General features: G+C 38.6%; 3 protein-coding genes across 12 annotated transcripts; all 3 read left to right on the top strand.

Moving 5' to 3' along the window:
* The first annotated feature begins 6,502 nt into the window (after positions 1–6,502).
* LOC137287080 (trithorax group protein osa-like) lies at positions 6,503–64,328 on the top strand. 10 transcript variants are annotated; one of them, XM_067819205.1, is made up of 17 exons: positions 6,503–7,855; positions 14,922–15,110; positions 15,911–16,078; positions 21,666–21,731; positions 35,573–35,717; positions 44,179–44,271; positions 44,711–44,869; positions 46,372–47,763; positions 48,568–48,737; positions 51,192–51,389; positions 52,264–52,483; positions 54,372–55,488; positions 55,831–56,189; positions 56,799–56,903; positions 58,707–58,909; positions 60,569–60,698; positions 61,372–64,328. In XM_067819205.1, the coding sequence occupies exons 1-17, from the start codon at positions 7,094–7,096 to the stop codon at positions 63,624–63,626; spliced, it is 7,731 nt and encodes a 2,576-aa protein (XP_067675306.1). In that variant the 5' UTR covers positions 6,503–7,093; the 3' UTR covers positions 63,627–64,328. The 10 variants fall into 10 exon arrangements, with proteins under 10 accessions (XP_067675306.1, XP_067675304.1, XP_067675310.1 ...); XM_067819203.1 differs by having other exon boundaries at positions 44,711–44,883; positions 46,380–47,763; XM_067819200.1 differs by having other exon boundaries at positions 6,739–7,855; positions 15,773–16,078.
* Positions 64,329–70,695: 6,367 nt separating this feature from the next.
* On the top strand, positions 70,696–93,682 carry LOC137287049 (zinc finger protein 431-like). The gene is made up of 2 exons (XM_067819160.1): positions 70,696–70,732; positions 91,698–93,682. The coding sequence occupies exon 2, from the start codon at positions 91,862–91,864 to the stop codon at positions 92,882–92,884; it is 1,023 nt and encodes a 340-aa protein (XP_067675261.1). The 5' UTR covers positions 70,696–70,732; positions 91,698–91,861; the 3' UTR covers positions 92,885–93,682.
* A 3,651-nt stretch (positions 93,683–97,333) lies between these two features.
* On the top strand, positions 97,334–104,196 carry LOC137286944 (zinc finger protein 227-like). Its single transcript, XM_067818986.1, has 2 exons — positions 97,334–97,396; positions 102,913–104,196. Exon 2 carries the CDS (start codon positions 103,077–103,079, stop codon positions 104,115–104,117), a length of 1,041 nt encoding a protein of 346 aa, XP_067675087.1. The 5' UTR covers positions 97,334–97,396; positions 102,913–103,076; the 3' UTR covers positions 104,118–104,196.
* Positions 104,197–104,650: the final 454 nt, after the last annotated feature.

Here is a 104,650-nt window from a genome sequence, read left to right as displayed (position 1 = left end):
AATGCGTTTCCTTGCTAAGCCCATATATAAAGTGTTCTTGTTTCTAATTACCGCACGACCCAAATGTTCAATACATTCGAAGAAGAGGTGTAAATTTTCACATAAATTCCACATAAATCAGGGGGTTTGGGACATACAATAAAACAGAATGAAAAAATACAGTCCGCCCGCCCGATCCATATTTTATTTTAAAAAGAGAAACAACACTCTTTTTCGTGTGGCCTAACCATTACACGTTTGGCAGATTAACGGTAAGAAAACACATGTTTCAAGTGATCAGCGGAGAACTTGGAGTAAAAGTACGAAATCTTAAACCTGCGTCCGCCTTCTTGTGCTTTGCAAACTCGTTCAAGAGCTAGGTACCATTTTTGTGTCGGAAATTACTCTTAATGTGATGACACTGTGAACAGGTGTCAAACAGCAGCATTCTTGGTCTCTGATTTAAAAAAAAATCATTTCGGTTTTTACCATCCTGACGCAACCACGAAACAAATAACAGAAAAATTCACAGATCGATGATATACATGAACAAGTATATTTTATGAAATTACTCTTAAAGGTTGACGGTAAAGTACGGTTTTGTCAAAATGACGTCATGCGTACGTGAGAGAGAGTCACTGATTATCCAAGACGCTATAGCTCTGGCCAGCTAATTGCGGCGCCTCACGGGCTGCATGATCCACGTACTATACACGGGCATACATTGACGCAGTCAACCTTTTGTTTTTACACATAACATCATTTCGCCCACGACTCTGATAAACGAAACAGAGTGAGTGGGTATTTTATTAAGCAACATTTACAAGAAAATTCGCTATGAGGGCCCGCATTTGCTAATGGCTAACCAGCGTACAACTATTCTTTAGTACATGTCACCAGTTCGAATCTTTTCCTTGTGGTAAGAGTTCCTCCCGTTCTCCCTTCCCAAACAAAATTTATAAATTCATATATACTTAAACTATTAACACAACAATTACCAGAGAACGTACAAAAACAACAAAACGCTCCAAAATTAATTACATTATATCAGGTCGTAACCACTGTTAGGAACAGAATATGGGAACACTTTCCAAACCGTAAACCAAGCACAGAAATAACGAGTTTATTTTGGATGTACGACTCACCATTGGGGATATATTCAGTGTCAATGCTGGGGGTAAACCTGTCTAGTTGTTGGAAGATGTACGAAAAGGATGGAGTTTGAGCTGAGCCTGACACATGTTCCCCTTCATTTCAAACAACAACAAACAAAAGTAAACATTAACACTCTCTCGATTCTCGTAAGCGTGGGAACTAGCACAAAATCTCCACCAGGAATGGGGTGGGTGGACGAATGCATGGGCGGATAGGTGGGTGGATGGTTGGATAGATGACGCCGCACTCAGCAGTTTGCCACATATATGTGTCTGTCAATTATCGAGTATGGACCAGCCATTCCAGTGACTGACATCATGAGCGTGCGCTGATCTTCGCTTTCGGGATACGACAGTTGTAGAAAGCATCCACGGACATTCTCAGAACAGTCAGATAATAACATTGCAATAAAACCGGCATCTTCATAACCACGACAGTTCACCTCTACAACTGACAACCCATTGATGCATGTATTCTGATTTCTCAACTAAATATCGATTAACGTGTACAAAATATATCACATACGCATGCGCAATGCATATTGTGTAGTTATGTAAATAATGTTGATCCCCACCCAATTCCAAACCCCCGCCTGTGATCCCGACCCTTGGGGCATTTGTGGGCAAAACATTTATCCTTATAATTCATGGTCAAAGAAAGTGGTAGCTGTTTCGTTCGTCCATGACATGAATAATACATTTAGACAGATTTAATACAGCAGCTTGGCGTTGATCTTGCATGAGTGTAATTAATTTATACATCCTAGGTTTCCGGTAATACAAATCATCCAAAAATCGTCGGCTGTGTATATTGTATTTAGAACATATAAAGTCAATACAACATCCATCTTCCAGTCTCCACAAACACAGTAAATACAAACTCTATTGTCCCGGAAACAATTAGTTTATTGGCTATTACAGACTAACATTGTCCCCAGAACGTTATGTAAAAAGGTTAAATATAACTAGCTCTATAAATAATCGCATTATGAAGAAAAATGGATGGAAAAAAATTAGAAGGGGCTATTACAGCTAATGTTTTCTTGAATACACGATTTGTTTGTTTCATCTACATGTGACAGGGGGGATATAATACCAAAATTCGAAATTTTGGCACTGATTGCACATATGTCTCAAAGAGGAATTGGTCATCCGAAACTGCTACATCTTAATCGTTTAAGCAGAAACATTACACTTATACACGATGCGCGTGTGCGTGTGCGTGTGAGCGGGGAATAGGGTGTGAGGTTGGGTGGGAGGGTGTATGGAAGCATATCTCACTGATATACTTCACAGGGGGCGGTGGGGTAGCCTAATGGTTAAAACATTCGCTCGTCAAGATAAACCCGGGTTCGATTTCCCAAATGGGTTCATTGTGTGAATCCCATGCCTGGTGACCCACGCAGTGATAATCCATCAGGTTATACTCCTAGGGTTATTGTGTACTGACTGTCATGGTTAACTTGCCAGTTGTAACGAATCATGTATTGCAAATACTAGCTTCATAATATTGATATTCAGAAAATCTGCGATAAAATTGATTTCATCTCGTATATCTTTTAGGTGTGTAACTGGTTGTTACGTTAATAGGGGTTTTCAGTTACTCGAGTGTTGGAATAATGTTTGGTTGTTTCGTAGTAAAAGACTTTCTGCACCTCAGTTTGAATATCGCTTGGTGATGATTTGCTGACATCCTTTATGAGTGCGTCATCGTCATATTCAAGTTGTACCATCAGTGTTGGGAATGGCAGAAACGTTGCTTGATTCATAACTACAATAGTCTCAAAGTCCGAGACAAGAGAACAATCGTAGCAATGTAAACTCGCCATCAGTAATAGGAGAAATGTAGTTTGGATTTAGCCTGGAAATGAAAGAAACACATTGTAGTAGTGACTTTGTTAAAATACATGGAATCATTATCATACAACTCAACGTACAATGTCATATCTATATTTCGCAACTCTCCGTACAGTATCGGTGCAACAACTATTGAGACGTACAGTTGATGTTGCCATGTTTCTCGCAAAATGTAAAGAAATAAGCATTAAAACCTCGTACAGGACTTTGAATAAGACTTATTTTGTTGTAAAAGTGAGCAAAACCATAAGTGGTTTGCACTTGCGTAATATCAGGAGTAGAGCAAGTCTTTTCGCGATCTTTACGTCAGCTTCTGTCGGAGAGTCGCCTGAAATGGACATTAGAAATTAGACATTAGAAAGAATAGAAACATAATCATTATTATCTGGTTCCAGATGTGTGAAGAAAGATTATATTGTCACATTTAAAGTGTTATATTTATTAATGGTGATGAATACCGTAACTAACCGGGAACGTGAAGTCTGTGATTTCCCAGGACAACTGTACAGTGGAAAATGGGTAGTTGCAGAGGTGCAACATCCGGTTTTCATGTACAGGCGAATACTAGTACCCACTGTGAAAGGGGCGGTCAGTAAGAGAGGACGCCACTTGTACTGTGGCATGGTAGAATGTAAGTTAGCAATAATCAACTCCGCTTTGAAATAGACCGGGAAATATAAATACACTGGCACCACATACGCACAGGTATGGCTTAAAGGGTGCGCAAAACGGGAATTGAACCCTCGCCTTCGACATGACCATCATACGTCACTGGGCCATTCCAAGAGGAGGAGGAGCAATTAGCAACACGCTCTCTCCCACTCTATAAAATGCTAATCCTCTTTGAATTTTTATGAAAATGAATATGAACATATATGAAATGTGGTGTCCTAGCCTGGCACTGAACTATAACCATTGTCCACAGGTCTTGTTAAACTTAAAGCGCGGTCAGCGCTATCTATTTTTTTTTTATCCTAAAACCCATTGAAACTGAGCAAATGTCAGCTGTCCTAAACACCTGGTCATGATGTAAACCCGTCGTGAGTATCACATACAATTGCTTCTTGGTCATCGCTGTCTCTGTTTACAACAAGCTAACGAGCGTGTATTGCACGCCCAGTCCATTCAACACACATTAACACGTGTCAGTGAGCAGGTGCGTGAAATATATCACTACGGTGGATACGTTTCTAATGACCAAGCTGCGAGATGTGTTGCTGACAGCTCGTGCTGACCAGCAAGAAGCTGCCTGAGAGTCCACATTCTTCTAATTGTCACAGAAGAAATACCCGAATGTTGGATTCCATAGTGAGGTGAGATGATTTCTACGTTAGGCTGCATCACAGCCCCTGAAATGTATCATTTTGCCTTCCGCCCAGCCCTTTTTCGAGTGCCAAAGCCTTAATTGACACAAATCTAGATTTCCTCAGGTTCAGAATGCCCCATCTTACTGGGGCTTGTTTCCAAGTTTCGAGAATTATTTGTTTCTGTCAAATTTGTAAGTGTATATAGACTAAGCGCTAGTCTACACCCATATGAAATCTTGTACCCAAGAAGGTTATATTTGGTGTCACTGACTACATTTTACTGTTTAAACCGACCTGTTTCAATTGTTACATTCTTTTGAACTGAGATTTATTCGGGACATTTTTTGTACGCTGACTAAATCGAAGTAAACATATATTTCTGTACCATACCTGTGTATACTGGCATAGTTCAAATCAATGCATATTTTGTTGGGCGTATAATAAATTCATAACAATATTAGAATTATTTTTGAAACAGTTATGATAAAAAGAAAGAAAGCTTGGACAGGATTACCTCCCTTGTCATATCCGACCCGCATGGTCGGATATTGATAGTGTGCCGGAAAAGCGAGGTAAAATATGTTTATGATAACATGCAAGTACTTAAACCGATAGAGATCCATGTCCTTCGACAAATTGTATTATCAGCTGATCAAAAACTCACCATCAGAGAATGTCCAGTTACATATTTTGAAGATTTTAAATAATTCACTTAATATCGAATTTCTATCAGCTAGTGGCATATACAGTGACGCATCGCCTGTTGTTGGTTGTCATATTTTCACAAATATATTCACATTTGTGTTCTTTCTGATAAAAGCAGCTATACATGTTCTGATGTGACCATAACATACGTAAGTATGTGCTTGTTCAAGCCCCCTGCAAGTCTAGAAGGCGGAGACGACTGTATATACGCGATATTACCGCGAGTAAACATGTCCTGATTTACAGTCTGGAGTATTAGAGAACGTCAAGGAAATAGAAACGCTGACTTGTATACCATGTCCTAAATCTCTACACTCTAACACCATGCTACGCTAATAACATATTGTTTGAAGTGAAACGCTGTTTTTGAAAGATTTCAAAACAAAGTATTATTATACATGAATTTGATATAAAATGGGAAATTATTCAGCATATAACGTACCGAAATGTACATATTTGTCAGTAGAACGCATCTCGATGAAAACTGATGGTCAAGGGGAGTTTATAATAAGCGTATTGGAAATTGCGAAATACACAATTAGGTAAAAAGCCTCTATTTTTCATGTCAGCGCCACAGTTAATTTTCAAATATAAACTCGCTGTTACAGGAATCCGCGCGACCTCCTAAATAAAATAATTCAGCCCATCACAAAGCCTCCCAATTGCGATAACGATATTTTTCTTCTTCCAAGATAATGAAATAAACATTACATGAGCTCCTTTTCTCATAGAATAACACAGATATAGCCGACTGTAGCGAATATCTACTGATCAATGTTTCTCGTTTATAACGCGACCCTATTTTCCTCGAGCGCTGCACGTGGTTCGCACGGAATAACAAATCAAGAAAAATCGTCTGCTTTCATTTCCCCAATAACCTCTTCACATCAATATAAATGCGCGTAAATTCTATCCACGCTACCATGATTACCTCCCTTGTTAGTTCCATTTCTAACGTGCCTACCGACCTTTCCTCTTGCTTTGCACAGTTGAGCTAGATTCGCTCGCTGTTATCGACGTTACGAGGGGAGACGTTTTATAACGGGAACAGCCTCGATATCTTTGACTTGTGTACTTGCTTATTTCACCAACTTACAGGATTTTTTTCCTGAATTTTCTTTCTGTTTTAGATATATAAATTTTTAGTGTATGTAATGCGTTGAAGAAACGCCCAGTATCGGCTGCAGTATCTCCCTCACGACCGGCGTCAAGAAAAAATGAATAACAACAATTGCGTGCCCAATAATATGAGACTTGGCCTCCGGTTGACGTCAGTGCGAAAGCCCTTTGGCAACTCCGGCTGGTGTAGTAACCTCCCCTGGAACTGAGAAATAAATACGCGCCTTGCCAATAATAGTCATTTTATACTTTTCTTTAGAAGACTTTGCTTTTTTGGGTAGAATAAAACTGAAAACCTCTGCAAAAAATGAGAATAACCTTTTTGCAAGTATTTTCTTTGGTTTTATCTGGTATTACTCATCCGAGGGAGGTGAAAAGATCAGCTAATTGAAACGGCAGAATTGAAAAGAATGCCTCGGACGCGTCACAACTCGAAATTTGTGGTCATCCGCTCAGTAGAGGGAGAGTAGAAAAGAATTCTAAGGTACTTTTCAGCGGATGCTGCGTGCCAAAACCGCGCGATATAGTCTACTTTATTACAGATGTTTGACAGGGCCAATATGAGTCGAGTAAAAGGAAAGGAGAAATAGCGCGTTATGTTTTGTCCGGAAACACGCCATTGCGCATGAATCTATTGGCAAAATCTCTCCTATTCCCGCTTATTGAAGTGTACCATATAATAGCCGAGTGTATGATAAGACCATGCTGCTATCCGAGACTGTTTTCCCCTACTGTTTCCAAACCTCATCTTCACACACGTGTGTAACATAAACTTGAGGTAGGGACAGGAGGGGACCAACATCATAAGCGTTCATCTGCAACAGGATTGGAGTCTGTTCCCGTGAATTTCGACTCAGGGTGTGTGCTCTTGGCATTATGCTTGATCAAGTTTGCAGCGTGAACAAAAAAGGCAGGGATATAGGACTATCCGAATCACCGGGGTTGGTACCAACGAATCGGTGAGTACCTACTATGGATAATATTTCTCCCGATGATGGCGGAGACAGAATGATCGTGAATAATAAGCTGCGTTCTCCCAACCAGATGAGTGAACCAAACACAATGGACTCTTTTCAAGATGGAGGCCAGCAAAACATGAACAACTCCGAACAGAGTGACTATCCTCCGATGGAGGGGACTCACATGAACACCGATATGAATAATTTCCCACCAACATCAGGAGAACATGGAATGGGCCCTGAGAACTATAGCAGAATGAATGATAATATGCACCATGGTCAGATGCAAAACTACCCTTATAACAGAGGGGGCTATGGCCTGGGTTCAGAACAACATGGCGGTATGCCGGCATTGGCAGGAAGTACTGAATTTGGGACTCAGGGTTCACAATTTCATGGACAGTATTCACAATCACAGGTGAGACCAGGGTATCCAGGAATGGATAAACCTGGTATGAGTCCATCCAGGCCGGGTATGGCACCCCCTGGAATGGGAATGATGTCGCCCCCTGGATACAACCCTAGTGCTCAAAGAATGATGTCTGGACAAAGTATATCTCAGCAAGGTGGCCCAACACCTACACTAAATCAGTTGCTACAGACTCCTAACTCTACCCAAAGATACCCTAATAATTACAGTGAATATCCAGGGGGGTCAGGCAAGGGAAATGACTTGGGATCTGGGAACATGCCATACAATATGCAAGGTCCATGGAACGCAAGAGCTTCATATCCCCCTGGGCCTATGGGAGGGACATCTCCTTACAGAAATCAAGTGAGTTGCTGGATATCGTTCAGAAATAAATTTTATATATAGTTCTGAAATTTCTTTTCAGAAATTTTGCATTTGTTTTGTTTTGATTGATTGTTTTGATAAGCCCAAGCCTTGCTGTGTTGGTGTAATGCTATTGATCTAGGGCATGATTCATCGGAAAACTGATAGAAAAAGATTGCTGTGCTTTAGACTAGCCAGAAAGGTACTGGAGAGCAAAATTTAGGGACCAGAAACCAAATACTACTGCTGTCAGTCATGCATGCATCCAGCATGGTGACTGACTGATATTTAAATTTGGAGGCAAAATTAGCGCTTCACAAGACAGCTGGATGAATGTGGCATTGCCCGGAGATGATTGGTTGATGGCCTTTGTCAAACAATCAATTAATCATGCCTCGCATAATGATAGCACTTTACTTCCAGCAGCCTATCATAGTATTTGCCATGCTTTCATTGATTACTTTTTTCACAGCCGAAGCTTCCCCTGTTGCCATGGAGAACATAAACTGAAATTGTGTCAGCTGAAAAGCAGATGTGTGTATTGCGTATACACACCAGTTCAGGGTCATGTCACAGTGCCAGATCACTTCATGCTGCCTAAAGCTTTATTTTTCTCTGTTGATAGCCCACCTTGGCCTTCACATTCCTTACTAGTAAACATGAAAGAAGAGTTTTGATTTTTTTATGTTTTAAAGGTAACTTTGCCATATACGGTTAAATGTATTTTCCAGGCTGTGCAGATAGTGCATGGAGAAGTGTGTTAATGCATAATTACTTTTCACTCAATACTACAGTTTGGGTTACCAATTTGTTATGTTGATGTTGAAATATGGACATTAATTTTCAGCAATGGCAGAGAATACATTATGGGATTTTGAAGCTTGCACCCTTTGGTGCTTGATGTACTTAATCATTTTCCTGCCCCCTCTCCATTTTTCAACTGTAATGAAATTAATTTGATTAATGATCCATTTCCCTTCAGCTAATTTAATCCAAGGATGCTAAACGCATATATTTTTGCATCAAACATAACTTTAACAGCAGAATGGTCATTGTTCCATGAAAAGATGTTTATTTAATACCATGAGCAACTGTTTCAGAGTTATGGAAAGGTCATTTGACGTATGAGCTAGTTAATGCATGATGAAGTGGTGCTGATGAGATCTCTTCAGTGTACCACTAGAAGAAGTAAAGGAAATGCTACTTATCAGTGTATGAGTGATGTTTTCAAAAAAGGGTGCATCTGACCTTCAGTATGTTTTGACTTGAAAGTTTGTAATTTTAAGTCTGTAGCTCAGAAGACAAAGCATTTGAAATATTTCATCTTAATCCAGAAATTTCTCTCTTTAATGATTCACTAACTGTCAAGCCAGTCATCTGATAATTGACAGTGTCACTGTAAATTCCCAGCTCCCTAATATTAGTAACAGTCATTTATTGAGGTCAAATTATCTAAACCTCAATCTTGACCCCAGTCACTTTAACATTAAATTCTTATGGGTTATTCCATTTGTGCATGCCGCTTAGGTATGTCACTTGCAAAAAGGTGTTTTTCAGGACTTATGTGCCAAACATGCAGAGTAAATGTACACGACCAATAGTAAGATGTTACATAGATCCAATATCACTGAATTACATTTCAGGTATCATTAGGTCAACACACCAATTTGGAGAGCTTGAATACTAGGGTTTAGTCTATATAAACCCAAGCCGTTAGTTACTATTCACAAGTTTTTTCTTCGATGGTTTGTACTGTTTAAAGAAAACTTTGTTTGAAGGTTACACTGTTGAGAATGGGGAGGGGTGAAGGAAGGGTGGCAAGCTAGGGTAGTGGTTAAAATTTGTCCGGGTTTGATTCCCACATGGACATAATATTTGAAGACCACATTTCTGGTGTCCCCCATTGTGATATTGCTGGAATATTGCTGTAAGTGGCTCAGAACCCAGCTCCACACTCAGATGTGTGTGGGTGTCCATATCATTGTGGACATATTTGTGTATTTTTAATAAGCAGTCCAGTAGCTGACAAGATCAATGTTCCCCATACAAGCAGGTGTCAATGAATCTGTGACAAATTGTGACCTCACTGGACAACAAAGTGGTCATTTGTACAGGACTGTTTCAGTTAAGCTGCTTGTCTGAAGCTTGCATTTGGTAAAGCTCTGTTTGTTCAAGTAAGGTCAAGGAATGAATGTCTATGTCAAGTTTTCCTGAAACCTATAAAACGAACCCATTGTTTTTCCACACAATTTTCTGGGTCTTGAGAAAAAAAAAACGTTTCAAATGTGGCTTGTGATAAGTCTATAGGTGATCATATTAGCAGCACAAATAAAGGATATTATCAATTTTCTCCTGTACTCATTAATATGAGCTCCTGATTTCTGATCCCTGCAATTTTTTGTAAGTATTATTCTCTATGATTAGACAGCTTTTTCTGTTAGTCATGATAATCTGAATAATATGCCCCAAATGGAGATTTTCTCCTTTCCCCAAGCTTTTGTTAGTGAAACCTACATCTGTATGACTTCTTTATGAGAAAATTCAAAGTCAGACTTTGTGATTAGGTCTGCACCCTGGTTAGATAAGTTGCTCACAATATCAGTCACTGGTTGGTCAAGCCCACATTTGCTTATACAAAACTTGCTGATGTTGATGTAATGGTCAGGAAAATTCTTTAAAAAGTATGAAAATATTAAGTGAAATAGTTTTACATCCTCAATGATATGTCAAGTTGTTGTAGTTTTCTTTTATTGGAGAATTAACTGTAAGCAGGAACTTGAGAAAAATCAAATCCTTCAGAGACATTGCAAAATGTTTTTTATTTCTTGAATCAGTAATCTCATCCTCTTTATTTCTTGGGTGAAAAAATCTGACCTTATACTTTCTCTATAAGGCTTCTTTGGGAATTGAAATGACCATTATTAGAGGAAGTATTTTTTTCCTCATTTGGACTCTATAATCAGGGACAATTACTTCAGATGCTTGGCCATTTTTTTTTATCAGAATTACTTTAACGTCAGTGGACTGTTGCACTGGATAGATTTCCTTGGTAATTGGCTAGTGCAGAAACCAAGAGAGGACTCGAGAGGATCATGTGGTAAAGCTTGGTTTCATGGTTGATTGCATTTCATGGATTCTCCCAGTGTGGAAGGGGTGGTGGGGTAGCTTGGTGGATAAAGCATTTACGCATCATGCTGAGGACATGGTTTCGATTACCCACATTGGTAACAATGTGTGAAGCTCAAATCTGTTGTTCCCCAGCCATGATGTTGCCGGAATATTATTAAAAGGGGTGTAAGACAATTTTCACTCGATCACAATGTGGAAGGGTACAATGTGTAAAGCCCATTTGTAGTGTTCCCCGAGCTGATATTGCTAGAGTATTTGCTAAAAGCAACCTCTCACTCACAATGTGGAACTTTACTTACACAATCAATCACTGGGTTGTGTAGTCCTGACTCATTTATTTGTGGATTACAATCAGTTATCTTGCATATTGCTGATTATGGCATTTAGCAATTAAACAAAAGGTTGTTGACTCAGAGTGTATTTCTTTTGAAATTATTACTGTAACAAAATAAGTTGGAGCATTGGCTCACAGAGTGCATTGTGTACTTTGTCCATTTTTCAGATTAGTGGTCCGTCTTATGCGAGCACACATACTTGAAACAGTTGCCATACTTGCTAATGAACACGTGAATAGAGGACTTTTAATTTTCCATCATCATATCATAATTTCCACAACTAATATTTAGGTATTTTTAATGGAAACATTTCCAAGGCTTTCCGATCAGAGCCTTTTTACATCTATATATTGACTGAAGGTCTCTAAAAATTCAAGAGATTTGTGTTCAGACTTGATACTGAGGAATATCTGATCAATTGATAAAATTATGAAAATGTACAAATGCTATTTATAAGCTGCTGCACTGCAATTAGTCAATAAGCCAGGTGTGGAGAGCCAAGAGCGCGTTCATGCCTAAGACCCAGGTTAGATCTTCTTCTGAGAAGCCAAATCCTGGTGTCCCTTGTTGTAATACAGGAATGTTACATGAATTAAGTAAATCATACTCCTTTATTTCCCAGCTCAGGAAGTAATTTGGAGTATATGTTAACTGGTTGGATCTACCCCATAAATTGTGTGCTACGGAACTTGGTAATTCTCCTTTATTCCTAGGTTGTGACAAGTGGCCGACTCTATGATTGTGTACACAAGTAAATCATTAATAAGCTTTCTGCAGGTTTTATCACTAGTTAAAGGCTGTCAGTAAGATTGTGTTGTATCTCATGAGCTTTGCAAGTAGCAGTCCAAATAGTAACTCTGAAACCTGTTGAAGATGATAAAATACATATTTGTGCAAAGAGACTCGGAAAGCTTTTGGCCTAGACTGGATAAAACTGATAAATCATTCAGTGTTTGGAAACTTAAACACAGCTGGGTTTTCTTTATCATTAATGGTACTTTTTTGTGATCGTTGGACAAGTTTCATCTTAGCTGTCACAGATATGGGTCGTTTAAGAATTCTAGAAAGTCATTAGGAGAACCTTTTCCTAATCTAGAAGTGAGAAAATTCAAACTCAGTATTGGGAGATAATGAGATTTCATTGCAGACTTGCAGGTAATAATGTTTCAATCAGAATTCAAAAAGATATAAATTGTCTTCTTTCACTGTTAAGCACTGATTTAAGCATTTTAACATTAGAAAATATGAAATCTGTTAGACACCTGTCATACACCTTAACTTTATGGTGGCCACAAAATTGAAAAGAAGGAAAATGCCTGAGAATTCAAGTGGATGTGGATAATTCTTGAGACTGTTTGAGCAGACACTACTCTGTTACGATATGTTGAAAACGTTCTCTTAGAAATTTGTATGTTGATTGGCCCTCGTCATTATGATCAGAAACTAACCAAGAAAAAGTTTATATGTTATTGTGGAAAGGTAACAATTGCAAATACAGGTCATTAAAGCACGAAATTTGATAAATTTTATTGATAAGCAAATTGTGGATAAAGCTGTTCAAAGGTACAACTTACAGTTCATTTCAATTCTTGTTAATGTTGCATTTGTTGGTAAGGTGGTGTAACTTGTAGCTATTAATAGTGAAAACCCTCACCTGTGAGGGGAACTCGGGCACCTAGGGTCAGCAGTCTATCTATCTCCCATGTTTCAGCCATGTGCCAATGTTTACTCATTATGCTGATTAGCCATGTGCTGTTTTGGCGCCTTCCCCTGTCAGTGACACTGTAAACATAAGGTGGAAATCTCCCGGTTGAGCCTGTTGTTGGGAGTGTGTAGAGGCAGGAATAATGCCTTCTCGCGTCAGCTGGGGACCCCTCCGTTGAGGAGTGGGATTGCTTTACATGGACTCCTTACAAGTTGATCTTTGCCTTTGTCATCGAGAGAACCAACTGCCTGAGGATGTGTCGTGGCCTTTTGATTGCCCAATCCTGGCTTTATGAATGAAATAAGCAGCAGACACCTTTGACATTTCTTGCGTGGTAGTAATTCCTTTCACTCAATCACATTGAAGAGAATATGATTTCAGTTCAAGATTACTGACAGTCAAGAGTTCACCTCAGCTTCCATGTTTGTGATGTGATATATTTCTTTGTTTCTCTTGTCAGTGAAAATGATTTATAATTTAACTGGTTTCAATCTGTGCCTCATTTACAACCAAATAATCTTGATATGCCTTTTAGAAATAATTTTTTAAGAGCTTTTCTTATAAAATGTTAAGTACGTTTTTTAGGCATTAATGAAGATTGAAAAGTCAACAGCATGCTGACATTTAATGGAGTTGTAAATTTGTCAAATGCAGAATATATTGATTTTTATTTCAAATCATGCTCCATATCAGAACTGTGATAGACTGAGAACTTTATTGAGATCTCTGTGTTTAACTGAAGGCTAGCGATGTCATAATGGGCTGCAACTGATTGTCAGTGTATTTTTATAGCGATGACCCTCAATTTGTGTTATTAGAAATTCAATACATTTTCAAATAATGCAGTGATTCTCTTTCCATTTGTTGTATTATCTGTTAGTGTTATATGATAATTTTTTTATGGGAAAAAGAGCGTCTAAATCATCAATTAAATGGTGTTGTCACTACATTGATGTATTTGCTGTGATAAATTACCAGTAATAGCGAGACCTTTTTTCCTAATAATTTAATGGGATTGAATGTATATATTTGGTACTACAGAATTCATGCTTGGAGTTATGGTGTCAAGAGGCACATCAGCACTTTATTTGGTTGTAAAGAGTATCGTATTTGAGAAATGATATCTGCAATACTTAAAAACTGCAAAGACATTTTGTAAAACATTTTGCTACAATCTTAAAACATTTGGTTATCCTGTAAAATCAAGTTGTATGTTATTGTAAATGCATCTGTTTCAATACCTAAGCATTGAGGACTACATGTCACTGCACTTTGCTTGTTAGAGTAGGTAATGTATGTGAGGAGCAGGTGCTTTCGACAGCAGCTGAGGAAAAATGATACTTTTTTACAGTGGAATTAACTCTTGTGTGATCAGTTTCTGCCAAGGCATTGTTCTTCATGTGTGTTAGATTCTAGCACTAGTCAAAGTCTATTGATAATCTAGACAAACGTCTGTTTTCCCTCATTGTCTAACACTGGTACCAGTTAGATATGACCAGGTTATAAATCCCTGATTTGCCACTGATCATTTACCTTATTCATATTGGTTCAGACTAGCACATTGTGATTTGGATGGTTGGAACACCAGTGACAGACATGACCATTAGACTGTTAGTCTTTGAACTGCAACAATATGGATGGACTAGTTTAGTTTGGATCTAGTAATTTTGCATAGTGTTCAAAAGAAAGCTATATGCCACTGTTATTATCAGTGACTGTTTATTGCTTTTGATTCTTTTGCATTTTGCTGTAAAAGCAAACCTTACTGTTTGATACATCAAAAATCATTTTCAGGTTGGGTAGGTTTGAGCAAGCACCTGTTTTGTTTTTGGTCCTCTGCATTTGTCTCTGTCTTTTGATTTTGTCCATCTTGTAAGTTCTCTTATTTCTTGTTTAGACTGGTTCAATACCAGGGGAGATGAACCAGCCGCGCCGTCCGACATCCATGTCCCCTTCCAACTACCAGAATGCTCCTGGGCAGTACGTGGGCGGGCCCCACCAGTTCTCCCCAGGCTCACAGAGGTATGGCAGGAGCCCAGGGGCACAGATGGCTGGTGGCATGGGGAACACCCCTTACAATCAACAGGTAGGCGTTTGGAAACAGTTACATGAAGATATTACTTCACTGGAAAGATTGTAGTTTTCAGCTTGTCCCACTTGTCTGGTGTTTCATTGTTCATAAAAATATTCATTGTTTTGGTACTCCTAGGTGTAATAGCTACTGTTTAATTGATTTTGTATTCTTTCTTATTGGTGTATCCTCAAAATAAGTGTTGTGCTGTTGTTGCATAGGCAGAAAGATTATTTGTAATGATGAAATGCTGTGATATCACAGCTGTGTCTGATTTGTCAGTTTGGTACTTATAACCACAAAATTTATCTGATTCCTTGCTTTTCCAATAATGTACAGTTTTGGTCCACTTTCTGTGCAGTAACCTTTCTGAAAGCAACATTCTTTGTTTTAGATCCATTATTACATAAAATAATGTTTTTGTAATGTAAATGATAAATCAGTATACCACACAGGGACTGCTGTGGTGTAGACAGTGATTGCAAGTTCACTGCAAAGAAAGCCCAAGTTCCTTACATGAGTACAATTTGTGTAGCCCAATTATGATGCCCTTGTAAAACCCTTCTCACCTGATCTATCTGAAAATTTTGTCTCAAAATTGTGCAAAATGCTGTTTCTTAAATTTCTTTTAGGCTATTTCAGTCAGTAGTCCTTTGAGGCTGACATCACCATTTCAGATGCATCCACACTTTAGCCAGCAACAACAACAACAGCAGCAGCAGCAACAACATCCAGCTAACAACGCAAACAGCCCAGTGCCCGGATACAGTCAGAGCATGCCCTCTTCTCAACAGCAAACTTTCCTATCTCAACAGCTTCAGCCGTCATCACAGCCCCAGCCCCCAGGGCCGTCCCCTCCCTGTCAGCCGGCCAGTCAGTCCTCGCCCCTTCACACCCCCACAACACCAATTCAAGCTCTCCAGCATCAAACATCACAAATGAAGGGTTCCCCAGTCCACAATAACTCCGAACAATCACAACAGGTCAGTGCTCCACCCATTTTGTTTGTTCTTGATTAATATAACCTTTTTACTGTTCTGGTTTTGCAATATATACCATTCAAAAAAAAAGTAGGGGATATTGGATTTAAAAGATTGATAAAATGCAAATGATGAAGTCAAGGAGGAAACATAAAGAGAAATAGTGACAGTTTATTCCATTCCTTTGGAAATGTTTCATATGCATAACCCCTACCTTTTTAATGATATATTCAGTGACGTGAAGGGGTGGTGGGTTAATGTTGTGCTTCTCACACTGGAGACCCAGGTTCACGTCCCCCACATCGGTACTGTTTTGGGTCTTCCCAAGTATGATCCTGGGATCAGGGATTTTAAGGACGTGAATTCCTGCGTTGTATGCTCATAAAAAGAGGGGTTCAATCTTTTTTTAAAAGACACTTGTCTTCAAGAAAGTAACTTGTCCTGACTAATTTGTTCTGATTTTATGACACAGTGTTTGCTGTTAATGTTTACTGGACTATTTATCAAAGAGTAATAAATTTCAAAGAATGATACCTCTAAATTATTAGTATTTCAAAATGTAATAGCTACATTATGAGCAGATATGAAATGAAACCCAAATTTATTTGCAGTTTGAAACAAGTCGAAATTAGCTAGTAGTCCATGGATAAGAAAGATACCATCATTTGATTGCCCAAAATGAAAACTGACTTATCACAGGTGTTGGGCGATGTGATTTTTGAATGCAACTGTGGACTCAACAAAATTTATCAGGCATCCACAGGGACAGAGAAAAAGTCTACTTTCGTAAAAATTCCAATCAAGTAACAATAAGTTACCAAGTTTTCTACCCTGCTAGGTTATGGCATCATTTGCAATTTCATTACTGTAACAGTTAAAGTGTTGATCATGATACACAATACAAAAACAGTATTAATAACAATATTTAAGTGTCTGGGACCCCCACTTTATTATCCTGGGCTCATGAAAATTATAAGCATGCGTCCTTCAAAGGGACCCCCAAAATGCAGGCCTCAATGAAAATCCCTATGGAATATTGCTAGAAGTGGCATAAAACCATACTTATTTATTCAATGAAGTGAAAAGGGAGAACTGAACTCGCTCGCTCACTCATTGGGATAAAAATTTCTATCTTGATCACTGGATCATGCATGAAATAGAGCAGTTTCATGAGTTTCAGCAATGATGATCGTTGATTACTGTTAATTGTACATTTGAGTTCCTTTTCAAGGATTAAAATAGTAAAATAAGAGTGTCATTTTTTCTTTGTCATCCATTGTGACAAACAAATTGCATTTGGAATGTGACATCTTGTGCTAAATGTAATGCTTAAAACTGTAGTTCTACAGCAGATGGGATTTGTGGGATCAGTGGTCAGTAAATTATGCCATTACATCTCAGCTACAGTCTTCATCCCATATCACACTCTTATAGCAGTGATGTATGTCGTAGATGCAATCTTGGTGTTGATACCTTAGGTGCAGTATGCTCTTACAGTATCAGGAATAGACCGATCCAGTCAGGGCCGATAAGCCCGCCCACTTCGTTTTTTGATGTTTACAGGGATAACCTCTTACAATGGCGTCACCGCAGGTGAAACGTATGTACACTGAGAACGGTGTTGATAAATTCTGCTTGTGGTACTTCGGTATCCGTAGTTTATGAATGATATTTAAAGAGGAAAGTGTGAATGGCATAATTTGAAGTACATTGCTTCGGAGGCTTCGTTTGACTCTGGAAATAAATCTGACAAATCCACAATGCTCACCCGGCCTGCTGATTGGCCAAAATCGACGCATGCGCCAGCTTTGATTGACAGACTGGATCGGTCTATCGTAGGCTGACAAATAATGAAGACCTGCACTCATTTGGAACACTGTCAGATGTAGGTTCATTATTGGTAAACTCATATAAACATAGTTGCTGTGTTGTCAGGTAGTGCCTTGTTCCTCTGTAGTTAATCTCCAGGCCCTGATTTCTCGAAACCAACTTAAATCTTAGTTTTGACTTAAGTGTAAGTTTTTGCTCAAATCAGGGAAAACGCAGGAGCATGCATTTCCAGAATGAGCGGAAATTGGTATTAAACGCAAACTTAGTAAACAGTCTGAGTTAGTAGGACAGATTTCTTTAGTGGTTTGGATTTTTATATTTAAAAGCAGGCAGCTGAGTTAAAAATTCAGGTATTTCAAATTGTCAGTTTGAGATTTAAGTGAAAACTTCAGTTTGTTTCAAGAAATTGGAGCCAGGAAGGCATTCAATAATATATATTTTTTTAAACAAAGGAAATTGAATGCAGGGATAGAAATAATTTGTTTGAAATGTCACTTCTATGCATATTAGAACAAAGTGGACTAAATATTACCTTTTGAAAGTTATTTTATATTTCTTTGAGTATTACTTGTATAGATTTGAAGTTTTGGGAGCTTAAAACTTTTAGTGGAAATGAGTTTATGATTTACCATGTCACAAAGATTTAGGACAAAATGTGATTAGATATGCTCTTTTTTAATCAGACACAAATAGGATTAGATGAATTTGTTATTTTGGTAAAATTGTACTGCTAGAGTTTTGTCTCAAACTCGTAAAATGTAGTGCTGAATATTGCTAGGCTAAGTAAATCCCAATACAAACAGCTCACAGTTCTGTTGAAAGTAGTTCCGGCAGCATGCTTCAAGCTTGAGAGATCTTTATATTTCAGCAACACAGAAAGTAGTCCTCATCATAGAAAAATTTTATGGCACCGAGAATCACTGAATCCATTCAAATTTTTTGTTTATATTTTATGCAACCACAGTGATTTTAACACTTACATAAATAACTGGATCAGGACATATATTATGTGAAAGTAGTTCCGGCACATGATAGCCAACCATATGAATGCACTAAGAGTGTTGCATCTGAATTTTGTCAAGGAGATACGTATGTTGCACAGTGTGTAAGTAACAAATAGGTGATGTTTTTGAGTAAATAATTGTATGATTTTAAAGAAAATTAAATATTATTTTCTTTTTTTTCCCCCCTCTGATGAGCATGAAATTTGAAAATGAGGGGTTTTGAAACTTTTTTAGTGAAAGGCAGATGATGTTAGATTTTTGTTGTTGAAATAAACATTGAGCTGAAGCTGAATTTTTTACAAGTACTTGCTACATTTTAAGCTCTTTCACTTTTCAGTATTTTCCCTTAAAATAGACTTAGTTTTATATGCAGTGGTTAAGATTTTATGACTGAACAGGATTTGTGTAATTGTTGAATGCATAAAGCCAGATTGGCATTCATTCCTTCATACATTTAATAGTAATTAATATATAAAACATCAAATATACATCTTAATTTATTTTAATGCGAATGTTAGAAGAAATGTAACATGCTGGAGTAAATTTCATAAGATACCATTGTTGAGACAGTTATTAATTTTTATACTATATATGGGACAGTTGATACACCATTTTTGTGACTTCCCCTCTTTTTAGCATAGGAAACAACAGATATGACATAACTTTTTTTATTGGGTCATTGTAGTGCAGTTGTGATTTGTAAGTTTTAAGTAGTATGGCTGTGTCTGATAGTGTTAGCTGTCAATAACATTGAGTTCTGTGATCTGCAAAGTGGTACTTCATGAAATTGAATTTGTGGTTGATATTATAACTAGATTCTAAGCATCAGGCGAGATACGCTGTGATTGCCAACTATTGCCTGTTTATTGACAGGCCCCATATGCTTTTTTCTGTACGAATTAGTTGCTAAAGTAATTGTGATATCAACTCACTGTATGTATAATGTCCCTCACATGTTTTTGGTCATAAGTCTGTTTCTTTCTTTTATTCTTTTATTTTTCCATTGCTTAAGAAAATTTCATTATTCATTTTACGAAGATTTAGAGTGTAAAATTACAAAATTGGAAAGGTTCCAAGCAGATTTGTATTAATTTTCACCAGAAATGTAAATTGATCCTTTTACCTGATAAAATCAGTTTTGGTTGCTTAAGGTCAAAGCAACACGAAATCTAAATACATGATATTTTTTATGCAGATCATTTCTTTAAAAAAAATGGATTATTAGTTAAATCCAGATTCTCATGGATGATGTCACGAAGATGAATCTATTTTGTATCAGTTTGAGACTGAGGTTTTATATTTGAGTGCATATGCCTTACTGTCTTGATATGAAAAGTTTACATACTAAGAAATACTTGAATCATTTAACTGCTTTTACTAATAGTTATGCACACATTTGTTTTGCATCCACATTTGTGTGTTTACATATTCCTATGTGGGTTTTGTGAAGTATTGCTTTTGAGAAAAAAACTGATAAATAGGTGCTTCAGAATGCCAGGTTTTCTCATACTGTCAACCTCATTATAAAAGTATTCACTTTGAATTTCTTGACACTATACTTTACCAAAGGAGTAAACCTCTGAGGCCACTGTCACTTAAGTGATTGTAATACTCTGTACTTCACAAAGGGCAGTGGGGAAACTTAGTGGTTCAAGTGTTCACTCGTCATGCTGAAGACCAGGGTTCCTTTCCACACATGGGTAGAGTGTGTTAAGCCCATTTCTGGTGTACCAGCCACGATATTGCTGGAATATTGCTAACAGCACAGTAAAATCTGTTCTCACGTTCTCACTCACACTTTACAATAGACTTGTGACAACCATAATGCAGTTGTCACACGTTAGAACTGGTCAGTTACAGCTTTACTCCATGAATCTGTGCTAGGATATAACTGGAATACTGTTTTAGTGACTAGTCACATTGTTATAGCCCTGGGACTACATGACGGAGACCCGTGAAGGTCCCGGGGTAGAATAGGCCTTCAGCAACCCATGCTTGCCGTAGAAGGCGACTCAGCTTGTCGTAAGAGGCGACTAACGGGATCGGGTGGTCAGGCTCGCTGACTTGGTTGACACATGTCATCGGTTCCCAATTGCGCAGATGGATGCTCATGTTGTTGATCACTGGATTGTCTGGTCCAGACGGGATTATTTACAGACCACCGCCATATAGCTGGAATATTGCTGAGTGCGGCGTAAAACTCAACTCACTCACTCACTCACATGACGGAATATACTTGAGGAAATAGTCATTATGTGTTGCTTCATGTCAGCGCCTCTCATAGTTGCAGATCTCATTTGTTACATGTAATCATCTTACACATCATACAAGTGGAATGCCTGGTTTCGTTTTAGCAGCTATCCCTATCATCCACTACATGGCACTATTTCATAAAAATTATTAGAACAAAGATAGCTTGCAATAATCATAAAATGGCTGATATGATATTTAACTTGAATCTGGTATGATCATGTTTAATATGCTGATAGCACAGATTGTTTCTCATGTAACCAATGATTTGACTTTAAGAGATTTGAAATGCGTCTCTTAAGTACAGATGTATACATGATAATGATGATGCATTTGAATTGCACCTAATATCTACCATACAGATACTCAGTGGTGCAAATACAGTGATAAAACTGGAACATATATGCTTTAAACAGAATGATTATCTAGTGGACAAAGATAGAAATAGGTACAATTTTTTGACAGGTAACTTGTCAAATAATTTCATTTTTATTGTTTTATTGCAGGGTATAACAGAAAACAACAGAACGAGTCAAAACAAGAGGTCAGAAAGCGAAGAGGAGTCAAAAGGGGTAAGTAATAACAGTCCGTATGTTTACAAATGTTTACCACATGAAGTGGCAGCCTTTTGGGTTTGGTCAAGTTTGGTTGGGTGGTGGGATAGTATAGGGGTTAAAGAGTTTGCTTATCGCACTGGAGACCAGGGTTCGATTCACAAGGGTTCAATTTGTGAAGCGTATTTCTGGTGTTGCCCCACTTTGATATTCCTGGAATATTGCTAAAATAGGCATGAAACCTTGCATGCAGGAATCACATGCAGGAACAGTGAATATGTGCACATAGGTTTCTTAAATGTAGCACAGATATATACAGCAGCATGCAACAAAGAACACAATAGTGGTGTCAAATGAAAAGACGGATCTTAGAGGTCACTTGAAACTAGCATGATTATTCATGTATTTTGTATCTCTTCTCTTTGGATTATGTAATACTTGATTGAATATGTGTTCTCTGCTCAATGAAATGTAAATGCCTATTGAAAACGTTGGCATGTGAAAAAGCTAAATGGCTCGAGGTCATCTGGAGTTCTGGCATTTGTGTTGATTTCTTTCTCCCTCTATCAACTTTTCATGATAATGTTTTATGAAATATTTAAGTAATTTGAAAAGCAGGCACAATTCTTTTGTCGGTGTTAATCAGTAGAACAAAGCACATTACTGATGACTCAGCAGATCTCCCTGTACAGTCAGGACAATGTTTAATCAGAACATTCGACCTAGTATAATGTTCATGGCAAGCGTAGATTGAATATCAATTTTTTATAAAGTAGCCAAAGTTCTTCGTGTCTGGGAAGTGAATTGACATTAAGTTTATTGAAAGACAGTACATCCTCTACTGTGAATAAAAATCAATGATCATTTGTTCCTGTACACTGAAAGATACTTGGACAATTGAATTACTCTTTTTGCATTGTTTTATCTGATATGTGATAACTGGTGGTGAAAATGGAGTAATGGAGCGCAGGTCACAAATATTGTTTTCTCTTTGCGAAATAATCAACATTCAACAATCATATGCTGAAGATTACATATGCATGTCCTGATATTATAAAACTTTTGTAAAGTAAAATTTATAATTTGAAGGTTTATATTGCATTTGAGGTTGACAATATTTTCTAATTTCTACTCAAATATTATTGTCACAGATGGTTGCAGCACGTTTAGAATCTGTAGTACCCTTTGGGAACAGTTCAGTTTACTGTATATTAGTCAGCTGTAGCTGTATGACCAGCAACTGCGAATACATGTCAGTCTTGATCAATTCATCTGCATTAAATTTCTGAAAACTGAATGATGAAACTGACTGACCCATTTCTGATGAATTTACATAAGCTTGAACACGTATGTAGATTCTGCCTATGAAATTCAAACTTTCAAAGTTTCGACAATTGTGTATTTACACACTGTCACTGTAGAGCTGGAATTCGTATGTGCGGCATAAAACGAACCTCGCTCACATGTTCACTCAACAATTGTACCAACATTACTTATTGATTTTGCTAGAAACCAACGAAATTGACCGATTTTCTAGTCTGTCTATTTACTGAATTTGAAAAGTATCTTTACAGGGATTTTGAAAGGCAAGGGGCATTTGCCATTTTGCACATTAGAATAAAAAATGGCCGATTAAAATTTGGAAGGTTACTATTGATACAAGGGCAGTGGCCCATTCTAAATTCAGAAGATGCTAATGATCCTGAAAATGGCCCATTGTCAAAGTACTCCATCCTTTCCCTGTTATTGTTATGAAGACACAACCTCTCAAAGTTATATACATATCTAAAACTTTAGATTACACAGGTTTATATATGCTTGTTATGTTTATTACACTTCAACTAATGCAGAAAAATATAAATATTTTTGTTTATTGAATGATACGTAAAAATACAAGGGTTAAGAAAAAAATGAAAGCAACTATCAGATTTATGTTAACTGGTTTAGTTGTATGTGAGTTGAATCCATGCCCACATGGAGTACCACATGTTGGCAAGGTTTTTGTACCTAGAAATTGATGCGTTTGAAGAGTATCGACTTACACACAGAACAAAAGTGAGTAAGCATGATTTTACGCCGCGTTTATCAATAATTCTTACTTTCACCAATTTTATGATGCATTGGATTTCTATGCCTGGACTATTACAAATATTAGGACACAAACAAAAAAAAATTATGATGTGATGGTGTACAGTTATAAATATTTATTATTCTCCCATGGAAGATACTGCAGTGTAATATTTTTGCGACTAAATTACACAAGTGTAATACTGCTAGAGGTATGGCGTAATAACCATTCATAGTTATGATGTCACAGTCCTGGGGTAGAATAGGCCTTCAGCAACCCATGCTTGCCATAAAAGGCGACTAACAGGATCGGGTGGTCAGACTGGCTGACACATGTCATCGGTTCCTAGTTGCGCAGATCAATGCTCATGTCGTTGATCACTGGATTGTCTGGTCCAGACACGATTCTTTACAGACTGCTACCATATAGCTGGAATATTGCTGAGAGCGGCATAAAACTAAACTCACTCAGTATGACGTCACAATGCTGATACCTCTGTCGTCACTACACCTCAGCTCTGAAAGCTGAGAGTCCTTACACTGTAAGCAGTGTAGCCTCAGTTTCCAATATTCTGTGTATTTGGACCTGTGAAGGTCCAGGGTACAAAAGGCCTTCAGCAATGGATGCTTGCCATAAAAGGCAACTGCTTGTTGTAAGAGGCCACTAATGGGATCGGGTGGTCAGGCTCACTGTCTTGGTTGCTTGGTTGGCACATATCATCGGTTCCCTATTGGGCAGATCGATGCTCATGTCATTGATCACTGGATTGTCTGGTCATTTATTTACAGACTGCCACCATTTGGCTGGAATATTGCTGAGTGCGGTGTTAAACTAAACTCACCACTCACTATGTGTATTTGTGTTGGTGAGTAATAAACAGAATACTAAACTCACTTCTGTGAAATACCATTTTTATTAAACTTGTGAAAGATTTAGTATCAATTTCGAATTCTTTTATTTGATATCAGATCAGTGACTCGTTTAGTAAAAATGGTACTACACGGAAGCGAGTTTAGTGCCTTCTATATATTAACCTTGATTTAATCACTTTTACATGAGGTTGCTATGTATTTAGCAATGTATAGTAATACCCAGTATTGCTGTATATTACTCTCCCGTGGAAGATACTGCAGTGTAATATTTTTACGGCAATATTTCAGTAGTCTAATATCTCTAGACGTATGACGTCATAATGATTCACTGTTATGACGTCAACAGTGCTAATGCTACTGCTGCAATGGTACTAGACCTTGCTTGACTTGTCAATAGCTGAGTCCTGACACTGTAGGCAGTGTAGCTACAGTTTCAATTAATTTGTGTAGGACATTCATAAACATATAGCTGGAATATTGCTGAGTGTGGTGTAAAACTGAACTCACTATGTGTAACTGTGTTGGAGAACATTAAACAGAAAAATAAACGCCCTTCCGTGAAATACCATTTTTGTTTAACTTGTGCAAGATTTAGTCTCAAACTCACTTTCGCTCTTTCGACACCATATCATTAACTTGTTGATGAAAAAGGTGGTATTACACGGAAGGTCATTTGGTATCCGCTATTTACATCATAGTATGAAGTAGTACTGGGGCCAGTTTCACAAAACTCTTGTAGCCTAAGATCTCGTAAGTTTTCTCGTAGCCATTGTACCTCCTATACTGTAACACAGGAGCTACGGATGCTACGAGAAAAGTTACGAGATCTTAGGCTTACGAGAGTTTCGTGAAACGGGGCCCCAGCTCAGCAGATTAGGCAGCAGACAGTGAGTGGGCTGTCCATAAGGTGCCTGACTCTTTGAGATTGAAGGTCCAAGTCATGGATGGGATATATCCCAACAGAAAACAAGAATCTGTAATTACCTGATGTAATCACAGTTGACACATGTTACATTTGATACTTTCAAAATTGCACTGAGGCCTTCAGCAACCCATGCTTGCCATAAAAGGTGACTATGATTGTCGTAAGAGGTGACTAATGGGATCGGATGGTCAGGCTTGCTGACTTGGTTGACACGTCATCGGTTCCCAATTGTGCTGATCGATGCTCATGTTGTTGGTCAGTGGATTGTCTGCTCCAGACTAGATTCTTTACAGACCACCGCCATATAGCTGGAATATTGCTGAGTGGAGCGTAAAACTAAACTCACTTAATGGCATTGTGTATTCATGGTATGTAGTTAGTATATTCTTTTGGAAATGTTTTCTTGTGACATGAAAAATGAAGGTTGTAATACTGTAGTTGGTTGAAACTGTTTGGAGCATCTGCCTGACAACATCCTTCTTGAGACTGTCTTGGCTCAGATTTATGATCTCAGAGGCTCTTTGTAGATGACATTTGCCTTGTGACATGCAGTATATAACATCTGTCCTACATATAGTAACAAGTGAAAGAACAGCTACATATCGTATTTGAGCAAAGGTTACATCAACAAGGAGATAGACCTTACAGTTTACTGCACATCTTCCAGTTACATGGAAATATATTGTTACAGAAAAAAAAGTCAAAGAAAAGAAACTTTGAAAGGTGTGGCATTGTTTTAAGGTGATGAATGAACAGCCCTTAGACTTGCCGCCAATATTGATCTTGGATAAGATAGAAACAACCGAAAAAAAGGGTCTTTGTAAACTGGCAAGCTATTTTGTAAATGCCACTGTTTTAGAATTTTATTGCACGTTTATTACACACACTGTTTCATAACACCTTTGTGTTTAAGCGATATTGAATAGTACATATTTATCCATTCTATTTTTTGAACATTTCCAACAAAAGGGTTGTCATTGATGGTGTAATAATTCTCAACACTGGGTCAGAACTATTGCAGTGTTTTTGAACCATTTTTTCCAACAGAAATATCTGGTATTGGATTTGACAAATAATTCAAAACAATTAATGTCACTTCACTATTTTGATACACTGATGTACTAAAAGTCAAATTTTATAGTTTGATGGGATCAGGGATAAGGTGTCGGACTAACAATACATACTGCATACTATTGTCATAAAACAATTTATAATATGTAAAGTATACCATTTTGTCAGTTACAATGGCAACCATCACTTGTGAATGGAAGTATGTGTACATTTCAACATAAACTATAGATATAATTCTTTTTTACCCAATGTACTGGTTTTCTGGCTACAATGTTGCAATAGTTACTGTTTGAAAACCTTGTTATACTGGTAAGACTCAGCAATGCTGATCCTTGGATCCATGTTTGATTCAGGATTCTTGGGTCCACTGTTCATTGCCACTGTCAAGGACCTGTGAATATCTGTTGTAGAGTAGGTCTTAAACAACCCATGCTTGCCACAAAGGCGACTCTGCTTGTTGTAACAGGCAACCAACAGGATAGGGTGGTCAGGCCCGCTATCTTAGCTGACACTTGTCATTGTGTCAGAATTTCACAGATTGATGCTCATGTTGTTGATCACTGGATTGTCTGGCACAGAATCGATTATTTACAGACCATATTGCTGGAATATTGAGTGTAAAATTCACTACAATGTCCCAGTTTATTGCTCATATTATCATATTAATTTTATCATTAATTATAGTATTTTGTCAGTTACTCTCCCTCGACAGCTTAATTTGACATGTTCCCAAAATAAGGACACCCTACCTGACATATATTAGTTATGATTATTCCTCAATTATGCTAATACAAATATTTGCTTATTTTTTTAAATCACCTTAATTAATAATTGGTGTTCACTTCTAGAATGCTGTTTGTCCCTTCAAAGGTTATTGTGAGGGTGTGTATTTGTTGCTGGAAATATTGCTTGGCAAAGAGTGAAAACATAGGCCTTTGAGTGGCATTCGTTGTGGTTTATTGACTGAGGAACAAGAATCTGGACGGATCTAGTCACACAAGGTGACTCCCATACTCTTCCATTTATATTTCATCATGACTGTTACCTTCTTGCTGGAGATAAATGTCACCAAGACATGTTTCGAGACTTCACGTTTTGATAGGACATTCTATTTATACCATTAGGGACCATCCATTTGATTTGTATGGCAAGTTGGAAATGTATTTAAACTAAACATCTTGAACAGGCCTTTCAGCAAGCTGTATAATTTAGTACCATCTGACAATGTTCATTTTCTGTATTAACACAAGTGTTTTGACATGTTTTCTTTTTTGCTTTTTTTTTTCATACATATTTTCGATCTTCTGTTGTCATTCTAACTCTATCATCCTTTCTGTCTCCATTCAGTTCAAGTATCCTCTAATGTAGGGAAGTTATCTGTAATGTCAACATTTACCTGGAGAGAATCAAACTATCTGCACATACAATTAACATTTTGCTGACACGCTGAACATGGCCTTGATATATCTTAAACTCCTCAAAATTCAGTATTATTGCACTGGAATTCTGAAGTTGGATCCTTGTACACAATTACAGTAGATCATGCCTCGGTGACAACAGGTTCTCCTTTAGTAGAGTGGTGACATCAATCATCATGATACTTCATCGGACGATAAACATTCGATGCTTTTTTTTTCGTAGCATTATACATATTGTTGACCTGAAAAATTGTCAATTTTCACTATAAACTGGCATTTATGTACAAATTAACACTGTTACGTGACATCAAATTAAACATTTTTAAAGAAAATAACTGAAGATAACGTAACATGATGTGCTTCGAATCGTATCGTTCCAAGATATTGTGGACACGTGAAGGTCCTGGGGGTAGAATAGGCCTTCAGCAACCCATGCTTGCCATAAAAGGTGACTATGCTTGTCGTAAGAGGCGACTAACGGGATCGGGTGGTCAGACTAGCTGACTTGGTTGACACATGTCATCGGTTCCCCATTGCGCAGATCGATGCTTATGTTGTTGATCACTGGATTGTCTGCTCCAGACTCGATTATTTACAGACCGTCGCCATATAGCTGGAATATTGCTAAGTGCGACAGAAAACTAAACTCACCCACCCCCACCAAGATATTGTGATGTGCATCATGTTGTGAATTTTCTGTATCGTCACACCTCTATTCCTTAGTTACATGTATTCCTCCATTTCCATATGGTGAAAACTGCTTATTGTGGAAAACTTATTCAGTGAAATCATTCCAGTAATTAACAGTGTTTCCATTTTACTTGATTGGTCAGATACTAGTTCATTATTTTCCACATTTAAGTATGTATGTAACATAAAATGTCTGTGTTGTTATCTTTAATTTCTAAAGAAAACAATTCTAATAAAATTTAGTTGATCAGGATAATGCCTTGATAGTATCATTCCTTTGCTTAACAAGTTAAAGCATTTTGAAAATGATTCATTTTACAGAAATAAAAGAAGGTATTTGGATTTAAATTATACAGGAATACATTGTTCCTGAAACAATGTATGTTTTGACACTTCTTAAGGATTAACACTAGAAGTATGTATTCCAGGTAGACTAAATTACAATAGATAAGTTTTTTTTCTGATGATAATAAGACTATTGTAGTCGCTAATTTAAATGGTAATGAATTGTCTTGGGGCTATAGGTGTTGTAAAATAGGTAAATAATTGAATGTTACTTGTGACATGGTGTAGACCCCCACTCACATGAAGAGGGTTTTCTTTATTATCCTGCTACGTCATTATAGATGGAGCTCTGCCTTGATGGAATCCCCTTCAGAGCGAATACTCCTTTGTTGCGATAGAAAAATCGCCTCTATTTATAGCCAGGACACATGTAGAGCCAAGCCAAGCTGGAGCGAGATTCTACACTGCATCTGGTCTAAGTTTCCACTGCCTATAGCCTGTTTCAACAAGCATGATTGCTTACTTTATGAATTATGTATTTGGTGGTGTTTCTTTGTTGACGCTCAGGCCAGATGTGCACTTTTTGTTCATTGGAATTATCGTTGGGATAGATATGGGTGTATTGAGGAATGTTTGTTCTTAGTTGTTGTTTTTTAATATTCATGGATTTTCTTTTGTTTGCTTTTCTGTTTGTTAATTATTATTTTAGGTTTGCTGTTATAATCAGCATAAGAATGCTCACAAGCTTTAAAATATCATGTTCAGTGCCTTATTTTGTCCATTAAGGATAAAAGTGTGAAAGAAACTGTTTGATATCTGCATGGTTTCAAGTGACACTGAATGTTTTGTGTGAATTTCTCCCATGTTCACAAAAATACTTATTGCTGTAAGATTTATTCTTTTTTTTATTCCATTTATTTGATTGTGTTTTAAGTAATCAAATTTAAACAGAGGTATAGATTTACTTGACTGTCAATATCTGTCACATGATACTTTCTGTAATTATTGCATTTTCTATTTATTAGACATTAAAAATCTCAAATGTCAGTTATTGATCAAATCATTTGGAATATTCCATAGTAAGGAATTTTTTCCCGAGTAGCAATCATTTTGCATATAAAATATCAATAGTTAATTGTTTAAAGTGGAGTGTGAAAAATCAATAATTTATTTACTGAAGAAATAACGAAAGTAGATTGAAGATACATCTTATTAAAGCTGCTATAAAACATATGTATGTAATTTATTGTAGTATGAAGGGTAAAATATGTGCAAGAACAATCTAGTATGACAAAATATCTGTACAGTATTGAAACAGACTATAACTTTGTGGAGAGATAAGCACCCTAGCTCCAAGCCTGTATTGATTTTCGGCTATAGCTATAGATTACACTCAGTAGAAAGACTGGGAGATCGGGTCGGAGTTGACAAGCGAGTGAGCCAGCCAGCCACAGCGCACAGAAAATAACCACACAAGAGTGGCCTATAAACCACACCACTTTGCTTAAAAACTTGAGAAAAAATATTCACACACTTGTGTTGATATAAAATACTTTGGAAAAAGGTTGTGAGAATATTAGACCATTATAAAATGAAGCTTATGTGAAGTTAGTTTGCCTTGCTTTGTGGAGCCATTACGGTTGCCGGGACTACTTTATGCAAATATGGCCGCCGTATAAATAAACCATTATATGGGCTAGTGAAATGGAACATGTTACAATGGGAGCATACAGAGAGATCCAAATTCAATTAAATGAAGGAGATTGAAAACCTTAGGTGTAGGGTCCTTGTGTTGAAAAAAATCGGGGAGGGGAAGTATATTTCAGGGAGAAATCCTCTGTTGAATATTCGAGTCTAGTAGAGCAGCCAGTGAGACAGCAGCCAGCTAGCAAGCAGAGCGAGCGCTAGTCAGATAGCTTAACTGCTGCGTAGGCTACACCAGGCTGTGTAGGCCTGACATAGCTTGATAAATGGGCACTGCTGTATTGTCCCTTACAGCTTATTCAACCATGGGCAGAATGTAAATTGGACCAGTCTATTTGTGAAAGGATAGGGAGAGGAGCAAGCAGTCTTCAATTAGGAGGCTTTTCCCTTGAACCCACTAAGTGGAACATGTTGTAAAAGCAACTGAAGAGTGGGGACAGGCAAGGGGAATCTTTGAGCCCGAGAAAAAGCAAACTTGTGCTAGTTGAGTGAGCGGAGGCTTGACTAAGGGGGTTTTCACATTGGTATATCCTGTTTCTGTTCTCAACCGGGGATATTTTTAGTGGCTTAAGCTGAACTGTGAGAGACAGCCTGACTGCCTGTTCATCTGAGGGCTGATTGTTCAGAGATTCACCCAAGTAAGTAGTAGCAGTAGATACTGGAAACAAAGGGAATTAATTCTTTTGTGTTGAGAGACTGGCCTATTCAACCAGGAAGGATAATTAAGGTGGAGTGGATAGCACAGCTTGTAGATATATTTAGCACAGCCAGGTCTGAGCTGGTGGAAGGGAACTAGTTCATTTAACCTTCCCATTTAACTAGTTTTCTTAACAGGTTACACTGTTTAATAATAAAATTATGTTTGAGTAATATGTGTTTACGTTGAAAGAATTCATCAAGGTGTGCACACAAGGTAGTGCTTGTGTTATCTAGGAAGACCGGTGACCTTTGCTTTGTTTGAACATTGAGCGGTCAGGCAAAACCTTTGTTTGCTGGTAGGAAGGAAAAAAGATCCGAGTGAAATAGACAGGGGACGGACAAATGAAGGCTGTACTAGGTACGCTAGTGTTGTAATAGGTGAGCATTGTATGGAAAGGCCTTCGTTACGTGAGTATTCTGCTTGTGTGAGAGCAGGCCCATCCAGCACATGGAGTGCTGTATGAATATGGCTGCCTTCCTTTAGCTTTGCTAGGCTGTGTTGTACTTGAGTCCTCCGTTTACTAGCTCTCTGTTCACAGACGAATAAATGGAATTTTGTTTGGAGGAGTTTGAGCCTTGGTTTTATTTGTAGTTTGAATTAAGGTTTTTGGGCGTAACAGTTTGATATTTTTTTATATTGATTGTTGGGAACTTTTTTTTTAAGACTGATTTTTGTAGCTTAGCAAAACATCTGTTTGAAAACTTGTCTGAAACTTGTTAAGCGATTGTTTTTCCACCCCAATTTTGCAAAGACATTAATCCTATTTTTATGTATTGTGAAATGTAAATTACATGTGTTATGAAAACTGACTGTGGAATGTTTGAAATGTGTTACTTCAGAATAACACAGATTTTATTAGCATTTTTTCCACATTTTTTTTCCCTCATGTATTTTGTTCCAATTATTTTTACTTAATTTGCAACTCATTGCTCATATTTTTCTCTAAATTTTCTACCTGATGTCAGTAAATGTTTTCAATATTTGAAGATACTTATTTTGAGTTCTATTATTTGTTTGAATATTTAGTAAAATGAGATGTTGAAATTAAACTTTCCGGATTATTTGCATATGGTAAATAGGAAATGCATTTGCAAGAATTGATTTTTCATGACAAGATGGTTCTCCAAGATCAACTAGTGTCATTGATAGCATCCATAACATGGTGTTTATGGAAGTCATCATTCTCCGTCTCAAATTTATTTTAGTGATAAACAAATCCGTCTGTGATAACACACTTCATGCCAAATTCTTTTTTTCTCTCAATTATTTCGCCATATTAATTTTCATGATTGGTAAAGGTGACATTTAGACTTGTCCTCAGACTGTATGTCAGACTAGCCAATATGCTGTAAGTATAGGAATTCATATAAACACATTGAAATGGACCATCAGCAAGAGTTTTTACAACATATTTTTGGATTATTTGTGGAACGATCTTTGTTGTGGGGCCTTATGTTTACCACTCTGTCACTATTGTCATCCTAATATCAACTTCCTTGTGTACATAGCAGTCTCAAAATATAATCCTGCTGAAAATCATGGATATTCATACCAAGTTTTCAAAATCATATATACTTTTCAACGACTGAATTTCACTTGCAAAATATAGAGGTGGTGGGGTAGCCTAGTGATACAAGCATTTGCTCGTCACACCAAAGACCGGGTTCCATCCCCCACATGAGTACAATGTGTGAAGTAATTTTCTGGTGTTCCCTATCACGATACTGCTGCAACATTGCTAAAAGCAGAACTCGCAGAAAAAGTAGAAGGGAGAGAACCAATGCTTAATGAACTGTCATGGGTCTTCATGTATAACAGTATGATACATGACACCTGTTCTGTTTTGACATAAGAAGATACACTTCTTACTGTAAATTACTCACCTTTTGTACACAACTCCCCCAGAATAAGAAATACAAAGTGTGCTGTAATAAATGTGCCACAGGCATCATGCAATTTCCATATTCTGGAATATCTAATATTTTATGAATCACCAACAAAATAGTGTTAAAAACATATAATGTCTTAATACGTTAGAACTAAATGTACCTGATGATGATTATTATGATTTTCTGAAGTATCCTGTCAGACAACCAGCTGTAATTCATTCTTAACTTAACAAAATAATAATTTTGAGCCATTTACTCAATTAGGATAATTGGTTGTTATCAACTAATGCTGAGATAAGAAAAAAAATAATAATGTCGTTCTGTTCAGTTCTAGCTTCCATCTGCTGTAATATGCTCTTAGTGTTCCTGTGATTATTGAGACATTTTATTCACATGGGATGCTTGATTTCGATTAAGTAATTACTGGAAGATGCTTGTTTAGCTATCAAAATAGTGTAGGGTAAATGTTATAAATTGATTTTAGGACATGCTTATATATTTTCTGAACACCTGTCATCCATACACACATGTTTAGGTCCCTTTTTTTCCCGCATGCCCAATGTTATACCAAGACTGCTTATTTTCACAGGTTGACATTTTATGTTTGCTGGGTAAAAATGATACGTAAATTGCATGTTAACATCTGTTAGTAATGAAATTGTTCCAGGTTACCTCCCTTGCTGTAAAAAAAAGTAATGAAGACCAATGTATAAACAAAGCGTATCACATACCTAATCAGATGAAAGAACTAGGGCAGTGTTACACAATGTACAATAACCTTGTCAGCATATGCTGTTATGTAACCAGTTAGGAGACCATGATATGTGATATAATAGATTAAAAGAGTGTGGGAGACATCTATTGTCAGTAATGTCACATGGGACTATATTTCACACTTCATTACTTCCTCTGGAATGTTAGTACAATTGTTGTGTATTTGTTCAACTGAAGTGAATGAACCTACATGTTTATACTCGGCCTGCTTTCATACTGTCATCAACCTTGTAGGTACACAAGGGACTAGCTGTAGACAGTCCAGTGTTCAAAAGAAATGAAGACCTTGTAGCATATAAACTGCATTGATGTCCTAATAGTCATTATTCTGTCATTTTGACAGTGATGTGTAATGGCAGTTTTCATGATCAATAGGCAACTACAGATATCGCCCTAGCCTTTATTGTGGCTGTTTGACTTATCTTGTCAATCCATGTTATTTTTATATTGAGAAGGCGATTGGAGTGGAATACAGTTCATGTATACAATTTTCTTGGCATGGCTTGATAAATTTGAAAATGCCATTTTGAATTGCAATTTCGTCAGAAAAATTCAGAAGATATGAAAATTTATCGATAGATCGAGGGACAAAATAGAATTCTTTAATATATTTTTTATGTTATGTCTTGTCATTGGGTCAGTCTGTCAGACAGGATTGTAGGTTAGTTCAGTATTAATTTTTGACACATTGACTAGTCCGGTGCCTAGTCAGATGTCGTGTCTAGTTTGTACTCTGACATGATCAACTGGTTAAGACAATACAGGAAAAGAGCTTTGATGCGACGAATCGTCAAAGACTTGGAAAATAAGTACATTTGTAATGTGTTTACTACATTGAAGGCAGTTTGAAATACAGTGTTTAACTACCTTTGAAATTAGCACAAATGAATCTTTCAAACAAGATCCCAATTCTGATCAAAGTAACTGGCAAAAGTCATCAAACTTTAAGTAGCTGTGTTTATGACATTGCTGTCCATGGCAATAGGTAATAAGCATTCAATATTCTTGGTATCACATTTGAGTAAAGTAATGATTATTTTATTGAAGCATGGAGTCCATTGATTGTTACAGTGGCAGTAGAATAAGCTTTTCCAGATAGTGTACAAGTCATCATTTTATGCTAATATTAAGGATAGCAGCGGGCCCAGTTAATACCCCGACTGCATGTTAAGTTTTACTTCAATGCAAACATGCAAAAGTTATGATTATCAATTCATGGATTCAGCATGAACAAATAGGACATGGAAGGATTGTTATGAATGATCACAATGTTTTGTGAAATGCCCTGAGGGTCATAGCAAGTGTTTGAAAGATAGTTTTGTTAATGCTGCTGATGAAATGGCTTGAGTAATGCTTATAAACAGCACTGCTCACATGTTCACTCTCTGATTACGACAGCGATGATGATGATGATGATGATGATGATGATGATGATGATGATGATGATGATTTTTAAATTTCAGGAACAAGGAGGAGGTGACGATACTGATTCGCGGACAACGCCAACATCTACTGGGGTGCCACACCCGGCAGTTTCATCCCTCCGCCCGGTGCCATCACCCTCGGGGTCAGCAGGGTCAAGGTCAAACACACCAGCCTCTCTTCCAGGTAGGTCAACAAGTACTCTTTTTGTAAAATTGTAGCAGTGATAGCTCTTCTGGAGCAGGAGCAAGAGTCAGTTATCATTGGGAACAACAGAAACAATGAATTTTTTTCCCCTTCAAAATAGTTTATTTCAGATATTTTCCTCAAGTATAGGAAGAGTGAAAGGATTATGCTTGGCAATGTTTGTTACATTTGTGTGCTGGTGGTATAAGAATGGTGACTAAGTCAGCGTGGATGTTGTTTATAGTGATTCCGATATTTTCTTTGCCTAAAAGTTTGGTTACTCTCAGTCTGGTGGAGATCATCCTGTTAATGTGTGATCCAGCTAGAAAACCACAATTGCAATTAACTTGATTGTGTAGGTTTCCTTGCAGTATGTGGGATGGTAGGGTAGTCAAGTGGTTTAAGCCGCCGATCGTCACACTGAAGACTAAAGTTTGATTCCCCACATGGATTCAAAGTGTGAAGCCCATTTCTGGTGTCCCTTGCGATGATGTTGCTGGCACCTTCCTAAAAGCAGTGTAAAAGCATGCTCACTCATGTTTTTGTTTGACACATGACAGCTGATTTAACAGACTGATTGTCATGGAACCCCTGTACATACTTTCAAAACGAACCTGACAAGGGGTTTGCTCCTTTCACAAGTGATGCAGCAATGTCGAGAGTACAGATCAAACCTGCACAAACTGAATCCATGTGGGGAATTTAACTTCATTGCTTCTGCATTCAGTAGAGTAAACTAACCAATTTGCTGTCCTTTCTTTTGCTTATTAATTATGATCCAATATTGTTTTCATTATTATATACCTAACAAAAATTAAAATATGATTTAAGTACGTTGTGATAATGTTGAGTCTTTTCTTTGTATCATGTCCCCACAGTCAAAAAAAAATTAATTAACACTTTGTGAAGAACTTTAGGCATTGAAGATACTGTACTAAGTTTTAGCAGTGCACAAAATGATATTTTTTCCGTTTATTAGGTACACAAATTAGCAATTTGTTTCACTTTTCAGAGATGTCATTATTTTAATGTGTGCACAAAGCCAAATGTTTAACAGACTGATGGAGTTAGAAATGATTTAGCTTTTTTAGTTGACAATCAAATGTAATTTTACTGCTTCCAAAATAATTCATAACAAGTTGTATGAAGAAGGAAATAACAAGTAAAAATTGCTATGCATTCAATAAATGAAGAATGACTATTAAATGGATTATATTAAGGGGACACATTTCACCTTATTGAAATTTCAGCCAATGTTTGAAAAACTATTAAGTTTGTTATTGAATTGAGTACAACTGAAGCTTAATATTTTCATCTACTTTCAACATTACAGTTTCTAATGAAATATCTCCTTTCGGGCATGAAACATTTAATGGATATCGATGCATGGTTGGTTGAACACAGGAGAACCTTGTTTGAATTAAAGAATGCTCTGTGGATTTAAAAAGTAATCAATTAGAAAGCATCTTCCTGTGGCTAGCCTGGAACCCTGTTATGTTCAGCTTCTGCATGACATGATCAACGTGGGATTCGTTCGACTGGATGATGTTTTTTGAAGCCTAATGAGAGATAAGCTAGCAGTGAGAAAAAAAAACTAAACAAAAACTGTTGCTTGATGGATCATTACATTGTATAATGCCATTTAATTTGTTTATGTTTAGAACATCCCACAAAAACTCCATATTGTTTTTGAATGTTGTCAAGGGAAAATCCAGTTTTGTTGAATTAATCTCTTTAGAAAATATTGAAGTTTTTCAACTCTGTGTGCAATGATACACAATCAGAATGTGATGTTGCTGGAATAGTGCTTAAAGAAGCATAAAACCCAACTCACTCACTCACACACTAAACCTTTGAAAACAATCTCAGTAGATGCAGTGTTGCTACAAGAATAAGCGCCATGGAAACCATTTGCTCATTTCGCATGAGTTTTGTGTCGCAAACAATTCTGTGAAAGTCGATTCTTGTAGGAACATGTCCTAATTACTGGCAGTGGAAAATTCAGTATTGCATGCTCTGAGTAAATAAATCCTGTTTGATTTGCTTCTGCCAAGAAATACAAGAATCCTGTACATTTGACACTATCTGACAAAGTCAAATTTGCTGCATCATTCATGAAGCATGTATGGTTTGTGGTGAAATGTGAATAATGCTTTATACCACCTACTAATGTAACTGTACGGAGTAATCCCAGCAAGTTGCATCTGTAAGTGTTGCGTTAAAAAAAACCCCAAACGCTACATTTCCAGGAGAATTTTCTTTGAATATATTTGTGAAGTTTTAGTTGTAAAAAATTTTAACTCAGTTCTGATATTACACAAGTGAATATAGTTGTTCAGTGCTCACAGTGTCACTCTTTGCTTTTGCCCATAGTCACAGGATTGTCCTGCCAATCCTTAGCTTGCTTCAGCCATGAGAACTCGTGTCCCAGGAGCCTAGGTGTTTTGGGGTCTGTTAAGGAAAGAACATGGATTTTTTAAAAACACACTATCATATCACAGTGCCTGCATGGTCAATGTGTCTGTTTGATAAATCCTTTGAGGTGATGTTGATATATGATCTAGTAGCCATTATAACATGAAGGTAGTGTTGACATGTATGATTTGGCTATGGCTGTGATAGCTCCTATAGGACATGCTTCTGTTCAAACAAGTCATTCTTATCAGCCTAGTATCAATGCTCAAGCAAATATTAGTGGAGCATATGAATTACTGCTAATCGACTAGTCAGATGGCATCATAATGAGGTCGGCATGTGATCCGAACCTACGCCGATCTTTGAAATACAAGCAGTAATTATTCTGTCAGGCTTGTGTTGAAATTTAAGGGCATTTGGGGGGAAAAAAATTACAAAAGAAATTCCCTCCCAAGGTGTAAGCTCGCACTGGCAGATGCTAGGGGTAGTTGAAGAATTATCACCACATGGACGACACATGCGCCTCCTTACGTTTTCCAAAAGAGCATGAATGATATTCTATTCATTGTCCCACAGCGTGTTTGCGATTATGATGTAATAGTGTAATGGCTTTGTTTATCATTGTCGGTAGAAAGCCAATCTTGGGAAGAGAGGGGAAAACCCACTCTAGAACCACCTTGAAGCATTGCATACTTGTAATTACACAAGTGGCTTTGCAAATGGGGAGTGTGAAGACATTCATTTTGCTCCATTGCTCAGTCAGCTGGTCAATTACTGAGGAGGCTCGCTACCATGCATTGTCAAGATTGGCCTCACCACAAACAGAATTTTATATGGTGGTTAGACTTAGAAAGTATGAATAAACAGTATATACATTTTTTTAATTTAAAAAAAACAGTTAAAGATTTCTTCTAAATTTCAAATTGTGTATTTATTGTGATAAACAAATCATAACATAGTCTATGAGTACCAAAGGAAGTGAAAAAATGATTTCTATTAAGTAAAACATTAACACAATTATTGAAAGGTATGAAAATTGAATTTTTCACATTAAGTAAGGTTTTCAAGAGCTTCATTTCTGCTGCAAAATAGTGTTTTCAGTTGAGGCCACATTAAAGGTTAATGGCAGTAAAAAACAAACTAAGCCTCCTCCAATAAGATACTATAAGATATATTTTATTGCTCCATACAAAACCAACTTAGCCCAAAGTGCATAAATAAAAAATAACGTCAAAAGTATATCCTAATAGCTCTGTGGAGTACAACTGATGGACTAGTTTATAGTGAAAATATATATTCATCTGAGTAAGAATTGCACGACGACTGTGGTAAGCAAGTTATTGTGCTGACTTGCTTTCATTGCCAGGAATGTAGATTGGTTATTGCATAAACATATCTACAGAAGTGACATCTGGTCCGAATGACATTTTATGGAGGGGATTTCCCAAGATGAGTGGTTTTGAGCCTCTCACAACAAGGGGTTTTCCATGCTCAGCAGCTTAATCTCGGGTCACTAATTATAGCCATCAAATTGCTTCTCAACAAGAGGAATGAGCATAGGACACCTGGTGGGAGATATTTATTGCTGCTGCCCCTCTATAACACCTTGCCTCGGGATAGCCTTCAGATTCATTGTTTTGGTGTGGGAGGGAAATTGGCACGGCAAGATACAATGTTGATAAGTCATTAGCACATAGTGTGGCAGTGGGTCAGAAGAGTACAGTGTCACCTATTGTTACACAATGTTGCCAATCACTGTGCTATAGGAGGGACATGACCTTTGTCGGAAGGCAGAGTGGTGAGGAAGTAGGTCTGTCTGCCAATCATCTTTTATCCATGCCCTTTTTGTTTGGCTGTGTTCATTGAGAGTGCCTCTCCAGGAGGAGGGGGGAGTGAGTTGAGCAGAGATGTGATATCCATCACAGAGGTTTACGTTTGGAGCAATGCTTGCACTGAATGACCTTATCGACAAGTGTTAAAGACGGCAGAGTATATAGACGAAGGGATTGTCTTGTTGCTGCAGTAGTGATGAGCAGGCTAACCCTGTAGACCCCCAGGTCAATAGCTTATTCCCCAAGTCCTCATGTATTGATAGTATTCTATCTATGTCTTCCCCATTCAAAGCTTAACTCTTCACCATGGCAAAGTAGGGGTTTTCCAAACTAGATCTGAAAATACAATTGCCCAGAGTGCACTTGCGTGGCGTTTCTGTTTTTGATGTGCCACTCAATTTCATTTCATTCTACAGTAGGAAGATTTAAAGGTTGAGCCAGGATTTTACAAGCATCCTGTTCAATTATTTTTGACTCTTTTATCTAAGCTTTTAAGGAAATATTTCTGTGAATAAGCCATGTTCCATTAGTAACAGATGCTGACATAATTTTCAATGGATCAAATTTAGCTGTTCATTTTAAAGGCCATCAATAAATATTCCAAACTTCTTTATTCAGTAAAGCTGAGAGGAGATTCACGTTTTTAAGAATAGTTAGGAACTCTTTTTGTCCCTTGGCTCTGCACATATAATGATAAATGTCATTGGAGCCATTTAATCTGTAGCAGTTGTATGTATTTTGTCATTTAGAAACACATTAAATCATTCTTTCACTTTCCCTTACCGCAACATTGTCATTGATAACATGATAGCAAGTTCTTTTTATGTTCTGTCTTTGAATGCATTTACTTGTGTGTAGCTGGCCGTGAGCAGTCCAGTGATCCACTTATTGTCAAATGAGAAGTTGAGTGAGTCGGTTTCTTTTATTATATTCAACTAGGTTTATTTACATTGCGGTTGCTCTTGACCCAGTCTCTTATCTACTGGCATTTGGCACTAGAAGATAGCAAGATACCATAACAATGTATTAAAAATGATCCCTGCTTTTGTACTCTAATGATAGGAATAGAGAAACTCACGCCAGTGTCTTGTCATATCAAATACATAACCTGAAAATGTTACAAATATCCGAGGCTAGTCAAGTGTTGATTTATTTGATGTCAGACATGAAGAGGAGATTGTTTGTCATTAAAAATGTATATCTCTGAACATAGTATAGCTAGACTTGCAGTGCATCTGTGTCATAGCATTGTGACGTAAACAAGATTTTGACCTCATGGCATTGTGAGTCATGTAAATGATGTTAGGGCATTGTACAAAATCTACTGTCAAAAAGGAGATATTGTGTGATCTCACACAAGCAGTATGTCCTGCGGAACACAGTTTTGGATGATAAAATATGATATTGTTGTTGCATATAAAGACATTTTAGATGATCTAAGCTAAACAAATAAATTGCCACATATTTCCCCAAAGCAGAATATGTCAATTTTATGGTGCTGTGAGACCTGTTAGAAATAGGATGCAAAATTATTCCTTGTCAGACTGCTCCCAGTTGAATTCTCTTTGTATAATGGATTGAAATATATTACCTCATTCTGATTTTAATGTTGTTTGATTATTTGTCTTATAGCTCAGATCATGTAATGTAACATTTCGATCCAGCCTCAAGTGTTTTTGAATATTTTATGTATGACCTTGCACTTGTCGTACTCATTCCTGTGTTGCAGTTTCCAATTGCGGTCATTATGTTTATTATTTATTTGTTACATCTGTAGGCCAATGACCCACGATACAGCTAATTACACGCTGATTGTCATTAAAATTACAATAATAACATTAAACACATTTTTCTTCAACGTAATGTTTTGTATTAAAGGTGATAGTCTTGATTTGGTACATTTTCATGCCATCTGCCAATAAAGCAGCTAATTAAATGGTGATGATCGTTTTAATTACAATGATACCAATAAACACATTTTTCTTCAACAAGTTACATGGACATGTTTTGTATCAAAGAATTTGACCTTGATTTGAGAATAATTGACTGTCAAAAACCTCTGTAACAGAAAGATGAAAATGAGTTGTCGGACAGGTTAATGGATGGTAATGATGACAATCAGAGACTGGCTGCACAAACTCTGCTAAGGTGTCTATTGATGGATATAATCCATTCAGAAGTAAAGCGGAAAAATTTCCAAGCCAACCACCGATTTTCCATTACCTTGCCTGGCTCACCTGCAGTTTGAGAGACGGCCATAGCTCGAGCTGACTCACTGGTTCTCTTGCTTCTGTGCGATCAATGGCACAAATCTTGATAAGAGAATATTCCTAGTTCAGGCTCCAACATGCCACCACCAATCTTTCTCTCTGTCAGGAGAGTGCAGGACATTTTTCTCTTTTTATAAACTGGTCCTGAATTCCATATTGAATATGTCAATAGGACCTGTAAAATTGATATTTAGCTTTGAGAATGTTCTTTGTGATCGAAAATATTTATGGATGTGACCTGCTTTTTAAGTTGATAAATATTTCATGAAATAATTTTGCATTAGATTAAGTTTGTCACTGAATAGGACAGTTGTTTGGCCAGTTTCCAGTTAGATTTTCAAGTGTGGAAAAATTATGTTCATTCACATTTTGTCAGAAGTGTACAAGGCATCAGTAAGAATTACTCTTTTTCCTGTACTTGATCGAAGTTCTATTATGGTAGATACTTTGTCATATTAAAACATGAATGAAAGCTATTGAATTGTCAGTAAACCCCTGGAATTCTGACGGAGCAGTGACAGCTGTTGGCCCGGTGTGGAGTATATCCAATAGTATGTTCAAGCTTCTATTTTTGTAGATATATGAAGTCGGACATGAATAATGGTGTCAAAAGTTTTGTTCCATTGATTTAAGATATTTACCCCTCATGGGATTCCCCTATTGAAATATCACCCCAGACAAATAGATTGGTTTATTTTGTTTCATCTTCACTTAAGACAATAATTGAAACTGAAAGTGAGACATTTTTACAGCCATTGTGAAACAAGTCCATTTATAACTTTGAGAGGAAAACAAAGGAACAGGGAAGTATGTAACCTATATTGCACGTCTGAATGTTTACGCTGCAATAATTCCCTACACAGAATAGGTGCATGGTATCCCTCCCCTCGGGAGCCTCCCCAGCAATGTGTTGCTACGCCATTGATCATCACTACAACATGTGTTCTCCTCCCTCGAGAAGCCTACTGTGATCAATTGCACAACTAAGTAGTACATTTACTGAATCATTTATATCCATTCAGCTCAGCTGATTCTAATTGTCATCACTTGAAACCATACTACACTTCTCTATTCTTTTCACATACATTAAACAATGGCAGAAAGGACCAATAAAAATGAGCTTTTTTCTTGACTGGTGCAATTATAAAAGGTGTATTCAGTGTTTTCCTTGTTTAGACAACTGATCAAGATGGAAAGAGTCAATCTAATATGTGTTTGTCTTTTTGAGTACTTGTCAGGTTAGCTGAATGTTTGGGACAGGTAAAATGTTCAGTGCACTTTTTGATGGAAAACAAGTCCTGGTTTTAAATTTTTGTTCTGTTTCATCTGCTGTAAAGTAACACCTTTAAGTGGAAGTACTTCAGGAAAATGTTGTTAATCCTGATGTTAATATTGCATCTTAGGTGCAGATGTACCCTGTCTTTATATTGTGTGCAATAGCAGTTTAAGTAGAGATAATTCTTTATATTCTGACGCAAAAGGTGCTTTCAAATAAAACAAAAACATGTTTGAAGCATTTAGTTAATGTTGATGGTGCAGGAAGCTCCAACAGGCTAATGCTGCAGTATTGAAGAAAGTTGCCTGGAATATTTTCAATTCCACACCCACTATGAACTTCAAGGCTGCTCAGGGCCAAATGTGTGAAGCAGTTTGTTGTTGTGCTTACTCAGTCATCATTCTGCCGTGCATTCATCTTGACTTTGATGATGTGATATTTATGGAAAGATACACTCGGCATTTTTCTGATTATGCGTATGTGTAAACTGATCACAACCTGAAAGTCTTCCTCAGAAAATCTATATACAGGTTTCATGTTTGTGAGGAATATTTTGTTTCAGCTGTAAAAGCAGTTTTGTGATACTGCAGGAATGATTCATATGGATTCTCCATTGAGAGCTGTGCTGGACTCTGAATTTTCCTAACAAGATTTTTGTTATTTTGCAGGAAATCAAGCTGGCAGTCCTATGCCTCCACGACCGCCGTCCAGTCAGTTGGAAGGTCAAGGTCGCATGAGTCAGTCACCAATGGCAACGCAAGGTATAAATTTAAAAAATGATAACAATTTGGAGAAACACCTTGTAGTGTGTAAAGTGTCACACTAAAAGAGCCCTCTTGTGAGTAAGGGGATTGAGAACGTGAATTGTGATGTTGAAAGATGTAAATTTCTTAAACTTAACAAAGTCATTACTGGGCAGAAGTAACTTTCATATTTCATTGATTCAAAATTACACAATATTCATTTGATGGCTAATAATTAAAAGAAAAGTGATTTTTTTTCTTTCTTGGTAACACCATATTGCTGGTGACTGTTTCCTGCAGTGCAAGGGAGGCAACTGCTGAATGACTATGGGTTCTAGATCCCACTTGGTCCCTGTCATTGGTTCAAGCAGGTTTGCTTGGTATTGCAGTGGTTTAACTGAGAAAGAATATTTGCATATATAAATGTTTCATTCCGTGTTTGATTACCTTGATTCAGGCTACAACCAACAAATGATGCCGCCACCTATTGGGCCAAACCAAATGGGGTTTGTGCCTGGGGGTAACAAGATGGGAGGGGCACCAGGACAAATGGGACCTGGGCAGCTCGGTCACTATGGTCAGTACAACAGCCAGTATCCTCCAGGCCCAGGCCCAGGTGAGACTATCAATCTCATTAGTATTGTCTGCACAGCCTTCTGAATACAAACAAATCTACTTATTTTCCTCCATACGTGTACGAAAAGTTGATCTGAACATTTATAAAACCTTTATGTGAGTACATCAGTTGAGGAAAAATTAGCAATTAATGTTGCCACAAATTCAACAAGAATGTTTGAAGATAAAAATATTAGATGTTTGGAAATTTGGTATAAGAAGGTTGTGCAACTGTAGTGTTTCTGTTGTCTCTCGCCATTCTGTCCAGGTTTGTTATATGTTGTTCTTGTTGTTTTGTTGTTGTGTTGAGCAACCCTGCATTAACAGTTACTCCCACCTCCCCGGCTTCAGACTGATCTGTAGTGTATAGTTGTAGACTTACTGTTGTCAAACCACACAAGTAAAGTGTTACAGGAATGTTGTCATTGTTGAAAGGATGTAAATTACAAAGAAATTATTATGTAGTGTTGAAATTGTGCATGGATGTCTTTGAAAGCTTTAGACATTTATGCTTGCTGAAACAAGTATGGAAAAGTATTACGGTGACATATGGACCAATTTTTTTGGAAAAAATCTTCTTTTTTCCTTTTTTTTTCTTTTTTAATTCATTGTTTTAAAAGGTTATAGAATGTTTTTATCTCCTGAATATTGTATCATGTCAATGTTGGAAAAATCAATAATTGCATGAAGGACTGTAGCCCTATGTAGGTTTAATGTGCAGTTGATACCTAAATGTGTCGGTATGCATGCTGTGAATATGTCTAACCAAAATAAAATACAAAACTAGTTTTAGTATTTCGGTCTGCATGCTGTATTTGGTTTGACTAAATTATTTTGTGCGTAATGTAAAACTGAAGTGGTAAAGTGAATGTCATTTTTGAATTTGCTTTTGAGTTAAGTATTTTTGGTTTATTGTTGCATTTGACACTACTGTGCAAATCCGCAACGAAACCTTGTCTTTCTGACAGGGCTGCCAAATTACTCACCAGTCAATCCAAACCATAGAACCGCAAGAGAATCAAGCTTGATGGCTACCTGACAATACTGAAGTGAACATAACTGATAGGAAAGGCCGGCATTGGCAATGAACTAGAATTCTGACAAGTGTCTCTTTAGATAGTAGTTTGTAGTTGCAATTTAATTGCTTCACTTTCATAAATTTGAATTAACCTTTGGATAATTAATCATAGTGTTCTCGTAGTCTGTGATGAATGGAAAAAAAAGTTTGGTTTACTACTAGTGAAATTGCTCCTGTAGCTTTAACACTGACTTTAGACATATCCTATGTAAGTAGGACTGTATCGTGTGTTAATCGGTAAAGGAGTTTCCAACCCATGTTATCCTGTTCCACCACCTATGTTGGCTTTTCCTGATCACAGTCTCTGTCACTTCATGGTGAACGGCAATTGGGCAGCCCTGTCAATCATGTACTTCACACTGATTCACATCCCGGAGTTCTGTCTCGTCATGCAGAATAAAAGATGATCATGAATTGTCTTTCAGGGAACTACGGACGTCAGCATAACGTTCCAGGCATGCAGAATGCCTCTGGAATGTCCAACTATCCCTCTCAGAATATGTATAATGGGCCAAATCCAATGGGGCAGGGAGGGCCAATGTACAACAACATGCCCTTAAACAGAGGAATGGGCAATTCCAGCTACAATAACGCGTATAGTGGACAAGGCAATGTTAGCATGGGGCAGATTGGGGGAATGAACAATCAATATAGTGGATTTAACAACCACATGGGTCCAGGTCCAGGTCCAGGTCCGGGTCCAGGGCCAGGTTCGGGTCCAGGACCAGGTCAGCAAGGGCCTGGTATGAATCCCAACATGCCGAGTCACTCCTCCATGAACTCTGTGGGCCCACCAGGTCAGACTGTACAACCAGGCATGGGAATGCACACCTCTCCCCCTTCGGGTCCACCGATGCCAGGCCCAGGGGGCGTGAAAGGGGCCCAGGCCGCTGCCCAGGCTGCAATGATTGCTGCTGCCAACAGCGCTGTTGGGAGAGGAGCACAGATGAGATCGGTACCGGCTGTGCCAATGGGTATAGCAGGACAACCACGTATGTTTGGCCCTCAGTCAGCCAATCAGATGCCGCCCAATCAAATGGCTCACATGAACCACATGGGTCCCATGAACCCAAATATGAACAGTATGGGAAGTATGAATCCGAACATGAACAGTATGTCAAACTCTATGAATCAAATGCCTAACAGTATGTCCCATAGTCCAGTGACCAACAGTATGGGTCCAGGTTCATTGGGACCATCCGGTCCTGTTCCTTCACATAAAGGAGGCAAGTCCAACAGTACTGCCTTGCCTCCGTCAACTGTGTCGGGGCAATCCAACAGTCTGCCAACAAGTGCAGCGGAGAATTCCACAACTGCTGCCTTTACGACATCCACAAGTTCGGTATCCCCAATGCCCAACTCTCAACCTTCACCACCAACAGTTCACCCCAAATCACCTGCAGCTGTTAGTCAAATGGAAACAAAGGTTTCAAACTCAGAACCAGCCGACAGCAAGACTTCAATGTCGGAAACACCATCAGCAGTAAACAGTGGCTCAAACTCCTCAGATTCCATGCCAGCCTCATCGACAGAGACAAAACCTGCTGAGCAACCCGCTGAGTCAAGTGAGCCTCCCCCAACCAAAACTACTGCTACTCCCCCAACATTAGTAGCCAATGCCACCACCCAATCAAACTCGGACACTGTGAGCAGCAGTAGTGGGGACAGCACCTCCCCCAACCCGACCCAGGCTTCAGCACCTCCGACCACAGAGTCTAGTCGAGGAGAGGTGAAAATCGAAGGAGCTATGACTACGCCCTCTTCATCCTCTTCCCCTGAACACCAGCCTATCACTACTACAGCTATCACAACTATGGGTAAGTTCATGGGGAGTCAGAAACTGCCAGTCAGTGCACAAGTAGCTACAGAACTGTGTTTCGCACCAGATTTGCGTCTGCACTGGCATCTCTTAAACTTGCTTTGACTCTCTCATGGATCATAGTATTTGTTCAGTGTCAGTGCTGCCAAATTGCCTCACCATGCTTGTGATGGGATTCTACCTGTCATGTGTTCATTTCTGATACCTTTCCTGCACCTTTTTGTTTCCTTCCTTTTCACCCATTCTGACCTGGCAGCAATCCAACTGCCTTTTTCAAGCGTTTGTTTTAGACAAGGAAATGCAAACTTTGTTGGTCTTTTGTGACAATGTTTCACAATAAAAAATACTTTTATGTCAATGTTGACATTTTTATCCCTTCCCACTTCAACTGATTTTATTTTTGATGCCATTTAAGCCATATTCCTGTGTGATATTTAATTTAATATCCACTTTTTAAAAAAAAATGTATAAGTCTATGAACAGTTTCTTGTACATGCTTGATCCATTCACTATGAAAATTTCTGATCTTGATACCTATTGTGACCAACAAGAGATGTTCTATCCTTGTAGCTCATAATCTTTACCAACTAACAGAACTTCAGTTTTAAGAAGAAAAAATGTAGTTAAGCTCTCCGAAGTTATAGTTTCTTCTTCACCATAGTTGTTTTGTTTGGAGTTTTTCATTGGCTGTGCTGGTTGGCATCATAGCCCATCAAGCTGATTCAGTAGTCGCCCTTGGTTTTCTTGCACTGACAAGAGGTGGATGTTTGTTGTGAATAACCTCTGTTGATGTGCCTTCCAGTCAGCACCACTACTGTAGTGACTCAGAGCATCACCTGTCCTGTGACCTGCATCGCCGAAACGACCATGTGCAACTCGCAAATGGGAATTGACAGCATCCCAAGCATGCCAGCGATGAACTGCATCCCAATGCCAACGTTTCCAGAAGAGCCTCCAGAGAAGAAGAAAAAGGTTTGTGCTCCAAGATGCTTTTGGGCTTTGTAGAAGTCGAACTTGTGCAGTGTTTATTAATGATTGTTTGCAGGTTTGAGATTATGTTAGTATTAGTGCATAGCTAGCTGTAGACTCATTTTATGCTCTAGTTTCGAACAGTTCTTCAAATGTGCTTTTGATAAATGTTTGTAGTGATTACAGGTGCAGAAGCAATGAAAGAACTTATCAAGGGGAGATAACTCTTATTCACACGAGACGCACTCTTCAGTCTCGTGGCTGACATTCATGTCTTAAGCCTTTTCCCTACCAAATAATTAATAAGGCTTTTGAATTTTTTCATGCCAGTGTTTTTATTTGCTTATGATCCAGCTCCATTCAATCATCGCGTCCTCATCAGTATTTGCAGATTTGATTTGCTGTCACTACTACTATAGCGCATCATCTTTAGTTGTAGAGTTAGCATGATAGGTTAGCTTTTTTTTTAGATTTGTTGATGTTAGTCGTGATCCCTTGTCTCTCTTTGATATTTGTCACCAATGTAATTAGATCATTCTGAAAACCTCAGGAACCCAAAACAAGTAAACTGATCTTATTGTATCTTATTCCTCTTGTTAAATGGATGGTATTAATTTTGAGCGCCAGACACTTATTCATGAATCTTCTAATTGTACATAGTCATCAAACTATTGCAGCTTGGGAAGAAAGCATGCAAAATGATTGACAGAAAACCTTTATTATGTTCTCTTGTAACAATGAACTGGCCTGACATAAGAAGCACTGATAGATCCATATTACTCAACTGAGGTGCCAGTGATTTTATTCTAGGACAGTGTGGTGGTTGGAGCGCCCTCTCCAGGCGCACCCAATCTTTCCTCTGCTCAGGACGACATGAGCAGTAGCCCCAGTTTGCCCGGAACGCCCGTAAGTCGATTGGAACGATATGAATGGCTCGCTCGTTAATCAGCTCGGGAACTGGCTCCGCCTATCCTTTTCCCCACTGCTTGGGCCCTGGTGAAAGGGTCGGGTACTTAATTCGTAACGTCCGATTATACTCACATGTCCCTGCCGACCAACCAACCATCTGATTAGTTCGTCCGTTCTTCGTCTGTGCGCCCCTGTCTGTCTGTGAATCCCTCCCGATCACCAGGTACCCTTTCCTTATCGCCTTCCTGTACGGTGTCTGGTGACAACGTGGTTTCTCTAATCGACTAACGTTACTGACAGGTGTCTGTGAAGTTCTCATTCCTTCCACGTGGGGGTGTCAGTGTTGGCTTTTCAGCCATGGTGGTCATCAACTTAGCAAGCATTTTTTGTTTTATTTTGTGTTTTCAGTGAAGCATGAAGTATTATTTTCCCTTCACATTTTATACACATCATCAAAGTCATCTTTTCACGTCACAGTGGTTTCACCAGAATATTTTTTTTTACAATATATGTTCAGGTTCTCCCTGATCACATGAATTTCATTGAACTTTTTTCCAATAAACGATACACTACTCACTATTTGATAGAGCATTTCTGTATCAGGCTAGACCAATTTTATTTCTTGATTTAGGGATTCACAGATTTTCAAGAAGAAGGATGGAGGGGCTAAAAAGTACTTTTTCCGCTCATGAATAAACTAAGTTATTTTTTACCCAAAATGTAAAACATGCAAGTAAGCTTTTTTAGATTGAATTTCACCCCATATACTCTTCTTTTAGTATTTGAAGGGAATGTTACGTTGACTTGTGACTTTTAAAATATTATATTATTTATTTATGTATTATTATTATTTTTATTTCTTTCTTTTTTTAAATCCCCTCCTGTCATATATATCCATAATACAAGAAATATGAATGGTCTGGCCTAAAAAGAAGTGACAAAAATGTCCCTGTCAATTGTTGTAGTGTACAGTTTAATATCACACATAAGGTAACATGTTTCAGTTCACGAAATGTGCATGCTGTTTGTTGTGTATATGTTGTTAGGGAAACACTTTGATGATGTGCAGATGAATGCTGGATATTATGTTGTTTGGTCAGGGTTTGTATCTGTTTTTTCAGTTCAGGCTCTAGCTCACATTGACTTCAGTTTTGTTTCTTGTCTTTAGCAAATATTCTTGACGCATGGGATATTAAAATGTCGTCTGCCACAATTGGAATGTGTGAAGAGAAGGAATGAGATTAACAGCATAAAACAGACTCCTTGATCAACAAAATTAATTTTTAGGTGTCCCTGAGAAGAGATGTTGCTCATGCGTCTAATTCCCTTAACCATTATTAACCGCATATAACTGTCATGTATTTTCTTAACTCGCTAAAATACTGAGCATATATAGTAACGGTTGAGGACTGATTGCCTCAAACACAAAAAGTTGGTCTGCAAAATGATCTTCATAGCTCGTTAGAGAGAATTTGTTAGGAGTCTGTTTTGTGATCTGATGTGTTTGTGCTTGTTCTATGTTTTCATGTGAATGGTATATCCTTACAGAAATCTGGTGGTCCTGCTGATTTGGGTAAACTGTACGAGATGGGGATGGAGCCTGAACGACGACCATTCCTGGATAAAATGTTGATGTTTTTAGAGGATAAAGGAACTCCTGTTACATCAATGCCTTCCATCAGTAAACAGCCTCTTGATCTCTATAAACTGTATCTATGTGTGAAGGAGAAAGGAGGAATGGTTGAGGTGAGTGATGCACTTCATTGTTTTGTGTGTGCAGGTGTAAAGATATGTTGAACAGTGGGTCTTGGCATGTCACAGGGAATGAAGCAACCCTAAATTGTAATATTGACATCATTGATTTACCCGTCATTTTCTACTTTTTGTGCTCATTTAGAAGATACTCTGTAACAAAATGAGGCACAAAGCCTAACACAAACATTCATATCCATACCACAAACAAAAAGTATGGGAACACCTTGTGGTAATGTCATTGGTACTTTAAGGTCAGTGCATTTTAATAGGCACTTTGTACATATTAGAACTTGCAGGAAACCAACTTATCCAATATTCGTTCAGTCTGAGTGAAATGAAACATTGTCATAAGACAGCAAAAAACAAGGGTGCTGAAACAGTCTGTGTGCATGTGGATGACAGACTTCCCATGCACCTTGAATAAGATGCTTCACTGCGTGTCCTAACATGCCATTTAAGTTCCTATTGAGCACACAAAAAGGTGAATGTACCTTAGCATATACATGACCTTATCACTATTAACTTTGTATATGACTATCAAATTTTAGGGTGTTCCCACACTTATTGTGTACAGTATAAAATAGTACTTGCTTGCCAACAGTATCTTTATTGGTTTAGTCCATTTAGACTAACTTGAGTGCACAGAGTTGTACCCCTTTGATGATAGGAATCTTTGTAAGAGCTTAGAACTCTAATTATGTGACATTTCTTCATCCATCACAGTATCCATTCACTTTTCCCTCATTTGGCCAAGACACCTTTAACTAGCTGAAAAATAACGATCTGGATATATGGTGTTGTTTTTTTTAATATCTGAATGATTTTGCTTTGTATGTTATAAACCTGTTGGGTTTTTTCTTTGCAGGTTAATAAGACGAAAAAATGGAAAGAAATTTGTGGCTTTGTGAACATTGGATCATCAGCTAGTGCTGCTTTCACATTAAAAAAGAACTATATTAAGTACTTGTTTGCTTACGAGTGCCAGTTTGATAAGGGAGGCATTGATCCTCAGCCTATCCTTAACCAAATGGAACAGGCTTTAGCTCAGAAACGAGAACAGAAACAGAAGCGAGCTCCTTCACCAGGTAATTGAATAATTCTATTGAATCTCGTTTTGCTTGGCAAGCAGAGAGCTTTATTAGAACCTGATCAAGCTCCAGATCAGCTGTGTATTTGCGTATAATTCACAAAAGGAAAGTTGAAATATGCAAGTAAAATAAATGTCAGAGTACTGAAAAAACACTAGATATTTACATGTATGCTATGTTAACATAACAATGTGTATTTACCCAATGTTTAAAAAAATCATGTCGTTTAGATGTTCACGGCACCAAAACAGATGCAGACATGGCATGAGTGGATGAAGCTGTATTTCCTATCAGTTATAATTTGTCTTTGTTGTCTCTATTATGGAATGACAACATGTTGCACCCCTTAAACTTATTTGAAGTAAATATGCAGATTATAAAAACATGGTGGCTATCATACCCACATGGCCAAATGCTTAACTGGAGCTCTGTTGGTGGTGGCTGTGTATGTCTTGTCACCCATATTGTATGATCTGATCAGCATGCATGAAATTGCCTCCTTTAGGAATTTTAAAGCATGCTCCATTCATACAATGAGAACATCATAAATCCATTGTAACCATCATAGAATATTTTGTGAATGCAGATAATATTAATGTAAGTACAACAGTCTAAACAAACTTAGTCTTGATGTATTTCGTTACACTCCACCACTGAGTCTAACAAAACCTAGTAGAAGGTCGCATCAGGTAACCTTTGAGCGACCAGTGACAATCAAATGCGAGACGGTTAAATAGATTTAACCAATCCTACAACGGCAACTATTTAGGGATCGGGAGGGACTTTCAAAACATTCAGGTCACTGATACAGATCTCTCCACAAACAAAACTCTGCATATAACACAGTTATTTGACCTGCAGTATATACGCTTTGGGGTTTCTGTTGACATGGTTACCATTAGCTAATATTTCCACAAGATAACATCCTTAAATACTGCCAAAAACACTATTTTCAGCGACTGTTTACTCACCGTTGTCATGGTTATACGTATGCAGTGTGCATCAATCGGAAGCGAGCATACGCTAAATAGCATTCAGAATCGTTTGGGTACAAACCTTTTCGAGATAAAAAGTTCAAAAGGTATGTGCGATTGTGCACTTTCGCGATTTGGTAAGCTGTGTTCTGATTGGTCAATCTCAAAGGTTACCTGACGCGACCTCCCATAAGATTTTGTTAGACTCAGTAGTGGAGTGTAACAAAAAGTACAGAGGATAAGTTTACTTAGACTGGTAAGTACAACTGCTAGTAGAGAATAGACTTATTGCAGTTCCACCATGCTACAAGCTTCTGAAGTGTAAAGGATATGCTCTGAATGAAGCGATCAATTTTTTTGTGATTTGGCAGCCACACAGAAAAGCTTTTATGTTTCACTATTTTTCTCATGTTCGTTATTGACTAATAATACATTATATTTTTGCCCTTCTTATGTCAAACAGAACTGTTCATCATGTTAACTGCCACATGTCACAGGCAGACTGTAGCACAGATGTGGTTGCACAGCATAGAGAAAATGATCAGTCTTCATATCACTCTCATATATAAGTTTCAAGCAAAACAGGCACAAGTAGCAATGGTCTCTTAGTGGTAACAAAGAGCACCAGGCGATGTTAATTTCTTATTTGTGAATTTTTGTTTTGTTTTGGGTATTCCCCCCAGCTTGTGAAACTTGTTTTGAAAGGCCACAGACATGGCTACGAGATTCAGACAGAATTGATACTACAGGCGTACTTGTGATAAATATTTGTATTTTATCAATATCAATCTCTGTGGTCATTGGTTACCGTTCAGTACTTCATTCTCTTCACCGACAGTGCCTTATTAATATCGGTTGTAATTTATGTGTACCTATTTACATTATCCCACTCACTTTTCTGTTCGTTTCAGCCGGATCTCAAGGTTCATCGTCCCAGGATGCATTCCGCCCGCCCAGTACCCCAAACAGCCAGGGGATGGACCCATTCTCCCCAAGCATGCCTCCCCCATACATGCAGAACTCTGAGGGGGGAATGGGGCACATGGGAGGAGGTGCAGGCATGATGCCACCCAACAACATGATGAACCCCAATACAATGATGCCTCCGCAGTCCAACATGCCCCACCCTTCTGCTATGGGTGGTGGTCATAGCAACATGCCTAACAGTATGATAGGGGGCCCAGGTGGAATGGTGCCAAACAGCATGATGCAGGGCAATATGGGTCAGAGTAATATGATGGGGAATAATATGCCACCCAACAGTATGATGGGGGGCAGCGTGCCTTCGAGTGGAATGATGGGGGCATCGATGCCCAATAATGCTATGATGCCTGGGAATATGCCAAACAACAGTATGCTAGGGGGCAATAGTTTTAACCCCCAACAGAACAATATGCTAGGAGGCAGTGTACCTCCGAACAGTGTGATGGGAAATTCCATGATGCCCACCTCCAGTGCAATGGCCCCAAGTGCTGGCACAACCATGCCTTCAACATCAGACAGTATAAGTGTTCAGGATCCTTTTGCTGATGAGCCCACGTCTACTAATTCCCAATTTTCTCCCCGACAAAGTGTCAATTCTCAGATGCCGCCATATTCAAGTATGCAGCAGCAGCAACAACAACAGTCCGCGCCCCCGCCACAACAGCAACCCCCTCAACAGCAGCAGTCCCAGCAGCAGCCAACACCCTCTCAACAACAGCAACAGCAGCCGCCAAACCAGCAACACAACAGCAACTTTAACTACAATGCTCGATCGGGAGTGCCCCCAAATATGCCCCAATATTCCAGTAACATGAACCAGTCCAATATGAACAGTTATGGGGATGGTGTTCCCAATCGCATCCCATCTCAAGGAGAGCAATTCAACGAGTCATCCACATACCCCCGACCAGGAATGGAATCCTATCCTCCTGGAGCTGCACGGCCGGGTGAATCCTATGTTCCGGGTCAAAGTCAGTACATGGCAAGGCCTCCCAGTGCACCAAACCGATTTCCCTTTGGACAGCAGTTTGAACGACCAGAAAGGTGACAATATGTGCCTTACTTCAAGAGTTCATAAGAACAAATTAACAGTGCATGTGGTCATGTTCTCAGTACATTGACTCATTCAGAAAAGTTATATGAGTAAACTTGTATTCTCAAAGAAACTTTAGAGTGATAAAGGCAAATCATTTCGTTGATGTCACAAAATGCAAAATTCATTTTCTATGTCTTGGATTGATGCAAGTGTTGTACAGATGAGTTGAAATATCTCCATTCCCTGAATGTATTGCAATGGAAATTAGCAGGGACGTATTTTTATGTATATTTGTTGAACTATTAATATAATTTTACTACTGCATACATTAAAGTATTGCTTTATCTTAGGTATGAACAACAAACTGGCCCCACCCACCCCAGCCAACAGTATCGCCCTACATCCCAAGCAGGGATGATGGCCCCTAACCAGCCAGGCCCCGAGCAGATGTTGGGAGCCCGTTACCCGGGGCAACAGATGCCGGGAATGAGGCCTCCCCATGGAGGTCCTCAGGATCAGTACCCTGCACAGTCGTACCCAGCTCAGGGTCCAGGTTACACAGGACCTCGTCCTATGATGAGTCAGGAAGGATACCCCGGGTACAACGGTCAACAGGGCTCCTTTCCTGGGCCCCGCCCGCCTATGGCCAGGGACATGACGGGCGGGATATACCGCACCCCTAACAAACACTACGCAGAGATGCCGCCAGGTATGGAAACATTTTCTGATTTGGTGGCCATTAGGTGTATACATAGGTCTTACATTATGTACGAAATGGCGTATCTTTCTGAATCAGGAAAAATCAGTATTTAGGGAAAAAAACAAAAACTGACACACTAACATTCAATATTTTAAAATATGATTAACTACTCTTAAATATTTTTAAAACAGACATTTGACTTCACTGATTGTTTTGAGGTTGGAGTTTCATTTTGGATGGGTTTATTTTCATCTGAAGTACTTTATTGATGACCAACTTTGTACGGATGGTGTCATATCGTAGTGGTTAAATCGTTCACTTAACTTGCTTTGGGCAGGGGTTCTATATCATACATGGGTATAATGTGTGAAGACCATGTTCCCAGCTGTGATCTTGCTGGAATATGGCTAAAAGCGACATAAAACCATACAAAAACTTGTAACATTGGCCAGATGTAAAAGCGTAAAAGCCAGAGGTAAAAGATCATCCATGAACAGTCAAGTGGAAAGTGGTTTGAGTTGTCCTTTTGTGAAAACTTGCACGTTCTTATGCGAAGTGTCTGTAGATTTAGATATTTGCCAGATAGTTAAGGGGGGCATTTGTTGTCTTTTTTGACAGCGTTTGGCCATTCATCGCCATATACCGAGCGAGGTATGCCTGTCCCCAGTCATGGGGGATACACTCACGAGGATATGATTTCACAACTTAGTGCTCACATGACTGGTAGGAGCTCAGTATTTGGTTTAAGCTTTTACTAACTTGACTGTTGATTCCCTGGATCAAAGGTCCAAGTGATCATGTGCTAAGGCTTGTTGTCCCTGCATCCATCGTGTTTGTTTCTTTTGTTTCCTCTTTAGCTGCTCAATTTCATAGCTTTGAGTGGCTTACAATGCAGTGGTTATTTTATTAGTATACAGAAACAATGCATCTGACAACCTTCTAACTCCATGTATTTCAATTATGGTTACCATTTTGCTGAACCTCAGTTTCTGTGAAAGTTGACATTTTGTTACAAAGAATCAGTGCATAATTAAATTTAATTAGTTATCAGGTAAAATTTAATTTGTAATTTCAATTCAGACTTTTCAAAATTTTGTATATTTTTATCAACTACTTAAAAGAAGTTATTTCCATAGTTCTGATCTGACAATTAGTGACATTAACTAGAATGATAATATAGAATTTAGTGTTCTTTTTCTTTAAAAGTAGTTGTATCTAATAATATGATTTCCTGCTTTCAATCTGTTTCTTCCAGTAGTTTTAATTTAACAAGTATATGTTAGCATCTTGACAACTAGTCCTGATACCAAACATGGCAGTCATGTTTGCCATATTTAAATATATTTTGTTCATCCATTCTTACATTGTTCTTGACATTACAATTATTACCTCCCCTTGTTTCTCTTATAAATGAATTTAGCACAGTTATTAGACTTGAGCTTGATTTTAATTCATGTTGAATTTGAACGCAAATTCACATAAGTCTTGGTGACCTACAGGTCTGATGGCTGAATCTTACATTCTGACTTGTTTTGCATTGTGGAAGGAAAATGTCTTAAGGCTCAATCAATAAAAATAAATGAAAATTGTAATGTCTTATAAACTGTTTTTGCTGTTTGAAGTTTGAAATCCAGTCCAGAAACAAAATTTCTGGTATGGTGATGTTGTGATGCTATGAGGCACGCAGACAAAGTTCATCCTTGAAGGCTGCTGTACTGGAGAACATTTGCAATTTTGAAGATATTTCCCCCCAAGTGGTCTAACTTCGTGACTCTTTGACTTTGTGACTCATACGTAAACATCACAGATCAGTGTTCATGATGTCCCTTGCAAGATTCTCTTGTCCAGACTGGATTATTTATGAACTGTTAGCATATAGCTGAAATATTTGTGTGAGATGTTAAACAAAAAACATGAGTTTTATTCAGCTGTTTTAACTGAAAAAAAAAAATTACACTCTTCCAACCTAATGCAAAATAATTCAGTAATGTGGAGATGAATGGTATTGTCCAGTTATGATCCAATGGGGATATGTGGGATGACTACTACCATCTTAATATTTGTCCTTAGACTCATATTTAGATATTATGATTTACTGAGAAAGTCTTGTGGTTTTGACTAACCATTTCGTCTCATATGGTATATCGCATACAAGTGTGTACTAATTGTTACTGACTCATTTAATTGTCTTTTCTAGTTTACATGTCGGATGTCATCAAAAAAGAGGCTTTTGAAAAACTGTATTAACTGCAAAATATAGCAAGAAGTTTGGCAAGGAGTCAGATATTGAAAATTGTGTTTTAGTAGCAAGCACTTACAACTGCATTTGCTCATCATAATTTCAAAAGCATTGATCAGAACATAAAATGTTATGTTAACTATATGTGTGTCTTTCAACAAGTTAAATGGATGTACATGAAGAATTTTAAAATGTAATCATTTAGATTTTGATTATTTCAAGACAAAACAATAAAAATTCAATTCAGTTTGGCAGTGTATCCATAACAGGGTTGTGTAATGTTTCAGATCCTCGACGAGGTGACGTTGGACAGTGGTCTCCAGTGGTCTCAAGGTACCCCTCCCAACAAGGCCCAAACTACATGCCACACGCCATGGGGGGCATGCCTCCTGTTGCTCCAGGCACACCGCCAATGGGGCCATACAGCAGGGCTGGACCTCGAGGATCGCCACATGCCAGAGAAAACAAACCGTACATGACCAAGGCACAGGTAAAACCTTCCTACATAGCAGCCATTGGTAGAACCACATTAGTTATCATGTCTCTATCAACTATATTCTAATTGGGAAAGCAGAAATTTTTTGATGCAATCATTTTCATTTTGAAGTGAGTATGGAAATTATGATGGCTCTTGTGTTAAGCGATTAAGAAGTAGATGTTTGCTGTTTGTGCTAAGCATGGGGTGTTGCCAACAACCTTTGAAACATGTCTTGTGACTCCCACAGCAGAGACTGTGTTTCACTTTCAGAGGAAAAAGTATTTCAGGGTTCAATTAAGCAACCATTGAACATTTGCTTTTGTCGTAGCTTGCCCAATTTTTTACTTTTATGTGTTAATTTGATTTCAAATTTAGCCACTCTTGAGCTTTTGTGCTAATAAAAATTCTGATTTTGCATGCAGCTTTATAGTGCTAGTTGTAGAAATGTAGCTTCTCAATCTTTCTGAATTTTAACATATTTTCTTGACATACTCATCATATGCTGGTTTCTAGGGACAAGAAGGCAAACAGGAACCTTATCTAACAGTGCAAAGACAGTTGTTCTGTTGGGCCACATATGAAGTGAAAGATTAGATATGAAAGCAAAACACCTTGAAACGTGTACGAAACACAAAGTAAATGACCATGCATACACTTTTATAAAGACAATGGAAGTTATAGAACACAGACTTGTCACATGAATGAGTATTATTTGATGTTTCCAGTGAGTAGCCATAAGCAGGTGAACCGATGCTCTGTAGTGGAATATAGGATGCCAGTTGTTTTCTTTCTCAAAAGCAGCTTTCACCAGATGGCTGACGATGAGCCTTAAGGTAATGGGACACAGCTTCTTTGTGTTGCTGCTTCACAGCGGCCTTCTCCGCATATTCCAACACACGAGGTAGCTCGTGCCAGAGGGTCAGCTTGCCTGTCAGTCAGCACCAAGGTCGGCACAAGTGACAAATATGGCTACTGCACATATCCCAGGAACTGTCCCACCTGTCCTCTGTCTCTCTCCCCAGCTTACGTTAATACTGTGTAGTTCAGTAATAGCTTTTTAGATGTCTATATGTGGTCACCTGACAAAACATTGGGGTTCGTTGTAAGTGTAACGCGTGTTCTGAATCAAAAAGCCATCTTGAAATGTTAGGAAATCTGCCTTTGTTTTCTTTTCAATGATTGGCTGAACACAAGCTTAAACATTTTTTTTCTTTCTTTTGCTTCTTTTTGTTTTAGTGGTTTAAGAAATTAAATTACATTTTGTTAGCTAAAAACTGCAAGCTTTTGAATGTTGATTTTTGCAGCTTTGTATGGTATTAATTTGAAAACAAAAACTAGATACCCATTTAATTTCCTTTTGGTACAAAACTATTTTCTTTTTCACACATCACAGATGTTTTGGAGTATTTTGTTTGTTCAGATGATGAAACTGTTGCTTCATTACAATTAGAGGTTAAGTAAAACATTCCTCCGAAAAATATTTTTCATATACTAATTTTTTCATGAGGAGTTATCTGAGTTTTGTGATGGTGTCAAGGAATTGTGATGTTGGCAAGATGATCAGTGAGGTGTTACAAGAGGAAGCCCAATGTTTTGTAGTGGGTGCCCATGCTAGCTTGGTTCTCGTGTGTTGAGCTACAGCTCTGTTACACTCTGCTGATTCTTTTGCAGCAGAAGCCGGGTACTCTGTTTCCAAATGCTCAGTTCCCTCCTAAGAAGGAGATAGTGTTCCCCCATGACAGCGTTGAGGCCACACTACCGCTTCTCAATAAGAGGCGACGTCTGTCCAGCAAAGATATAGGTCGGTAACACCTGACTACGTTCGTCTGTACGTCCGTCTCTCGTTCGTACTTTCGTGCGTGTCAATCCTTCAATTTGTCCAAGTATTTGTAAAGATTTTTAAAAATCTCCGAACTCCGAGTTCACGACATGTTTTTTACTTAATTGTTCATTGTTTCACGTTTCGTGACTTTTTCGTCTGTAAACATGGAGGTGGTGACCGCTGACCTTTATGTCATACCAACCAAAATAATGGACTTCGGAATTTGAATATTTTGTGAGGCTGCGTCTAGTAAGTGGTACCTAGTACCAATGAGAACCAGAAAATTGCTTTGTGCTGCAAAGGAAAAGCAAATTTAGGTTTACAGCTTGTGTTTTTGGCAATATTTTATTTATTTTGTTTATACATGATTTTTTTCATCATTACATAAATAGACTGTGCTGATTTATTTTTTTGGTCTAAATAATTGGGCTTCAAGAAAATGGCATAGTGCTTATCATGTCCGAAGCCCATTACCTTGTACATTCAGGTAGCCACTCCATTTAACGTAGATATCCTTTTCATTTTCAAATCATTGTGTTACCCCTTTATATGTTCTATAATTATCTCGATATTCTGTAGATCCTATGGTAGTTCATGTTTGTCCCCAAGACTAATGCTGTTTATTCACAACGCTTCTCTTTCTCATCAACAGGATCCTTGGAAGCCTGGAGATTAATGATGGCTCTGAAATCAGGTTTGCTGGCAGAAAGCACATGGGCTCTGGACACTCTCAACGTTCTGTTATTTGATGACAGCACTGTAGCTTATTTTAACCTTGTACATCTGCCTGGCTTACTTGAAGTGTTAATAGAACATTTCCGCAAGTGTTTGATGGAGATATTTGGCATATTTGAAGATTCTGATCTTGGGTATGATCACAAGTTGGAAAAGTGTGCAGGTGTTGAGTCAGACAGTGAGGATGATGGTCCTGATCCAGAAAACCTTAAAAATGTTCACGTTACGTGGAATGGCAAGACTGTCAAGGTTGAGGAGGACTCCCCTGAAAGCTGGGTGGCTGATAGGAAGAAATGGGACGTGTATAGTGGTTTTAGTGGCAGGCGGAATCATTGGCAGCTAGGGGGTGGGGACCTCACTCATCATATTGTTACACACATGGAAAGTGGCAAGACACATGAAATGTTTACCAGGTTATTTTCCAACAGGAAAAGGACTAGAGAAGAACGTGATAACGTAGTTAATGGCCCTGTGAGTGACCACGGTGAGAATGTTGAGAGTGAGGAGGTGGCGGAAAAGTTAGACAAGCCATGTTTGGATACGTCAGAGGATTGTGTGTCACACGAGGAGACAATCTCAATTAAAGTTGATCATTCTGCTGTGTGTGACAAGACAAAAATTAGAAACAATTTCATCAAATCTGTGCACATGAAGACTGAGCCTCGTGACTCTGGTCTTGACAGTGTAGACTCAAACGATTCATCATCAAATGAGGCAGCAGTGAAGGAGAAAGTCACTGCAGAAAAGTTTGCTGAAGACTGTAAGGATTCAGAGAAGTGTGTGAATCATATAGACAAGTGTGAAAATTCATCTGATTCGGATCAGGAAGCTCCATGCCTCACAAAGGAGGAACCATTTGATCTGAACTCAAAGCCTGAAGTGAAAAAGAACACAGTAAAGGAAGAAAACGGGAAAGAAGAAATAACAAAAATGGAAACTGATGAAGTTTCAAAAGAAGCTCCTGAGACAAAGGTTGAATCTGATGTAACACAAGATGAGGATACCCAAACAGAACCTTCATCAGAGACCAAGCCAGTGGATTCCAAGACAGGAGTTCTGAATTCCAGCATCTCGAGTCGAGATGATTTGGCAGAGATCAGTCTGTCTGAGCAGTCTCTGTTGAATCTGTCCCACCAGGAGAGTGAACTGGAAGAGGAGGCATACCACCGGGATGAACCACCACTGTGCCTGTCCACAGAAGCCCAGGAGGAGCTGGGACGGCGCTGTGTCTGCATCTCCAACATCTTACGCAGCCTCTCCTGCATTCCGGGCAACGACGTGGAGATGTCGAAACATGCCGCACTGATGAAGGTAATGGGGAGGTTGCTGCTGCTTCATCACAAACACCTACCTCGCTCAAAGTGTCATCGGAAACTGGTAGAGAAGGATGTGGACACGGACATCACCGAGCCAGACTTGATGGGAGACATTTGTGAAGGCAATGGGGAATGGTTCTGGAGCTACCTAGATGCTCTGCGTGAGAATACATTAGTGATATTTGCCAACATATGTGGACATCTAAACTTATCGGCCTACTCTGAGAAAATCTGCTTCCCTATTCTGGACGGACTTTTGCACTGGGCAGTGTGTCCGTCATCGTGTGCTAGAGACCCCCTGCCTAGCATGTCCCCCCAGTCCGTCCTCTCACCTCAGCGACTCGTGCTCGAAGCTTTGTGCAAATTGTGCATACATGACTATAATGTAGATTTACTGTTGGCAACGCCTCCATTTGAACGGATTGTGGACCTGTTTTCAAATTTGTGCAAATTGGTTTCAAATAGGAAGGACCAAGTTCCACGAGAATTTGCTCTAGTTCTCTTATCAGAGTTAGTTCAAGGTGACAGTAGCGCTGCTCGGGCCATTGCTCTACAACACCCCTGTATATCATTACTTGTAGACTTTCTGGAAACAGCGGAACAGAATGCATTGCAGGTGGCAAATACCCAGGGCATAGGAGCTCTTCAGAACAACCCGGAAGTTATGGGTACTAGTCTTGACATGTTACGGAGGGCTGCCACCATCCTCTTGTGCTTAGCTAGAATTGAGGAAAATCGCAAACTGTTTGTTCATCATCAAAGTAGGTTGTTAGCCTTAGTCATGTCGCAGATTCTGGATCAGAGTGTTGCTCAGATTCTGTCTGACGTTCTATTTGAATGTTCCCTGTTTTCATAGTGAACAGAAGATTGCATCACGTGAAAGTGGATCCACACAGACAATTTCATGTTACTCTTAACTTTTCTAAAGTTTTTAAGAAACTTTAATTGGAATTCTAGAATGGATATATATCAATTAATTTTTACAAGAAAATTGAAATTTGAAAATAAATGAATCTGATTCTACTGCCATTGGTAGGGATATTAACGTTGCACAGCTTCCTATGCCTGCCAAGGCTTCTGTTGTAATGCTTGTGCTGTTTAAGCATGGGAAAAACCCTATAAACAGACAATTGCCATATCATAAGCAACATTGACATTTCCCAAACTTACATTGATATCTGTTTTTCACTGCTCATAGAATTGGGTTTCTCATGTACCCTATGTTCAAGATGTATAAAATATTCACTTACATTTGTTTATAGAACATCCGTTTTCATATCATGTTTTCATGCTGTTTCATTGGATGCCTTTGAAGGGAAGCCATGTTTTGATTGGCTCATTTATCATGTTGCTACGGAAACAGAACTGGAGCCATTTTCTCCTGAAATCATTTGAATTCATATTGGTGTCGCGTGCGGACGAATGGACTATTATGTTGTGTTATACCCAGTGAGGAAGCCATATACTCTCTGTATCTCTTCCTGCGTTTTGTACAGTATGTGTAGATACAATTTCATGTCACAATTCTTATTCAAATAAAATTGGTTTTGTGATTGCACCTGGCACCTGTGGCTTGTCCTCATCCCCTGACCAAGATCTGTTGGGCGTCGACCATAATCACATGTTCACCACTTCGCCAACGCTTGGTGCCCAATGGCTGTCAGGTGCTGACAGTCCTCGCATCACCATGGTTACCTTCATCGGTGCATCCCAACATCAGTCAGTGGTCATCGTGCAAAGGCTTAATAATCCATGTCAGAATTGAGAAATAAATGTATATAGATAACAAAGATAACTCAACTGCCTTGGTCTTGAATAAGCAACAGGAACCCGATGAAAGACTACCCAATATATACTACTGGGAAGTTTCGGAACACCTGATTCAACCATATTTAGAATTCTTATGTTGTGTCGCGACAGATTCACTAGTCATGTGAAAGAAATGGGTGTTCTTTAACTTGCTTTAAGTAGTGTATATTACTAGCAGTGAAAAGTGCTTATACACTTGTAAGAGAATATACAAATCAAAGCATCATCACATTTTCACTGATAAAACACTTCCACTCAGACTGCTGTGTGCCATTTTGAAGTAAGTGGTGCTGACAGTTATTAATTAATCCAAGGATGCTGCCACATAGTTTTAATGAATTAATTCAACGGTCCTGCCAGGCAACAGGGATTTGTGTTTACACTTAAAAATATTGTCATGGGCCTCCCTACTGGGGCTGTGGTTTAAGTGTTAACTGGTCACGCGGAAGACCTAGGTTCGATTCCCCTCGTAGGTCCAATGTGTGAAGCCTGTTTCTGATGTCCATTAAAGCAGCACAAAACCAACTCAATCACTCGTATATACTGATTGAACATTGATCAATAGTATTTTTTGCCACAAGCGGCGTGAAACTGAACTCTCGCAGACTATCTGAAAGCACTCGGGATATCTTATGTATACTGTACAGCAAAAGAAACGCAAGTTTCCAGAAAATGAAATCTCAAAAGTAAGCGTTTGTCTTTACTCTAAGAACGTGAGAAAAAGCGATAGTTGTGTTTCTTTTGATGTTCAGTGTACGTATATGGTGATATCAAAGGTGAGTGTCCTCACCAACTCAGTCTAAGTAAACTTAGTCTCAGTGTATTTCGTTACGCTCCAGTAGTCTCGGCGTATTTCAGTACACTCCAGAAGTGGAGTGTAACGAAAAGTACTGAGGATAAGTTTACTTAGACTGCTCACCAACTTAGGGGAGCAAACTGGAACCCCTGTGTAGATCGTACGTCAAATTTCCGAAAAGCATGTGCAAATATCGTACATGGGACCAGCTGCATTTCGATGTAAAGTTTTAAGAATCCACCGCCGATTTGCATTATTTATTGAACTCATGACAATAATCTTTGCAACGATACGAATTCATTAACTCTCTCTCTCTCTCTCTCTCTCTTCTCTCTCTCTCTCTCTCTCACTCTCTGTGTGTGTGTGTGTGTGTGTCTGTGTGTGTTAAACTTAGGTTAAAAAGATGGTTCCGGTTCACTTGGTCATAATATGCTCAGGCCTGAGCAATGTCTGAAACATAGATAAGGTTGGTGACAGCCTTATGATTGTCCTGGTGAGGAAGCTTTGGAGGGAGAGTTCCGATTTCTATCCTACTTGAGCAATATTGTTATTAGATGACCTTCCTGTACATGAATGTAGTTACGTAGGTCAGTAACGGTGATGTTATTTATGGCCTTGTAGAACAAGATGGCTCTGGCCCTACAGCTCTCCTGGGGTGGAGGGTTTCCCATCCAAGGTGTTATAGAATTGCCTTAACACTGCCTTGATCGTAATCAGTGTAGTTATTATACACAATCGGGGTGTCAAGTTCTTGACAAGGCTCCCAGACTGTGGAGGGATACTCCATGATAGGACGAGTTAAGATTCTTACAAGCGCACTTGCTCAGGACAAGATCTTAGTTTGCGCCTCAGGAAACCGTACAGTTTTGATGGCCTTGGTCGCGGTGCTCTGGATATGCGTCATTCAAGAACGGTCAGTTGAGATGTTGACGCCCAAGTAATTGACAGTTTGGACGGTTTCTAAGTTGAGTCTATGAAGGTTATACGAGTGGCGTAATATTTTCAGTTTCATGGAGATATGCATTCTTACGCATTTGCATGGATTAAAAGTCATGTGCCATGATCTTTCCCATTTCTGAAGGTTAGCCAGGTCCTGCAGTTTAAGGTAGTCTGGCGGATTTCGTATGTGTCTAAATGCAATACAATTATCTGCGAAACAGTATAGAATGGTCTAAATACAATAGAATCATCTGCGAAACAGTATGGAATATTGGTCCATAATATTTTACAAAATATAGATGATTGAAGGTGGGTTTCCGATAGCTCTCTCAGAGCATATCATCAAAAACTCTTCCCACTCCATTGACTGGCAACAATCAACCATTATTAACCTTAATGTCCATGACTGGCGCAAGCGCAAAACTATTAGAGTCCTTAAAGATAAGACAAATAATTGATGTATCTTGTTTGTATCAGTTCACCTGACCAATGGGCAAGGGACAGCCCAGAACCGTTGTGACATGGAAGTTGTCAGCCATATTATTTGTCGTTACTGCATTAGTAATATAACAATTAAAATCGTTTATGTGTGACTGTTGCCGAACCAGTTTCTCCCTACGATAATAAAACGGGGTGGTGTTAAAGAAAAACTAGAGTACTGAACGAGGACTTGTGTATGGTTTTTTAACTTGTGGGTTCAGACATATTCGGGCTTCAAACAGTCTGTCTAAAATCTATCGTCGGATTATACTCTCGTTATCGCCATAACGAGGCGACTGCCTCACACAAACATAGCTAACATTCGGATACGGTCTTTTGTTTAAGGAAATGTTGTCTTTAGCGAAAAACAAACAAACAAACTAACTAACTAACTAACTAACTAACTAACTGTACTCTCATTTCCAGTATATGATGTTTCATATCAAAGGTCTTTGTCATGTCTAACCGTGCCTGGAAATGAAGAACTGGTAGCGGACGGAGGAAACATGGTCCTCTCTGATGCTTCTATTTTATGGCGGCATACTGAAACATAAGTGTCATTCACCTATTCAGACAATGGCCTACCTTAACCATGGAACCACAGACTGCCTCTGTTTGATGAGGTCGTGAAATAATTCACAACGTATCTGGCTCACTTGTTAAACCTGTTATGTGAGTGAGTGAGTTTAGTTTTACATCGCACTCAGCAATATTCCAGCTATATGGCGGCGGTCTGTAAATAATCAAGTCTGGACCAGACTATCCAGTGATCAACAGCATGAGTATCGATCTGCGCAATTGGAAACCGATGACATGTCATACGGAAACATAAGTCTCATTAGGCCTACCTATTCAGACAAAGACCTACTTTTCAGCTGATCCGAATTTTCTCGTGTGAAATTTAAAACAGACACTCGGGTTAAACTGAATTCCTGTAATTACAAATGAATCTTAATTTTAAATTTAAATAACTCTTTCGAGGTTCAGGCAGCATGTCTTAACTATGGAACCACAGACTTCCTGTTTGATGAGGTCGTAAAATGATTCACAATGTATCTGGCACACTGGTTCAACCTGTGATGGGTGTTTTGTTTTTGGGGTGTTTTTGCGTTTATTCAGCGTAGTTCTGTTGATGTTATCAGTTCCGTGCCAAACCGCCAAACTTCTCCAGCGGCAGAGCCTCGTTTTGAGATTTCCACGATTTCAGAGGTCCGTTTGTCAGAGCTCGCTAAACGACAGAGCACGCTATACGACGTGTTTGCTATGGTTGGAAGGAGCGTAGTGATGCAATGCACAAGTGCTTAGACTTATCAAATCATGCTGATTACTATCTATGCATCCAGTTCAATGGCATCCTCGATATCTCCAGGGTATACGTTCCGACAAGTCTCTACTATACCCTTTATGCATCTACGGCACAAAATTCTATCTGGACTGATTATCGCTCTATGTTGCTCAATAGGACGGAACCCAGCAAAAAAAATGATGACGTGTCATCAACAAATGGCATATCTTCCCGTTGATTTGCCAAAGTCCTGTGAATGTGAAAATATCAGAATGCACCATTTTAGTACTTGGGTAATGCACATGCAAAGCTTCAAAAAAGATATAATGAACGTTTTTTTCGTTCTGTTCCCGAAATGACCTCAAGCCTGTACTCAGTTCAAATCCAACTCTTTTCCATCGAAACGGAATACAGAAAAAAACTTTCCAAATCTGAAAATATCAAAAGGCACCACTTCAGCATTTGGGTAATACACATAGACAGTTTCAGAAAATTGTCTTGGTGGTGTCTGGCGGCCATGATGAAGTGGGTGTGATGGCACTGAGTGTAAGACTTTTTCTGAAGTGCCACTTCCGGGCCTAAGTCTATAAACGCGCGTGGGTTCGAACAGTGATTATTAAGACGGTATGACATGATTGTATACTGAAAACGCCTCTCGAACTGATTCTTGAATACCAGTGCGCCCTTCCGTAAATTCCAGGGTATTGGGCGTTCCTTGCATTTATTCCAAAGGATATTATGAAATTTAATTTGATGTGGCTGCGTGTTACACCCTTTATATGAAAAGGGAGCCTATATAGAGGGGGAGAAGAAACTCCTCGAAAAGCCGCTGAACGTATGTCTCGGGTCCTTACGTAACCAGTGTAGCCAGTATGGTGGTGCCAGCAGCGTAGTGTTTAAGATTGAGCCCGGTTTATTTTCAACGGCTGATTAAGTTTGCTGAGTGTTGTAACAACTGAAATCCTGCATGTAGAATATAGGGTAACTATTTTGTCACTTCAGTTTAAGTGAAATAATTGGTTTTAGTGTCCGTATTAGGACAGCAGATTTGTAGTAAAGTTTCAAGTCGGTACGTTATATATCTCACTGGCTTCTATTCTCGATTCACCGTGAAGATAGACTAACTTGTGCCGATACAAACTTCTTTCACACATTCGTTTCATTTTTAGAAGGAAAACATACCTTTAGTTGAAAGGCATTTGCAAGTAATAGTGACAGTTTTATGACTTAAAAAATTGTTAGGGTGTAATTGAGGTGTGTGAAAAATTTCGACAATCTGTTCTGATCCGCCATTAAAATGCTATACGCCGTTGTTTGAGTATTCCAAGTTACTTCCTCAAAAACATCTTTCACACACACCTTTAATTCATATGAGGGGAATATACTATCATCTGAAATGTGTTTGCAAGTAATAGTGACAGTTTCATAATCTAAAAAAGAATGTTAGGGTGTATTTGAGATGTGTGAAAAATATGACATATCGCCGATCTGATCTGATTCGCCGTTGATGCTTGAGGGTTATAGTTCCGTAACTTCTTTCTTTCTTGTTGATCTTATTATTTGTCAAAACTGGAAAGTTTTTTTACAACGCTTTGTGACAGTTTTACACTTTATTTATGAAGGCAGTGTGACAGTGTCAGTTAACATGTTGTTAATGCCCATTTCATTCCCCACAAACAATAAGATATCTGGATTAATTATTAATGTAAACAAAAATGTCTCAAAGTAGATTTTTTTAAAGGACAGCTGATGTTAACACGTGTTCTCGCGATACTTGTGCGTTCTTTAACATGTTTTTGGGGGGAAGGCCGCGGTGTATCATTTATTCTTTCATTCATTCACATGTGTACTTCTTTCTTTTATTCTTTTTCTTTATTTCTTTTATTTATTCACATAATTCTTGCTCTTAATTCTTACTATAATTCATTCATTCACTGCAAAACTCCGACTGATACAGTAAACTGGCTGAAGTTCTGTTAAACACAACTAAAGTTGCGCTGGGAACGAGCCAATTCACTGTGTGCGTTGGAGCATGACGAGGCACACGTTAATTAGTACAAATGGTAAAGAAAGCAAGCGAGTGACCTATCCCTGTTGTAGAGTATCCCTGATATGAACAACTTAATATGAGTTCAAGTTCACTTAATGGAGTAACTTGTCATTGTCTTCATTTATAACAGAGGAAATATTTCAGAGACCTCTCACTTTAGTGTGATATTGTGATTGTGATTCACTGCTAATGCTGATATCAGTAGTCTAGAGATATACCCTTGCTTTCAGATTCTCACTTTAGAATCATGGGGTTACACTTTGAAACATTTCCTGAAATATCATTTGTATAAATAAATACATATCCTAGAAACAGTAACATTGGATAAGAATTTCCACATGAATTTATGTGTGATTTTCATCTTCAAGTATTCGACGAATGGAAAATGAGCACCAAGCATTTAAGATATTTCAATTTCTACAACACACTTTTGTATGGGTTATTCATTCAAAGAATTAAGTTTCTCTTAGAAGACTAAATTACTAAATCATATTCCGTAAATTAGTCACCATGGGTTTTACGTGTTATCGTTAAGTAGGGTAAGCTGGTTCCTGGCTACCGTTGCGCTTCATCAATGTGCGACAGACGGGGCCCAGCTTATCGGTGGGTTGTACGAAATGTTTAGTAGACTTCTTAGCACTAAATGCCTGCTTTGAATTGGATTGTCTTCTGGAAAAGTAATACACGATGTAGCAATGCTTCTAGCTCGGTCAAAAGTGTGTTTTATCTAAACCAAATCTGCCCCTGTCACCGACTTCGGTGTTCGACTGAAGGAGAAGATTAGCAATAGCACTAGCAGTGATGTCAAGGGAGGTAACGATTAGATGCTGAATTTTATACGTGATCGCCAATCGGTCGTCTCCATATAATGGTCATGTTATGAAACTACCTAAGTTGTGTTTAACATCACAGTTAGAGACCAGCTGAATTCAGTGAACCTGCATCGATAAATTGTCTCTTCTTTTGCTTAGATTGTTGCATCGTCCAAAACATCGTTCCAGAACTGTCTTTATTATCACCACTAAGATTCTTCCCCTGGTAACATTTTCCATCAGATCACTCAAACTATTCAATCTTCAGTAGTGGTGTCATCAAGTATGAAGTGAAGGGTAAACTAATCAGGGAACTTACTGGCCTTTATGTTAAACATCATTCTCTTATCCTTAAAGGGGCACTAATGCGGAGCAATTTCCGTGGACTGGTGTAAACTTTTGTTATTGTTTTTCTCCCGCGAGTACCCGGATGATATCCCAGAATTCGTGACTGGTTCGTGACCTCTGCTGCGCAGTCCGTAGGCGCAACTGATAGTTTAATTATAGACAGATCAACTGAGGTGAAGTCATTTTTTACTTCATTACAAATGTATTATGAAAACAAATGAAACACTTTGAAGGTTAATCATCTGCCAGTGGTAGAAATGGTGAAAAACTATTAGGACGGAAAAATAACGAAGCCAATGTACGTCTCTATATTTTGCCTCATAACCCTAATTAGTTTATTGTCATATTTGTATGATTCTGAAAATTAATAAAAGAACACACGATCTGCTTATACTCATAGTAAATATCTAACATAACAGCAACATTTATACATTGTATAGATTGCCAATGTGGATCCTATTTCACACACATACGCGATCTAGTGTGTGTTTTCTGTCATATAGATTCTGCAGAATGCTACAATAAATAAATTAAAACAAAATGCAAATAATGAATGTAAAACAGACTAATTGTATAGCAACAATGTCAGGCTACTACCTTATTCAGGGGTGTATCCATCAATATCCACGTAAAAGAAATCGTATTCCATTCATCTGCAGCTGGTAAATCATCCTGCTCTGTGTCGCGTGTCTTACAACTGTCTCATTTGCGAAAAAGTAACACATCGTTTCACGTCTTTCGTTGGTGAAAACCAGATAAACCTCTCATTGGTCTCCCAAGATAGCACACCTGGCAACTAATTGTATGATGTCCACTATTCTAAGTAATTTAGTTAACCAATAATGAGCAATCAATCAGTCAACGCAAGGGTGGTTAATTCTTTGAAGGGAGGATGTTGTTTTTGCACTCACACTTTACGACAGGGTGTAGTCATCTACACACTCTGCCTTTTGACAAATCCGCTAGAAGATAAAAGTAATTAATCAATCAGTGTGTTATCGGTTAATCCTTTGATCGATGTTTGCTTTTGTAACTCAGCTGATAAACCCTCTTGCATCACTTACATGCCCACATTACATAACATACAATACATTTGCCATTACAGACCTTAATTCATAATGTTGAGTATTTACTCCAGATAGGAGAAATGCCAAATGGGAACCTTTGTTGAGTAACCGAAGTGGTGTTACTGCTAATTATACCTGATAAAAAATCATTAATTGACCATCCAGGGAATGATGACAAATAACACGTGTATTTACACCATCAAGCGCGAGTTACAGCAAGGAAGGTGTAATCTCTGTGTCGCATGCAGCCTGAAAACACTTATGGGCCGAAACTGTTTTGAGGATACCAACGGAATTTCGTTACATAAGGAATACACACTGGCATTTGCTGTGTACTTTGGTAAATAGGTGAAATAAGGGGTTTTTTACGTAAGAAATTTTTCAGATTTCTCTACCAAAGGCAAATCCATCGTTTTTTGCTTACGAATTCAAATAAATCAACTGTGTGTTTTTATTATCATAAATAAGAAACCATTGTAGCTACCATAGCTACCAAAATTTACGTATGATATTTGCTATCACAGCTCAACCAACACTCAAAACTACCTAAATATAAAGCTTTGCAATCTTCCGTACTGAAACAAATGGCTTGCTACGTGCCCGTAGACATCATATTTTGATGTAACATGATTAAATATCGAGGTTAAAAACGCAGAAATAGGATCAAATTGGATCAGTAACTATACCATCCAAGCATCCTAAAAGTACTACACTGCTGGGATATTTGGTTACGATCGGACAAGGAATACCATGGATATTTTGAAACAAATGGCATATAATGGGCATCCGGCCTCCTGACTGTTTAGGTGTAAAAATTCTGCTAATATGGACAGGAGCCCAGTTCCTTTGTCCGTCACGGTCGAAGGAGCGGGCGCTGACCAAATTGCGGTTTGGTTTCATAATTAGACCGTTGGCGAGAAACATTATTCGCTCCGCATCAGTGCCCCTTTAAGAAGGCTGCAGTTGGTGGGACGAAATCTTCAGATGTTGGAAAACAAAGACATATCACGAAAAAGATGTCACATGAAATGTTCAAAATGTTTCTGTAAAAGTAGGAGGAAATGATACCAACATTACAGCATTATTCGGGCCCTTAGCTCTTTCCGCTAGTGTGTATACCACTTTTTGCTTGCCCCACCAACTCCCTGGTCACTATGACTGCAAGCCAACACTCAACTGTGTTGATCACCGCGAAACATATGAAATGCCAGTTTATAGTTTTATGCTAAATGTCAACTTATGAAATTCTCCTTGTGTGTAACCTAACTTTCATCTTGCTATGTTTCATGTGTACTGGATATTATTTTATTAGAATTAAGCATCATTTGTTACATGTTATAAAATGGAGTGCAACAAACTGCTTGAACAAATGGTCGCATATGATAAAAATGACAAGTGAAATAGCCTGGTGGTGCTGGTGGTGGGTGGCAAAAGGAAACAATACTTTGGGGACCATCTCACTACAGATAAAATTCAGAAAATGCTCCCCGACGAGATTGATAAGCTGTACGCAAACTACAACACCCGGTTCAGGGCCGAGATGACAAAAAACTGTGGATCGTTGTAGGAGCAGCTGCTGCCGTGGCAACATTATTTATGTTATATAATAAACCACAACCAGCACCACAACATCAGTTAGAAGTAAACCGGGATATTATGTTATAAAAAATATATTTTTTGTTGTATACATTATGTCTGAAGGAAAAATATTTATTAATGATGCTTATCACGCCACTGTTGTCACTGGTGTAGCTGTAGGATACACTCATTTAACCAAAATGGTTGTCAAACAACCAACGATCAAACTCAATTTCGACCTGCAGGACATGGGCATGCTCATCATGAATCTAGGGATGGCGATGGCCACCAAGGACATTTTCGTAAAACAAGGAATCATACCTGACAATATTTTAAAGTAAAATAAACATACATAGAATGGCTACGATTGCTATGATGGTCGGTGGGGCGATAGTCAACGCCCAGGCATATTCCAGGAGTAATTACCTTTTCTCGAAATTACGAGGGTTGTAAGCAGCCGAGGTGAAAGCAGAACGAAAACGCCACGATTTAGCTGTGGAGAATTACAAGCCACGCAAGCTGATCAACCCAAGCGTTAGACCCATGCCATTCAAACGTTCAAGGACGTTGATGATGCAGCAAAAAGAATACTACCTGCTAAACGGTAAACAGCTCAAACCTCTTGGAGCTGAACCCTCACTCTTTCCCAGAGGTGAAAAAGAGCGAGAACTGATCTTCATCATGTTGGGCATAGCAGCGACCGTGTTAATTGTGAAACAATTAGACTAAATATTCATGTGAATACATCAAAGATGATACCTGGTCCGTATCGTTGTCAGTATGTACCTCTGGGAAAAGCTGAGATTTGTGGTAAAAAAATGCAGGACTGAGGGGTACTGCGATATACTTATAATAAGTATCAGAAATGTTTTCACACATGCTCTGTATGTGGTATTGGAATGAAAGGTCATTACTATTCATGTAAAGCCCACGGAGTGGATGTGGTCAGAAACCAACATATTTACAACAATGAAAAAGATTATATGAATGAAGGTAACCGCCTTCACAGAATAAAAATTCAAAAACAAAGATTTTATGCCAGCTTCATTTTTTTAAAACCTGACAGAGTTACCTGCCCTCCTTGTGTCGGCCGAAGGCCCAGCCAAAATGTGTTAAAATGGATCTGGGTCACAGGTGGGAACTGGACTGGAGGCCCAATTAGAGATTGGCTTTGCATCGAACAATGACTACTGTTTGAGAGCTTAAAAAGAATGTCGTGTAGTCAGTTACTCCCACATGAGGAAAGCTCAGCTGTTGAGATTACTCAACATACAACCCACTCCCACAGTGAAACAACTCACAATCCAGGCGAAAAAGCTGGGGCTGACAGGTTATTCTCACCTGAGGTAAGACGAGCTTGTCAAATGGCTGCGCGGACCCAGAGTCCTACAACCCACTGTGAAACAACTCAAACTCCAAGCGAAAGAGCTGGGGCTGGTTGGTTATTCCCGCTTGAACAAAGCCAAGCTTGTCAAACTGTTGCATGAACACAGTGTAGTCGATCTACAGTTCATGTAAACTGAACATGTGATAGGTAATTATCTGACAAAAATATAGACATCGACAACGTCAAACCTCAGGTCATTGACAAAATCAAAGAGGAATTGAATGACCTGGGAAGCCTCAAATTTCAATTACAGTGGAAATGCTGCTTGATAAGCAGCAGATAGACGGTACCATTGAGGACGGTCAGCCTTACATTAGAGCAAACGATAAGTTGCAACTCAACCCAAGATGATAGATGCGTCCATTAACAACTCTTTGCAAAAATACGAGAATACTTGGAGCCCTACACACACGGGTTCAAGGTGAGTGGACATAATCAATATCGTCTACCTAGATATGGCTAACTACATGCCATACAAAGGTGGATCGGACTTGCCACCCTACTGCAAGAAAATACAAGCCATGTTCAGTGTTAAAAACAGAGGTCATAATTGTTTGAGGGTAGTGATCAGAGCCGCTTTGTTTCCGGCCAATGTTAAATCGAACAGACCTTCAAGCTGTCAAGAAGATGATGGACTCAACTTGGTATAAACCCACTCCCATATCTCAGATCACCAAAATCAAAAAACAGAATGACCACATAGCCATCAACGTCTTTGGACACAAAGACAACAAAACGATCATGCACAGGTTGAGTCAGATAACCAAGGTACGCATGACGATCAATGTATTCATCCAGCAAGGTGACAAGTACCACTACATGTGGATAAAGAAACTTCAGCAGACTGTTGTACGACCGTCTCTTTTGTGAACAGTGCCTGAATTGGTCCACGCAAACTGATTTATTAGAATCACACCAGGAGGATTGTCTAGGCATGGGACATACTAATCAATGTCCAACGAAAATGACAACATCTTAAAATTCGCCAACCACAAAAATCGAATGCATGTACCTTACATCATCTATGCCGACTTCAAAGCTCTCATCAAACATGTTGGCAGCCTCGGCAGCGTTGGCAGTCAACGGCAACCTGATGTACATTTAAAAAAACATGGAAAATACATCTCCTCCTCATTAACAGCCTGAGAATCATTGACAGTGTCCAATTCCAGCTGTCTCTCAACAGTTTGGTCAAGGTGATTGACCTGAAAAGGGGTAAATGACTTCCATATCACTAATTGATACACTGACGCCGAGACTCGACCCTTGCTGATGAGGAAGGGCATTTACCCCTATGAATACATGGCCAGCTGGGCCAAGGTCAACTAGACACGACTGTCTCCCATCAACTGATTTTACAGTTTCTTGACCATCACCCAGGACGATTACATGCACGCGATTAACGTATGGAATAAACTGGACTGCAAGAATCTGGGTGATTACCATAACCTGAAAAACAAACCTACTCCTGTTGGCTGATGTGTTTGAGATGTTTAGAAAAACGTGCTTGAAACAGTATGACCCTGCATGGTATTCTTCTCCCTGGGTCTCTCTTGGGATGCCTTGTTGAAAAAGACCAGTGTGAAACTCAAATTACTGATGGATTACGACATGCACCTGTTCATCGAAAAAGGTGAGGAGGGACTTACATGGCCTTCAAATACTACACAAAAGTCAACAACAAGTACGTGAAAAACTATAATCCGAATCAACTCACCACCCATGTCCTCTATCTCGATGCCATCAACCTGTACAGCTGGGCCATGAGCCAATGTCTACCCACTGGGGGGTTCAAATGGGTCTCCCTGCCGAAGACAATTGAGCCTCACATCAGATTCAAACAAAAGCTACTCTTTCGAAGTGGACTTAGAATATCCAGCAGCATTGCGCGACTCACACAACAGCTATTCCCTGGTTCCCGAACGATTGATGGTGAACCTGGACTGGATGTCTGACTACCAATGAAACTTGCTGGGAAACAGTAAGCCAACCACCGTTGAAAAACTTGTGCTGAACTTGAGGAACAAAACAAAATACATCATTCACTAGTGCAACCTGCAGCTGTACCTGTCACTGAGCATGAAACTCATGGAAATCCGAGTGCTCAAATTCGATCAAAGTCCTTGGATTGAACTGTACATACGGACGAACAGTGATTTCGAGAAAAACCTCTACCCACTCATGAACAACTTGAGAAAATGCTTCAACGTGAAACTAGTTAAATCGAAAGGGGATCAAAAACTCTGGCAATGATCAGGTAGCACTGCACATGAGAAGAAAAAGTGAAAATCAAATTCAACCGACCCATTTACATGGGGATGAGCATCCTTGACTTATCCAAACACCTGATGTACACCAATGCAATATGGTTGAAGAAAACTCACAACATAGATAAAGTGGACATCAAAGATGACGAACTGAACTTCAGAGAGGTTCGTCAGAGAGGAATTATTGATCATACATTATGACACAAATGTTACCATTGCTCAAGAAGTAACGATTTTGCTAAGCATTGTTAAGCATTTGTTAAGCATTTGCTAAGCATTGTTAAGCATTTGCTAAGTATTGCTAAGCATTTGCTAAACTAAAACAGTCGATAAGCCACGGGTTGGTCGGTTTTCAGCACGACTTAGATGTGTTTTGTTTTGGCAAGCTGTTTTTTCACTTGTTCCCATTCTCGTTTGCTAGGAATCATGTCGTTTTCTGTCAAGCATTCCTCAAAGGAATCCCTGTCCTTGCAATGAATAGCATCAGTTCCCTGAGGTCTTTCAGCGATGAATTTCTGCGTTAGCACCCAAACGCTGTGTTTTGCGTGTTGGCCTGAAAACACTGACTACAATAGCATGTCTCTCTTTTGGGTATCTCTTTATTAGCACTGCAGTCATCCAGGATCAACAGCATTGGCTCCCCTTTAAATTTGTTGTAAATAAACTGTCAACCAATCCTGCAGACATGTTCCCAGGTCAACTTCATTGTATGTTTTGTTGATGTGTAAAGTAGGGCAAATAAAAACAATGTCATCAAACAAGTCCCAGTAGGATGTCCAACACAAAGACGGTCTTCCCAGAATCTGAATACACACGATAGAGCAGTGTGGATTGCGAGGTAGATCAACAATTTGCACAAATCTTCCATTGTCTATATTAAGTCCATAATCATGCCATCTTTTTGAGATTTTTTTGTGATTTTGATGTTTATCCCCTCGCTGAAGTTGTCAACACGACATCTGGTGCCATGCACCCAATCGTCGTCTGTGGATCGCATGTTCAACCACAGCATGTACTTGGTGGTCAGGTAACCCCCAATCTGCACATAGATAGACCCATTTCTCTCAGGTAGTCTTTGTCGTCCACTGCGAGTCGTTCTAATCATTGGTAGCTTGCTGGTGAGCCCTCATGCCTTGACTGAACAGCTGGTTTGGCACGCCCTCGATGGTCACTTCCACTTTCGTGAATGATCAAGATGCCTGTCATCAATCATGCCAGCATGTTCAAGTTGATGTTCCACAGCATGTTGCTCTCGTCCTGTACGATTATCTGGTGTCTCAGATCTCTGTCGTGCAGGATGGACAGCCTTCCTGAGTACTGCTTGCGAATGTGCCAGGCCAGCTCTGAACTCATGACCATGTAGAACTCCAGCGAGATGTTGTTGATGGTGTAACAGGCCACATTGCTGTTTGATGTATGCACGACCCAAACAACTTCCACCCAAAATAGTTTGATCTGCAAAACGTCAGGACCAACGTCCTCAACGTGCCAAAGGAATATCGGACAGCATTGAAAAACTGTTGGACATGTACTGGAATGAGCCTGTTTGTGGAGAACTTGTGAACAACATGGGAAACTGAATGAACTCGACGATCACATCACTCGCGAGAAAATTAAACTCAGTCTGGTCTAAGCAGATGACCATCATTGAAAAGTTATTGCGCGACTTGGAATCTGCTTCCTCGAACCAAGAACAGCTTCAATCACAGATCAGCGACGTGTGGGGAAGCATCAATCAAGTCCTGAACGAAGACACCAGGCTGGCTGACAGGATCCTAATTTTGTTCTGAGGGCAAAGGATCACCATTGTAAGTGCATTGGGCATCACCATATCGGCTCTGGTTGTATTGCTGACGGGCGGCAGTGGCATGCCATCGGCACCACCACCAGGCAGTGGTGACATCAGAATCCTGGGTAGCATTGTCTTGTGGTTGCTGAGCATACTGTCGAAAACGGTCACATGGCTCGGTCAAAACCGGTGGACAGCCATCATCGCCATGGCCAGAGTGCTGTATGTAGCCGCTAAGGTATTTTTAAACAAATGAAACACAAGCCAACTGCGATCCTGCCGACCACTAGCACTGTTTTACAATTGATATTTTCTTTGTTTCAAACCACCTTGCATGGAGATAAGGGCTGTGGTGTATGTGGAACCCTGGACTCGGGGGATGATGGTGGTACGACTATGCACGTTTCGCTGGTACTTGTGGGCGTGATGTTTAAGATGTTGATATATGGTGTGATACCCAACTTTTGATCAGTGGTGAAAATAACGATTTCGTTGTTGTAGCCCACCACTTTATAGATTCTCAGTTGCATGTTGCTCATAGCCATATACAATCCCGCTCTGAACACATAATCGACTTTCAACCGGGCGTATTCCAACATGCTTTGATAGCGTTGGATGGCACTTGGCAAATTGACCGAAACAGCAATGGCATCCTTGACATTAGACATGAACTGTTTCTACACGTTGTAAGCAGACCCATTACCTATGATGTTGGAACGCGTTTATGTCTGCACACCCACCAGCACATACACATATCCTCAAATCGAATCATTCAAATGTTCAGTACTAGCACAATTGAACCCTTTTCCTATTTGAAACTTCAAACGCAGTAATCCTTGATGTTGTTGAAAGCCAAGTAACGGTCATTCCACTAAGTAACAATACAACTTGTAACCCCATTTTTTGACCATGTCATTGCTGGTTTCTGTGAGAGACTGATTGTGAATGATCGGAATGCCTAACTCCTTGTTCAGACCTAGCAAATGACAGTCGCCTGTCTTCAGATCGAGTTCGAATTCACTTAATTCGAAGCCTGTCTATCATACGGATTGCTTGTGGAAGCGATGTGTTAATTTTTTCAAGTATGCCTCTGATCTGGTAGTATCTGTGAAACGTGAGTTCAGACCGACTCAGGGCATTACGCCAAATGTTGGTCAATGTGGCATGCCAAAACTGAACATGGCAAAACTGAATTGATTCTGCCAGAACTGCATCGGGTTATTAAACCATGCCTGCACCGTTTTAACGTTCGTCACCATCCCATAATTTTCAAACACATCAATGAATGGTGTGAAATCTGAAGCGCTTACGTTATCACTTTTAGAATAAAACACTCCTGGTTTGTACATGTTGAATTGTATTATGATATATAATATATACTTCCAATATGTACGTGAATTGACATCTCTATATTTTGAACCATTCTTGGGTTCATTTCTCGCATGAGACCTAACTCCACACTTTGGCACATTTTGTCAGCTTTAGGTCGGAGCTTACGGTTTGGTCAGGCCTTCGACTGCGGAAGAGTTTATGGTTTAGTCAGGCTTTTGACTGCGGAAGAGTTTACGGTTTAGTCAGGCCTTCGACTGCGGAAGAGTTTACGGTTTAGTGAGGCCTTCGACTGTGGAAGAGTTTACGGTTTAGTCAGGCCTTTGACTGCAGGAGAGTTTACAGTTTAGTAAGGCCTTTGACTGTGGAAGAGTTTACGGTTTAGTGAGGCCTTTGACTGCGGAAGAGTTTACAGTTTTGAGGGAGCCTTCAGCCCCAAAAGTCATAACATTATTGTTCCCGGTTTGTACATGCTGAATTGTACAATTCATCAACTCCCATCACCTGATTTTACAGCCTGAGACCTAACTCCACACTTTGGCACATTTTGTCAGCCTTAGGTCGGAGCTTATGGTTTGGTCAGGCCTTCAACTGCGGAAGAGTTTATGGTTTAGTCAGGCCTTCGACTGCGGAAGAGTTTACGGTTTAGTCAGGCCTTGGACTGCGGAAGAGTTTACGGTTTAGTGAGGCCTTTGACTTTGGAAGAGTTTACGGTTTAGTCAGGCCTTCGACTGCAGAAGAATTTACAGTTAAGTCAGGCCTTTGACTGTGGAAGAGTTTACGGTTTAGTGAGGCCTTCAACTGCGGAAGAGTTTACAGTTTTGGTGGAGCCTTCAGCCCCAACATTGAGTGATAACATTATTGTTCCCGGTTTATACATGCTGAATTGTTATATGATACATGATATATACTTCCAATACGTACGTGACACTGCTGGAAAATATGGAGCAGTTGGGCCATTCAGCTGCTGCATGCAATTGATAACACGTCTGGCCAGCTCGAAGTTGCACTCTGCGATGTCGCCTACCTCCCGCAATGGACCAACATCAACAACAAGCTGTTCATCAGTGGCATCTGCAACCACATAACTGATGGTTACTACAGCATATAGTCGCTAAGCAATGAAGTCGTCAAACCCTTGGGAGCCAAACTGAACAGAATAAACACCTTGAAACTCAGCTGGCCATTGGCGAGAATGCTCGGTTTGCAGTCTCGCGAAATAAAACCTACAACCACCATCACAGGTGACACTGCACATACGATAGTGACTGACGCTCAAGGTCCCGGAACAGCCATGCATTTGAAAAAATGCACCAGTATAGCGACCTTGGTGACACACACAAATTCGATGAACCTGAAAGTGATGGCAACTTGTACACCTTGCAACTGAAAAGCAACATTTACAAACGTGTTTAAGTCCCTGCCGTGATGGCAGTAACTTAGGTGACATTGTCGATACCACAGGAGCATTCAACAACACTTGGTACGACCTAATCCGAAATGACAAGGATAAATGGACCACATCCTCAGCCTTCAGCAGCAAGCTCTTTCACCTAAATGATGTTTAGTGCACGGTCGTCACTCTAAACAAGCAGTACACTCTGGTTTTCACCGATGTGGACAAATGAGTTTTGGTATGATCTCGAGTCGACTGGATTCTCAACATCACGCTCTGCTCTCCCTAAATGTTGATGGAAAACAAAGACACTACCTAAACAAAGTTGTTAACAACAGAACTTTGCTCATGGCTCATGTCCCGATGCAGATGCACCATGGTCGTTGAAGTCATGGTTGTCTTACTATACTTGCTCACATACTCTCGAGCTAACCCGGGGCATCCAAAGTGAGCTTGCAGGTGGTTTTGGAATTTTTCAATGAAGTGATCCCAACTCCATGCTTGGTAATCTAGGAGACGTGGAGGGATTCGATCTACCTGGGGAGCAAAACACCTTGTATGTCCTACATTTGAAAGGCAGCATGTACGAACAGGAGTCACTGACAGACTTTGAAGAGCTCGAATGGTTGGTCAACATGACCCTCATCGCACCTTAAATCTCGTTAAAAAAAAATTGTTACATCTCTTGCATTTTTCATTCCAGGTTATGATGTTACCAGGTCACACGGGTAACATGTTAGCTTCAAACTACAAGATTTCAGATTTAAGGTCGGAATTACCCAATTACCAACAGGATTTTTTCTTATCAAACCAGACACCTCACTCATCATAGAAGCCTGTCTTAGAGACTATTATAGTGGTGCAAACCCTTTGCCTGGGTTGATAATAAGCTGGGAAGCCAGACACAAATACCAACGTTGTCATATCATCGGACAACTGGGATCGACACACTTAGTAAGCCTCGATGGGATCTGTATTGCAGTCCAAGATTCCCCTGTTAGAGTCTCATGCATTCACCTGTTCCATAATCTAAGCATTATAAACCTCAAATACTTTGGTAAAAAATTAACTAATAAACAATTGAATTTTATCTCATAATATAATATAATATAATATAATATAATATAATATAATGTAATGTAATATAATATAATATAATATGATATGATATGATATAATATAATATAATATAATGTAATGTAATGTAATGTAATGTAATATAATATAATATGATATGATATAATATAATATAATATAATATAATATAATATAATATAATGTGATATGATATGATATGATATAATATAATATAATATAATATAATATAATATAATATAATATAATATAATATAATATAATATAATATAATATAATATACAAACACAAAATGGAACTGTACCCAGTCGTAGATGAGGTAGCAAATACAATGGAAACATAGATGAAGCACTTATGTGACATAAAACATTTTATCATACAATGGGTAGTGTTCTCGGCAGGATAAAGCTCGCTATGGCTCGATAAATACAATATTTATTCCCAATGCAGGATATTAACCATCCAAAAACACATTCATGTGATAACCTATTATAACTACAAGTTCGTGATGTGTGGATCATTCAGTAAGAAATATCATAGAGCTTTCAGTTTTGTGGACGGTGTCCACACCATCCTTGTGGCAACCAGCATGGGATTAGGAGCAGTAGGTGTCAGGTGTCAAACACCATCATAACTGCAACTATAGTGCTGGGCATTGAAATATCAGCTAAGGTGTCAGGGTTGGTGGGGTTGGTGTTTAAGTTTGTTTCTCGCAAATTACAAAAAGCATTGAAACACAATGAAATTAGAATTCAAGCCAAAACACGATAGATGACCATATTTCCAACACACTCACGGACAATAATATCTAAATCAGTAAAATAAAAGCAAGAGTTTCGTTTGGTACTCTTGGAACTTGCAAAATATCACAGAATGAAACAAGATTCAACCCAAGTCTTGTCGAAGCACAGCCATCAGTGATGTTGAAAAAATAAATACACAGAACAAGGGATACAACAAGCCCAACAAGCCTTCATTATGAAAACCAAAGAAATCATAGAATTTCACCTTAAATTGTTTCTCTGAGACACAATCGAGTAACCAGGGAAGCTGGTTTGCAGTCATAGTGACCAGGAAGTTGGCGGGGTTAGCAAAAACTAGTATACAAACTAGCAGACAGAGATAAGGGCCTGATAAAAGTTTTATTTAATTGTTACCTGAGGGTGTCGGGGTGTTATACCCTTCTCCCTAGGCAATCTGTATTTCCTCCACTTTTTGACTGGGGATGATGTAGCTAGACGGTATACTCGAGGGTAAGTCCAGTTTGGCATTCAAGTCCTTTTATTTTTGGTTTAGTTTTTCACAAACAAAGGTCCTCAAATACTTCCTAGACTCGGGTCTAAACACGACATTAGTTTACAATGTCCTGGAAGAACTTGTAGGTCTCTTGCACAACTTCTGATACTATAAGTTCATCTGAGCCGTTCTCTCAATATACGGAGAGAACCTCTCAAGTCAACGGTGGGGCCCAGAATCGCGCACCACTCACCGGACAACTAACAAAATAGAAGTCATGACAATTTAGGCTCCTCCCCCCGAAATAATGTCCTACGTCATACAAAAATGACTCATACCCAATCTTAATAATTAGTTACTTTCATTAGTCCCTTTCCGAGACTTTATCGGTACCATCAAATTCTTCCAGTATAAAATATCTTTGTTAATCAACTTTTAGCCCTTCATCAACCAAACATTGCCATATCTGACAAAATATCAAATAATATTTCAGACTGGTAGGTGCCAGAAGATACTTAAACAAATTATTTCCGATCCTCTGCGTGTCCCTTTTATTGACAACTGACCACTAATATCCGAATGTCCATCCGCCTAATCATGTATGATCACAAGGTCTTAGTTTATGTCAGTTCAGAGAAATTACCATTTCCCCACAGAAAAGTGAATCCATAAAAATTTGGTTACTTGGTCAGTGCACTTTCCCAGTACATTGACCCTTCCTAACTTGACTTCAATTTTTCCTTATATTTTTATCAAATATTTTATAAACTTTTTAACTCTAAATGTCTTGGTTATACATGCCCCTCCTGTTGTAGAGCATGTCCCATGCAATTGATAAATGGCTTTAATTCCATCATACACATATAAACATCATATCCAGATCAATAGCAAAGATTAAGATATACATAAATTATACAATATTAATAAGAAACATCAATAGAATACCTATATATCTGGTGTGCCCCTCCTGTTGTAGAGCATGTCCCATGCGATTGATAAATGGCTCAAGTTCTAACATACACATATAAACATCATATCCATAGCAACAACAAACATTAAGATATACATAAATGATACAATATCAACAGAGTACATATATATCTGAGGACACGAAAACTCAAAAAGCCAGAATACAAGTAAATGTCTCAGATAGGATCTGTCTTTGGTTGTTCCTATCTGAGAAGCGAAACAGTCATTTAATAATTAATAACCTTGAAACATTAACCCAATGAACATAGCCAATGCAGATGTATAGTAAAATCAGTACAAATCGAAAAGCATGTAAAAATTCTTGTTTGGACTCTTGAACATTTTCTCATTTTTCCATTCACAAAGACTACAAAACTTTTACAACACCATTTTACACATTCAGATTATAAATTCACAAAGCATGCAACATCTAAATACAGTATGGAATAATTAATACATGAGGACACTAGTATGTCTGAGTTCACATATGTTATCATGAGTGAGTTTCTTTCTAAGTCACATGTGCTGAAGTCATTACAATGTTCTCCTGTTTTAAAGAAACTTAACAAGAATTTAACTCTGTGTATTCTGTCTTTACTGTTACACAAGGTGGTAGAGCAGAAAGTCTACCTGACTCATTAATAAGTACTGGATACAGTTCATGTCCATGTATCAGGGAAACGAACATGAATGAAAGAATGTGTCCAATTAAGTGTCTATATAAAAGATATGACGTTCATAATAGCCATAGCATGTCCCCTATCAGAGTCTAGTTATCAGTAGAAAGATGACCAGTTGAGTGTAGGTAAATTATTATTTTCTCTCTCACTAATTTTACAACTCTCAAAGACTAAAAGAAAATACTCACAGGAATGACTTTACTTGATATGGTTAAGTGGTCTTGTCACTGGATGTTGCAGTGAGCATCATTGTGACATAAACAGTACTGTCCTGACTGATGAAATATACCTTCGAAATTGTGTAGTGTTTGAGTATTCTTATCCTTTGGAAGTTTATAGTTTCATGCAATTCAGTTACCAATGTAAGATACTGTGGACTTTGGTGCATAAAGATAACTCACTCCCCTTTGACTAAAGTTAATACCCCAGTGAAATTTATAGGTATGTAAGAAGCATGTTGTCAATGGTATTTAGTTCTGTTGTCAACGGTGTATTGAAGTTCTGAAGCTGAAAGTTCCCATGAAACATCAACAATTGAAAAAAAAATCTCCTGATTTCAAATACTCTGTTCCTTCTCCTTATCCTAATGAGACAATATCTCTCCTAAGCGAAGGAATATCCAACAATCCCAATTGGTCGTCACCAATGTACCATACAACATATCACCCTCCCACAAGGGATGTTTACAACATCAAATAGACCGCAGAACAGCGCGCATTGCTCATACTGTCTCTGTTCATGAGAAAATAACATGCAGTACTCGTGGGTCAGTCAAATATTTTATCATAAAGGCCTTGTTAATATTTAATGTCCAACTGTTTTGTTCACTTACTCTGTTAGTCTCAGTCATAGGTAATCTTTCCTATGTTAGTCCCTTATTTTGGTTGATCAACCACTCTACTTCAGCTGAATCCTCTGTACGTCTCATATACAACTGCCTCTGACCAGGCGAGAAAAGAAATTGTCACCCATTGATGTAATTGGCCTCCGCTTACACTCCACGACCGATTTATAGGTCTTCACCCAGGCTACGAGACAGATCGACACTCCGTCCTTCGTCCCGAATGAATTCATCGTTAGTCTTTCGACTGTCCTCATCGTTCAGAAACCTGAGGAAGATGTTCATCTACCCCACACTAGAGAGTGTCAGTCATCTCTAGACTCTTTTGAGCTTTTATATATACCACGAATGCAGGCATGTCCCTCTGCTTCGTATTCATCAATTCTCATAAATGCAGGCATGTCCCTCTGCTTCGTATTCATCAATTCTCATAAATGCAGGCATGTCCCTCTGCTTCATATACATCAATTCTCATAAACGCAGGAATGTCCCTCTGCTTCATATACATCAATACTCGTGTGCGCGGGCACGTCCCTCCGCGACTTTTCCATATCACTTCTCATAACTTTGGGTACCCATATAAGTTGACACGTGTCATAATGATATTGGGACTTCAAAAAATAAGTATAACTATCTCATACTCGGAGTTTAGGAACATGTTGATCAGGAATTCTATCATTTGGACTTGTGCTTCCGTTTTGTTTTTCCCTTCATTGTCTTTCTGATGTGGAAATCCTCCACTATTTCTGCTGGAAGAAATTCCATAGGATCATTTCACATTTTAAGACATCTAGATACCTGACCTTGTGCATTTTACCCCTGTAATACAACATGCATTGTCTACTGCTTTGATTTGTCTGCTATCCGTTGGATTAGTGGTTTCATACCACAGTCCCTGACAAATTTGATAGAGTTTCCCTTAACCGTTTTAATATCTACAAAAACTGAGACTCACTCTATAGTTTGTCCGTCATGTCAGCTACGAAAAGTGTTATTCACCTGCCGTAACTATTATATTGTCAAACTGAGATTCAGGAAACATAGGTGTAACTGCACCTGTGGTACCACCTGGGATTTACTTGTCTAAAGCAAATCACCTATTATTACACCTGCCACACCTGATGATATGCCTGTGGACATACCTAAACTCTCACCTGTAGTCATACCTGTTGACATGCATATGTCATCACTGACTTGTATGGTGTTTATGTGTTCATTGTTAAACAATATGACATTGCCACCTGCACCACCAACTGGCTACTCAGAAAGATGAGTCGTCACTTGGTGAACCATCCTGTAAAGACAGGCCACTTCGTGTATCCAACATGGAGGCAAGTACTTTGTGTACCTGGGTGCATAGCCAAAACCATGTTAGGACATGTCACATAGTTTCTTACGCAATGACTAGTAGGTAAAGAACTGTTACCTGCGTCGACTTGTAGAGTGTGTTTGCTGTACTGGTCTCACTTTACATATTATCCAAGACAACTTTCTCTTTTACCTTTATAACTGCCAAAGTGAGTATTTTAATGACTTAATGACTGGTAGCATTCATCCATCTGAATGATTCAACTTGATGTTCAGGTGAAGTAATACATCTAGTACCATACACATGTAAAGATTCTGTAATGGACTCAGTTGGTCCACAAACCCTTAATTCTATATTCAGGTCATCCACATGAACATGTAATAGTGTGTCTGTACTAGACACACTATTTGCTAAAAGAACAAGCAATGAACTCTGCCATTCCAAATCCATAAGTATAAGTTTCTGAGGCAGTCTATTGCGACTTATGTCAATGGCAATTTTGTTTCTTTGAAAAAATCTAAACCTGACAATACCTGTAGTTAATGTTGAATGGCCATGAAATTCCTGACCAATTCTTAAGATATACCAAATACATCTAACTGATTTTTATCCGCTCCAACCAATGTCCTTGCAACTTGTTTTGTAATAGGAAATGTGTTCTCACTCTTGTTAGATAAGAAAACATCTTATTTCATGCAGCTCAAACTAGCACCTGAGTCACATAGCACATTGTATTACCCTGAATCTTAACCACTACATGTGAAAACATCATCACTAAAATCACCATTCTTAATCCTACTGGGATTTGGCTCTGGATTATCTTCAGTTGTAAATTTGTGCCTACTGGTGTTAACAGCATTATTTGTTAATTTGTGCTAATTTTTCAGCACATAGTATCACACTGTGACTTTGGTGAAAGTTTGACTGAGAATCACCTAATGTAGTCTTAATTTCCTACCATATCAATAACTTAATATAATAACCGTAATAATTCAGCAATGCACTCAGACATACTAAAATGTGTCCTACCGCAACCTCTGAATATCCTCTTAGGATTTGGCATCTGTGTACCATCCACATGGTCCATGGTACCAAAGTCTGTCTATGGACTGAGACATCTGATACAGATCCCATGGTTTCTGTCCCTGAGAGCAATAAAAGTTCTGTGTTCCACTAGGCTCTTGAGGCTGAAATCCTGAATGTCACTCTGAAATGTTACTCAGCAAAGAGTGACACTATGCTGTCCATATGAATGGTTCCTCTGATCCCTTGAGTTCTCCCTCAATGTCAAGAACAGAATCTCTCCCTCAAGGTCCTCAGTAAGCTGCACAAGTTTACCCGAGGAGGGCAATGTGCTAGCAAAAGCAGCATCTGCCATCCTAGCACTCTCAAGCACCTCATCCTTTGTATTGTGAGGCCTGGTCAAGATAAACTGCTTTATCTGAGGCTTGGCGTTCCTTATCACAGCATCCTTGACAAAGTTATCGTCAAGCTGATCAAGACCTCTGGCCTCATGTTTTAGATCTTTTATGAAGTCCTCAAAGTTCTCAGAGTCCTGCATCCTACTGTACAATCTATCTAAGCTATCATACATTTTCACAGAATTCTGCATGTACCTAGCAAGAAAAGCAGCTTTTACTTACTCCCATGAATCATTGTCAAAGTCTTTTGCCTTGAACAATTTGGAAGCTTTTTCATCTTACTGCAAATTGAAATTTCCCTTCTTGCCCTCATCTGAATAATTGTTCAGAGATATAAACGTTTCATTATGTTTCAACCAATCACTGGTCTTCCCTGATTCACTTAGATAAAATGTCTCTAGATTGATGTGACTAAGGGCCAAAGATTTAGATCTACAACCTAACATGAGCTATCAACATGACCAGTTAAAGCAGTGAAACTTGGTGAGAATGCTGGCAGATCAATTGAGGCATCAGTATGGTTAATGGGAGTAGAACACTCAACTACTGTACCCTTATCATCAGATGACATGAAATATACATAATAGGTACAAACAATAGTCACAAAGTTAGATAAAAGTCAGATTCAGAGTTTCACAGAACACATACTAAACATTCAATTAACACAGAAGAAAGTTACTAATCACACAAGTAGTCTGCTGGGGTGGGTCCGTCCTGCTGAAACTGTCCAACACCAGGAAATCAATAACACTGTTCTGGTAGTGACCACACTGTCCAGGAAATCAATAAGTCCCGATGCCCATAGAGTTACTGTTCACTATCAGGCATGTGGAGATATGTTCACACTGCTGAAGGGGGAATTCACCCTTTTCAGTACATAACCTCCCATGAATGGCAACAGTTTGTTCCAGATCCACATAGCACATACCCATAGCAGGAGAATTGTTCACATACCTCTCATCTTGAGTTGTTAAGCCAGCCAAATCATAACATTTACACAACAGGAAAAACCCTGAGCTTGGTACAGAGAACTTGAAGCATCTCCACCATCTGTTACCTGAGGGTGTCTGGGTGTTATACCCTTCTCCCTAGGCAATCTGTATTTCCTCCACTTTTTGACTGGGGATGATGTAGCTAGACGGTATACTCGAGGGTAAGTCCAGTTTGGCGTTCAAGTCCTTTTATTTTTGGTTTAGTTTTTCACAAACAAAGGTCCTCAAATACTTCCTAGACTCGGGTCTAAACACGACATTAGTTTACAATGTCCTGGAAGAACTTGTAGGTCTCTTGCACAACTTCTGATACTATAAGTTCATCTGAGCCGTTCTCTCAATATACGGAGAGAACCTCTCAAGTCAACGGTGGGGCCCAGAATCGCACACCACTCACCGGACAGCTAACAAAATAGAAGTCATGACAATTTAGGCTCCTCCCCCCGAAATAACGTCATACAAAAATGACTCATACCCAATCTTAATAATTAGTTACTTTCATTAGTCCCTTTCCGAGACTTTATCGGTACCATCAAATTCTTCCAGTGTAAAATATCTTTGTTAATCAACTTTTAGCCCTTCATCAACCAAACATTGCCATATCTGACAAAATATCAAATAATATTTCAGACTGGTAGGTGCCAGAAGATACTTAAACAAATTATTTCCGATCCTCTGCGTGTCCCTTTTATTGACAACTGACCACTAATATCCGAATGTCCATCCGCCTAATCATGTATGATCACAAGGTCTTAGTTTATGTCAGTTCAGAGAAATTACCATTTCCCCACAGAAAAGTGAATCCATAAAAATTTGGTTACTTGGTCAGTGCACTTTCCCAGTACATTGACCCTTCCTAACTTGACTTCAATTTTTCCTTATATTTTTATCAAATATTTTATAAACTTTTTAACTCTAAATGTCTTGGTTATATAATAAATAAAGTATTACAGAGGCTTTTGTTAACAGTGATCTCGTACCCCATCATATATACTACTCCCCCCAGGAGTTGTGTTGTTACATAGTGTGTGATATTCCACATTCTGTTTCAGAGAGCACAGAATACCTGACAGATAGCAAGGTTGCTCTAACCATGATGTCTGACTCTATCCCCACCACTGGAACATGTGCTTACAACAACAAAGTGTTAGACTGAGGATACGAACTGCATCTACAGTTGAACATAGTATCTTCTCACTGGTCTGACAAACACTAGATGACAGTGTTTACATCATCAGAGATGCAGGCTCCCAACATCCCCATCAAGGACAGTGCAGCATGTTCACCAGCACCTATGTGTAATATTGCTGCAGAGAAGGAAGTCAAGCGTCACAGATGTATAGTGTGTTTGAAAGACTTCAAATGTCCCTTTTCCCTCAAAGATCATATGTCCATACACACTGGAGTGCTTACTGCTAGAATACAGAGAAAACGAGAACGTTGTCACGAATGTTTAGTATGTGAGAAAAGGTTCAGTTCGCCATCTGCGATGAAAGACCATATGAATGTGCACACAGGAATGTGTAAATATGAATGCCAAATTTGTGGAGAGAATTTTTTTCTACATAGGAGTTTCCAGCTCCACGGTCTCACCCACTCCATGGACAGGCCACATAAATGTAAGCTCTGTACAAGTACATTTAAGAGGTCCAACCATCTGACACGTCATGTGTTATTTGTACATGAGGGAAAACGGAAAATAAAGTGTAGTGATTGCAACAGATACTACTTTCCACATGAAGGGAGTGAAGTGAGACATGCAATGAAATATCATGTTGGAGAGAACTACAGAATTGATGAAAAGCCTTTCAAATGTAAACTTTGTGATGCACAATTTATTGAACATTGGTCTCTCCGCCTCCATGTGGACACTGTACATTTAGATACGAGACCTTATTTATGTACTGTTTGTGGCAAAACATTTAAAACAAATGTTGCACTGGAGGTTCATTCTCTTATTCATGTGGAAGCAAAGAAAGTCAGTGCTGAATGTAAAATATGTCAAAAGATGGTGAAATTAAATGCCATGTATACTCACATGAAATCCCATGAGGAGAAGAAGTTTTTGTGTAATTTTTGTGGGAAAAGGTTTAGTTTGAAACACCAACTTACTAATCATGAGAAGAGCCATCTAGGACTGAAAGCACATGCCTGTGATCTGTGTGACAAGAGATTTACTCTCCCTCATCAGCTGAGGGCCCACAGAAAGACCCACTCAGAATTCAAGAAACAAAAATGACAAGATTGTCTTACTCCAGTCTGCACAGATAACCCTTCTCAGTAATGGCTGTCCATACGTCCATGTGTCCATTGATGTGGTAATGCCATACAGATTACACCAGGAGACACATTGTTTTTCTTCAGGGCTCCATTGATTACGTACTCTGTACCTCCATGTGTTCATTGGTGGAAATGCATATAGCACAAGAAAAGCCACATCATTTCTCTGCATGACTTTATTGAATACATATGGAATGGAAGCAGATACAAACATGACTATGCCAGATCCTTTCATATGTTACCACGGCTACCAAATCCTACTAATAAGACCTACATGGGACATGCAACTGATGGTACAATGTATTTATTATCATTGTCATTTCAGTTATTTATAAAATTGTTTCAGCATGTTACTGTTAGTTAAATTGTAAATATACGTTTTACTGCAAGATAACAAATCATTTAAAAACTTACTTGATTGTTGATACATTTATGGGAGAGAATTGGGTGTCTTCTTTATTATAATGGACACAACCTTCACAATGCTTATAGGTGTTGAGGGTGCGAGTTCAAATCCCGAATGGGACTCAACCAAAAACTACTAGAATTTGTACTTTACTAAGAAAGTGAAATCCCAAATATGACATATGTTGCATCTGACCACTTTCTAAATGGTACTGTGTAATCATTGTATAAAATGATTTGCTTATGTGAAAGGAATATGAAGTTCCGTCTGATATAACTTCTCTTCTCATTTTTCACTTTGATATCATATAATACAAATGTCATGAGTATTGAAAAATAATAAAATAATGTATGGCCATTTTGACTTTTAGTGTGGTCATTTTGACTCTTTGGTATGACCATTTTGAGTAGAGGTTTGCGGCCATTTTGATTTTTCTGTGACAATTTTGACGTGTGGCCTTTTTGACTAGGACCCTCGATTGTTTACATACCGTTGGCATATAGCTGGAATATTGTTGAGTGGGGCATTAAACAACAAACAAACAAACTCAGGTTCCGCATATCCAATCTCGATGGGGCTGCTTTTCATTCAGTCTGAGAGTTCAGTCTGGACCCTGGAGACATTCTCTAATAGAGACAATAGATGATGGTCGCCTCTGCGTCACGAATGCATTGACTTGTTTCAACCACTACACTGAGACTTCGCCTTTGGATTTCCTATACTGTATTGATTATAAGGGGACTACACTTTAGTAAATTACAGTGTAATTGCCTTGTAAAAAGTACCGTATTTGTAACATAACTCGGCGAGTATGGCTGTTATGTGGCATGTAGCAATGTCACAGCAATATCACCGCAGGGAACACCAGAGATGGGCTCCACACATTGTACCCAGTATTTGTAACAAAGGATCCAGCGATGGCATATAGTACCACTGCCGCAGAACATATGGTGAGCTTGAATGGAACTGTTCTTCCCTCAGTATTTAAGTATATATACATGTATTTGAAATTCAATAATAATGGTCTGCGGTTTGCCCCCCTGACTGGTTCACACCAAAATATGTTTAATGAAAATGGTATTTATTTTTACCGTTCCTGGTGCATGATTCTGAATCAGTATACTTTGTATTGAAGAGGGTATCCATTTGTCCGAAATACAGTATCTCATAGACTTATAGTACTGTCAGAAATAGAATAAAAATGATTTTTCACATTTATCTCTACAATTTATGGGGTTGATATGTGAAAATGTGAAGTATCTGTTAAAACAGGGAGACTATATACATGTTGTAGATTATCCCTGGTTAAAATATGCTTGGCCCAACTTCCAGCCGTAGGGAGATAGGAAACGTGAAAAAGGACTTTACTGAGGAGAGAAATGAGCAAAGCTGATTTTTTCAAAGTCCAAAGCGACTAATTTGGAACTTACAGGCCATGGCTTTATGCAAATTAGTGTTCGATGATGTTGTATTACAAAGGGTACTTTTTAAATGCCCATTTTTAAATTGGACTTAGCTTCATTACAAACGATAGCTAACACACACAAAAATAGTAACTTTCATGCTGAAACTAGAATGCAGCTACCATGGAGTCTCACCGGATTACTCTCTTTTTGCCAGTACCTTCACTGGCTATAAGCAGATCAGGATTAAAGGTCAGCAGAAGCAGGGATACTCTACAACATAGGCTTCCTGGCAGAAGCAACACCCTCCGTGTTTCCCTAAGCCTGTGGGTCATCTCACACACCTGCGTTCCCTCACATGCCATGTACTCTGAACACAGTTCATAGTAATTGGTGAACCCAGTCATCGGTAATCACCAGGAATCAAATATGACACGACAAGACCAGTTATAAGAGAGAATTTTGACTTTCAGTGTTACGTCTACCAGACAATGCCAAACTAAACGTGGATTCATTTATCAATGGTTTGAAGGAACTTGTGACAGTAGGCCATAGACCAGAGCCAAACATTTTCCAAGAAGAGATAAACAGTAAGTCTTCTAATTGTCATTGCAGATATTGATATTTTCAGCTGCCAGTCACCCAAATATGTTCAAGCGGATTAACATCATCAAATCTGAACAATGCCATACTGAAGTGACCATTCTGGTTCCCTTCGACCAAAAAACAGAAAATATCGACAACTCGACGGGAGGATCCACATCCAGAAATATAGCCTTTTAACTGGCACCATCTCACCACTTGTTTCTGGTGACACAGTGTCCCATCTGGTGGGATTGTAAATTAAAATGCGACTAAATAATATGTGATATATATGTAAATTTAAGCATGAGTCCATGATATATTGCATTTTAAAATGTGACTGTGAAGTCTTTATGTAAATTTTCTTTCTATGTGTAAATGTAAATGTGTCTTAAGTATTGTGTGAGATGAACCCTGCCTAATCTGTTTGTTTTAAGGATTAGACCGGTCCACCGCTTTTAATCCCATAACTATACCTGCCGGCAAAAAGAAAACACCCCGTCTCACTATCACTATAAAAAGAAACAAGTAGGACGGGTCATCTGAAAAGCAAACCCTAGATACGCGAAGTAGACAATGGTTGGAGTAAGGGTTTGGGGATAGAGATAACAGCTAAGGTTGGACAAACCCAAAGTGGAATTAAAGAAGGAAGTACATGACATATCCTAACATATATAACAATATCTGGTCCTGTCCTTAATATTCGGATGGCCACGACACATATATTTTGAGATATTTAATATGATGCTTTTCTGTGCGTGTCTGATGTCAACTGTCATGCTCTTATACATATCTGAACATTAGCTCCATGAAAGAAAGACACGTTAGATGTAAATCAATAATACCAAAATATCTTTGAGGTGACCCTGTGCCTGTAGGCAGTTAATACTTTTCATCTCACATGAGTCAACTTTCAGTCGTCATACCTGACTGAGCAACCCAATTGACATCTATAGTCTGATCTATTGTTTTCAACAGCTAGTCCTATTTCTTTTGCATATAAGGTTTGACCAATTTTTCGAGTGAACATGCTTTTCTGCAGATCCTCTTACACCTCCCACTAAATTCCCAGTTAGACCCAAGTGAGTAAAAATTATTTCGACATCTCCTATTTGCAGTTGTGTAATTTAGAGGGAAACAGTAACAGCCTAAAAACAGTTGTTTTTTCTACCTCTGTCACAAGTTTAATACCATTTAACCACCCTTTGCCCCACATTAAAAAACATACATGAATATATTGATGCTCTAATCTTCACATTAACCCCTGTTGAACCTCATATCACCTACAAATATCAGTGATGTATTAATGGACTTTAATGAAGATGGTCAATTTGATCTTAAATTATTATTGATAGCTCTAGAAATGTCTTTAAAGATAGAAATGATTTCTATTTGGGGACTACTAACTAAAGTTCTCTGTCAGCCATGCTCAGCAATGTTCCAGTGTGACAGTGCTTTGTAGATAGTCAGGTTTGTGTGACTCTCTGAATGTTGATCATCGGTATTGGGACAAGGTGCACTGGGAGTAGTTACTTTGGTTTCCCCACCGAAACTAGCATGGGTTGCTGGAGGGTTTGAGGTAGACAAACGATTAATCAGGCTGTTTGCGTGATACTTATGGCGAACATGTGGGCACACCATACCCGGATCATGGCTGCTATGTTTGAAGTCCATTTCTAGTGTCCACCGTGACATTGCTGGAATATTGCAAAAGGCAGCATAAAACATACTTACCACCTCCAGGATCAGTAAAACATATTGTCAAGTACATAAGAAAACATCAAAGTACATGATAAAAAATATCCCAATATATTAAATAAGACTTAGTAACACATAAATACATAAATATGAAAAAACAATAAATGTTTTGCTATTTTGACTTTCTCTATGGCATTGTTTTCTTTATTTAGTTAAGGGATCGAGTAGGGAACCAGCTTACCTAGTAGCTTTGTCGAACGTTAGTGCGCGCAAAGGGAGCCGGGAACCAGTTAGCGAAATGAGAGACGGTACCCAGCTTATCGAGGCTCACGGGTGATGACAAATTGACAATGCGAAACGATTTATTGTTCTCTTGTTTCGGGTACGTATTTTCAGATGTGTGAATAAGTATCGATACATAGGTGATAGAGACGTGTCACACTTCTCATATGGGTACAGGAAGTTGTGGCCACCATACGAAACCGTTTTAATAGGGATTTTTTGTTTGTAGCAATGCATTTTCTAGACTAAAACGACTCGCACTGTCAGTCTCACAGTCACTGAACCACATTAGTTTCCCTACTGCCAAATCCTCTCAGCAATTATAAAGCCTTAAATGAAACAAGTCTAGATTTGAGGTTCAGGATCTGCAACATCTGCAAGGAAACTAACTCACTTGGGAGTCCGATTGTAAAGTATCATACATCGAACATATCAAACCTCATTTCAATTTTTTCAATTCTGTTTATTTAGTATTTAGGGCCTTGTGGCCTACAGTACAAATACAGGTACATTTTATGCAGGTCACGTGTTGTGATTTACAGTTCTTGCTTTGAATACATGTTTTAAGTACAATGCGGTTGCTTTAATAACATCAATATTTCTAGCATTGATAAGATTGGACAGTGTGTGCTTATCTGTAACAGGCAATGAAATAAATGGCAGATATTTGGCTCTTAAGTCGGAGTACATTGTGCACACAAACAATATATGAAATTCATTTTCAATATACCCTAGATTACAGTGTCTACAAATGGATACACTTAGATCTGGCAAGTCTCTTTTGGATTTACGTACATGATTAACTCTCAGATCATGGAAACCTATTCGTAATTTACAAAACGCCCTCATCAGACCTTTATCTTGCAAGTGTGTGATATAAAATTCAGGCCCTAACAAAGTTTTATGGGAGGAATAAAATTCTAAAAAATTCGAGTCATTAAGTGACATCAACCAACTTGTCGAAAGATATCTTCAAGGCGTTGCTAAACATACATAGAAAACTCTGTTCATTTCCAACATTCTGCGATATCCACACATAAGAGAAGCCAGTTGAAAAAAGTAATTGTCTAACCTCTGATGTCCAATTTCGCTTGCCATTATCATCCTGCATTTTTAAGAAAATATAACTTTGCCTTGGGTATCTAAATGGTTCCATATCAAACCTCCAGTGCCATGGATGGCCGGACCAACATCCTCAACAGTGGTCTGGAATATTTTCTCATTTTCATCTGTCCCTTCTTAATTAACAAGCACACTGGGTGACACAAGCTTTTTCTGTCTTGTAGGAAGAAATCAAGCAAAATGTTGGGGAAAGATTTTTCCTGAATGATATGTTGTAAAAAGTATTGTTTCATTTCCTGACTTGGGTCCACACACATGTGGTTAAGGTTTTAATTATAGTTAAATCAAGGATTATACTTTCACTTCTTGTATAGAATTATGGTGTAGAACTGTTTGTTTTGATTATCTTATTCTATCTCAACTGCAAAACTCAGTGTCAACAGATGTCATGGACCTAGTGGTGCACAGGTCACATGTTCAATCCGATTGATTCGATTTAGGCGTTATTATCGCTACTTTGCTCTTATGAAAAGGTTTGTTTTAGAAACAGGCATTTCTTTGTTTTGCCACATTAAACACAGTGAATATGGACAGAAATGAAGATACTGACAAAGCCATGAAGTAGAACTTGAGAAACTGTGAATAGAGGAAACAAACAAATATTGGTATCATGTCTTACCTGAAGGGAAATGACATGCTGTAATGTCCCCTGTCTACGAGTGGTAAATCTTTGATATTTGAAATTGCACCATTTGTATATGAAGAACTTCACAAAACAAAGAAAGCAAAAGTAACTGTTGTGTCCGAACTGACAGCACTCATGAAGAATGAGTGAGTTGGTTTGGCCTTGCACGACAATCAGCAATGTTCCACCTATATGTCGGCAGTCTGTAAATTATCAAGTCTGGACCAAACAATCCTGTGATTAAATGCACGAGCATCAGTTTCTCCTCATGTTATACCAGCGGAAACTTTTGAATTCCGAGACGTAATTTTGTTAGTGTTTCAGATGAATCCTTTGCCAGCTAGTCTCCAAGTGACATTGTGGGCTGCAAGTTTCCAAACTATAAACAGAAGGGGATATTGGGCCATATGAGGTGATGACAGCATGGGGAAAGAACAGGGCTTAACAGGAGAGCCAATAAATATGGATGTCAGTTATAATGTTATTTGATGGTTGTATGGTTGTAACTTCTATGTGGTAATGACCCCAGCATGTGTAACCCCAATGCAAATGTTTTTAGTTTCTGAATCTCTGGTCTCCTTGGGGTCCTTTTCAGTTTATATAGGTTAGGTTGTTACTTAATTATTAATATTCATAGATACTGGCTAGCAGCCAGTTATTGCCATTTTTTGCAGTTTTTAATGATTTGCTCCATGGTTTCTTAACATATTGGCTGGCAACTAGTTATCGCCATTTTGTAGCTTTTCTTAACAATTTGCTCCGTTGTTTTTGTAACATAATGAAGTAAAATTTATCTTGATGATAGATTAGCTATTCTCCAACGTTTCCTGCTTGTTTACAGTTGTTTCTCCGAAACATGGTCTGCAGGAATTGTGGTAGTGTATATTGTGCTTTCTCAACGACTAGCAAGACAAACCATTTCTGAATTTTTCATGTTATTCACCAAATGTGACAAATTTGGTGATGAAACTATTGTGTTTCAAACCTTGACATATTGAAGAAATTTCATAATTGGATTTTGTTTTTGAAAAAGAAATTTAAAAGAATAAATATCACACTCATTGTGGATGTTGATAGATGATGATATCACCTGACAGGAATATGGAAATATTGCTGTGCTGTTTATCTTATCAATGCTGATGTTTTGAGTAGTTTTGCAGTTTTGGTAGTGTTTGTTTTCTCTGGGAAAAACATAAAGATAAAGTGAAAATTGACAGTTATATTTTGTCAGTATCGTCTGCATGGTATCTGTCGAGTCCATAAAACGGAGATGGAAATGAGGGTCAGTTCAAAGTTAAGTGATTGAGTGTTGGAATTATGGGTATGTTTAGATAAATTTAAATCTTCACTTTTTACGAACTTAAGTGTAATGCCATAGGTTCACAACATAGCCAGGATGATTTTCATTCAGTCCTCATCATTTATGAAATTTAATGTCAACACAGTAATGGTCATGTGACATCCTTGACGTGTTTGGGTCTAGTCTTCTGACCCAAATACTTACAGTGATTTTAACACTTGAAGAGTATCACTTTTGTGATGTGTCAATGCGTGAAATACTACTGAACTACAAGTCAAGCTGTCTGCGAAAGCACTACAGCCAGGTGTTTGCGATAACTGGTGGCTAGCCACTCAGAGACTAAGCATTAGTCTATGACTCACGCTATGAAAACCATAGTGTTCAAGATGTGAATCAAACTTAACATGCCTCAGTGTTATCAGTGATTTAGCCTTTAACACTCAGTGAACCTTCAGGTCAAAGCTCATGTGAATAATTTCCAAAAATAATAATGTAGCAAAATTCTGTAGTATTTCCTCCACAGGGTTCATAACACAAAGCATGGTCATGATACTGGCCTTCACCATGCACTGGTCAGATATGTTTAAGAAAACATTTAACATGAAACATGTCTCTGACATTACCTGCTTTACAATGCTTATAACATTTATGTAACAAAATTGGTTAAAACATTCCATCGCCAGATGCCCAGACAAGTCACTTTTTATTTCGAGTAATCATGTAATGGTATCTTACTGTCCGTGGTCTACCAGATAATTTCAGCTTACAGTGTCAAACTGCAAATAGACTTGGTTTTTCATATCTGCTGAAAATGTAACTATGAAATTACACAATGATAACAAAGTAGAGTTACCTTTCCTTGCTATTTGTCACTGCTGAGTAAATAATCCACTGAACATTAACATCAAATGCCATGATGATTTATTCTTTCATAATTACATTATTATGATTATGTCATGAAAATCAAGGCAAGTGGAAACTTAGTCAGGACAAGTTGCTTTCTTCAAGTCACCTGCCCTGTGGCAAGTGGCTTTTTGAAGAAAAAAATGGACCTTTGAACAAGTGCAACAAGAGCACCAGTCATGTCTTGTTACTGATAAGCGGCCCTCTTCATCAAGTCATGTTTGCATATTACTGAGGCGTTGGGATAGAATAGTAGGTAAAGAATTTGAAGACCTGGGTTCGATTCCTCACGTGGGTAATTGTAACAATGTGAAGAACCTGTATTGTGTCCCCTGATCCGTCTAGAATGTGGCACTCACTGTTCATTATCATCAATATTAGGAAGGAGCTGGATCTACTTGATACCTTTTGTCAAAAAAAATAATCCAAAAGCCATTGTAACTAATATATCTTGATTCATGAGTGAAAGGTTACCTGCTGATTGATAGTGACAGGTTTTGTAGTACAATAAAGCACAGTGAAATAGTTCATATGCTGCTCCACTGTACACATGAAATACTTCTGTAAAGTGTTTATCCTTTTATTATTTATTGTTACATTGTCAAGATTGTTCCAGAATTTATTATTATCAACTTAAGATTTTTCTCTTCCTCACCATCATTCATGTGTGGAACACTTTGTCAGCTTGAAGGATCAGTGGGGAGGCCTGGTGGTTAAAACGCTGGCTTGTCACACTAGAGATGTGGGTTCAATTCCCCACATGGGTACAATGTGTGAAGCCCATTTCTGGTTTCCCCTTGTGTGATATCACTGGAATGTTGCTAAAAGCAGCGTAAAACCATACTCACTTGTCAGCTGCTACTTCCCATGGGTAGATTTCTTTGGTACCATATCATGTCATCCATGCTAGTCTCTTTAACAAATGAGTGTGGGTTAATGGTTGAAGTGTTCACTCACCATGCTTCTCTCACTCACTCACGGCATTTTCATCATGGTCATCATCACTCACACATGACATTTTCTGCCTAAGCACACAAACTATTCAGTCTTCAATAGTGGTGCCATGAAAGAGAAATGAATGGTAAATCAATCAGGGAACTTGTGGGCCTCTATGTCAGACATTTCTCTACTTCAAACATTTTAATCTTGAAATTTAATCAGTGAATTTATTTTAACATCACAGCCAGTGATCACCTTTATCCATAAAGTGTTCCTACTTTCACTTGAATTGTTTCATCGTCCAAAATATACCAGAAATGTCTTTATTATCAGCATAGAGATTCTACTCCTCATCATCCTCATCTTCACTCACTCGTGACATTTTCCATCAGATCACACAAACTATTCAGTCTTAGATAGTGGTGCCACAAAGGATGTAAATTGGTAAAGGAACTTGGGGGCCATTATGGCAAGCATTTTCCCCTTATCTTTGACAAGGCTGCAGTTGTTGGGGAAAAGCCTTGAGATGTTAGAAAACATACTATCAAGAAAAAGATGTCATATAGAATGTTCATTGTGTTTCTATTAAAGTAGGAGAGAATGATACTATCATTACATCATTATTCATTACTATCAACATCTGCACCAGAATATAGTCCCACCACCGACCCCACCACAAAAGAAGTTGTGTTGTTACTAAAGAGTGATGTTCCACATTCTGTTTCAGAGAGCACAGAGTACCTGACAGATGGCAAGGTTGCCCCAACCATGATGTCTGACTCTATCCCCACCACTGGAACATGTGCTTACAACAACAAAGTGTTAGATTGAGGATATGATTTGCATCTACAGTTGAACATAGTATCTTCTCACTGGTCTGACAAATACTAGATGACAGTGTTTACATCATCAGAGATGCAGGTTCCCAACATCCCCACCAAGGACAGTGCCGCATGTTCACCAGCACCAATGTGTAATACTGCCATGGAGAAATATAGTCCAGAAAAGAAGGAAGTAAAGCGTCACAGATGTATAGTGTGTTTGAAAGAGTTCAAACGTCCCGTTGACCTTAGAGATCATATGTCCATACACACCGGAGTGCTCACTGCTAGACTGCAGAGAAAACGAGAACGTCGTCATGAATGTTTACTATGTGAGAAAAGGTTCAGTTCGACAAATGCGATGAAAGACCATATGAATGTACACACAGGAATGTGTAAATATGAATGCCAAATTTGTGAAAAGAAATTTTTTCTACTTAAGAGTTTCCAGCTCCACGGTCTCACCCACTCCATGGACAGGCCACATAAATGTAAGCTCTGTACAAGTACATTTAAGAGGTCCAACCATCTGACACGTCATGTGTTATTTGTACATGAGGGAAAACGGAAAATAAAGTGTAGTGATTGCAACAGATACTACTTTCCACATGAAGGGAGTGAAGTGAGACATGCAATGAAATATCATGTTGGAGAGAACTACAGAATTGATGAAAAGCCTTTCAAATGTAAACTTTGTGATGCACAATTTATTGAACATTGGTCTCTCCGCCTCCATGAGAACACTGTACATTTAGATACGAGACCTTATTTATGTACTGTTTGTGGCAAAACATTTAAAACAAATGTTGCACTGGAGTCTCATTCTGTCATTCATGTAGAAGCAAAGAAAGTCAGTGCTGAATGTAAAATATGTCAAAAGATGGTGAAATTAAATGCCATGTATACTCACATGAAATCCCATGAGGAGAAGAAGTTTTTGTGTAATTTTTGTGGGAAAAGGTTTAGTTTGAAACACCAACTTACTAATCATGAGAAGAGCCATCTAGGACTGAAAGCACATGCCTGTGATCTGTGTGACAAGAGATTTACTCTCCCTCATCAGCTGAGGGCCCACAGAAAGACCCACTCAGAATTCAAGAAACAAAAATGACAAGATTACGCCTTACTCCAGTCTGCACAGACAACCCTTCTCAGTAATGGCTGTCCATACCTCCATGTGTCCATTGATGTGGTAATGCCATACAGATTACACCAGGAGACACATTGTTTTTCTTCAGGGCTCCATTGATTACGTACTCTGTACCTCCATGTGTTCATTGGTGGAAATGCATATAGGACAAGAAGAGCCACATCATTTCTCTGCATGACTTTATTGAATACATATGGAATGGAAGCAGATACAAACGTGACTATGCCAGATCCTTTCATATGTTACCATGGCTACCAAATCCTAGTAATAAGACCTACATGGGACATGCAACTAATGGTACAATGTATTTATTATCATTGTCATTTCAGTTATTTATAAAATTGTTTCAGCATGTTACTGTTAGTTAAATTGTAAATATACGTTTTACTGCAAGATAACAAATCATTTAAAAATTGATTGGATGATTGATACATTTATGGGAGAGAATTTATGGATGTCTTCTTTATTATAATGGACACAACCTTCACGATTGG

This window comes from Haliotis asinina, chromosome 6, assembly GCF_037392515.1.
Source record: "Haliotis asinina isolate JCU_RB_2024 chromosome 6, JCU_Hal_asi_v2, whole genome shotgun sequence".
NCBI lineage: Eukaryota > Metazoa > Mollusca > Gastropoda > Lepetellida > Haliotidae > Haliotis > Haliotis asinina.
Note: the sequence above shows the minus strand (reverse complement) of the source record. Positions and strands in the feature narration are given on the sequence as shown.

Excerpts from the sequence above, each read along its gene's own strand:
- LOC137287049 (XM_067819160.1), top strand. The coding sequence starts at position 91,862 with ATGACAGTGTTTACATCATCAGAGATGCAGGCTCCCAACATCCCCATC.
- LOC137287080 (XM_067819199.1), top strand. The coding sequence starts at position 7,094 with ATGGATAATATTTCTCCCGATGATGGCGGAGACAGAATGATCGTGAAT. Across the intron at positions 7,856-14,921 it reads CATCTCCTTACAGAAATCAA|ACTGGTTCAATACCAGGGGA; the intron begins GTGAGTTGCTGG and ends TTTCTTGTTTAG. Across the intron at positions 44,272-44,710 it reads GTCACCAATGGCAACGCAAG|GCTACAACCAACAAATGATG; the intron begins GTATAAATTTAA and ends ACCTTGATTCAG.
- LOC137286944 (XM_067818986.1), top strand. The coding sequence starts at position 103,077 with ATGACAGTGTTTACATCATCAGAGATGCAGGTTCCCAACATCCCCACC.